General features: G+C 42.2%; 1 protein-coding gene across 2 annotated transcripts; it reads left to right on the top strand.

The window, feature by feature from the left end:
- Positions 1-29,510: 29,510 nt before the first annotated feature.
- Positions 29,511-136,187, top strand: LOC134602356 (beta-1,3-galactosyltransferase 5-like). 2 transcript variants are annotated; one of them, XM_063447167.1, is made up of 4 exons: positions 29,511-29,738; positions 111,787-111,906; positions 129,663-129,734; positions 135,220-136,187. In XM_063447167.1, the coding sequence occupies exons 3-4, from the start codon at positions 129,669-129,671 to the stop codon at positions 136,174-136,176; spliced, it is 1,023 nt and encodes a 340-aa protein (XP_063303237.1). In that variant the 5' UTR covers positions 29,511-29,738; positions 111,787-111,906; positions 129,663-129,668; the 3' UTR covers positions 136,177-136,187. The 2 variants fall into 2 exon arrangements, with proteins under 2 accessions (XP_063303237.1, XP_063303246.1); XM_063447176.1 differs by lacking the exon at positions 29,511-29,738 and adding an exon at positions 81,917-81,953.
- Positions 136,188-144,179: the final 7,992 nt, after the last annotated feature.

The raw sequence follows: 144,179 nt of genomic DNA, 5'->3' as shown, positions 1-144,179 counted from the left end.
GAATGTATTTAGCTCTCTAACAAAACTCCATGCTGTATTGAAACATGGTTGGATAAATATTCTTGGACAGTAAATTTTATGATGCCTTGCGACATGTTACAGAGAAAAAAGGTGCAGATTGAAATCTGCGTGCTCATAATTTAAAAAAAGAAAGTGGCTTAATGGACCGTAGAAAGTTACATGGTTTCATGAGTCATATGGTTACTAATTAGTTTGATTCATAGAACTTTGCATGAACCTATAAAAAGAAAAATGCAACTAAATGTGTAAACACATTTTTGCAAATCCACCTCCACCTGGGTTTTCATGGACCTAAGTTTGTTTTTTAGTGCGCGATGTGAATGACATCATTGATTTATCAAATATAGAGTGGTGTGAATAGATTAAGGATTTGAAAATGATGACCAAGATGAATAGATTATCACATGTCCCCGTAGATGCATTTATGTAGCTGTGAACATGCGCACTTTCTTTACATAATTCAAACTTGTTCGTTTTGACAGTGTGGTTCGTCCAAATATCATCATCAGAAAAAATAATTTGGGGAAACAATGCAGGCAGGGCCGGATTAACATAGGGGCTGATGGAGCTGCAGCTCCAGGCCCAGGCCCATGGAATAGGCCCATTGGTTAAAAAAAAAAAAAAAAAAAAATTTTTTTACATTTTTTTTTTTTTTTTTTTACTCACTACTCTTAGGGTTGCCAGGTATTTCTCGTGTATTTCTTAGGGTTGCCAGGTATTTCTCAGAAGTATTTCTCAGGTATTTGAGGCTGCCTAGCCGGTGCCGGTATTGCAGTAATACCGGCAATACAAATGTCTGTCTCAGTATAAACATAGATTATTCTGCAATACCAGCGCCGGCCAGTAGGGGTCGCTGTTTGTGTGGAGAGAGGCAGTGATAAGAAGTTACGGCATCTCCCTCCCTGCCTCTCTCTACTCACTGATCCGCGGGGGAGCAGCTCTGCACAGAGAGTCCAGACAGCAGCTCCGAGACATGGGGACGCTGAGACATTGGGACACTGGGGAACATGGGGACCCTGAGCATGGACGTCCGCGGGAATTTTTCCGGGGGGGGGGGGGGGGCATAATTGTAATGACATCCATGCTTGGCCCCTTTTTGACAGTGTCATGAAAGGGAAGGAGCATAATCATTTTCACATAAAGCAAGGATGAATAGCGTTTTCACAACTATGGTGTCAGGAATATATGTTTGTATTCCTGACACTATAGTGTTCCTTTAATCAAATTACAGGAACATTCTGGTCACAATAACAACTTTATCTAAATGAAAATGCTGTGATGCAAGGAGGCCCCTGGGTGCTCTTTCTTTGAAGGGGTGAAACCGCTCTCAAATGGTTTACCCCCAAAGGCTTCCTTGTGCTCCAGATCTCCAGGTCGCTCAGTGGTATTCGACTTCTGAAACAGAGTGTCAGGAAGTGCAGATTGACGTTGGGCATGGGTGCCGCTGATTGGCTAGAGTGGTCAGCTGATACTCTAAGCCAATCGCTAGTTCCCGATTCATAAAAATGTTTTACGTTTTTATGAATGGGGAGCTACTGATTGGCTTAGAGTGCTAGCTGACCCATCTAGCCAATCAGCGGCACCCCTACCCAGCGACCCTCTGTGTTTCCTGACACTCAGTAAATAAAAGTGAACACATTAACACTGATATTGTTTGTTTTTACCTGGGGAGATGAGAAGGTCCAAAGTTTCCCTGCCAGGCCCAGGTACCAACGCCTTATGATGTGGTGTCCAGAATGAAGTGCTCCAATCTCATTTTCTTCTCCTTCATTTGACACAGTCTTCTTTGTCTTCTGAGGCTCCTTCTGCTCCTTTACCTTTCTGCTACTTTCTGCTTATTTTGCGCCCTTCTGCTCCTTTCTCTTTCTGATCCCTTTCTGCTCCTTGATGGCTCTTCCTGCTCCTTGATGGCCCTTCCTGCTTCTTGCAGACCCTTCCTGCTTCTTACTGCCCGTCCTGCTTCTTTCTGCCCCTTCCAGCTTCTTGCAGCCCCTTGCTGATCCTTTCTGTTCCTTCTGATTCTTCCTGCCCCTTCCTGCTCCTTGCTGCCCCTTCCTGCTCCTTGCAGACCCTTCCTGCTCCTTGCAGACCCTTCCTGCTTTTTGCAGACCCTTCCTTGCTGCCCCTTCCTACTCCTAGCAGACCCTTACTACTCCTTGCTGACCCCTCCTGCCCCTTGCAGACCCTTTCTACTCCTTGCTGACCCCTCCTGCTCCTTGCTGCCTCTTCCTACTCCATGCTGCCCCTTCCTACTCCATGCTGCCCCTTCCTGCTCCTTGCAGACCCTTCCTGCTCCCTCTTCCTACTCCTTGCTACCTCTTCCTACTCCTTGCTGCCTCTTCCTACTCATTGCTGCCTCTTCATACTCCATGCTGCCCCTTCCTGCTCCTTGCAGACCCTTCCTGCTCCCTCTTCCTACTCCTTGCTACCTCTTCCTACTCCTTGCTGCCTCTTCCTGCTCCTTGCTGCCTCTTCATACTCCTTGCTGCCTCTTCCTACTCCTTGCTGACCCCTCTTGCTCCTTGCAGACCCTTCCTACTCCTTGCTGACCCCTCCTGCTCCTTGCAGACCGTCCCTACCCCATCCTGCTGCCCCTTCCTATTCCTTGCTGACCCCTCCTGCCTCTTGCAGACCCTTTCTACTCCTTGCTGACCCCTCCTGCTCCTTGCTGCTCCTTCTACTTTACCCTCCTGCTCCTTGAAAACCTTCGACCCCTTCTTGCTTCTTGCTGCCCCTTCCTACTCCTTGGTGACCCCTCCTGCTCCTTGCAGACCGTCCCTACCCCTTCCTGCTGCCCCTTCCTATTCCTTGCTGACCCCTCCTGCCTCTTGCAGACCCTTTCTACTCCTCGCTGACCCCTCCTGCTCCTTGCTGCTCCTTCTACTTTACCCTCCTGCTCCTTGAAAACCTTCGACCCCTTCTTGCTTCTTGCTGCCCCTTTCTATTCCTTGCTGACCCGTCCTGCCCCTTGCAGAACCTTTCTGCTCCTTCTACTTTACCTTCCTCTATGCGGTCTCCCCCACCCCCCATCCCTCACTTACCTGCTCTGTAGGCTCCCCATGTGCTGCTCCCCTGCGGTTTCAGTCATGAGAGAGAGGCAGGGATAAGCTGTAGCTTCCTGCCTTTCTCCATTCACAGCGCTGGTATTGCACTGTATTCTCACACTACAATGAAAAATAGCAGCACAAGCTGAAAAATCCGGGGGGTCCAAGTACCCCCCTTTACCCCCTCCATTCGGACGCCCATGACCCTGAGACACTAGGGACACAGTGGCCCCATGTCTCACAGTGGCCCCTAATCTGTGTCCCCATGTCTCCCAGCCACTGTCCTTAGTGTCTCAGTGGCCCCATGTCTCCCAGTGTCCCCATGTCTCTAAGTGTCCCCTAGTGTCCTAGTGACATCAGGACACTGGGAGACATGAGGACACAGACTCTAAGGGACACTGGGAGACATGGGGATACAAACACTAGGGGACACTGGGCGACATGGGGACACTGAGAGGCATGGAGACAAAGGGAGACATGGGTACACTGGGAGACTTTGAGACATAGGAGACATGGCAGTGTCCCCATGTCTCCCAGCCAGTGTCCCTAGTATCTCAGTATCCCCATGTGTCCGTGGTGCCTCTCAGTCACTGTAGTGTGCCAGTGTCCCTAGTGTCTCAGTGTTCCCTAGACTCCCAAAGTCCCCTAGTCTCCCAATGTCTCTGTGTCCCCATGTCTCCTAGTGTCTCAGTGTCCCCTAGTATAAAAGAAAAAATCTCAGGCAATCACTGTGATAGATTTAGGCAGGTTTATTGGACACCGCAACGTTTCGACCTGTACCCAGGTCTTTATCAAGTCTCCAATGTCCCCTATGTATCAGTGTCTCTGTGCCCCATGTCTCTCTGTGCCCGTAGTGTCTCTGTGCCCGTAGTGTCTCAGTGTCCCCTAGTATAAAATAACAAAATCTCAGGCACTCACTGTGATAGCTTTAAGCAGGTTTATTGGACACCGCAACATTTTGACCTGTACCCAGGTTTTTATCAAGTCTCCAATGTCCCCTATATATCACAGTGTCTCAGTGCCCCATGTCTCCCCGTGTCCCCTCGTGTCTGTCACCCAGTGTCCCCAAGAGTCTCAGATGTCCCAGGTCTCCCAGTGTTCCCTAGTATCTGTGTCCCCATGTCTCCCAGTGTCCCTATGTCTCTCAATGTCCCCTAGTGACATGGGGACACTGGGAGACATGAGGACACAAACACTAAGGGACTGGGAGACATAGGGACACAGACATTCCCCCTGTTTGTGTATGTTCGCCCTTACGGTCGTTCTGGTTATGTGATTTGTGTCAGTAGCCCACCCTTTTACCGCATCCATAGACTTCCTGCTTTACTGGACACTGCTGTTAGGGGGTATGGGTTTACTTGAAAGATGAAAGCATGAGATTAGCAAAGGGTATTGTTTTCTCATAGTTGCATCCTATGAGTTTCCCTACAGCATCATCTCCATCAGATACATGACGCTTAGGAGGTAGGACTGTTTTAGTGTTTTTGGTCAATAAGATTTTGTAATTAGGCCCATCATAATTATCAGCACCAGGCCCACTGGGCTCTTAATCCGGCCCTGAATGCAGGTAATCTAGAAATGGTGTGAAAATTAGTAATTCTCCCGTACTGCTTCAGGGATGCGGTATGGGGTCTGGCGCATGGGGAGTTGCCCTGGGGTTTCCACCCGGTGAGTGGCCAGAGGAGTGTATCCAGGTACATTAGAGAATGTCTCTTGCTTCTCTCGCAACATCTGCTGTACATCGGTACGCTCCTGTGGGCTCAGCCGGTCTCCCAGCACAACCTCTCCTAAATCCCCAGACAGCCTACCGTCTCCCAGCAGATCTGGGAGGGGAAGGCTGTCAAACTCGTCGGAGTTGGGTGCACAAATTGCTGTCACCTCCTCTGAGCGTTCCTGGTAGGGCTTCAGCATGTTCACATGGAGCATGCGTCGCCCTCCAGTTCCTGTGCAGGGGCCAATTATATAAGTGGTGTCACATCTCTGTTCCACAACTTTATAAGGGCCTTGCCAGGCAGCCTGTAGCTTATCATGTCGGACAGGTTTTAAGATTAAAACTTTCTGCCCAACCTTGGCGCCCTGATCATACCAGGTGCGTTGGCGCGTCTGAGCCGCCTGAAGGATTTCCCTTACTGTCTTAGTTAGGGCCTCCAGTTGGTCTCAAATGGGGAAAACCCGGTTGTCTCCTGCGGCACCTCCCGGTAAGCAAAGAGGAGGTGAGGCAGGAATCGCTCCCAGTCCCTGTGGGTCTCGGCAAAAGGTTCGGAGCATTTGTTTTAATGTGCCATTGAACCTTTCACAGAGCCCATTGGTCTGGGGATCGTAGGGGACACTAATGATAGGTTTAACGTCACAAAATCTCCAGAGTTGCTGAGTGACTTCTGCGGTAAATTGAGTACCCTGATCCGAGATGATCTCCCTGGGTAACCCCATCCGGGAAAAGATATGCATCAGGGCCTCGGCCACGGTTTCGGCGTGTATATTTGTCAGGGCCACCGCCTCTGGATATCGGGTGGCATAATCTACAACCGTAAAAATATATTTCTGAAGGGGGCCTATACTGCTATTCTGTGGAATTGTTCCTCAATTATAGGTAGCGAATGCAACTTCACCATCCTCCGGTCTCCCCTCTTCCCTACCCTCTGGCACGTATCGCAGGTACTGCAATACTTCCGCACCTTCTGGCTAACTCCTGGCCAAAAGAAACTCTGGGTCAGTCGGTATCGGGTACGACTGACCCCCAAATGCCCGGATAGCGGAATATCATGCGCTATCCGCAGCAATTCGGCTCGGTACCTCTGTGGTACAACTAACTAACAGCTACCTGCTTGTCTGACTCCCTGTATAACAGCTGTCCATCCCATACAAATCTTTCCCCCTCCTCCCCAGGTTGGTCAGAGGTGAAAAAAAAACAACCCTTTATGCTGGCAAACCAGGTGTTTCCAGCTGGCTTCACAGGGTTGCCCCGACATGTACATTTACACTGGGGGGCATGGTACGATACTCTGGATTGATCCCACTGATGGAACAAACTCCAACCCCTTTAACATGCTTTCAGTATTACCAAGTGAGTAATTTTCTTAAGCCTATACTTGCTAAGATCTATTCTTGTGACCCTGTCAAAATCTAAAGAGATTACATATAGTTACATAGTTACATAACTGAAAAGAGACTTGTGTCCATCAAGTTCAGCCTTCCTCACATATGTTTTTGCTGTTGATCCAAAAGAAGGCAAAAAACCCAGTCTGAAGCGCTTCCAATTTAACAACCTAGGAAAAAATTCCTTCTTGACCCCAATATAGCAGCCAGATGTCTCCTTGGATCAAGCAGCTATTACACCACTAATTAGAAATTATATCCCTGTATGTTATGTTTTTGCAAGTATTTATCCAATTGCAGTTTAAACATCTGTATGGACTCTGATAAAAAAAAATCTATATCTCACCAAAACCTTGAACTAGACATATCTCATGGTTGTATGACTTTCTACAAAAAACAACCACACAGAAGTTGCCCCGATTGTAAAGATCTAGACTAAAGAACTAAAGATGTCTCATTCGGAGCAGACAGGGCCGTCTTTAACGCGGGGCAAACGGGGCAGCTGCCCCGGGCCCAGTTGCTCCTGGGGGGCCCAGAGCAGCTGCCCCGTGGGCCCCGCGATTTGCGCAGCCCCCCTTGGACCCGGCGGTGCCGCACCGGCCCGCACGCTGAGGAGGCTCCCCGGGTGGCTCATGCACTAAGGGCCACCCGGAGAGCATGTGTGAGCAGGGGCCCGGTCTGGCGCTGTGACGCTTAAACAGTGCGACCGGGCCCCTTCCTGTACCGGCTGGGACTTCCTCCCGACGGAGAACACAGCCGCGCGGGTGGAGAATGGCAGGGAGGGGAGTTCCAGAGGAAAACTCCCATCTGCCTCAGCCTGCCACTGGACCCCAGGGAAACCACCCTCCAGGAAAAGGTAAGAACCTGGAGGGTGGCTAAATGTATGCTTGTGTGTAAGTATGTTTGTGTATGTCTGTCTGTGTATGTATGTGTGTGTGTATGTCAGTAGGCCTGTGTGTGTCAGTATGTCTGTCTATGTGTTTGTCAGTATGCCTGTGTGTCAATACTTCTGTCAGTGTATGTGTCTGTGTGTGTCAGTGTATGTGTCTGTGTGTGTGTCAGTATATCTGTCAGTGTATGTGTTTGTCTGTGTGTCAGTATATCTGTCAGTGTATGTGTCTGTGTGTGTGTATGTATGTCTGTGTGTGTCAATACGTCTGTCAGTGTGTGTGTCTGTGTGTCAGTATATCTGTCAGTGTATGTGTCTGTGTGTGTATGTATGTCTGTGTGTGTGTGTGTGTGTCAATACGTCTGTCAGTGTATGTGTCTGTGTGTCAGTATATCTGTCAGTGTATGTGTCTGTGTGTGTATGTATGTCTGTGTGTGTGTGTCAATACATCTGTCAGTGTATGTGTCTGTGTGTGTCAGTATATCTGTCAGTGTATGTGCCTGTGTGTGTATGTATGTATGTCTGTCTGTGTGTCAGTATGTCTGCCAGTATATATTTGTGTGTCAGTGTATGTGTGTGTCAGTATGTACTGTGAATGTTTTAATGTCTGTCTGTGTGTATGTGCCAGTACGTCTGCCTGTGTGTGTGTCAGTATGCCTGTGTGTGTGTCAGTATGCCTGTGTGTGTGTCAGTATGCCTGTGTGTGTGTCAATACGTCTGTGTGTGTGTGTGTCAATACGTCTGTGTGTGTGTGTGTGTGTCAGTATGTCTGCCAGTATATATTTGTGTGTCAGTGTGTATCTGTGAATGTTTTAATGTCTGTCTGTGTCTGTATGTGCCAGTACGTTTGTCAGTGTGATTGCACATTGGGCGTAATTGGGGGGAGGGATAGGAGGGGCAGGGCCCAGGGGGCCCAAGAAAATGCATTGCCCAGGGTCCTAATCATATTAAAGACGGCCCTGGGAGCAGAATAGGAAAATATATCTATGATGTTTTAATCATCTACTGAAACCAACATGCAACTACTACTTAACTATATGTTTATAAGCAGATGTCACTATACTCCAAACACCCAACAATTCTGACACTTGCTGGAGGTGCTGAGAGGACACCGGTTGGCAGCCCATATACAGTGGCAATATGAAACAATTAGAGGTTACTGATCCAATATATAACCCATTGTGACTGCCATAACAGGCACTAGATTATCATTAAACCTGGAGTATTTGTTTCCTTCCCACTAATTGTGAGAACCTGTCAGTTCCTCCCAGCTAAAAAAAACAACCCTTTATGCTGGCAAAAGAACTATGAAGCCTTGTCGCACTCCACAAGACCTCTGAAAGACGTTAAGGTGCATTTTCAAGCTGAAAGAAGCAACTGCCATCAGGGAACACCATTACCATGAATCACCATTGTACATGGTCTGCAACCATCTCTATATAGGTGGTAAAGTAACTTCCACATAAATGCCAGTACCCAAGATATACCAGCAGAACAGAGCCCTGCCAGAACAGAGCCCCGCCTGCCTGCCTTCTTCACAGAGTGTATCCTGCTGCCAAGCCATCCACCTGATGAAAAAAAAAATCATTGACCCAGGCAACCATCTTCTATTGGTCCAGTTCTGATGCTCACATCCACATTGAAGGTACTTTGGGTGGTGGACAAGGGTCATCATGGGCACACTGATTGGTCTATGGCTACGTAGCCCCATATGAGGCAAACTGTGATTCACTGTGTGCTCTGATACATCTCTGTCATGGTCTGCGTTACATTTTTCATCAGTTTGAGCTACAGTAGCTCTTCTGTGTGATCGGACCAGATGGGCTACCTTCGCTCCTCATATGCATCGATGAGCCTTGGGCACCCATGAATGCCAGTTCAACGGTTGTCCTTCCTTGCACCACTGCAAACAGGGATGCTATGATGTCTAGCCATCACTATTCAGGCCTTGTCAAAGTCATTCAGATCTTTTTGCTTGAACAATTTCCCTGCTTCTTACACATGTAATTCATGACAGGTGCATAGTCGCCATATGGGCAGGGAAGAGATCCCTTGAACCTGAACCCAAACCCACCCAATAAGACACCGATGCTCTTAGGTATGGGTCAAAATTGTCAACAGCTTTAATGATAATAAAGGTAATAATAAAAACTTATGATATACAATTATATATAAAGGTCATTACCCACAACACCACCAACATTATATCATCTCTCCCATATTTAAATCAAGGTAATGACCCACAACATAACATAATTCACACTATATAACAGCCATATAAATTTAACATGTAAAGTGCCAACATTCATCAATTTCACCCAGTAGGGGTACACCCAGATACCCCTACACCACCGAGGTTCTGAGCCACCAACAGACTCAAAACCTACCAAAACTTGTGCAAACAGTGTACCCTCTTAACCAATCAACTAACTGCCCTTACTCATATATTAACTGAGGTCCATTTGTCCCTTAATGTTCCTTACCTTACTCGGCCACAAGCTCAGACCTTGAACCCTTAAACCGTCTGAGCTCCACCACCCCATAGAAATAACGCCTTGGCCAAGCCTTCCTGCAATCCTAAATAAAAAAGGTCCCACCCACATCCAAGAGATGGACCCCCATCAGGAGAGAAATAGCCAGCTTACCCATCCTCAAGCTCCCAGTGCCAGACCACCACTCCCCCCACCTTACTGACAAAGCTAGCCATCAGCCGTTCAACCAACCGATGCCGGATCCCGAGCATGATGCCAATGGAACCAGGGAACTATTTCCGACCAAACCAGTTGCACCCCGAGACCCGCGCCCTAATCCGATTAATATCCTGCTTCATCCGTTTAACTAAGAGATGCTGCGGGATATGAAGGAATGGCCCTCGATCCAAAGCATGTGACCTACAGGAACAAGAGAAACATGTCAGCCCAGGTCCACATCCCAGCTGATCCCCCAAGTGAGCCCTCACACCAGTTTGTTAAGATGAACCTAAGACCATAATCGAATCGATTCCCACCTACCAATCTTTTTTACAAGTTTGCCCCTTAAAACCTAACCTTGTTGCCTCCACCGCGGACTCTATTTGAAATGAGTGCGTCCCAAGATAGCTCGGCTGCAGTCCCAGTCTGTGAAGCCCCAACCGAAAGACCTTGAGAAACTGAAACTGGGAAAGTGAGGAACCATCAACATTCACCAGGAACGAGCTGCCAGTAGTCTGATGCCGACACAAGTATCTGGATGTACTAGCCACCGGGCACAAGGGGGATCCTGGAAAAGCATGCAGCACCACTGGAAAAGCATACAGCACCTTGACATCCGTCTTAGACCGGGCCAGGTTGTCCACCACTTGCGCGGCCTCCACCCGAACGTCCAATTGCCGAACTCCCCGATCCGGAAAGTGCCAAAATAGGCGAGCAGGAACACCACGTCAAACAAATCCGCTTTGTAACTGTCAAAGCAAAAGTCCTGGAGAGAAAGCACCACGTTTTCAAGGAGCGCAATGGAAACCAGTCTCCTAGCATTCTGGCTCCTGTTTCCTTTCTGTAAACCCTTGAGCGCTTGTCTTTTCACAAAATGCTTAGTAAAATCTACCCACCCCCTCAGCTTAAACCAAAATGCCAGTGCTACCATGTGTCTAACCATGTGTCTAGGAACCCTTGCTAAGCAATCGGAAAGTATACCAAAGCAATGCATCCAGCCCGGCGTCACCTGCCATGTCCCATTCCATGCATCCAAAACCTTACAATATGCGGGCTAGGTAATTGGGGCCAACAAAGCCCTCAGCAATCCCCCAAGCAGGACATTCCTCCCGCGGGCCAGGTGCCTTCTTCCGAAATTGGGACCACTGCGAACAAGACAGAGCATCAGCCACCACATTCAAGTACCACCCCAGTATGTGTGATGCACAGAATACCACATTGAGGGACATGCAGAGCAGAACAAACCTAAACAACAGGCGATCCACCGGCACCAAAGCGGATGACATATTATTAACCCCGTGCACCACTGCCATATTATCCATATAGAACACCACCTTCCTGACACTCAGGTGTGTACCCCAAAGTGACAAGGCTACCACCAATGGGAACAGCTCCAGGAAAGCCAGATTCTGCCTAGTCACGCCGCAGGCTAGGGCACCACGCACAACCGACCCCTGAAGTATGCCCTGAAACCCACACTGCCCGATGCATCCGTATACAAATCCAGCTCAGCTGCCGATGCTGCCACACACCAAAAGAACATCATTCCATTGAAGTGCTCCAGGAACTTGCCCCAGACTGCCTGTGCGGCAATCTCACTCCAGCCGTAGCCCTGGACAGGCTCCAAGTGAATAACCGCCCCATCAAAACAACATGACAAGCGAAATTGAACTTTCCTATAACGATTGCAGCTCCTTCAATGTAACCTTCTGCGACTGCCGGACCGTCGTCACCGCCTCCTGAAGCCCCACAAGTTTTTCCATGGGTAGACAGCACTCCCCCCACAGGGAGTCAACTTCCAGCCCGAGGAAACTTAAACACGTAGTTGGGTCCTCGTTTTTTTTCGCTGCCAGCGGCACCCCAAATGTGTCAGCCACCCACTCAGTTGTCCTCAGTAAGTAGCGGCAAGTTGGGGAATCCGCTTGGCTCACATACAGGAAATCGTCGAGGTAGTGCACCACCTCCCGACTCCGAGATTCCCGCCTCGTCACCCATTCCCGGAAACAAGCTGAACTTCTCAAAGTATGAGAAAGAAATGGAACAACACACGGGAAGGCAAAGGTTCACAAAGGACCGCCCCTCGAAGAAACAACCCAGCAGGTGATGACTCGCTAGGTGAACGGGTAACAACTGAAATGCCGCCTCGATGTCCACCTTGGCCATCAATTCCCCCGGCCTGGTCTTCTAAACCATCTTGACCGCCTGGTCAAATAATGCATAAGAGACCTAGATTAATTCCTTGTCAATGTCATTGTTGATGGACACCCCTGGTGAGATAAGTGATGGATCAGGCGGTACTTCCCAGCCTCCTTTTTGTAGATCACCCCCAAATTTGACAGCCACATGTTGGACAACGGGGCGACCTCAAAGGACCCCGCCATCCTACCCAGCTGGACCTCCTTATGCAATTTTTCCATAACCACGTCTGGAAATTCCCCCACCGACTTCAGATTACGATAACCCCACGTAGCCTCTGTAGTGACATTCTGTCATCAAACTAATATGGTGACCAGGGGTCATGTGACCAAGTCCATGTAGATCTTTCTTACAGGGGGATAAGCTTTACCCTTTCATATGGTAATTCAATACCTTTACAAGTCAGGAAAGAGATAACCACTTCCCCCTATCCTCATTCCTCCCTGTTCCTTCTTGGCTGTGCTGCAGAGCAGATGTGCAGACACCATGTGCTATCATGGTGAACTATGTTACACTCTGTTGCTTCCTTTTCTTCCTTGGTGGATGTGATGTTGGACTTGCAGCAGTGAGCCATTACTAGATGTGAAGGTCTAACAGTGGGTGAGATCAAACGTGTGGGGAAGGGGATTACTATGTAGATAGATAGATTTAAAAAGGGTTGTTTCTCCGTGGGTCTGGGCTGTGTGTTTGTGATACATTTATAGTATTGTGTTGTTGCCTTCTAAATAAATATATTAAATATATAAATATATTAATTTGGTGATACACCACAGCCTCCCTGTCCCGGAAAAGGATAATGAAACCCTCCTGGAAACCCGCGTCCAACAACTCTGCATCCTCCTTATTACCACTGAGGCTGCTAGACCCCCCTTTTCCCTTCCAAAAATACCTGTGGAGTCCGTGCCCACCCCCGCACCCTGAGGGCTGCGGGTCCCTCCAGGGACCTGGCACCATCCAGTCCTGGGACCATCCACCCGTCCACAAGGCCAAGCTCCTCCAGAGGCCCCTTCTCCACCTGGGGGCCCTGTCGCTGCTGGATCTCCCAGGCCCTGCCCACCGCCCATGGGAGCCTGTGCTGCCTTGGGGTGATGGGGCTCGCAGTCCATGAGCCCTCGGCCCCCGCCGCCCTGAGTCAATCGTGGAGGGCGGAGCCACTGATGCGCGCCTCGTGCATGGTCGGAACTCCTCGCACCCACCTTTGCACCCATCCTACCCCACCGCCGCCATTACCAACAGCCTCTCCTGCAGCCACGCCATCCCTCTGCTCCTTGCAACCTCCCAAACGCCGGCCAGCAGCTCCTCCACCGACCGCTCAGCCATCCTGAAAGACAAAGAAAAAACTTACCACGAACAACAGTAAAACTATGCGAATGCCTGCTTCTGTTTCTGAAAATACCGACCACTACCTCTAAAACCATGGAACTAATTTGGGCAGGAGTCTCGCGAGCGGCCGGTCAAAAATTCACCCTGGTGTCAATTCGGTTGTGTTCGTGGGATCTGAGCGCTATTTGGACAACTTGGGTGCTCAGATCCAGGTTATCTGGGAATGTATAGACTATGGGGGTCCCATTATGTTAAATATGTATTTTGGGGTGTTTTCTGTAAATTGTCATTTTTGCTTAGTCATGGTCACATGCCATTTTGGGCACATTTTGGAGGGGTGTTTATGGGAGTGTCAGGGGCGTGTTTTCTGTGTCCTTGTACTGTATATAAGCAGGCCATTGTGCCTGCATTAAACAGATTTGTTTTACCCTTTCTGAAGTCTAGGCTCATGTTTGGGGACTTGGGAGCTATATTCGCTATAATCACTGCATCACTTGGGACTTGGGAGATTCTGCACGGATGTACTCAGTTAGAGTACTGGGATCCATTACAAAACTGTCAGTAGTTTTTAGTTGTGGCTAATCAGTGTACATAAATAATGTATATAGAATTTAATTAAGCACATCAGACATTTTTATGCTTTATCTTTACAATGTGGTTGTTACATTATATGACATTAATGCAACTCAACCAAATTTATTTGTCACTTTACCTATCATATCCTAGGACTTATTTATGTTGAAAAGGAATAATTGCAAGAAGTTACTAATTGCACAATAAATCAGCTGACATGATTTTTCCATGCTCCCGTTACACTAGAGTTAAACTGTCTCCTCATCCCTCAATAGACAGTTTGTTGCCATTAGCAATGCTCTTAATTTCTGAAAAAGGATTGTCTGCCTGAGGGCAGACTGACATGTCGGGTTCTCGGTCTATGACAGAGGACCTGACACAGGAGGGGGCCCAGCGGCTTGCCATTTATGCCGCCTGGTGCGAGGCCCCTCTTGTCAGTCCGCCCGGGGAGAGAGTTAGCCTCAGTCTGCAGCTCCGCCGCGTGTGAGCTGCAGACTGAGGTGTCTCGCGCTCAACAACAAATCAGAGCATTGCTGTGGGTTACCAAGGCAACGCTCTGACTGAAGATCGCAAGACATTCTCCATGTGGTCTGCAGCTCTGCATCCAGCAGAGCTGCAGACCGGAAAATCCACCGGACCACCAGGGACACTGGAAGCCAACTGGACCACCAAGGAGTCTGCCACCACTGGACCACCAGGGAATCCTGCAACAACAACAAAAAAAAAGGTGACTTTCAACCCCCCTTACCCTGTCACCCCCTAACACTGTGACCCCCCTTCACATCCTGTCACCCCCTTAACATCATGTCACCCCCTCTCACCCTGTCACCCCTTCACATCCTAACACCCCCTTCACATCCTGTCACCCCTACACATCCTGTTACCCCTAACACTGTCACTCCCTAACACTGTCACCCCCCTACGCATCCTGTCACCCCCTACACATCCTGTCACCCCTAAACATCCTGTCACCCCCTACACATCCTGTCACCCCCCTACACATCTTGTCATCCCCCTATCACTGTCACCCCCTAACACTGTCTCCCCCTACACATCCTGTCACCCCCTAATACTGTCACCCCTACACATCCTGCCCCCTCACACTGTCACCTCCCTAACACTGTCACCCCCTACACATCCTGTCACCCCTACACATCCTGTCACCCCCTAACACTGTCACCCCCTACACATCCTGTCAACCCTACACATCCTGCCCCCTCACACTGTCACCTCCCTAACACTGTCACCCCCTACACATCCTGTCACCCCTACACATCCTGTCACCCCCTAACACTGTCACCCCCTACACATCCTGTCACCCCCTAACACTGTCACCTCCCCTACACATCCTGTCACCCCCTACACATCCTGTCACCCCTAAACATCCTGTCACCCCCTACACATCCTGTCACCCCCCTACACATCTTGTCACCCCCTACACATCCTGTCACCCCCCTATCACTGTCACCCCCTAACACTGTCTCCCCCTACACATCCTGTCACCCCCTAATACTGTCACCCCTACACATCCTGCCCCCCTCACACTGTCACCTCCCTAACACTGTCACCCCCCTACACATCCTGTCACCCCTACACATCCTGTCACCCCCTAACACTGTCACCCCCTACACATCCTGTCACCCCCTACCACTGTCACCCCCTACACATCCTGTCACCCCCTACACATCCTGTCACCCCTACACATCCTGTCCCACCCTAACACTGTCACCTCCCTAACACTGTCACCCCCCTACACATCCTGTCACACCCCTACACATCCTGTCACCCCCTAACACTGTCACCCCTACACATCCTGTCACTCCCCTACACATCCTGTCACCCTCCTACACATCCTGTCACCCCCCTACACATCCTGTCACCCCCACTTATTCTGTCACACTCCCTCTCACTGTGTCACCCCATCACACTGTCACCACCCTCTTACTCTGTCACCACCTTGTCACCCCCTCTTATTCTGTCACCCCTTCACACTCTGTCACCCCCTTCACACTCTGTCACCCACCCTCACACTGTCACCCCCCTCTTACTCTGTCACCCCCCTCACATTGTCACCCCGTCACCCCCTCTTACTTAGTCATCACCCTGTCACCCCCCCTCTCACCCCATCACCCCCTCTTACTTTGTCACCCCACTCTGACTCTGTCATCTCACATCTTAACCCCCTCTTACTCCGTCACCCCCTTACTCTGTCCCCTTACTCTGTCACCTCGCCCTGTCGCCCCCTCACACCATGTCACCCCCCTCACACTAGGTCACTCCCTCTTATTCTTTCACCCCCCTCTCACACTGTCATCCTCCTCTCACACTGTCATCCCCCTGTCACCCCATGTCACCCTGTCACCCTCCTATCACCCTGTCACCCCCCCACACCCCATCACTCCCTCTTACTTTATCACCATCTCTTACTCTTCACCCCCTCTTACTCTGTCAACCCTCTCACCCTGTCACCCCTCCTTACTCTGTCACCTCACCATATCACCCCTTCACACTATGTCACACCCTCTCACTCTGTCACCCCATCTTACTCTGTCCTCCCCATCTTACTCTGTCACCCCCTCTCACATTATGTCATCCTTCCTCTCACACTATGTCACCCCACTCTCACTCTGTCACATCCCCTACACTATGTCACCCTCTCACACTAGGTCTCTCCCATCTCACACTAGGTCATCCCCTCTCACACTAGGTCACCCCCCTTTCACTCTGTCACCCCCCTTCACTCTGTCACCCTCCCACTCTCACTATGTCACTCTCCCTCTCACACACTGTCACCTCTCTTCTCACACACTGTCACCTCTCTCCGCACACACTGACACCACTCTCCACACACACTGTCACCTCTCTTCTCACACACTGTCACTCCCTGCAAACACACGGGCACCACTCTGCGCACTCAGTGCCAAAGGCCACAGGCAGTACCCAAACATACACATGCTCAGAGAAACATACATTTTATTTATTTATTTATTATTGCCATTTATATAGCGCCAACAGATTCCGTAGCGCTTTACAATATTATGAGAGGGGGATTTAACTATAAATAGGACAATTACAAATAAACTTACAGGAACAGTAGGTTGAAGAGGACCCTGCTCAAACGAGCTTACATTCTATAGGAGGTGGGGTGTAAAACACATTAGGACAGGAATTTACAATCAAATAAGGTGGGCTGCCCTTTAGGAGAGGGCAAGAGACAGGTATGTGAGGTAAGGGTTAGTCTTGGAGGCCATAAGCTTTCCTAAAGAGATGGGTTTTAAGGCACTTCTTAAAAGATGCAAGACTAGGGGAGAGTCTGATGGCGGTAGGCAGGCTATTCCATAGGAAGGGAGCCGCCCGTGAGAAGTCCTGCAAGCGCGAGTTGGCCGTACGAGTGCGGACAACGGACAGGAGGTGGTCACGGGCAGAACGGAGAGACCGAGAAGGGACATACCTATGGATCTGTGAGGATATATAAGAGGGACTAGAGTTGTTCAGTGCTTTATAGGTGTGAGTTAGTACCTTGAATTGACTCCTATAGCATACAGGAAGCCAATGTAAGGACTGGCAGAGGGGTGAGGTGTGAGAGAAACGACTAGAGAGGAAAATCAATCTAGCAGCAGCATTCATTACGGACTGTAAGGGTGCAGTACGGCTATTGGGGAGACCAATCAGGAGAGGGTTACAATAATCTATGCGGGAAATTACTAGAGCATGGACAAGCTCCTTGGTAGTATCTGGTGCAAGAAAGGGGCGGATGCGGGCTATGTTTTTAAGATGGAATCTACAGGATTTGGCAACATGCTGGATGTGAGGCTCAAAGGTGAGACCAGAGTCAAGTATGACGCCAAGACAGCGCGCTTGCAAGGATGGACTGATGTTGGTACCACAAACTTGGAGGGAGAGCGAAAGAGGAGGATCAGTATTAGGAGGAGGAAAGACAAGGAGCTCAGTTTTTGAGAGATTGAGTTTCAGAAAGCGGGAGGACATCCAGTCAGAGATGGAAGAAAGGCAAGCAGTGACACGTTGCAGGACGGCAGGGGAGAGGTCCGGGGAGGAGAGATATAGCTGGGTGTCATCAGCGTACAGGTGGTAGTGAAATCCAAAAGAGGTAATAAGTTTGCCAAGAGAGGCAGTATAAAGAGAAAATAGAAGGGGACCAAGGACAGAGCCTTGGGGAACTCCAACCGAGACAGGGCAAGGGGAGGAGGTATCATTAGAAAAGGAGACACTGAATGAGCGTTGGGAGAGATAAGAGGAAAACCATGAGAGGACAGAGTCACAGAGACCAAGCGATTGAAGAGTTTGAAGAAGGAGAGCATGTTCAACGGTGTCAAAGGCCGCTGAGAGGTCAAGAAGAATTAGTATGGAGTAGTGGCCTTTGGATTTAGCTGCGATTAGGTCGTTAGTAACTTTGATAAGGGCAGTCTCTGTAGAGTGGAGAGGGCGGAAGCCAGATTGAAGAGGGTCAAGGAGAGAGTTGGAATTGAGGAAATGAGACACACGGGTAAAGACAAGTCTTTCCAGAAGCTTTGAGGAAAAAGGGAGCAGGGATATGGGACGGTAGTTAGAGGGGGTGGATGGGTCGAGGGATGGTTTTTTTAGTATAGGTACTACAGTGGCATGTTTAAGGTCAGCAGGGACGATGCCAGAGGAGAGTGAGCAGTTGAAGATGTGTGTTAGAGAAGGCACGAGACAAGTGGAGAGAGATCTAATAAGGTGAGATGGGACAGGATCAAGCGGGCAAGTGGTGGGGCGAGAGGAGCAAAGAAGAGCAGCCACCTCTTGGTCAGTAGCTGGGGAGAATGTCTGAAGGGTAGGAAAGGCATGATCTATGTGTGATTGAGAAACAGAAAGGCAAGGAGGGGAGAATTCTTTCCTTAGCTGTTCAATCTTGTCAGTGAAGTAACATGCGAAGTTATCAGCAGTAAGGTTAGTTTTGGGGGTGGCCACAGCAGGGCGAAGAAGAGAATTAAAGGTGTGAAAGAGACGCCTGGGGTTGCGGGAACATGAACTAATGAGAGTGGAAAAATAGGACTGTTTGGCAAGGGCAAGGGCTGCACTGTATGAACACAATATGAATCTATAATGGAGAAAGTCTGATTGTGTACGAGACTTCCTCCAGGAGCGTTCAGCACAACGGGAGCATCTTTGCAGGTAGCGCGTTGATTTAGTATGCCATGGTTGGGGGCGGGTCCTCCTCGAGGTGCTTGTTTGGAGTGGCGCTGCAGTGTTCAAGGCAGATGTAAGAGTAGAGTTATATATGGAGATGGCCTGTGAAGGACAGGAGAGGGAAGGGATAGACAGCAGTTGTGAATCAATGTCAGCTGACAACTGTTGGAGATCAAGAGAATTAAGGTCCCTCCTGAGTTGAGGGGGGTTAGGCTGAGGTTTTTGGGTGAGGGGTATGTGAGAGCAAATGATAAGAGGTGGTGATCAGAGAGTGGATATGGAGTGTTGCAGATATTAGATACTGTACATGCATAAGTGAAGATTAGGTCAAGGGTATTGCCAGCTACATGGGTGGGAGAATCTGCCCACTGTGATAGCCCGAGGGAGGAAGTCATTGAAAGTAGTTTGGTGGCTGCAGAGGTCAAAGGTGGGTTTATAGGAATATTGAAGTCCCCGAGAATTAGGGATGGAATGTTAGAAGAGAGGAAATAGGGTAGCCAGGCAGCAAAGTGGTCAAGGAAGAGAAGAGGGGAACCAGGGGGGGTTAAATAACAGCAATGTTAGCAGAGAAGGGATTGAAAAGGCGAATTGAGTGTATTTCAAATGATGGGAAAGAGAGAGAAGGGGGGGTGGGAAGAGGTTTAAAAGAGCAGTGAGGGGAGAGGAGAAACCCAACACCACCACCTTTACATTCAGAGTTTCTTGGGTTGTGGGTAAGTTGGAGACCACCGAAGGACAAAAGATGCAGGGGTGGCAGTGTCAGAGGGGGAGAGCCAGGTTTCTGTTATGGCTAGTAAATCTATAGAACGAGAGATGAAGAAGTCATGGACAGCAGTGGATTTAGTTATATTGCAAACAATTTAGTTATATTGCAAACATACTCTCAGACACACACTCTCAGGCACACTCAGGTAGATAATGCAACAATGTATACAGAGACTAGCTCTCTATATCCAGTGCTGCCAGCTCCCCTTTCAATATATCTACAGCTTCTTATATACACACACAAGTAAACTGCTATTTCCCCCCCCCCCCCCAATAATGGTGTTAGTCGGGGCCTCGTGTATGAGTTTTGCCTAAGGCCTCGCCAAGTCTAGAGCCGCCACTGCACAGACTGCCCTTCTCACAGAGACTGTCCTCCTCACACGCACTGCCTTCTCACATGCACAGCCCCCCTTACACGCGCTGCCCTCTCACACACGCACAGCCCCTTAACAAACACACTGACTGCTCTCTCACACACGCACCCTACACACACACACACACTTACACACATAACCCTCACACACACACTGCACCCTTTACACACACCACACAGCACCCCTCACACACACTGCACCCTACACACACACTGCACCCCGCACCCACATACATCACCCCTCTCACACACACACTACTCCCTCACACAGACTGCCCCCCCTCACATGCGCACTGCCACCCTCACACTCACACACACCGCACCTCTCACACACACTGCACCCCTCACAAAGAACCATTCACATACACACTTCACCCTTCACATGCACACTGCACCCTTCACACACACTACCCACCTCACACACACAAACACACACACACACGCATACCCCTCACACACACATAACCCCTCACACATAGCACCATTCACACACACACACTGCACCCTTGATACACATACAGCACCCTCTCATACACACACTACACCCTTCACACACACTACCCTCCTCACACACACTGCACCTCTCACACACACAAACACACATGCAGCACTCTTCACACACAGCACCTAACAGACACAGATGGAAAACCTTGGCACTGGGTCGGCGCTACGTCTCCTCTAACGTCATCTGACGGGGGGACCTAATGCGCAATCGATGCCTCAATGCTTTCCTATGCGGATTTCATGGACACCGGATGTCCTCATGCAGTGCGTGAGGATGTCAGCATTATTTAGCTGTCCCAGAAGAACCTCTAGTGGCTGTCTGATAGATAGTCACTAGAGGCTGTCTTAGTCCTGCAATGTAAACATTACAGTTTCTCTAAAATTACTATTTTTTTTACATTGCAGGACTAAGGTGGACAGGGACATTGCACCAAGACCACTTCAATTAGCTGAAATGATCAGAGTGCCTATTGTGTCCTTTTAAGCAGTTTCTATAAAGATTAGAGTTATCTCTAGAAATAAAACATTCTTTATTTTTTCCCTTTTTCTGTGTAAATGTATTGCTGTGGTAAGCTGATTTGTTTCCTATGATATGCTACTTAGAGTTGTGCATTTCAAAGGCCACTTTCTGCATGTTTCTGCATGTCTTGTCTGACTCTTCTTGTCTGACAAACTTCTGGAATAAAAGGGAATCATGACATGTCACGCATGTCATGTGTCCTTAAGGGGTTAAAGGAACACTATCGGGTCAGGAATACAAACAAGTATTCCTGACCTTATAGTGTTTAATCCACTTTTTAGGTGTCTTGCCCCTCCCTTAACCCCCTTAGAAAAGATGAAAACTCACCTTATTTCCAGAGCCGTACAGGTCAGCCGGTGCTGTCCCTGCCCCTGATTCGCCTTCTTGGTGACATCATCAGAACTGCCGATTTTTAGTCAATCCAATGCTTTCCTATCAGAAAAGTCTAGTTTTCTGTGGGGCATCCTCAAACGGAAGGTGGGGGAGTGCAAGGTCCACTCCTTCATGATGATGTCATCATGAAGGAGTGGAGAGGACTCCAGTGGCAACCTGTTAAGTTCTGGTGAACTCCATGACGGTTAAGGCAGTGCTGGAAAATAATGGTGGCCACACAAAATATTGACACTTTCGGACCAATTTGGACATTTCTACTGTCATACAGGTTGTACACTTACTACTTTTACTTACTACTTACTTAGTACTACTACTATCATCTCTTCAGTGTTGTCACATGAAAAGACCTACACAAATATTTACAAAAATGTGAGTGGTGTACTAAGTTTTGTGAGATACTGTATATCTCCATATAGTTACGCAACGCTAATGCAAATGAAAACCAGTACAATCTAAAAACTGAAATATTGGATCATCTTGCTGTCTGATATAAGAAGGGTTAATAGACCAATGTGTTAGCCTGGCAGTATAATTGCTTGGCAGTATAATTATTTTGTAACAAAACCTTCACTGTTTGTAATTAGGTTTTCAAGGCCAACAGGCGTGTTAGGAGTTGTCCTACTCCCAATGTGAGGCGTTACCCTCGTTCCAATTAGAAGAGTCTATTATTTTGTTAGGAAATAATGTTACAGAAATACTGTTAAATAATAGTGTATGCTAAGCTTGCCAAGATAAAATTACTTTCATTTTTTTTTTTATTCTTTTTCACTGATACCATGTATATATTCAAGATCTTAATGTGTATGCTCTCAGAACCAGTTTTGATGGCTTCTCCTCTATTGCAATAAAGACGTGATCCTATAATTCCAATATTCCTGCTCTTTTCAGCACCAAGGCTACGTCAGCACTGCTGACCTCTCTGTCTTCAACAAAATCATCATAGCCTCCTCCCACGATGGCCTCCTCCCGCGATGGTCGAATCCAATGCTCCTCATATAGGAACTTTGGGGACCTAATTCCTATGCCCTTCCACATAACATGACCAGGCTTTATACAGTCAGTGCCTATAATGGCTTGTAGGAAGACAGCCACAGAACGCAGGTCTAACCATGCAGGGTTAAAAGATTAAGTTGTCTGAGTGACTTTAGTTTCTCTTTTACGTTGTAATGTTCCATAAGTCACTGTTACACATATAACTGGATATTTTAACTCTTGTTCATCTGTCCTTTTTCTCACACTCAATTTTTTTTCTGCTTTGGGTGCTGGTGGGGACTCTTCTGCATTCTGAACTTCCATACCAGGTAAATTGTAGATGAAAGGAAAGGCACTGGCAGTTTTGAACCTTAGAGACAAAATGGCTGCCTAGCAATAGAGAGTGGGAAAAAGAGAAGAAAGACAAGACAGCACTATGTTTCTCAAGCACCATAGACACCAGTAAGTCCTCCAACATACAGTGAGGGGGGAAAAGTATTTGATCCCCTGCTGATTTTGGAAGTTTTCCGACTGACAAAGAAATGATCAGTCTATAATTTTAACGGTAGTTGTATTTTAACAGTGAGAGACAGAATAACAAAACAAAATCCAGAAAAACGTCAAAAAAGTTATAAATTGATTTGCATGTCAAGGAGTGAAATAAGTATTTGACCCCTTTGACTTAGTACTTAGTAGCAAATCACAGAGATCAGACTTTTCTTATAGTTGGCCACCAGGTTTGCACACATCTCAGGATGGATTTTGTCCCACTCCTCTTTGCAGATCCTGTCCAAGTCATTAAGGTTTGAGGTTGACGTTTGGCAACTCGAACCTTCAGCTCCCTCTACTGATTTTCTATGGGATTAAGGTCTGGAGACTGGCTAGGTAACTCCAGGACCTTAGTGTGCTTCTTCTTGAGCCACTCCTTTGTTGCATTGGCTTTGTGTTTTGGGTCATTGTCATGCTGGAATACCCATCCACATCCCAGTTTCAATGCCCTGGCTGAGGGAAGGAGGATCCCACCTAAGATTTGACGGTTCATGGCCCCGTCCATCGTCCCTTTGATGCGATGCAGGTGTGTTGTCCCCTTAGCAGAAAAATACATTCCCAAAGAATAATGTTTCCATGTTTGACGGTGTGGTTGCCTTTGACTTGGGGTCAAAGGCAACATTCCAAGCACGGCGGGTTGAGTTAATGCCAAAAAGCTGGATTTTGGTCTCATCTGATCACAACACTTTCCCCCAGTTCTCCTCCGAATCATTCTGATGTTCATTGGCAAACTTCAATTAGGATAAAGTAGTGACCACGAGATTTTGCAGTGATAAGATCATTGGATACTTTGGTCGCAGCTGTTTCAACACAGTGACGAGTGCAGAATACAGATTGAAGTAGGTCAGTTGGATTTCAGGAAGTCTGTCAATCATGCATACATAACTTTCTGAAGGATCTTGGAGGCATATGGCAGTAGCGAGATAGGGCGGTAGTTGGATAGGGAATTAGGGTCAAGGTTGGACTTTTAAAGAATTGGGGTAGCAGCTACATTACGAAGGCTGAGAGGAGGCACAGAGTGACTTTGTTGGTTTGTTAACTTAAATGTTATTCACCTATCTGCTTATTTCTAAAGACTTTCTCTGTTATTTCTACCCGCCCCCCTTATTTTATTGATACTCACCCAAATGTCTTGCTTGACCAATCCTCATCTCCTCTGTGCATCTCCATTCCATAGCTTTATTGCAGGCCTTTTTGACCCTATCATTTCTGTCTTCCACAGACACAAAGTTAAAAAGTTGCCTGCTGCAAACCAGAGCAGTTTTCAGTTGCGCGACCACCCATCCCATCCCCTCACCACCCCACCCCAAGCTCCTTATTTCATTTATAGATAGAATCTCACACACAACTTTAGATAATTAAAAAATAACAGCTGCAAACTTTGCCAGTAATCCCTTAACCCCTACCATCCAGTCCTCATTTTCCTTACTTGCCTTTTTTAAAAGTACCTACTCATCGGAGCAATGATCTATCTTCTCCTCTTCTCCTTTTCTCTCCTCTCCCTCAGCAACAAAATATTTCCTTACACGCACTTTCCTCAACAACACAAGTAAATCTACATTAATCCCTCTCTGCTGCACTCCCCCCTTCTCTCATCTCAAGCCCTGCACTCATTTCTAGGGATATGCATGGGGAAACTTTTTTGGTTCGGTTCGAAATTACGAAATTCGGGACCCCTGCGCGGTGGGTGGGGGCCCTAAATAACAATAAGGGGGGGACCTAATGTCCTCCCCACGGCCCCCACCTCTGCGCAGCAGGTGGGGGCCCTAAATAACAATACGGGGGGACACCTAAGGTTCTCCCCCCCAGCCCCCACCCCTGAGCCGTAGGTGGGGGCCATAAATAAAAAAAAAACAGGTGACTAGGGGTCCCCAAACCCCTAGTCACCCCCTCACCCACCAAAAACACTACCCCTACCTACCCCTCTCATCCTAAAAATAATGAGGGGGGACCCTTGTCTAAATACCTGTAAAAAAAATAGTCTTACCATTTGATGTCTTCTTTCTTCTAAAATCTTATTTTTTCAGTCCCAAAAAAGGCCAAATAAAAATCCATAATAATCGACGCACATAAAAAACAAAAAACAAGCGCCCCCCCCCAAAAAATCCATCTTCACCCATGGAGAGCTCCGCGCAGACTGAGCTCTGCAGGGCGGGGGAAGGCCTATAAAGCCTTGCCCCGCCCTGCTATTTGGCTCACAGCACTCTGATTGGTTAGCTTGAAATCCAGCCAATCAGAGTGCCCTGTCTCATTTTACACAGCGTGGGAAAGTTCTTTGAAAATTTCCCACGCTGTGTAATTTGACTCATAGCTCTCTGATTGGTTACTTTCAATTAACCAATCAGAGTGTTGTTATGAGTAAAATTACACAGCGTGGGAATATCCCAAAGAACTTTCCAACGCTGTGTAAAATGACACAGAGCACTCTGGCTGGATTTCAAGCTAACCAATCAGAGTGCTGTGAAAGGTAAATGTAGAGACTTACCTTTCAGTCTCTTCATTTGCCTGTCAGAGCACTCTGATTGGATGGCTTAAACCAACCAAACAGTGTGCTTTGAGCCTAATTGCAGGGCGGGGCAAGGCTTTATAAGCCTTCCCCCACCCTGCAGAGCTCAGTCGGCGCGGAGCCCTCCATGGGTGAACATGGATTATTTTTTTTTGCGCTCAGGTTTTCTTTTTTTTTTAAGTGCGTCGGTTATTCTGGATTTTTATTTGGCCTTTTTGGGGGGCTGAAAAAAGATGTTAGAAAAAAAGAAGACATCAAATGGTAATTTTTTTTTCAGGTACCTAGTTAATGTTCCCCCCTAACTATTTTTATGGTGAGGGGGTAGGTAGGGGTTAAATATTTTTTGGGGGAGGGGGTTACTAGGGGTTTGGGGACCCCTAGTCACCTGGGGATTATACTTTTTAGGGCCCCTTCCCGCTGCTCAGGGGTGGGGGCTGGGGGGAGGACAATAGGTCCCCCCTCTTATTGGTATTTAGGGCCCCCACCTTTCGCTCATGGGTGGGGGCCAGGAGGAAGGACAATAGGTCCCCCTTTATTGGTATTTAGGGCCCCCACCTGCCACTCATGGGTGAGGGCTGGGGGGGAGGAGAACAAGATGTCCCCCCCTTATTGTAACTTAGGGGTTCGGGAGGGGGACACACGTTTTTATTTTTTACAGTTTACTAGACATGCCCCTACTCGCAGTAAAGCGAGTAGGGGCATAATTTACTACTACTAAGTAATCTTTACTTAGTATTAGTAAATTTGGCTGCAAGACCAATTTAGGTCTTTCAGCCTTTTAGTAGATAGCTCCCTATTATCGTGGGAATTAGAGAGTTATCTACTTATTCATTCCTGTCATTCCATTGACATTTTATATGAATGTGTGTTACTTGATTGTTGTAAGTGTTGCAAATGCTTACAGCTGAATCCTGGCTATGTTTGTATACTTTTTATTTAAACTTGTATACAGTGTAACATTCTTCATTCTTCCACTGGGTAGGTATATTAGTACTTCGGCAATACTGTGCTTCAGAACTTCGGCACTTCGACACTTTGGAACTTTGGCACTTCGGAACTTGGACACTTCGGAAATTTGACAATTTCGGAACTTCGGGACCTTGGCAATTCGGCAATTCGGCACTTCGGCAATTCGACAATTCAGCTATTCAGACATTCGAAAGTATCCGAATGTCCGATTTGCCCGAAATTCATCCGAATTGACATTCGGAACGAAACGAATTGCACGTCTACTCATTTCTCTATTCAATCTCATCCTTGACCCCGCCCATAAAAAACCCATTCCCACCTCCTATCACTATCTCTCCTCCTTCATCTAGCAACTAGTGATGTTTCACCCAACCCAGGGCCCTTCACCTAATCTGATCACACTAGGATAGGCATAGGCAACCTTCGGCACTGCAGATGTTTTGGACTACACCTCCCATGATGCTTTGCCAGCCTTATGGGTGTAAGAGCATTATGGACATTATGGGGGATGTATTCCACAATATCTGGAGTGCCAAAGGTTGCCTATCCCTGCACTAGGACAACCAGAAACCACGCAAACCTCATCCAAACACCCTGCAGTTTTCCTCTCACCAAAATCTCACTTCAATCTCTCCCTTTTACATTTCCTTCATGCTTATCACCACTGGTGTGCATGTGGAGCGCTTACAAGTTTGCTGACTCACCCATACGGGTTAACATACATATGTATGGAGAACGTATCTCATCGCAATGTGTCTGAAATAGATATAAATGCAAAAAATAGTGCAGATAACGTTTTAAATAAATGCAGTGAGAAAATGTTCTATATGGTCTCACTCACATGTAGCAGAGCCCTATAGGATAGGCTCAGATCTCAATGGCCTGCGTGTACTTATGGTGACACAATACCCAATCGATCCTCTAGGCGTCAGAAGATCCTTATGCATACATGAGAGAGAGAGAAAAAACAAGGGGAAGAGGAAAACCCCTAGTGTAATCAATCCCAATGTGTAGTGCCAAATAGCACAAGAAAATGTCTTCTCACCTGATAAGGAGCCCTATACCTGGCTCCTGGTGTATAGATATCTGTGCCTTTAAGGAGGCTACCACCCTTCTTTTAGCAGCAACAATGGAAGATGGATTCCGGATATAAAACAAAATTTATTTAATAAAGTATTAAAAACTTACAAGTAAAATATAAACAAAATTGTATGAAGTTTATAGAAAGTGGAATCTTCAATCCTCCAGCCGAAACGCGTTTCACTGTGCTCAGACAGCTTTTTCAATCAGTGATATAGTTGCTGCTATTTCTCGTTTAAATACTGTGTACGTCCTCCTGTTTGGTCCTTCAATCTTCCCTTCCTCCAATCCGCTATCGTTCTCTTTCGTAAACAGCTGTGTAGCGTTAGTAATGAAAATGCTCCGGTCTCGGAGAAAATCACGTGACCTAAAACGTCACGTGCCGCGTCACAGATTGGGCGTGTTCTCAATACAAAGCTTACAGTTCCGTGTCGTCCATTTTGAAGTTGGGCAAATGCCCTTCCTTTAGCAAAAGTCTGTTCTTATTTATAAACCAGATGCTCAATTTGAGCGGTATGCAAACGAAAATTAAAGGGAGAATGGAGGACTGTATTATTATATATTCTTCACAAGTTAATTCATAAATATACATATCAAGGTTAAAACCATCTAATGTTTCCCATTTAAAGTGCCAGTACATGCATAAAGAGGAGTGGTAAAGAGGAGTGTGCTCTTTTAGGAGAATGCTCATTATTAATGAATACGTCTCTGTTATGCTAACAGTCTAGGTTCAATGATGATATCAATATTAAAATACATTTGTAAAATAGAAAAATATAATAATAAATATTTGAATATTTAAAAATTTTGTGACTAAGTGGCTATTACAAAAGACTGGACATACCCCACTTGCAATACCTTGGGTAGTCTACTTTTGCAAATGGTATGCCATCATGGGGGTAAATCTCATTCCTGGGCTACCACAAGGTCTCAAAGGTAACATTACTAATCTGAAAAAACTGAAAAATGGAATGTGCTATATATGACCCTTTTAACTTTCCAAAACACTGTAAAAACTGTTAATGGGGGCTACTGTTGTACTCGTGAGGCTTTGCTAAATCCAAATATGTTCTTTTTTTGGAGTAAAACCTAACAGTATTATGACATTTACAGCTAAAATGTGAGGCGGAATTACAATTTTTTAAAAATGTTTTACATTTCTCAGTTTTTTTTTATTGTATTCATAATAAATTATGTTCCATATATGAATAGTTAATGACAAATTAAAGCCCTGTTTCTCCTGAACAAAATGATATATAATAAGGTGGGGTGCACTTAATATGAAAGAGGTGAATTACGGTTGAACAGACATATAGCGCAAATTCCAGTTTTTGTTTACAGTTTGTTTTGATCAGAACGTGTGCTAATAACTAAAAAATTAAATAAATACAGACACACAAAATCTGCTACATGTGGCTCTTTTCTAACATTACCTCATGATGCTAGCGCGTTGTATGAAGGAGACTGTAAAAATAAGCACATAGAAAAACTACGCAAAGTTCTAAGATTGGAACAAATTATAGAATTAGAATCTCTGAATATTTGGAGGAATCTTAAAGGAAGCATTATAATTATTGTATGCTACTAGGTTTAACCCCTTAAGGACCAAACTTATGGAATAAAAGGGAATCATGACATGTCACACATGTCATGTGTCCTTAAGGGGTTAATCTACATATTCATTTTTTTATTTAATCTTTACCTGATATATATTCCAAGCAGAGCTATGCCCGATATCTGCTTGTGCAGTGCTTTGAACACCTCTCTAGCAGTGAATGGGTTAAACCTTATAGGCATACTAAAATTAAAACAAACATATCCTTTACTAAAAGTGCCAGAAGCAATTGTTCATTTAGCAGCGAGGTTGAAAATCTTTCACTTCCCCTCCCAGGGCGGTGACAATTGTTAAAGACACTTTATAGACAATCCCTTATGTCCCTTATATCACTGGAGCAGCTACTGTTGGGATCCTGGACCATTTATTTTCTACGGGGAAGCATTTATTATTTTTTATTGTCTTCATTTTTCTATGACTACAAATCCCAAAGTGGGATCTAGGATTCCTTTCTCTGCCTGAAAACACTGGGGGTGAAGCACATTTGAAAGGTACTGCATGCCTAGTTTAATTTTTTATATCTACTGGTGACAGAATAGACATGTTCTAATTATTGGATACACTGTATAACTGTTAGATTAACAATCCTGTCATCTACAAAGCACTAAAATCAACACTGCTGATTCCATGTAATCTAGGGATTATATGAGATTTGACATTATGCTTGTACAATTATTGTTCTATAAATCCATGTCTGATCCATTATTCTAATAATTGCTGTATGTAATTATATGTAATATGTTTATATCCATATACAAAGTCTTAACAGCTGCACAACCAGGCACAATAACAAAACACACAACATAAAGGGTTTATATTCATTATCTAAATGTGGTATAAATGATACAATGTACAACATCACTCAGAGTATGTTACCGAGGACACCTCAGTAAACCTACAGCTCAGCATGAATGTACACATTCTAACAGCAGCACAACCAAGCACAATTACTAAACACACAACATAAAGGGTTTATAGTGTGTAAATGTGGTATACATGATACAATGTACAGCATGACACAGAGAATGCAGCATGAATCTACGTGGGGTAAAATAATAAGGGTAAAATAACTAGTAAGATTGCCATGAGCCAATATTCCGATAACATAACAAAATCACATAAAGATAGCAACTACCGAATAAAATAAATAAATAAAGTTGTTTATTAGTCTTTACACATAAAAATAGAATAAATAGAATCAGCAAAACATGTCCAATGTAACAAAGTCTAATAATAAATGCACACTACTAAAATTCTCGTAAAATTCAGTTTTAAAAACCCAGTAGATGCCGAAATAAGAACCCGAATACTCGCGCAACGTATGATGTTGCAACAATGAAACAGCAAAGTTAATGACGTTGTATTAATCAGACCTTTGGTAATTACTCACTACCTTAATATTTAATCAGGTAAGTACAAAATCCTGAATATAATCATATGAAAAAATGACAATATAGATGGATTCTAACTGTGCTTGATCCAAAAGAGGTCTATCACCTGCATGGGTTTCTATTACACTAGCAAAATGAGTGTGTTTAATCTATTCAATAATAAAGATTAGTGGATACAGCGAACTCTATGAATCGGCATTTTTAATTTCAGTTGCATAGTAAGAATCTATTTATAGTGTCATTTTTTCATTCGATTATATTCGGGATTTCGTACTTCCCTGATTAAATGTTACGTACTAATTAATTACGCAAGTAGGTCTGATTAATACAACATCACCACCTTTACTATTGCATCAGTATTTGGATTTATTTTGCTACAAGTACTGTGTATTTTAAACTGAAGTTTATGAGACTTTTAGTATTCCGCATTTATTATTGGACTTTGTTCCTTTGGACATATTTTGCTTAATATATTTATTCTGTTTTTATGTGTTTAAGTAAAAAAATACTTAAATTAAACTTCAAAAATAAGATTTAAAATTAAATTGAAACACATTTTCCTACTCTAAACACAAAACTACATGCAGATTCTGATGGGGGTGATAGTGAAGAATTTTCTCCGTCAGGACTTTTCCCTTTTCATGGTCTTTCTTATCAATTTGGAACTCTCTTTATTTCTCCTTGTCCTCAAACCATATGGTGAGGAGCCCCAATGAACGAGACAAGACAATGTAAGGTTCAAGGTGACTTCTAACGTTTAATGGACTGTGTAACAAGTTATATTCAGCAGGAAACAGGGGTGGTCGTTACAAGCATCCAATCCTAACAAAATCATATATCTTGTCTTAACATCTTAACCTATAGCAAGTTTGCAGGTGTATCTTCATGTTCAGGCCTTGCACAAAGCTAAGTTTCAATATAACTACGCACTTAGAAAAGATGTTAACTGCACAGTTCTAAATTACACATTATCAAGCAGTTATGACCAATGGGTAAACACAGGAAACAAGGCCAACTGCACATACACACAGGATAAAACACCTGTTACACAATGTTCTATAGCTCTTGTCTAGGGGCAGGGGTGTATTTACCGCGAGGCTGACAAGGCATTTGCCTTGGGCGGCACTTTCTGGGGGGCGGCAAAAAAAAGACGCCCCCCAATCACCCTGGCCAATGCCATGCCAGCCTCTTGTCCTGGGGGGCCTAGGAGCTGGCCGTCTGGCCCCCTGAGACTGGCAGCGGCTGCACTTTCCGGGTGGGCAGCGAGGAAAAACTGATCCTCCTGTTCCGCTCCCTCGTGCGCAGCTAAGTGATGCCGGAGCCGTAATATGAAGTCACTCCAGCCCCGGCATCACTACGCGGCGTGCGAGGGAGCTGAACAGGAGGATCAGTGCTCCCTCGCCGACTGCAGTGACTGGCCGTCCATCCAGAAGCCCCACTGGACCCCAGGGAAAGCGAGAATCCACATCAGCACTCCCAAAGGTAGGGAGGCAGGAGGGATTGAATTTAAAAAAATTTTTTTAAATGGGAGTGTGTTTGTGTGTGTGTGTCTGTTAGTGAGTGTGTGCGCGTCTGTTAGTGTGTGTCAGTGTGTGTGTCTGTTAGGGAGTGTGTTACTATGTGTGTGTGTGTCTGTTAGTGAGTGTCTGTGTGTCTGTTAGTGTATGTGTCTGTTAGGGAGTGTGTTACTATGTGTGTGTCTGTAAGTGTCTGTGTGTGTGTCTGTTAGTTAGTGTGTTACTATGTGTGTGTCTGTTAGTGTGTGTGTCTATTAGTAAATGTGTTAGTATGTGTGTGTCTGTTAGTGAGTGTGTTAGTGTGTGTGTGTCTATTAGAGAGTGTGTTAGTGTGTGTGTCTGTTAGTGTGTATGCATGTCTGTTAGTGAGTGTGTATGCGTGTCTGTTAGTGAGAGAACATGTGTGTCTATTAGTGGGTGTGTGTCTGTTAGTGACAGTGTGTGTGTGTGTCTGTAAGTGTGTGTGTCTGTTAGTGAGTGTGTGTGCCTGTTAGTGAGAGTTTGTGTGTGTGTCTGTTAGTGTGCGTGTCTGTTTGGGAATGTGTTACTATGTGTGTGTGTCTGTATGTGTGTGAGAGTGTATGTGTGTGAGAGTGTATGTGTGTCTATTAGTGGGTGTGTGTCTTTTAGTGAGAGTGTGTGTCTGTGGCTGTTAGCGTGTGTGTGTGTGTGTGTGTGTGTGTGTGTCTGTTAGTGTGTGTGTCTATTAGTAAATGTGTTAGTATGTGTGTGTCTGTTAGTGAGTGTGTTAGTGTGTGTGTGTCTATTAGAGAGTGTGTTAGTGTGTGTGTCTGTTAGTGTGTATGCATGTCTGTTAGTGAGTGTGTATGCGTGTCTGTTAGTGAGAGAACATGTGTGTCTATTAGTGGGTGTGTGTCTGTTAGTGACAGTGTGTGTGTGTGTGTGTCTGTAAGTGTGTGTGTCTGTTAGTGAGTGTGTGTGCCTGTTAGTGAGAGTTTGTGTGTGTGTCTGTTAGTGTGCGTGTCTGTTTGGGAATGTGTTACTATGTGTGTGTGTCTGTATGTGTGTGAGAGTGTATGTGTGTGAGAGTGTATGTGTGTCTATTAGTGGGTGTGTGTCTTTTAGTGAGAGTGTGTGTCTGTGGCTGTTAGCGTGTGTGTGTGTGTGTGTGTGTGTGTCTGTTAGTGTGTGTGTCTATTAGTAAATGTGTTAGTATGTGTGTGTCTGTTAGTGAGTGTGTTAGTGTGTGTGTGTCTATTAGAGAGTGTGTTAGTGTGTGTGTCTGTTAGTGTGTATGCATGTCTGTTAGTGAGTGTGTATGCGTGTCTGTTAGTGAGAGAACATGTGTGTCTATTAGTGGGTATGTGTCTGTTAGTGACAGTGTGTGTGTGTGTGTGTCTGTAAGTGTGTGTGTCTGTTAGTGAGTGTGTGTGCCTGTTAGTGAGAGTTTGTGTGTGTGTCTGTTAGTGTGCGTGTCTGTTTGGGAATGTGTTACTATGTGTGTGTGTCTGTATGTGTGTGAGAGTGTATGTGTGTGAGAGTGTATGTGTGTCTATTAGTGGGTGTGTGTCTTTTAGTGAGAGTGTGTGTCTGTGGCTGTTAGCGTGTGTGTGTGTGTGTGTGTGTGTGTCTGTTAGTGAATGTGCTACTATGTGTGTGTCTGTTAGTGACTGTGTGTATGTTAGTGAGTGTGTGTGTCTGTTAGTGAGAGAGTGTGTGTGTGTGTGTGTCTGTTAGTATGTGTGTGTTTGCCTGTTAGTGAGTGTGCTACTATGTGTGTGTCTGTTAGTGTGTGTGTGTCTGTTAGTGAGTGTGTTGGTATGTGTGTATCAGTGAGTGTGTTAGTGTGTGTGTGTCTGTCAGTGAGTGCGTTAGTGTGTAGGCATGTCTGTTGGTGAGAGTGTATGCATGTCTGTTAGTGTATGCATGTCTGTTAGTGACTGTGTGTCTGTTAGTGACTGTGTGTGTCTGTTAGTGACTGTGTGTGTCTGTTAGTGAGTGTGTGTCTGTTAGTGAGAGTGTGTGTGTCTGTTAGTGAGTGTGTATGTGTGTCTCTCAGTGAGTGTGTGTGTCTGTTATCTAGTGTATGTGTGTCTGTTAGTGAATTTGTGTGTCTGACACTGAGTGTATATGTGTCTGTTAGTGAGTGTGTATGTGTATATAGAAGGCGGGGTGGGGGTGGGGGGTTTCCTTAGTTTTGTCATGCCTAGGGCAGCACAAAACCAGGATACACCACTGTCTAGGCGTATATTCACTAATCATTGTATATAGATAAAGTATATTCTTTCAAATAGCTGACATGTTCCAATTTTAAACAGACTGAACATCCGGTCATCTGTAGCTTGAGCCTTGGGTCAATATAGGCAAAGTGTATTATTCCCAAAAGTTTTTTTTGCTATCGCTGACACAATGTCAAATCACACTATTTCTACTATTGTTGATCAATGTGTGTGTGAGTGCTGATATGTTTGTGCCCTTAAAAACGTTTGCCCTTTATTGAACACATTAGATAGTATCAATGTTTAAAGGGACACTAAAGTCACCAGAACAACTACAGCTTATTGCATTTGTTCTGGTGAGTAGAATCATTCCCTTCAGGCTTTTTGCTGTAAACTTGATAGTGATTTTAACACAATAGGGTCAGTAATACATGTTTGACTTGACCTGATCCTATAGTGTCCCATTAACTGTGTGTCAATTTATTATTTTATCCTATTTTCTTATTCTTTCCCTTGCCTGGTTTATTTTAGCTGTTCTCTGTCACTTGTATCTCTCAGTATCAGAACCACGTTCCCCACTTACCCTCTCCTTAATCAGTATATCATTTGTTTCTTAAAGGGACTCCGTCCACCAATACTACAAGATGCATTTGATAGCTTTTGCCGCATTAAAGGAATACCAGAGTGTCAGGAATACAAACAATGTATTCCAGACACTCTAATGTAAAAGTGCTGTTTAGGTGACGTGTCTGCCTATAATAAGGTAATTTACTCACCTTATTTCCAGTCCTGCACGAGTCACGTCGCAGCTGGCTCTGTCCTGCCTCCTTGGTTGAGATCATCAAATTTAACAATCTCAGTCAACTAAATGCTTTCCCATAGGAAAGCATTGTGAGGCTATTGCACATGCGCAGCAAATATGCTACACCAATAAGCATCTCTTCAGAGAGATCTAAAGATCTTAATTCAGTGCATCTCTATGGGGAGCATTCAGCGTATCCATGCAGAGCGTGGAGACTATGAATTTCAGTGCTACATATTGTGCAGCACTGACCCAGGAAGACCTCTAGTGACCGTTTGAATGACTGTCATTAGTGGTGTTACTAGTCAGCAATGTAAACACTGCCTTTTCTCTAAAAAACCTGCAGGGACAGTAAAAAGCCTGCAGGGACAGGCTGTGGACACCAGAACAACTACATCAAACTGTAGTTCTGGTGGTTATAGTGTCCCTTTAAAATACTTTTTTTTTTGCATACTGAAATCATTCTAGTTCTAAATGAATAAATGATTTCAGAAGGCTTCACAATAAGCTTGCTTCTTTAGTGACATTGGCTCACTCTAGAAAAAGACTTCCTTATCAAGGCAATACACACAGCTCAACCGATGACAATACTTAAAGGACCACTCTAGTGCCAGGAAAGCATACTCGTTTTCCTGGCACTAGAGTGCCCTGAGGGTGCCCCCACCCTCAGGGACCCCCTCCCGCCCGGCTCTGGAAAGGGGAAAGGGGTAAAAACTTACCTTTTTCCAGCGTTGGGCGGGGAGCTCTCCTCCTCCTCTCCACCTCCGTTCCTCCCCGTCGGCTGAATGCGCACGCGCGGCAAGAGCTGCGCGCGCATTCAGCCGGTCACATAGGAAAGCATTCATAATGCTTTCCTATGGACGCTTGCGTGCTCTCACTGTGATTTTCACAGTGAGAATCACGCAAGCGCCTCTAGCGGCTGTCAGTGAGACAGCCACTAGAGGAAATAGGGGAAGGCTTAACTAATTGATAAACATAGCAGTTTCTCTGAAACTGCTATGTTTATATAAAAATTAGTTAACCCTAGCTGGACCTGGCACCCAGACCACTTCATTAAGCTGAAGTGGTCTGGGTGCCTAGATTGGTCCTTTAATGATCTAGACAGACAACCTGCATTAGAAGGAGGGGACACCCAGGGAGACATATAGTAAAGATATCAAATCTATAGGTGCGCAGATAATCTTAAAAAAACAGTGTAAAAAGTACAGCGAGTTGGAGTCGGAGATTAGCTGATTGATGCAGTCAAGAGAGACCGCACTCAGGCTGTATCCCGAGCTGCCAGAGACTTTGTCCACTTTAACTTTTCCATTTGATTTTTATCTTATATGAGGAAGAAATGATTGACTCCTTCATTCGGCTGGTGGTGAGTCCACATTATATCTGTGCTGGATCCAACGTACGCAAGGGTCTGATCCTCCCTGGGCTTTATAGTTTGGAGTACTACAACAACCACTCCACATTTGTGAGTTTCATTTCAGCAGAGTTTTATACATATTTAGTTTTTTACTACAATATTGCACTAGGATTTGTTTCTGTGTTTATATATTCTAGATCATCGAGATCATCAATTAAAAGATTGTGCAAGTATATTTTGAATAAATTTATATTCTCAATGTAATGGGTGTATCTTTTGTTGTACACAGGGAATAGGCTTTTTCCTCTTTTATAATTTAGTTATTTGGGCACCTCTGCCTATCTAATTATTTTTTTACACTGCATTTATTTTTAGATTATCTGTGCACCTACAGATTTGATTTATGGTTGTTGTGGCGAAACCAACCTCGCCACTATGAGCTGGAGAAGCCTGGTTGCTCGCCTGCTTCCGTTGGACTATGGACCAGACTTTAAAAAGCTTTATTTTACCTGCAGAAAGGCATATTCGTGCCTTTCAGCCGGGGTGTTCGGTAGATTCCAGCTACCGAACAAACTACCGTATGAGGGACCACCTAGGAGATGGAGTGTGCCGTCAATTAACCGCCCAGAAGCTGCGGTTAACCGCAGCTTAATTGATGAACGCTGGGTGGCCTTTGTTCGTTTGCCGACCACGAGGTAGCGGCCATTTTAATCGTGCAAAAGACCAGCGGTGTTCGGCGAGGATTCTATGGAACTATAAACGGACACTTAATTGCACGAACACCGCTGAGCCGTCTGTCGCCTGGGTCCTAATCGTACAAGGTTAACCGAACACTGGAATTCGGTATTTCTATGGGAATTGTAGTAGCCCAGATAGCTATACCATGGAGCCTATTTGTGTGATTAAAGACTTTGGCTCCATGGCGATTAAACTGTATTCGTGTAGTCTGGGTGCCAGTCACTTAATAATGTGCACCCAGACCTGAGCTATCTGGGGATATGTAACATGTCTGTGTTGGGTGGAATAAAAGTGACTTTATATATTTTAAAGCATAATACTGTATTTAGATCCCCACATGTGTAATGGAGTCTTGTCTTTGTCCTGGGAGGTAATTGGATTACCTCTACAACTATCTCCAGGGCAGAAGAGAGGAAACCAGGATGCATTGTGGGAATGTTTACTGCTGTGTGTCTGTAATTGGTTTATGTCTGTCCTTTGTTACAGTCTTCCATTTGGTCCCCTAGGGGAGTGTCCACCAGGTGGGAGACCTGCATAAATACTGGGCAGGTAGCCCTGAGTAAAAGGAGTTGCTGTTTAACCCTGAAGCTGGAGTGTGTCTCTTTCTTGGGGGGAAGGGGACTGTATGCCGACTGCCAGGAGTGTAAGCTGTCCATATTGCTTTTCCTGTTCGGCTGCTTCCAGGGTTCGTGTGTCTGCTGTTCGAGAGTTGGTGAATTCGTGCAGTTTGGGAGTTCGGGAAGTTGGTGCTTATGGTAGCTGCTGGTCTATGAAAAAGGGGATTATCGCCTAAACGCATTTTTCCCCTTTTAGGCTGAAACGGTCCGTTACAATTGGTGGCAAGCGGCGGGATCGTTCCTACAACCAGAGGGACAGCTACAGACAACACCATTCCTGGATTACAAAGTGCGGGCAACGCCAGTACCCGTACAGCGCCCCTATCTACAAGGAACCAACTGCAGCAGAGCAAGCATGGCACCCAGCTACACTCAAGAGGCGTATGACAGAGAGGTCACCAAGATACTGGCCTTATGCGGACCCAACCCCTCAGAATATAGAGTGCAGCGTGTGAAGCAAGCAGTGCGAGAGTACTTGCCGTGGGAATCAGAGCGGGCCAGGGGGTTTGCAGACCTCCCTCCCCAGCGGCAATGTGTGGCCCAGGGAGCTGATGGTGTCGTCCATCCTCCCCAGCAGCCGTGTGTGTCCCAGGGAGCCGAAGGTGCAGTCCTTCCTCCCCAGCGACAGGCTGAGTTACAGGGGGCAGAGGTTGTTGTTCCTGCCCCCCAGCAGCAAAGTGATATGCCAAGAAGGCAGTGTGAAGTGAAGGGAGAGGAGAGCAGTGTCCTCCCTCCCCAGCGGCAATGTGTGCCCCAGGGAGCTGATGGTGTCGTCCATCCTCCCCAGCAGCCGTGTGTGTCCAAGGGAGCCGAAGGTGCAGTCCTTCCTCCCCAGCGGCAGGCTGAGTTACAGGGGGCAGAGGTTGTTGTTCCTGCCCCCCAGCAGCAAAGTGATGTGCCAAGAAGGCAGTGTGAAGCGAAGGGAGAGGAGAGCAGCGTCCTCCCTCCCCAGCGGCAGTGTGTGCCCCAGGGAGCTGATGGTGTCGTCCATCCTCCCCAGCAGCCGTGTGTGTCCCAGGGAGCCGAAGGTGCAGTCCTTCCTCCCCAGCGGCAGGCTGAGTTACAGGGGGCAGGGGTTGTTGTTCCTGCCCCCCAGCAGCAAAGTGATGTGCCAAGAAGGCAGTGTGAAGCGAAGGGAGAGGAGAGCAGCGTCCTCCCTCCCCAGCGGCAGTGTGTGCCCCAGGGAGCTGATGGTGTCGTACATCCTCCCCAGCGGCAGTGTGTCCTGCCGGGAGCAGAGACAGTGAGTCTCGCACCCCAGCAGCCGGACAAGAGAATGAAAGGGGAGACAGCTGGTCCCCCTTTCCACCAGCAGAGAAAGTGGCAGGGAGAGGAGCCTGCTACCCCCTCTCCCCAGCGGCAGTTTACCATCCAGAGAGAGGAGCTTGTTACACCCTCTCTCCAGCGGCAGCCTAACCCACCAAGGGGAGATGTTAAGCCCCACGACGGTGCAGATGGGACCGTAGTCTCTGTACTTACAGCCCAAGGGGTAGGGACGGTCGGTCCTGTCCCCCAGCCACAGAGCGATGTATCCAAAGGGGAGACAGTCGGTCTCCCCCTCCGGCAGCCGAGCTATGCACCTAAAGGGGAGACAGTCAGTCTCCAGCAACCAGGCTCCAACCAGACTACTTCCGTGGTAGTGCTGGCACCAGGACAGAATACCGCTGGTCTCTGCCCCCTCAGCAACCCACCAAGGCAGCCTAACTGTTCCCCACACAGTCATGGTGAGACACCTGGACCTGGACAAGTTTGTAATTTTTTCAGGTGTAGTACCCAGTTATTGTGGGGGGGCTGTACTAATAGTTGTGTTTTGTGGGTGGGTTGCTGGACTAACCAGGGCACTGACCGGCAGGAGGTCAGGTACCCTGTTAGTCTAATTGGTAAAGGGGAGAAGTGTGGCGAAACCAACCTCGCCACTATGAGCTGGAGAAGCCTGGTTGCTCGCCTGCTTCCGTTGGACTATGGACCAGACTTTAAAAAGCTTTATTTTACCTGCAGAAAGGCATATTCGTGCCTTTCAGCCGGGGTGTTCGGTAGATTCCAGCTACCGAACAAACTACCGTATGAGGGACCACCTAGGAGATGGAGTGTGCCGTCAATTAACTGCCCAGAAGCTGCGGTTAACCGCAGCTTAATTGATGAACGCTGGGTGGCCTTTGTTCGTTTGCCGACCACGAGGTAGCGGCCATTTTAATCGTGCAAAAGACCAGCGGTGTTCGGCGAGGATTCTATGGAACTATAAACGGACACTTAATTGCACGAACACCGCTGAGCCGTCTGTCGCCTGGGTCCTAATCGTACAAGGTTAACCGAACACTGGAATTCGGTATTTCTATGGGAATTGTAGTAGCCCAGATAGCTATACCATGGAGCCTATTTGTGTGATTAAAGACTTTGGCTCCATGGCGATTAAACTGTATTCGTGTAGTCTGGGTGCCAGTCACTTAATAATGTGCACCCAGACCTGAGCTATCTGGGGATATGTAACATGTCTGTGTTGGGTGGAATAAAAGTGACTTTATATATTTTAAAGCATAATACTGTATTTAGATCCCCACATGTGTAATGGAGTCTTGTCTTTGTCCTGGGAGGTAATTGGATTACCTCTACAACTATCTCCAGGGCAGAAGAGAGGAAACCAGGATGCATTGTGGGAATGTTTACTGCTGTGTGTCTGTAATTGGTTTATGTCTGTCCTTTGTTACAGTCTTCCATTTGGTCCCCTAGGGGAGTGTCCACCAGGTGGGAGACCTGCATAAATACTGGGCAGGTAGCCCTGAGTAAAAGGAGTTGCTGTTTAACCCTGAAGCTGGAGTGTGTCTCTTTCTTGGGGGGAAGGGGACTGTATGCCGACTGCCAGGAGTGTAAGCTGTCCATATTGCTTTTCCTGTTCGGCTGCTTCCAGGGTTCGTGTGTCTGCTGTTCGAGAGTTGGTGAATTCGTGCAGTTTGGGAGTTCGGGAAGTTGGTGCTTATGGTAGCTGCTGGTCTATGAAAAAGGGGATTATCGCCTAAACGCATTTTTCCCCTTTTAGGCTGAAACGGTCCGTTACAGTTGTGGAATTTGTTTATCGGGATTCTTTTTAGGTTGCGCATGTATATATTTGGCACTTTTATCTGTGTGTTGTAACTTGCACTTTAATATTACTCGCATCATCATATTCTTTTTACGACTGTTGATATAGTAAGGATATCACTCCCTGTTTGCAGTTTCTCTGACTGTCTGTAGCCAGGTTGTGAATTAAAAGTCGCTCATTCAGTGCTGTTGGGCTGAGACTGTGTGTATGCCTTTGATAAGGAAGTCTCTTTATGGCATGAGGTAGCCAAAGCCAAATTTACATGCCAGGTGCCTGTAGGCACAAAATTCTAAGGCGCTCCCACCTCAAAACAAGGCAGATAAAGTAAATATAAATTATTTATTAACAGGATATCACATATAACAGGATAAAAACATATATTTATAGTTGACAACTGCTTATGTATAAATGTATGTATGTGCTTGTTTAAGCTCTGCTTGTAATCTATTGTGTATCTGCGAGTATAAGGAGTGTATGCAGCTATATAAATACATGCAGGGTAAGATCATGGTAAAGGTGGTTAGGCTAAATGTTAATGTTACAGTAAGATTACATACATCTTTCTGACCTGAACAAGAGTGGAAACTCTGAAAGCTTGTATTTTAATATTTTGATGTGTTGAACTTTATAAGATACATTTGTTAATAGTCGGGTATACACTTTTCCACCTATGCGTATCAATTTATATTCTGTGGCACAGCCCTATGTAGTTCGGTGTGTGAAGTCATGCTATAGATATCTCCCCCTCCCGTGGGGAAGTCAAGTCCCTGCATTTTGCATGTGTTTTGTTCATGTTTGAAACCTTATAGCTTTAGCATTGGTGTTTCATATGTGCTAAGGGGGTAGTAACAGCGTAAGAACTATGTACACATGGTGGGTAATGCTAAAAAGAAAGGAGGAAACCGCGCCCTAAATATAAAGAAATATACAGATATACAAAGTGTATACGTACACAATGGTAGGAGTGATGATCTTTGTTATAATATAACCTCAAAGAGAAAAAAAACACATACAAAATAATAGTGTAGTATATCAAATATAGTGGATAAGTGAATGAGTAATGAAGATATTTTTCACTCACATTTCACAGAGCTGACTAGGAGCTCTGCCGTTAGTGCGCGTGGACTGAATAATCCCCGTCTTAGGATATAGATGGAGCAGTATAAATCTTGACCGTCTCAGATAGGGTGATATGTGGAAAAACTGAAAATTCCAAAAAGTGCAGTATATACTGGTAAGATGAGTGAATAAATTTTTTAAAAAATTCAGTACTCACATTTACTAGAGCAGAACTTGCTCTAGTTTTTGTAGCATAGGTGGTATAGTCCCCACCAAGGAGCCGGGTATATGTGAAGAAACAAAAAATAGCATATGGTGCAGTATATTCTGGTAAAATCAGTAAGATAAAGAGATAAAAATTCAGTACTCACATGTACTATAGCAGAACTTGCTCTAGTATTTATAGCGTAGGTCGTATAGTCCCCACCAAGGAGCAGGATGATAATCAGGAAGCGAAAAATAAAATTCAAATATAGATATATATATATATGAAAAATGTATTATACAAAAAATAAATAAAATAGGGGGCGGGGCTGGACCGCCAAGATGGACGGTCGCAGGAACGATCAGCTCCTGCAAATCATCAACTATGAAGCTAATACTCTATGCCTTCGGACACATTTACCTACCTGTAGCAGCGACCCTCAATGAACACGGGCTGCCGGATCCGAGGTGAGGCTTGCTCCCGGAGTTTAAGTCCCTCGGAGGAGAGATCACTGCTGACTCCGGCGGGTCCTTCTCCGGCGGTGAGTGGGGCAGACGGCCGCTGCCCCACTATCCCGCCTAACATGGCCCGACAGACACTCTAGATCGCCCCGGCGGAGATAGTGGTTATGTATGTTTCAAGTTTGCTGATGCAATGTTGCATCCCTGTAGGATCACAATAGTTTCCAAGCCATCTTTTCATAGTCTAAGTTGGTAGCTATCTGTTGGAGGAGAGCTTGTTTGGAAGGGGCATGTGCAATTAGCGTGAGGGCTGTGATAAGTGTATGGTATATTAGGTGGCGTCATCTTTGGGGAAGCCGTCAAGGTCAACAAATAGCAGTGCCAACGCTGGTCCAAGCACTACCTGTGAGTGTAATATTTCTGAGAGTGTACGTTCGACCATTTTCCAAAAGGGTTGAATGAGGGTGCATGTCCACCATGTGTGGTACATCGTGCCTGGGTCCGTATGGAATCTCCAGCACTTTTCGGACGTGTCTGTGTATATTTTTGCCAACCTAGTCGGGACCATGTACCATCTATAGTAAAAAAAATTCATGAGTTCTAGGTGGATGTACACAATATTTTGCCTTTGTGAACCCTAAACACTGCCCGCCAGCTAGTTTGGGCTATAACAGTCTGGAGGTCCGCTTGCCATAGTATTTGGTATTTCTTTGTGTCTCTGTGGTCTGCTTGGTTTAATAGTTTGTAAATTAAAGAGAGAATTTTTTGGGGTGTACTCACGGCCATGGAGGCCCGCTCAAAATGTGAGAATGAGAGTTTAGTACCTCCCCGCCTAAAGGGTTTGGACAGCGGGGATTTAAGTTAAAGGTATAAAAAAGTTGCTTTAGTGTGCAAATTGTAGATGTTTTTCCAGTCTGGGAATGTGCGCAGCTTTCCGTTTTGGAATAAGTTATGTATGTGTGTGCAGCCATACTCTGTCCATAAATGATAGTTGAAAGTAGGGTTCATGACTTGTATGCTCCTCAATGGGGCTGCCTGTGACCAAGGGTCGAGTGTCACATAGGCGTGTCTTCGCCCCGTCTCACACGCGAAGTAAGGTTCTCATGATGGGAAGCATTCGGGCAACTTCTGGGCACTGGGTCCCTTGGATCCAGAATAAGTCATGTAATGTTGGCAATTGGGCCCAATAGGACTCCATGGCTATCCACTGTGGCAGTTCCATTTGAGTATGAAGCACCACCACTGAGGAGATCAGTGCCGCCTTGTAATATAGTTTAAGGTTTGGTAAGCTGAGGCCCCAGGGAGGACAAATAGTTAGACCTCCAATCTAGTTTAAAGTGTGTTTGCAGCATTGAAAGCTAGGGGGCGGTGAATGCTATCCCCTGTACCTGTGTTTTTGACACATCTGATTTATAATATGAGTTTTTCCTATATTCCTCTATCTCCTTGAGGATATTTGGCAGAGACATCTGCGGTTGTGTCAAGGCTGAGAAGGACGTTATCCGCGAAAAGATTAGCTTTTTTTTTGTGTGTTAAAAGGTAACTTTTTTATGCGACTGAGTAGCCATGTTGGGTCTAACTCTCCTGATATCTGACTAATTGCTGCCCAACCTAATTTGATAAAAGGTAAAATAAAAATAAAATAAAAATCTTTCATTAAAGGGATGCTCCACTGCCTCCACCCCTCCCCCTTTTCCAGCACTGGGGTACCTCGATGCTGATTACGCCTTCTCCTCTTTCGACATCACGGCACGAGGAAGCCTAATACACATAGCAAGCACAGTGCACACATTAGGACTTCCCCATAGGAAAGCATGGAGCCAATGCTTTCCTATGCTGAATTTAAAGATACTGGATGTCCTCATGCAATGTGTGAGGACATCCAGCATCGTTTCACAGAGTTAAACTCTGTGAAGCACCAGAAAGCGCCCCTTGTGGCTATTTGGAAGACATCCAACAGAGGTGGAGTTAACCCTGCAATGTAATTATCGCAGTTTATCTGAATTCATACATCATGCAAGACCCAGCGCACTCACTCACTAAATAGCAATAGCAAAGCTCACACAATTTAATACTTAGGATAATGATTACATTTTGTGAGCTTTTTTTGTGTATATACCCACACATTGACATTATGGTTGTACTGTAAAAAGTGTATACTGGCTCGATTAAAAAATACTCAATCCATATACCCCAATCCACATTTAGTCCATTTAGTTTATCGTTAAATCGTTTATCGTTAAAGCGTTGAAGTAAATTATCATTCTGGACTCAGACGCTTTCCTCTCCTGTGTATTTTTGAATTTCTGTTTCAATAGTTTGATTTTAAGGTACCAAATGGAATGGTCTTTCTACGTGAAGTGATGTTCAACTGGCATGCTGTAATGGTAATCATCATGTTGTGTTACAAAGTGTCTGCGTGTGTCCATTCTTTCATTTAATTGTTGGATGGTTTCAGCAATGTTTTCACATCTCCCGCATTCAATCATTTATTCAACATTTCATCATATACAATGATTCTTTGATGCTATCTGTTTTACTTTTGTGAGTGACTTTGTTATTTGTGCTGATATGTTGACACAGATTGCACATTGGTTTATTGCAGGGTGTGGATCCATTCTCTTCGTCACAAAAGTGAGAACTGGCAAGACTTTAAAGTTAATTTAACATTTAAAGCTAAAGTAGCTCAACTAGAGGAATAGCTTATGTGGATTTTGTTTCCACTTTGGCAAGTTTGGCATTATATTTGAAATTCACGTTGAATTTACTTTGAATTCCCACCAATTCTCCCTTTAGAGAAAAACCCTGTAAATAGTTTTGCAAGCTTGGGAGAGCATAGAAAGGGTCGAGGTGGCATCTCGAAATGGATGATTTGTTAGAGAAGAGGACGGAACGCGAAGTATTTTAGAGATCAGAACAGAGATATTAGGAGGTTTACTGTTGGACCTATATTACTATATAGGTCAACATTTGGGATGTGGGATGGGACTTCTGGGATGTAAATTATACAATATAATGATAGTTCCTGTCATTCCCTGTAATGTTTGCATTCCTTTCAATCCTAATAGTGTGATATTTGTGAAGGGACAATTCTTTGTGAATTGAGAAATGCCTTTTAGGAAATTGTGTAAGATTCTTGTTTTTGTATAAAACTTAAACCTCTCATTAAACTCTTCTTACTTATATGTGTACATGAAGTACCTGGTCTCTTGTTAACCATGTCAGATATCAGTGCAGGGCCGGCCTTAGGCATTTTGACGCCCTGTGCGAAAAATCTTCACAGCGCCCCCCCCCCTCCCCCCGTCATCCATGTATGCTGTAATGTTTGTGTTGTCTGTGTATGTGATAGTAGGTGTGATGACTGTGTGTGATATGTATGCTATGTGTGATATTTGTAATGGGTGTATTAACAGTGTGTGATATGCGTGTATTGGTTGTATGTGACACACACACACACAGAGTCAGACGGCCATACACACACGAAGACATCCACACACACACACAGGCAGACAGTCATACACACACACACACAGACACACAAAGGCAGACAGTCAGTCATACACACAGACACAGACAGTAATACACACAGACACACACAGAGGCAGACAGTAATACACACAGAGGCAGACAGCCATACACACAGAGGCAGACAGCCATACACACAGACACACAGAGGCAGACAGCCATACACACAGAGGCAGACAGCCATACACACAGAGGCAGACAGCCATACACACAGAGGCAGACAGCCATACACACAGAGGCAGACAGCCATACACACAGAGGCAGACAGCCATACACACAGAGGCAGACAGCCATACACACAGAGGCAGACAGCCATACACACAGAGGCAGACAGCCATACACACAATCACACACACAGAGGCAGCCAGTCATACACACAGAGGCAGCCAGTCATACACACAGAGGCAGCCAGTCATACACACAGAGGCAGCCAGTCATACACACAGACACACACACAGAGGCAGACAGTAATACACACAGACACACACACAGAGGCAGACAGTAATACACACAGACACACACACAGAGGCAGACAGTAATACACACAGACACAGTGGCAGACAGTCATACACACACACACACACACACACACAGGCAGACAGTCATACACACACACACAGAGGCAGACAGTCATACACACACACACACAGAGGCAGACAGTCATACACAGACACACACACAGGCAGACAGGCATGCACAGACACACACACACACACAGGCAGACAGTCATACACACACAGACAGTAATAAACACAGGCAGAGAGTCACACTCACCTGACAATCCCACAGTTACCTGTGGAGTTCATTGTGGAGGCAGTGCAGCTCCTGGTGACTGTTTGGTGGGGAAGCAGGGACTCCTTCCTGCTTCCCCTGCAGCAGTTTTCCGGCGCTTTTAGCTCCGCCCCCGCCGCACGGTAAGCTCCGCCCCCGCTGCAAATTTAAAAAAAAAAAAAAAAAAATTTTTTTTTTTTTTTTTTTTTTTAAATCAACGGCGCCCCCTGCTCCATGGCGCCCTGTGCGGCCGCACAGCTCGCACACCCCTAAGGCCGGCCCTGTATCAGTGTTCTTGATTTGAACAGATATTTGTTTTCGGAATCATTGTGATCCCTTCTTTAACCTCTTAAGTACCAAACTTCTGGAATAAAAGGGATTCATGACATGTCACACATGTCATGTGTCCTTAAGGCGTTAAAACGTGAAATTCATCTTCTCATTTACCTTCTGTGAATTGGTCTCTGCTTTAAATTTCTGAACGTTCTTAACTTTAGTGCTTCAAACTGACAATAACATCCATTAAGTTTTTTTAACATGTGTTTGCTGCTTCCTCCCATTCCTGAATTAATTGTTCTTCTGTTATATGTATCCATATCTTTAAAAAGACATGTAACTATATTGAAACAGGGTATGGTATTACTATCAGAATAACTGGTGTAACTGAGTAGAATTAGACAAACCTAAAATATCTATATGTTATGGAACAAACCTTACTTTATCTTAAAATTGTATCTACCCATTTATGCTACATTCACACAGAGAACTTTACAAACCTGCCTTGCCACCTTTATATTCCAAGAATGCCAACTCACTTCACCCACTCATCTGTACATTCATGCTGTGAAACATTAAAACGCACCTATTGAAATTCAGACCCTAAGGATGTGTCCACTCACTCAGAAACCCTGAGAATATGGCCATTTACCCTAAGAACCTTGGAGCCTATTCTGGCCAGTCACCCTGACTGCTACTACATTAATCTATACTCATTTTAAATATAAGCAGATGGAGACATAATGTCTTAACGTATCAACTTGGAATACCAGCACCACACAAGCAACTCCGTGATTTGTTTTAGATTGAGGACCATCAATTTGTCAAGCAAGCAGGAACCTCACGGTCATGCTTGACAGTGGCATCTTTGGTGTTGACCTTGTTTGTGCCTCATAAATGCTGGTTTCTCTTATTGTTGTTTGAAGATTAAGAAAGATCACAGTATTTGTAGATACATGGTTAATTAGGTGCTCAGATGAATGCAATGCTTGGTTAACTACATACCAAGTTTTTAATAACATCTTATTTATCAAGGACACTTTTACTGGTTTTGTACAATTCAACAATTATGTTATCCTCATTTCAGATTTTTAAGTGTTTTCTGGCTATATTCTCTCACAGTTATTGAATGTATTGTATAAACATGTGTGTCCCATATAATGAAATATCTTTTAAAGGGACACCCTGCTGCCCAAAAATATAAAATAAATAAAAATCACTGTTTAGTGCGTATACCCCAAATAAAAGCATGCATGTATTCAATTATGCATTTTGTTTAATTGAGGTCTATCTAAAACAGCATGCAAAAGCTTCAGTTCTCTTGTCTGCAGTCTTTGCAAGCCCTCCCCTTCTAGCCCCACCCAGACTTTCTGTGGCTGTCCAATCACAGTTAAACAACCAGTAAGTAACATGATCTCTTATCTGATTGACACACAGGAGGGTGTAGCAATATTTATTTAAATAAGTGTTATTTCTATTGAAACCGCACTTTTTGTACAATGAAAAAAAGAGAATACAATATTCAAAAATAAAGCGTTTTAGCAAGTTAAAGTGTTTTAGGGGTCTGGAGTGTCCCTTTAATTCATGTCAGAATTTAGTGAATGTGTCGATTATATTGGAAATAACTTCTTTATACCGTATATACTCGAGTATAAGCCGAGTTTTTTAGCACATTTTTTGTGCTAAAAAATCCCAACTCGGCTTATACTCGAGTCAATAGTCTGTATTATGGCAATTTGCATTGCCATAATACAGACTGGGGCTGTGGGGGCTGCAGAGAGCGTTACTTACCTGTCCTGCAGCTCCTGTCAGCTCTCTCCTCCTCCGCGCCGTCAGTTCAGCACCTCGGTCAGCTCCCAGTGTAAATCTCGCGAGAGCCGCGGCTCTCGCGAGACTTACACTGGGAGCTGACAGAGGGAGCTGCACGGACGTCGCGGAGGAGGAGAGAGCTGACAGGAGCTGCAGGACAGGTAAGTTACAGCTCTGCCAGCCCCCCTCTCCCCCCCACTGAACTGCCAATGACACTGGACCACCAGGGAAGGAGAGCCCCCCTCCCTGCCATATATCAAGCAGGGAGGGGGGACGAAAAAAAATAATTAGTGATAATAAAAAAGTATAATAAGTAAATAATAAATAATACAATAATAATAATTAAATTAAATAAAAATAATAAAAAAATTAAATAATAAAAAAAATAAAAATAAAAAATTGCCCACCCCCCACCAAGGCTCTGCAACACACACACACACACACACACACACACACACTGCATTCATACACACACACACTGCACTCATACACACACACACATACACACACACTGCACTCATACACACACACTGCACTCATACACACGCTGCATTCATACACTCACACTGCATTCATACACTCAAACTGCATTCATACACACACACTGCATTCATTATACACACACTGTAAATAAATATTCAATTAATATATATTTTTTAGGATCTAATTTTATTTAGAAATTTACCAGTAGCTGCTGCATTTCTCACCCTAGTCTTATACTCGAGTCAATAAGTTTTCCCAGCTTTTTGGGGTAAAATTAGGGGCCTCGGCTTATATTCGGGTCGGCTTATACTCGAGTATATACGGTAAATACTTTTTATATTTAATAATGTAATAATTGTTTTAAAGGTTTTATTTATGCAAATAACTGAGGGAGATGTAAACTGACGTAAAAAAAATATTTTACATTTTTAAGAGAAAACTGAATGAACCTTTATTTTCACAGCAATGTCAAAACATGAATAAATAGTATTATCGGTCTTTTGGGATTTCCCCTGGGTGCAATAATTTTTAGGTTGTATTCCTTTGAAAAGAAAGGATGTTTTTAATGTCCCTTGTCTGTTACATTCCCCTACTTCCTTTAAGTGTAGTCTGAGAATATGGTGACTCTAATAATTGCAGAGACATCAGAGGAAATGTCCCATCTCCCCCGGGAGTCCCAGTATTCTTGGCTAACAGACAAAAACTTCTCTACATCTGAGTCTTAAATTGAATTTGTTCTAAATGAAGAATAATGGGTGTGTGCAAACTATCACAAGATGTAAACTTACTATTAGTGAACTCTAACCTGCAGCTCCATGGGCTAGAGTTCACTCCTGCGAGATCCAAGCATTGCCATGGTAACCACGGCACTGCTCCAACCTTGCGAGAGGAGGAACCCAGGTGAGATGAAGGCTAGAGCTCCGGGTATCCTCTCCCTCCCCTGTTGGCTGCCGCATTTGACTGCCTGTGAGTCATTGTTGGAGTTCTTTGATGGCACTGGCCCTGCATGGGCACTCTGGTCTCCCCTGACAGCCTTGGCCCATGGCTATCGCAGCCCACCGAGCATTTGCCAATGGCCAGTCCAGGCCTGCTGATGGCACTTACATATAATTATGAGATAAAGTTTATTTTTTAAACTGTATCCAGTAAATAACCAAATGGCCTGTCCTGATTCTGAGCAATTACTGTGATATGTACAGCGCTACGGAATCTGATGGTGCTATATAAATAATAAAATAATAATAATAATAATAATAATAATAATATGTTTCTGTGTATTTGCAGGTGTTTGAGTTCTTAGAACATTCACTTTGAATTCACTATAACCTAAGTGTTGTTAGTGTCATAGATGAATTGTCATTTTGCTCTCTTCCCTCCACTTTTCTTCATTAAAGGGACACTCCACTGTGCAAATAATAAATAAATACAGTTTAGTTGATATACCCATAATGAAAACATGTGTGCATTTAAGTAAACATTTTCCATTGAGGTATATCTAAAAACAGCTGGCAAAACCTGTAGGTTCTGTCTTTCTAGCCCCACCCAGACTTTCTGTGGCTGTCCAATAACAGACTTCCCAATGCAGCTCAATGCGAAGTCTTTGCAAGGCAGGTGCTCTGAGCTATTGCAGCCTCTTGATTTTAGCGTCACTGAGCTAACCAAAGCAGGAAGTAACAGGACCGATTGTCTGATTGACAGACACAGGGGTGTACCAAGTTAATTTTTAAACTTTTAGTGAAATTTGCACTTTTTTCAAAATAAAAAAAGAGTGGACACACTGTTCACATATAAAGGTTTTCAACAAGCGAAAATATTTTTGGGGTCTGACGTGTCCCTTTAAGTTTTTTTTTTAGATAAGTCCTTATAGTTCAAAGTATCTAATCATGTTTCACACAGTTATCTGGATACCTGCATATCAATGGAAACACACACAAGAAATGAGTCACAGTATTTGAGCAGAAAATAAATAAAGAAACTTCTCAAACATGGTTATTTATTAAACTTTAAATTGTATCATTACACCATTCAAATGCCAAAAAGAACAATTAAAGCTAAATACATAATGTGGAAAATATCCCCAACTATGTTTTTTTTTACAGCCTATATCCTGCAGCATCCTTATCTACTCACCATAAATCACTGTTTTGTGAATAACTTAATCATTTGAGAGATATCTTAATTCTAAAGTGTTATAGTAATAAGTAGCAAGCCTATGAATGAAATAACCTATCAAACCATATAGTTAGCTATTTAGACTTCAGTCTTCCCTTTTCAGAATACACATACAGCAATGTTCTGTTTACAAAGTATACCAATACATGTCAACTATTCTTTTTTTTTTCTTCTGAACGTTAAAGGGACACTATAGTCACCAGAACAACTACAGCTTAATATAGTTGTCCTGGTGTGTATAATAGCTCCCTTCAGGCATTTTCAAGTAAACACTGCCTTTTCAGGGAAAAGGCAGTGTTTACATTGCCCCTAGGGACACCTCCAACTCAGATGGCCACTGGAGGGGCTTCCTGGCTCAGGGCTGCACAGTAAGCAGCCCTGCCGTTCAGCGTCTCCACACTCTGCATGGGGACACTGAACTTTCCTCATAGAGATGAATTGATTCAATGCATCTGTATGAGGAGGTGCTGATTGTCCAAAATGGTGTTTGGCCCGTCCCCTTGCTGATTTTAGCCAATCTAATGCTTTTACCATGGGAAAGCATTGGATTGGCTAAAATCGGCAATTTTGATGATGTGACCACGAGGCAGTCTCGTAGAGAGCTGAAAATAGAGTGAGTTTTAACTCGTGAGGGTGCTAAAGGGGGGAGCAAGCCACCTAAATGGTGGGTTTTCACTATATGGGTCAGGAATAAATGTTTGTGTTCCTGACCCTATAGTGATCCTTTAAAGGTTAATGCTAGTTGTAGTAAGCAAAATGCTTAAAATCTACGGGGATTTTAACTAAAGTGTCAATTAATGGTGAATTCAATGGGATTTTTATGCAATATTAAACAAAATACTCTATTTAAGACAACTATATTCTGCAGAGGAACTGAGTCTATAATATATGTTAAGTTACTTCACGCCTCTCAATCATCCAGATTTCAGTGGGACAGTCTCAATTTCTGGGTCCTGTTCCACCATCCCATCTTTGTTACCTGGAGTTTTGATAATGGAGACACCAAGGACCTGTCCCCAGAAAGTATAGCAAGAGTACATTTATGCCAGTTTGACCTGCCAGTAATTCCAGGGAAGGGTTAGCTCGCTTTGGACTGTCAGTAACAGTCAGCGGGATGCCAATGTTGGGGGTATGTTACTTGCCTGGATGAGTCAAACATTTTCATGCTATGTGCCAATTGGACAAAAAAAAAACTGAAAAAAAAACTGAAAAAAAAAAAAACACCTCAATCAAATATTGTAAAATTTTTAAAAATTATCTTTATTCCTCCCATAAAATCTAAACTGAGGTGTGGAGGTACAGGGGGAAGGGAAATAGCAGAAATTGGAAATGGCTAATGCAGCAGAGCTCCAATAAGTAGCATAAGTATCTCCGCTGTATAATCCTTGTAGCTGAAGAAGCAGTAAAATATGCAAGACCAAATCCACTGGAGGGCACACAGTTCTGGGAATCAACTGAACTTTATTTCGTCACCTAGGGCTTTTATGCACTGAACCCTAGTTGGGGTCTCTTACACAACATTAGCACAAGTTAGCATCCAGTTAAATAATTTAAATTGCACTAGAGAGACATCAATTGTCGACTACTGCCAACCATATGTAAAGACATTTCCATATTTTGGCTAGACCCCACCATGCAGGACCATATAGCTCGTATGCTACTGAAGCATTCTATGCATGGTCAGAGTACCTGCCACACAGCACTAGCTTGCCTAACTAAGTTGGGATGGTGGGACAAGACCCCAAAATCAGGACCGTCCTGCCAAAAGAGGGACAGTTGGCAGTCCTGGTTTAGCGCACCATCCTTGTATCTTTTCCTGTTGTGTGTAAAATCACAAGAGGCAGATTAAAGTGGCAGTGTTACAGAGTATCTATAAACCACAGTATGCAATATTAAACAACAATTTATCTAGTCTGTCCACAACATACTTTTAGATGCACTTAATCCGAACACAGCAGGATTATAAGGATATGAATTTCCTATCGCTGTGTATGTTATGTAAAATGAGAACACTGAACAGAAAATTGCACTGATTTGAAAAACGAATCGCAAAATTTAGGATAAAATAGGAAATCTGAGATTTTTTTTCTGTCAGCTATTTTTCACCACACCTGGATGTTTTGTGTATCTTACCTGAATAGCGGCAACAGCATTTGTATAGAACTCACCACAAGAAATAGGCACCAGTGACAATATACCCTAAAATAAAAATGTTGATGTTTTCAACCTATTTACTACTCAAATAGAGAGCAATCTATACATCTTTATAACTGATATACAGGTGCAAAGAGGGCCTGCTGAGTAGTTTATGTCCTAAGTGATGAAGTGTAGTAAATTGAAACTAAATTGCAAAATGTAGACAAAAACTACTGATTTGTAAAAACATTTTGAAATAATTTTTTTTTTAATATAAATAACCTCCAAAACATTGCTTTATTTTAATTCCATATTATGTTAGCTGTAATTAATGTTTATGCAATAAATATATTTTATTCACCTTTTAGTAAGTAGCATGTTTTCTTTTTTATTTTGTTCAGAAATGTTTAATGCAATCCAGTGAAGGTGCACAGCACGTTTCGATGTTCCCGTCTTCCTCAGGTGCCTATTTTCATTGTGTAAAGTGTCAGTTTTTAAAGGTCGATATTGGCGGCTTATTTTCATGCAGCCTCGTCCCTTCATACAAGAATTTAAAGCTAATGCAATTAATCTCCTCCCCAACTCGCAAAAACATTAAAAGCCATAACCATACCCTGCTTGACTGGATTCTCTCCACTTCTCCGGATAGAATTCAGGAGGCAGGTGTTCTCCCTAACAGTTTCAGTGACCACTGCTTAGTGTACTGTGTGCGCAAAATAAAAGCCACTAAATCCTCTCCCAAGGTTAAAATAACCAGGTCCTTCAAAAAATGCAATCTTGAATCCTTTCTAAATGACATCAAGAAGCTCCCATGGCACAGATTAAACCTGATTCCAGATCTAGACTGTGCAGTTGGATTCTTTCAGTCCGAACTCCTACAAGTTTGGAATTTGCATGCCCCGCTGCGTAAGGTGAGAGTATAAGGGGCACATATGAATTGGATCACAGCTGACCTCATTCAAATGTACCAGTTTCGGGATTCATTGTGGTCAAAGTCCAAGCGTACTGGCTCTATAAACGATCACTGTGCGTATAGACAATGGCGAAATATATACACAAAACGTACAAAATTGGCCAAGGACATATATTTCAGTGAACAATAACCTATCAAACCTTGAAACTTTTGGAAAGTCATAAATAACGTACAAACTCCCCCAATCCACTCCCAACCCTCCACTGTCAAAGTGGACAACCAAGCCCTGCAACTCCCCTTAGTTATAGCAAATGCCTTTAACAATTATTTTGTCAGATGCTCCACCACCCTGATTGCCAAGCTAATAAATGACACACATCCTGAAACTACAAACGTGGATCAGGCCCCACTAAATTTGCAAAAACTCAATATACACAAGTTCAAGTTTAGACCTGTACCTATTAATGTCATTATGAAACACCTTAATAATCTAAAATGAAAAACCAGTCTTGACCTGATCAAATCCCAGCAATGCTGTTGAAGCTCAGTGCGCCGGCAATTGCTAAACCTGTCACAACCCTAATTAAAGAATCCTTGGTGTCTGGATACATACCCAAGCTTTGGAAGACTGCGAGAGTAGTGACTATCCATAAAAGTGGTGACACTACTTTGGTTTCTAGCTATCACCCAATATCATTGCTCCCAGTATTGTCAAAAATCTTAGAAAAATGTGTCCATACGCAACTATGTGAGTATTACCATCAATCTAACTATCTGACCCCTGTTCAATCAGGTTTTTGCCCAAATCACTCCAAACTGTCATGGGACAAGGAGAACTAACTGAACCTATTTTCCTTGATTTTGCAAAGGCCTTTGACACAGTAGATCACCACTTTCTACTGCACAAACAAAAAAACTCTGGTATTGGTGGTCGTTCGCTAACCTGGTTTCGATCATATGTATCGGATTGATCACAATATGTGTCCATTTTTGACAGCGTCTACCTACCTCTCCAAGTCACATGTGGTGTTCCCCAAGGTTCCATTCCCGGCCCCCTACTATTCACATTATTTATAAATGATATGTCTAATGTCTGCAAATCCTCAAATATACACATGAAGACAGAAGACACAGTAATCTATGCAAGCAAATCCAATCTACCGCAGCTTAATGCTGTGCTCTAAGACCAGTTCACAAAGTTAGAAAAGTGGATCACATAAAACAAACTGTTCCTAAACACTGACAAAACTGTTACAATGATCTTTGGTACCTAAATTACTCAAATTACAAAATTCCCATCTATGAATCAAAACAAAATCAAATGGCACATTGATTGCAGTCCACTATTTCAAATACTTGGGTATGTTGTTAGACCCCAATCTATCTTTTGGCCTCCACATAGAAAAACTTGCATCAAAACGTTATGGTGCCCTGTACAGAAACAGATGCTGCCTAAGCCCTACAGTAAAGGAAAAGATTGTACAGCAAATGCTGATGTCAATTCCCAGATTTTACTAGTAACATGACATAAAGTCATGATTTTATTAAAGACACAGAGGCGAGTATTATGCATAACTCTTTCTTTATTTCCTCAGCAGCAAAGATAGAGGAATATAAATATTAACAAAATGAAAGAAAAAAATGTATAGGCACATAGGCAACCAATCACACAATAGAGGAAGTGGCTATATAAGGCCTGTGTCTCCCACAATCCCCCTCTTTCTTGTGAAAACCGAAGACCAGGTAAGAAGAACGATATCCCACTTGGCCAGAACAGGAAACACGAATGAGACAGTAACTTCAAGCTAAAAAGAGAGAGAGAAATTTGGTAATAACCAAACTCCAAACTGTAGACTTACCAATCAAAACAGTCGGTAGATCGTGGGAAAAACTTTGATATCTGTAAAAAGCAAGAAGTATATTTAATATACAAATTGTACAATCATCAAAAATGCAATCCATAAATAGCAGACCAAATTGCGACATACCTGAAGAGTCCAACAGCATCTCATCCCTAGACCCCACACCGGGAAGGTGGGAGGGAATATTACTCGCCTCCGTGTCTTTAATAAAATCATGACTTTACGTCATGTTACTAGTAAAATCTGGGAATTTTATTAAAGACACGAAGGCTCATATTATGCAAGTTCAAAGCTGTGCTATCACCTGAGATGCGATGTGTTCAATTGGTCTGAAATAGAAATTGCGGAAGGTCGATTCACGGGACCAATCCGCTGCTCGCATAATGTCTTCCAAACGACAGCCAACTGCAGACGCTTTCGAAGCCATAGCTCCCCGAACCGAATGAGGCGTGAAGACAGAGGTGTCTATACCCACCAGAGACAGGAGCCATCGTACCCAACATGCCAGCGTTGGCATTGAAACAGGTCGGTGAGGTGCCCGAAAAGAAACGAACAAGGGATGCGAATCCGATGAACGCAGAGACTGCGTAGCTTCCAGATAGGCCCTTAGGCAATCCACCGGACTCCCTGAGAATCTAGGATACACAAACGACTTAGAAGCTGATTTCGTCCTCCTGGATATGTTGAAACTAACACCCTCTGGGGTGAAAACAATGGCATCCCAGTCAAGGGCCCTGACGTCGGAGACCCTCTTACACGAGATCAAGCAGAGTAACATAACCAGCTTGGAAGACAATTGCTTGAGGGTCAATTCCTGGTTAGGGTAACATGCAGAGAGAAATTGCAGCATCACATTGACGTCCCAGAAGGCAGAGAAACGAGACCTAGGAGGACGGGCGAGGCGGATACCTTTGAGGAGGCGACATACAAAAGGGTGTCTGCCGACGGGGGAACCATCCAAACCACTATGACCCACTGAGATAGCGGAGCGGCAAAGGCTGATAGTGCAGAATGCCTTGCCCGAGTCAAACAGGAACGTGAGGAACTCCAAGATCAGATGGAGAGGGGCAGATATGGGATCCATTGCCCGTTCCATGCACCAATGAGACCATGAGTTCCATGAGTTACAGTAAGCCGATCTTGTGCCCGGAGCCCAGGCGTTATCGAGGAGCAGGAGAGTTGATCGCGGAACGTTTGGGACAATCCAAGATCCCCTGAAAGGAGCCACGCTACTAGAGGCAATTGGTGGTGTAACACCAGCCCGTGCGAGTTCCCATCCGGATCCAGAAGTAGGTCCTGGAAGCTCGGGATCAGTCGGGGGTAATCTATCGACAACTCCATCAGGCGTGGAAACCACGGTCGGGATCTCCAAAGGGGTGTGATCAACAGTCGTGACGGACCAACTTCGATATCGTATGGACAATCATGTTGAATGGTGGAAAGGCATACAGACGACCCGATGGCCATTCTTGGAGAAAGGCGTCTGTCGCCACCGCAGCTGGGTCCGGTCTCCAACTGTAAAACTTCGGGAGTTGCGTGTTCAGATGTGAAGCGAACAGATCCATCGTGAACTGTCCCCATAGTCTGTCCAGGCCTTGGAAAACCGAAACATGCAAGTGCCAATCTCCCGAGTCTCTTAAATGTCTGGAATTCCAATCTGCTCCTGAATTGTCCAGACCCGGAATGTGTTCCACCATCACAGAGACGTTGTTGTAGAGGCAAAATTGCCAAAAAATCATTTGCCAACAGAGCCAGCATCCTTGACTTGGTACCTCCCAGGTGATTTATATATCGGACAGCTGACACGTTGTCCATCTTGAGTAGAACACAGCAGTTTGCCCGACCCGGGGTAAGGCTGCGAATCACAAAAGCCCCTGCCAAGAGCTCCAGGCAGTTGATGTGTAACGATTTCTCGATTTCAGACCATCTGCCTCCTGTGGAAACGTCGCCACAACGAGCACCCCAGCCGTGTTAGCTGGCATCGGACTCTATCACCACGTCCGGAACGGAACCGAAAATGGTTCTTCCGTTCCAGGCCTCCATGTGTGCCAACCACCAGACCAATTCGTCCCTGGACTCTTCATCCAGCCGTATCCGGGATTCGTAAGAGCGACCCAAACGGAGGTGTGAACCTTTGAGGCGTTGGAGGGCTCTGTAATGCAGCAGGCCCGGGAATATCGCCTGGATGGAGGCAGCAAGCAGGCCTATTAGCCTGGCCAGCTGTCTGATGGACAAATCCGGCACCCGCCGAAGTTCCTTCTGGATGGTCTTCATTCCGGTAGGTACTGGAATTGCTGAATGGAATCCACTCGGAAACCCAAGAATTCCAAGGACTGAGTGGGGATCAGGGCCGACTTGTCCCAGTTGATCAAGAAACCCAAGTTTTGCAGTAGGCTGATCGTCCAGTCCAAATGTAGCAGTAGCTGGTCTCTGGACTGTGATATGATTAGAATGTCGTCCAGGTAAATAATCAGGCGTACTCCACGTGTACGAAGGAAAGTTACCACCGGTTTCATGACCTTGGTGAAGCACCAAGGAGCCGAGGACAGACCGAAAGGCAGGCAGGTAAAACGCCAGTGCGTCCCGTGCCAAGTGAAGTGGAGGTAATCCCGGTGGTCCTCTGCGATTGGAACTGTAAAGTACGCGTCCTTCAGATCTAACTTGGCCAACCAGCCAAACATCTGAAAATGTTGGTAACGGAGGAACGCGTTGAGAGGACGGACTCTGCCTCCTTTCTTTGGCACCAGGAAGAGATTGCAAGTAAAGCCTGGAGCGGCAAGAGGCAATTCTTCTATAGCGCCTTTGGACAACATCTCCTCGACTTCTGTCAAAATCATTCTGACCTGATCCGGAGGGAGGGACAGTTCCCTGGGGATAGAAATCTGAACAGGCAGAGAAACAAACTCCAGGCGATAACCCCGTACGCATTGCAGTACCCAAGCATCTGAAGTTACATCTGCCCACCCCCGGTAAAACAATGCCAGCCTTCCCGCCACCCGGACATGAGCAAGATGGGAAGAAGGGGTACTCACCATAAGGACGTCTGCCCTAAGTGCCACCACGGGGGTATCTGGAGCCCCAAGATCTCCCTCTGGCTGGGAAGAAGGGAGGGGTCCTCTGGGCCTGAAAACCTCTGGATGGAAAGAAGGAACCTCTGTTGGCCCGGAAGGAGCCTCGAAATCCACGGCCGGGTGGACGGTTCCTGCTACGCCCGGCCCCATAGAAAACCTTGGGCGCGAACATGCGCTTCATGTTTGCCTGCGCCTTGTCTATGGCCGTAAAGGTCTTAACGTAGGAGCCCAGGTCTTTCACAAAGGAAGTACCGAACAACATCCCCTCATCGGTTGGACCTGGTTCCGCCACCGTCATGGCAGCCAATTTGGGATCGATCTTAAGAAGGATCACCTTACGCCTCTCAGAGGACATAGCAGTATTGGCATTCCCCAATAGGCAGATAGCCCTCTGGACCCAACCTATGGCAACGTCAACGTCCAGCACAGAATTGCCCGCTCTAGCGGTGTCCAGAAGCTCGTATCATTTGGATAGAGGGCCCAGGGTATCCAAGATCTTGTCCTGGCACCCCTTGAGCGAGTAGTCCAAGCTTCCAACCTGACTTGTTCAGGAATTGAGCAATCTGGGGATCAATGTCAGGGGTCTTGCAGGCCGAGCCCGGTAGAGAGGGCCTGGGGCATTCGGCCCGCAACTTATTGCGACCCTCCTTGGAAAGGGGGGTACGCATACGTCGTGCCACGTATTGAGTGATATGGTCTGGGGGAACCCACTCTGTGGACCTGGGGTGACGAAGATTGTCAGGGTCGAATAGAGGGTTGCCCTGAGGGTCAAACAGCGCCATGGTATCCCCAGTGGGGCCTTGTACGTGACCATGGGCGGCGGCGGAGGTCCCAGAAGGGGTCACACCTGTAAGGGGTAAGTCCTCACCCGACACGCCCTCATCATAGGAGTCATACTCCATAACGTCGGACTCATTCTCCACACTCCCGTCAGTATCCGACCCATCATCCAGGGCTTTAGCCCGCTTCCATAATCTAGCCTTTTTAGCCCAGCCAGGGGCTCTTTTGCGCATGGGAGGCGCTCTGTCATTGACCACCTCCAGCGTGTCAGTCATGGCAGGTAGAACCTGCATCGAGGAGTGGGAGTCGACATGTTTTGACTTCGCCTTAGCCTTACGGGCCCCAGGCACAGTTGGGGCAGGTGAGGGGGTCCCCACGCCCAGTAGGGCGGGGGTCGCCAGGGAAGGCAACAGTAAGGAATGCAGGGATTGGGAAAAGGAGGAGGACACAGCACCCATGGCTGAAGCAAACGCTTTTTGCAAGGAAGAAGCCATAGTGGCATCTAGCAGGGCTTGAAATTCCTGGGAAGCATTAGGCCCTTCAGGATTGTCTGAATTAAAATCAGTGGTGAGGCCCTCAGGCCCTTTCTCCCTGTCCTGCATAGTGGCAACTTTAAGGTACAAGGAAAAATCCCAGTAGTATAAGCTATAAGGACAAAGTGACAGAATTAAGGGTTGATTAACCCACAGAAAAGATAGTATAGGGAACAAAAAAAAAAAACCTTTGTACTGGTGTACCCCAGGGACCCAGAGGCAGAGCAGAGAGCACGACAGCAGAAAGATCGACCGACACAGAGAAGCACCGCCCCCAAAATGGCCGCCGCACGTGCAGAGTGCGCTCGCGGACTGAAAACCGGCGGGGAAGGGGCGCATGCACCTACCCCCGCGGGCAGCCCGCGAGTGAGCCGAGAGACACTGACAGCCGCGGCAGGTGTTCAGCCGCGGCTGAAAGCTGGATCCAGGTCCCCCGGCAAGCAGGGCGGGCGCGGGGGGGAAGCAAAGGTTGAAGGCAACCAGGGAGAAATACACCAGCACAAGGGGTAGTAGCGAGAAACAGAAAAACTGCTGCACAGAAGCAGGCAGCAGTAATAATAACACAAAACAAATAACAAATATCACAAAAATTAGCAATTAAAGATCAAACAAAACACAATGAATAAGGAGCACAAAAGCAAGGTACTCAGCTGTCTGAGGAAGCAGCAAAGAAAGAGGGGGATTGTGGGAGACACAGGCCTTATATAGCCACTTCCTCTATTATGTGATTGGTTGCCTATGTGCCTATACCGTTTTTTCTTTCATTTTGTTAATATTTATATTCCTCTATCTTTGCTGCTGAGGAAATAAAAAAAGAGTTATGCATAATATGAGCCTCCGTGTCTTTAATAAAATCATTGATTATGGGGATGTAGTATATGCACCTGCACCGTAAACCCACCTTAATAAACATAATACATTGTATAACTTGTTCTGCCGCTTTGGGCTACAATGTAATTACATGGTCCACCATTGTGACATGCTAAAAGAACTAAACTGGCTGTCGCTGGAATCCAGACACACCCTTCATCTTTCCAGCCTTGTGTTTAAAAGCTTTTCTGGGAAGCGCCCACCGTACCTCCCATCCAGTACCAGCACTGTATTTAGTCTACCTCAATACAAAATGAAAGCGGCTCGATCCTCCTTTTCCTACAGAGCACCGCAATTGTGAAAGGACCTCCCACACACTTTCAAATCTCCCCCAGGCCTAAAATACTTTAAGAGATCCCACTCTACATATCTCAAAACAGAATGCACCTGTCATGGTTGATTATATTTTTCTCATCTGTTCTATGTTAAAGTTTGTATATATTGTGTATTTATATTGTTTTTGTATTTTATTGTACACTATTGTATCAATTGAATGTTTTGTGGGCCCAGGACATACTTGAAAAGAATGAAATGAAATCTCAATGTATCCTTACTGGTAAAATATTTTATAAATAAAATAAATACATTTTATGTCATTTCTATACCTGTTCATCATGCCCATCACGGTGGCCAAATTCGTCCTCGCGAGGGCATGCAATGTCATCTCCAACTTGATGTTGGCAAAGGAACGTCAAAACGCGTTTTGCACCTTCATTGGTGGGACTGATTATCGAGTTACTTTACTTGCTTACATGTAAGAAGTTTTTTTATTTTATCCAAATAAATGTTGCTGTTTTCTTCTAATTACTGGTGCCTTTATTTTATTCTGTTAGGATCTATCTGCAGAAAAGATGCACTTCAATACACCTATATCACACCTATGCTGATGTACTTGAGTCAGTAAAATACAGGCTCAGGAAAATGTGAATGCTATATCATCTACAGCAGTGGTTCACAACCTTTTTAGGTTCAAGGTGCCCTTTATATTTCAGTATTAATTTTTACAAGGCATCCAAAGTCAAGAATTCTAGGTTGTATATCTGTACAGTGCTGGCGCTATAGTGTAATGTACAGTGTTGGTGTTTGAAGGGGTGCTTGTATATATTTACTGTGTTTTAATACAGGGGTGTGTTTGTATGTAATGTTTGCGTTTGATTGCAAGGGTGTGTCTGAATGTAATGTTCACTTTTAAATGCGGATGTACATTTGTGTTTGTGTGAAGGGATGTATTTGTATATATTTTTTTGAGTTTGAAGGCAGAGGTGTGTGTATGTAATATGTGAGTTAGATTGCAGGAGTGTGCTTGTTTGTTGTGCTGGTGTTTGATTGCTTGGATGTATGCACATACACTACCACATACATACACATTAACACACAGATGCATATAAATACACCAACACACACACACACACACAAATTCATATAGACACTGACAAATACACACATGTAGATACACACATAAATACACACCGACATATACACACATGCACCCTGACACACACAAACATTGATACATGCAAACACCATGACACAGATACACACACTAACATAAAAACACACACCCTGACACACAGATGCACATCACTATACATACATGTACACACAGATGCACACCCTGACTCTCACACTCAGTTACATCCAAAGAGAAATCACATCACATTATATATATATATATATACACATATATATATATATATATATATATATATATATATATATATATATACACATTTTTACTATATATATATATATATATATATATATATATATACACATTTTTACTATATATATATATATATATATATATATATATATATTTACATATTTACTTATTTACAATTTATTTATGCAAAGAGCATGGTTCACTTTCTTTTCTTATGTGTATAAAGTTGTTTTGGCACCTATAGTGCTCCTTTAAATAATATTCGATGCAATAATTCAAGATTTTCCTAGTATTGACGTCAGAAAATATAGATTTTATTAAAGACAGGAGGCGAGTATTATGAATAAACTTCCTTTACTTAACTCCAGCAGCAACGTTTAAATAAAGTTTGGTGAATAACAGAAGAAAAAAACAGTCAAGTAACTTAAGTGGAACATTCAGTAGCCAATCAACATCCAGCATAGTCTTTATATTGAATGATCCCCAATCTTCCTCCTCTTTCAAGCTGCGACTCTAGAAGAATAGTCCAATAAATTCCTTGGAACAGGTAACACGAAAACAATGGAAATTAAAAACTGGATCAAGCTGAAAGCCAAGAGGCTCATATTATGCATGTTAAAAGCTGAACTAAAATTGATAGTATAAAAATGTATATATAATTCAATTGTAGGATAATTTTGAGTTGAATATGAAAACTCTCTATGAGATTTGTGTGATCCAAAATGAGTGATGCTATTAGAGGAAGTTGGTCTGATATCACCAGATAGAACTCGAGAAATCATTGCAAACAGTGGAAATGCATAATTGACTCCGTTCCTCCAACATTGTAGAACATTGTAGAAAAGCATCTTGATCTAGTGCTTCTGGATCTGGGTGGATCTGGGTGCCAGCTAAAAAAAATTGGCGATTGAGGCGTGATGCAAAGAGGTTGTATTGGAACAGACCTCATGGGGAGTATTGACTTTGGAAAATGATGGGATCCAACATTCAATCGCTGTAGTAGGAATCGGGAATTACAATCCGCTATCGTATTGGAAAGTCTGGGAAGATATTTTGCTCTCAAAACGATGTTTCAATCAAAGCAAAAGTGGCAAAAATCTTTGGCAATATCCGCCAGTTGACAAATACAAAAAATAGATAACCGCGCCTTAGAACACAGTAATGTAAAAAAGTGAAGTCAAATATAAATCATATGTTAAAAGTCTATGAAGTCTTTGGCTGTTATACAGTGCATGGTATCTCAAAGAAAAAGGAAAATGAGAGAAAATAATAGTGCAGTATGTCTTTAACACAGTGAAGTAGAGTGCTATAGTAAAACTCACTCACCATTTATAGAGCTACAAAGAGCTCTTCTGTGTAGGGCGTAGATGGTACAATCCCCGTCACTGGATATATTTTCAGCTACAGTGGTGGTAGACTGTATCTATATATCTTGTTTATCATAATAAAATGAATCCTTTTAAATATAAATGTAATTTATTTTAAATTTTTTGGGCTTATATTTATATATATATATATATATATATATATATATATATATATATATATATATATATATATAAAGCAATCCAAATGGAAGACAGAGCCACACTTTATGCGTTTCATCCGGGAGGTTTAATCAGAAGTGTGCTTTGTGAATATATAACATCAGTTTATATAGGTAAATAATTAATACAATTAACACGCGTATAACAATATTCATTGGCTTCCTTTCAAATCTAAATTAGCATATCAATTCCCATTGGTGAGTTTAGAAACTGCCCATGAGTGGTGAGTTTAGTATTGCTTCCTGTTATTTTCGATCTGTGACTGGAAGTGACGGGTCACATGTATATCAGGCAGTTCGGGAAGGATCACTAGCATTGCAGGTGAGACAGCTCAGTGGGTCGATGCACCATCAACAGAATCTGCCCAACCCCTGAGTTGCAGATTCAAATCCCAGCCCACATGTCCCATTTCGTCTTTGAAATGATGAGTATTCCGCGCATGTGCGGCATCCTGGTAGCACATGCGTCCAATATGTTCATAGTTCTGAGCATGTGTGGAACGTCCATTAGCCACACATGCATATTAGGGCACATAGAAGCGAACACAGACATCGTGGTAGTTGATAAGTGTCCGGAGCTCAACAGTGGAGGGAAAAAAGAGTAAAAGAAGGAGAAAAGTGGGAGAGCTTGTATAATATGTACAACAAGTGATACATACAGTGACTGAAAAAAATATATAATACCCATATAAAATAGTACACATAAAATAATACATAGAAAGAGTGACACATGACATATAGAGGAAAAACCTAGGATTATATATATATATATATATATATATATATATATATATATATATATTAAAAAATACATATTTTAAAATGGAAACAATGCAGCATGTAAAAAAAATATAGTAAATATAAAAAGGATTATAAAAAAGTTAAACAAGTCAAAGTCTGCATTGAGTCCATTAGGATGTAGGGTGTTTAGATAATATACCCATTACATCACTATCAGGCCTAATTTTTTAACTCGTCGTTATGGACATTAAAGTGTGAGGATGATTTTTGTAGCCTTTTTGTATGTTTAGACAATGTTCCCCTATTCTTGTCTGTAGGGGTCTGATAGTTCTCCCTATAGAATATCTGCCAATTGTTTGGATTGTGTGCCTCCTAAATGGTTCACATATTGGACCACTGAAATATTGTCCATCTTGAATAGGATGCAACAATTGGCTTTTTTTTTTTTTTGCAAAACTTCGTAAAGCGAAAAATCCTGCCATGAGTATAAGGCAATTTATATGCATACGTGTCTCTGTCAGAGACCATTTGCCTCCTCGGCAATGGGCACCCCAACCAGTTCAACTTGCATCGGATTTTATAATTAGATCTGGGAAGTATGTGTAAATGGCCTTCCCGTTCCATATTTGGACACTATCTAGCCACCAGAACAGTTCTGTTCTCGTATGTGGAGTTAAGGCGATCTCGTCTGAATAGCAAAGGACATTTCGTTAATATTCTCTCTATAGCCTTAGGAGTGCAAGGTAGTGAAGAGGGGCCACGAATATCACTTGAATTGAAGTTAATAATAGGCCGACAATTCTCGCTAAAGATCTGTTGGAAATAAGTTCTTTGTTTAAGACTGATCTGATCTCTTTCCGAATTGTCTTTAAATTCCTTGATGGAAGACTGAGAGTAGACAATTTGGAATTTACTAAAAATACCAGAAATTCTATTTCCTGTAAGGGAGTTAAAATTGACTTTTCGTAATTTATTACGAAGCCAAGACTCGTTAAAAGGTTCATCGTCCATTGAGCATGTATTTGAATAGTATGAAAACTAATGGTAACATTATTAGAATATCATCTAGATTTATAATCAATCTCACTCCTCTAGTCCGAAGAAGGGATATTACTGGTTTGAGTATTTTGGTGAAACACCAAGGTGCAGAAGATAAACCAAAAGGCAATGATCTGAATTGCCATTTCTTCCTTTGCCATATGAACTGTAAATAATTCTGACAGGAGTGTTTAATAGGTACTGTGAGGTACGCATCTTTCAAATCTATTTTTATCAACCAGTCTTGAGTATTAACAAACCTTTGAGATAATAAATGCTCTCCATCTTGAAATGATGGTATCTGACAAAATTGTTTAGATATTTTAAATTTATGAGTGGTCTGTGATCAGCATCCTTCTTCTATACCAGGAATATATTGCTTACGAAACCTGGAGTGTTCATGGTAACCTGGACAATGGCATTATATGACAATACATTTTGTATTTCTTGGGACTCGAGATTTTTATTGGGAAAGGTACCTTTGTTTGTACAGGATTTGAAATAAAATCTGTTTTGTAACACAGAACGGTGTTTAAAATCCAGGCATCATTTGTGATCTGATTCCAAAAATGGAAATAGTGAGTGAGTCTGCCTCCAAACCTTTCTTGTGAAGAAGGGACATTTGTCATACTATTTTTCATAGTATGATCTGAAATGAGACATTCCTTGATGTCCTCTGGATCTCCATGATCTGCCACAAAGGGGGAAGAAAATAGATGTTTGTTGTGTATTGAATGAGGATCTGTTTGCATGGCATGTGTGTTCCTTGGAACCGGTCTATTATAATGGAAGCGGCTGGAATAATGGTTCTGTCCTTTTCCAACTCTTCAGAAAACCTTAAGGTTGAAAACTTTCTTCAGTGAGGTCTGAGCTTTATCTAATGAACTAAAAAGGTTGACATGTATTTATGTCTTTAATAAAAGACTCTCCAAAGAGAGGATCTTCTGCCTCTGGTCCTGCTTCTGAAGTGGCTAGATTTGTTAATTGCGGATCAATCTTTAAGAGAATTGATCTGCGGTGTTCAGTAGTTAAAGTATTTGCATTTCCCAAAAAAACACACGTGTTGTGTCCATCCGCTAAAGATATTAATACTTTGGGCATTCCCAGAAGCAGCAGATTTCTCTAAATTTCAAAGAGTTTTGCCTGGCAGGATTTAAAGCACCTGTCGAGCCCTTTGTTGGGATTATTCCCCAATTTTATAAGGAATTGAATCAAAGTAGGGTCTAAATCAGGGGTCTGCACAACTTTTTTAGCGCTTACGCTTCTGGGTGGCCTTCCCAGACCTCCTGAAACTTTGTGCTAAATTCCTCTCAGACTCTACAGATGACCAAAATTGGTCAGATGGAGTATTAATTGTCTGAGTCTTTGAATTAGGTTTGTTAGTCTGGCTGATAGCCTGAGCCACAGATTTAGCAATCACCTCTTGCATAGAGGACATGGCACTAAATATTGCAGATAAGACAGATGTACTGACAGATAAATCAACAATAATTTGTAAAGAATCCTCTGTGAGAATTTCACATCATCAGCAGCACCAGGTCTTGGTGACTGTGCAGGAGTTTTTCCAAGTTCCTTACAACTCATATTTCTAAATTCTGCTATAAAGTAATTTATAGAAATGTAAAAAAATATATTGTAATTAAGTAACAATAATGAATGGTAAATAGCAGAAAAACCTGAACAGGAACAAATAGGATGAAATTTAATATTTTCCTGAGGAAACAAACAATGTCAGTATAAGAGGTTCATCTGAGGTGAAGTAGGCGGGCAGTGGGCAGGTAAAATAGGCAGGAAGGAACGAGCTGATATCCAACTAGTTGTGAAAACCCATGGGAAATGACATCAGTGTGACTCTAAATCGAACTATGTGCGTAAAATGAACTGAAATCACTAACAAACTGAAACATACAGGAAATAATCTAACACTGAAATAATATATCTTATCTTAATAAGTAGTAAATAGGGAGAGAGAAAGTCTGTTCCCATTGCCTATATTAGGTTCACATAAACAGTGTAAAAACCGAACTATACTTTAATCATTGGGTAAGAGACACCAATCTGGAAAAAGAAACTCGGCCGTAGCTGTCTAACTAGACAGTAAGTCAATAGTGGCAGCTAGGGTAAAGGGCATGAAGAGAAACAATTATAATATAATAAATAATAAAGGAGTGTACAACATACAGAGGAAAAAGAATAGATAATAAAAGAACCCTCACAAATTATGAGGGATAAAACTAAACAGTGTGCTTAAACAATTCCCACCAGTTAGCCACAATAAGCTAACGATGAGAAGCCCACACAATGTCTTTTTTAGATAATGTTGTTAGATTCCTGTGTATCAACAGGGATATACACTGTAGCCTGTCCCAGGTAGTCGAATTCAGATAGTGTCATGAACTGTGCTTGTGTCAATGTATCAGGATTTAAGATACAGTACAGCGTTTATTGCGTAGTTCAACTAAAGAGGGATACTGCTACAGAAAAAGTACATCTTATTCCTATCACAGCGAGTGATCATGTAGTCAAAGTTGTATGCGGTGGAGTATGTGTCCAAACTTCGACCCTTCGGCCATCTCTCATTAAAATAACTTAATAAGTAAATACATTTATTAACTTCTTAATTGCAACATAATGTTGATACCATGGAAAATATAAATATATATTCATAATGTTACAGTTTTTACTTTAGTTTAATTAAATGTATATTTCAGTATGAATTGCATTACAATTGATATTATTTAACCCTTATCAATAATATTTTTTTAATATTTAATATTTATAATTAATATTAAAAAAATCTCACATTTCTTTATATATTCGTATATATATATATCAATAATATTTTTTTATATTTATGATTAATATTTATAATTTTGTCTCATATTTCTTTATATATTCTGTATATATTCAGATATATATCAATAATATTTTTTAATATTCATGATTTATATTTATACATTTTTTCTTACCTTTCTTTATATATTCAGATCTATCTATCTATCTATCTATCTATCCGAAAATATAAAGAAATTTGAGAAAAAATGTATAAATATTAATCATAAATATTGAAAAATATTATTGATAAGGGTTAAACAATATCAATTGTAATGTAATTCATACTGAAATATACATTTAATTAAACTAAAGTAAAAACTGTAACATTATGAATATATGTTACTTATCTTCACTGAAGCAGCAAAGAAAGATGAGGAAGATTGGGGATCATTCAATATAAAGACTATGCTGGATGCTGATTGGCTACTGAATGCTCCACTTCAGTTACTTGACTGTTTTTTCTTCTGTTATTCACTACATGTTATTTAAACTTCTTTGCTGCTGGAGTTAAGTAAATAAAGTTTTATGCATAATATGAGCCTCCAGTCTTGTTATAATATTTAGGGTTTCCTTTTGTCTGTGAATGCGGTTTTCTGTGCGGTTCCCATATTGCATAACCGTACTTTGAACTGTTTGTACACAGTTAAAAACTGAATCATTACTTATCTAAAGTTTAAATTATATAAAGATATTGTGGGTTTCAGCTTTCTTTGACTTCTAAAACCACGGGCATCTTAAAAATAAATTACATTTTAAAAATATTTTAGTTTGTTTTTATAGCTTATTGTCTTATTTATTTATTTATTTATTTATTACTGTTATTTATAAAGCGCCAACAGATTCCACAGCGCTGTACAATCAGTGGAGGACGTACAATATACACAGACAAATAAAAGAGGTAGAGAGAGCCCTGCCCGTAAGCTGATATCTAGCCATTGGAGATCTTTTATTCCAAGTGCTTAGTTAGATGACCTGTGAGCTTACAATCTAAAGCAGGGGTCCTCAAACTCCGGCCCCCCAGATGTTGCTGAACTACAACTCCCATGATTCTTTGAATTACATAGATAGCCAGAGAATCATGGGAGTTGTAGTTCAGCAACATCTGGGGGGCCGGAGTTTTGAGTTTACCGAAGTGCAGAAGTGCCGAAGTTCCGAAGTGCTGAAGTGCAAAGTTCCGAAGTTGCCAAAGTTCCGAAGTGTCAAAGTGCCGAAGTGCTGAAGTACAGTATTACCCAGTGAAAGAAGAAAAATGTTACATTGTATACAATTTTAAATAAAAAGTATACAAACATAGCCAGGATTCACCTGTAAGCATTCGCAACACTTACAACAATCAAGTAACATACATTCATATAAAATGTAAGTTACTTGGCCAGTCAGTGTAATGACAGGAATAAATAAGTAGATAACTCCCTAATTCCCATGGTATTAGGGAGCTATCTACTAAAAGGCTGAAAGACCTAAATTGGTCTTTCAGCCAAATATACTAAGTAAAGATTACTTAGTATTAGTAAATTATGCCCCTATGGCTGCTCACTGTTAAAAAAAAAAAAAAAAAAGGTCCCCTTCCCGAGACCCCACCCCTGAGCGGCGGGTGGGGGTCCTAAATTATAATAAGGGGGGTGACCTAATGTCCTCCCCTCTGGCCCCCACCCCTGAGCGGTGGGTGGCGGCCCTAAATTATAATAAGGGGGGGACCTAATGTCCTCCTCCCTGGCCCCCACCCCTGAGCGGTGGGTGGAGGCCCTAAATACTAATAAGGGGGGGACCTAAGGTCCTCCCCCTGGCCCCCACCTCTGAGCGGCAGGTGGGGGCCTTAAATACTAAAAAGGGGGGACCTAAGGTCCTCCCCCCTGGCCCCCACCCCTGAGCGGCGGGTGGGGGCCCTAAATACTAATAAGGGGGTACCTGAGCAGTGGGTGGGGGCCCTATATAGTAATAAGGGGGGACCTAATGTCCTCCCCCTGGCCCCCAAACCTGAGCAGTTCGTGGGGGCCCTACAGTAAAATAAGGGGGGGGACCTAATGTCCTCCCCCCTGGCCCCCACCCCTGAGTGGCGGGTGGGGGCCCTAAATCCTAAAAAGGGGGGGACCTAAGGTCCTCCCCCCTGGCCCCCACCCCTGAGCGGCGGGTGGGGGCCCTAAATACTAATAAAGGGGCGACCTAATGTCCTCCCCCTGGCCCCCAACCCTGAGCAGTGGGTGGGTGCCCAATATACTAATAAAAGGGGGGACCTAATGTCCTCCCCCCTGGCCCCCACCCCTGAGCGGCGGGTGGGAGCCCTAAATACCAATAGGGGGACCTATTGTCCTCCCCCCAGCCCCCACCACTGAGCAGTGGGTGGGGGCCCTAAAAAGAAAAAAAACCTGTCGACCCCCAGGTGACTAGGGGTCCCCAAACCCTAGTCACCCCCTCCCCCCAACAAAAATGATCCCCCTACCTACCCCCCTCACCCTAAAAATAATGAGGGGGGACCTTTAACTAAGAAGCTGTCAAAAAAAAAATAACTTACCATTCGATGTTTTCTTTCTTCTAAAATCTTCTTTTTTCAGCCCCCAAAAAAGGGCAAATAAAAAACCATAATAACCGACGCAATTAAAAACAAAAAAAAACAAAAAACGAGCGCAAAAAATAATAATCCATCTTCACCCATGGAGGGTTCCGCGCAGACTGAGTTCTGCAGGGCGGGGGAAGGCTTATAAAGCCTTGCCCTGCCCTGCAATTAGGCTCAGAGCACTCTGAATGGTGGGTTTAAGCCATCCAATCAGAGTGCTCTGACAGGTAAATGAAGAGACTGACAGGTAAGTCTCTACATTTACCTGTCACAGCACTCTGATTGGTTGGTTTGAAATCCACCAATCAGAGTGCTCTGTGTCATTTTACACAGCGTGGGAAAGTTCTTTGGAATTTTCCCACGCTGTGTAATTTGACTCATAACTCTCTGATTGGTTACTTAATCCACCAATCAGAGAGTTATGAGTCAAATAACTTTTTAGTCATTTTTACTTAGTATTACTTAGTCTTTCAGCCTTTTGGTAGATAACTCCCTAATACCGTGGGAATTAGGGAGTTATCTACTAAGCGTCTGCAATAGAAGTGCCGAAGTCCAGAAATTCCGAAGTTCCGAAGTGTCAAAGTGCCGAAGTGTCAAAGTGCCGAAGTTGCCGAAGTTCCGAAGTGCTGAAGTTCAGAAGTGCCAAAGTTCCGAAGTGCTGAAGTGCCGAAGTTCTGAAGTGCTGAAGTGCCGAAGTTCCAAAGTGCTGAAGTGCCGAAGTTCCCGAATTTCCGAAGTGTCGAACTGCCGAAGTGCCGAAGTTCCGAAGTGCTGAAGTGCCGAAGTTGACGAAGTTGACGAAGTTCCGAAGTGTTGAAGTGCCGAATTGCCGAAGTCCCGAAATGCGAAAATTCCAAATTTCGGAATGCCGAACCGAACCGAAAATTTTCCCCATGCACATGCCTATATGGTAGCAATCCAAGAATAATTGAGGTGGAGTATCTTCCAAGATTCAGTCAGTACCTGAGAGTGGTAGGATTTTCTGCAGGATGTTAAATGCAGTGCTTCACTGAGTTTGAGTGTGAAGTGAGGCCTGAGAGTGGTAGGATTTTCTGCAGGATGTTAAATGCAGTGCTTCACTGAGTTTGAGTGTGAAGTGAGACCTGAGAGTGGTAGGATTTTCTGCAGGATGTTAAATGCAGTGCTTCACTGAGTTTGAGTGTGATGTGAGGCCTGAGAGTGCCAGGAGAGTCTTCTTAAAAGATTAACACAGTAAGAATGTGTCACAGTTTAGTGTCATACAACATTAATTTAATATCCTGTTTGTTTAGTGCACATATGGTATGCAAATGTGTTAAGTTTCATGTACATACTTTTAATGCATTGTGACATTTAATGTTTTAGTTTATAGATGTGTTACTTCCATAGAGTAGAAATATTATTGCAGCATGTGCAAACACTGCTTTGTGCTTTGACAATGCAGTTATATCGTTTAACATTTAGCATAAAGTCCAAATCTCCATGACTTTGATTTAATAGGCTTTCTAAATATTTCAGTACGGTTCGTAAAACTCCAAATGATTTATCTACAGAAATTCCCATAGACTTTAATGGGAACTTCTATTTTTAAATCACTCAAAACATTTTCTACCAGTATTGAAAGCTTATTTAATCAAGGCCAATGTAGGAAGCAAACATTTAGTGAGTATATCTTCTGAGAGACAAGTTTACTGGCAATTTCACTATTGCAGAGTATGATATAAATTAAAGGTATTTTATACGTATCATGTCTCTATGTATCATAACCACTACAGTGTGCTGTTGTTGTGGTCCAAGGAGTTCCCTGACACCATCCCACAGTAAGCTGTAACGATGTTCAAATTATTTGACAAATTATTGGCTCTGTCAGATTCCTATTAAGCCATTGAATAATGTCAAAAGTTGGCCTTGCCCCTGCTAATTTTGCTGGGCTTGCATTGGCGTCTGTACAAATATCAGGTACATACCACTTTAAGAGTGCCCTAGCAGTTCCCAGGCACTTCTTGATACCTCTGATTCACTGAGTGATCCTCCACTGATCCTCCAGGGATCCGGATCACCCTCCTCTGAACCTCCACTGGACCAAATGAGATATACACACTGAAACACAGATACACACCTTGACACACAAATACACACACTGGCACATACACACACACACACACATACAGATACACAAACACACCGGCACACAGATACACACACTGACACATACACACATGCTGACACACAGATACACACACTGACTTAAATATACACACACACACTGACAGATATTCTGACACATACACTGGCATACCGATACACAACCTTGCACACAGAAACACACACACTGACACACAGATACACACTGGCACACACTGACAGATACACACACTGACATAAACACAAATTACACATGTTGACACATATATACATACACTGCATAATTCAAAATCCTATAAGGCTCCATGTATTAAATAGCATTCTAGGTGGCTTGAATTAAGTAGACAGGGATCAAGGTAATAGCAGTCTTAAAGAGATTTGAAATACAGATGTCTGATTTTACCTTGGTATTTACAGTGTTAACTAAGTGGCATTATGCAGACATTCTGATGCCATTTTTGGGAGTACTTTTGTCTGTAATTACCATGAGATTCTCTACAAATGCCCATACAAGATGCATATAGTCGTTTTTATTCATATTTAATCAATGTGTCAATATTCTCATAAATGAATAACTTTATCCCCGGAGAGCAATTAAAATAAAATTGATGATTTTGTCCTAATTTCATTTGCTAGCTATATTTAAGAATTCAGTGCTGATGGGATTAATACTTTAATATTAATATGACACACAGCCATCTATTAACATTTTAAATGACCCCATACATCATTTATTGGGCAACTTAACATGCTTATAGACTGGTGTGCATTAAAAGGAAACTATTGCCTAATCAGAGGTCTTCTTACCTTGGTATTGATACATACCGCATTTCTCTTTTTTTGTTTTTATATATTGATGATCTCCTCATCATTTGGGATGGGAACAAACACTCCTGCTTGGATTTTACCAATGACCTGAACAATGAGGAACGCAATTTAGTTTACAAGGACAACTTGAGATTTGATTTACATCTGATAGGGGATCATGAAAATCATTCCATTAGCACAACAAGTTATATGAAGTTGTGTATTTTCAACCCCTTCTCTTTCGTCTCCTTTCGCGGAAATGGATTCCTGTTTAATTTGGTTAGTTTATTTGGTTTGGTTCGAACAAGGACCACCCCAGAGACCCATTAGAACGTGGAACGTTGAGTATCTTGTACGAAAACCACAATGGAACTAATTAATAGAATGCTCCATTGGGTGGCCGCCATTTCGTGCAATTGAACGTAAGTGGTCGGGACAATGGGTGGTGACCATTTTATCTCCCGAATGCAGGCATCGGGACTTGGTCGTTGAGTGCCTGGAACTAATTTCAACATGGCACTCCTGCGAACACCGGTCGCCATGTACCTGCTGCCCATTCAAGTTCTGCTACACCTACACAAACGGTGTTCAGGAGATATTGACTACCGAACATGAGGAGCATTCTACACTAATCCGCTTTCATCTAGCTTATGTAGTTTTCATATAAAACTCCATGAACAGAGACCAGCTCTTGCCACAACTTCCCTGGAATTATTTTGGCCTTCGACCTTGTGGCAGACCGGTCAAGACTTTCCCACGATGGCGATTCAAAATTACCAAACGGATCTGGGTGATTTTTGGATATACTTTTGTGGGGTTTCCGTGTATTTTAGGGGTACTTTTGGGGGTGGTTAGAAATTGTTAGATGCTTCTATCCCTGATAGATAATGTAATTATCAATGTGTATTCCGATAATTATCTCTCAGGCACAGAGGATCATGGGAGGGATTTCCCTGCATTTCTGTGTGAGAAACACCATGTTGGGGCTTTTGCATAAAAGGCCATGTGTGGCCCCAAATAAACCAGTCTTCTCCCAGCATTAAGCATTGGCTCATGTGTGGGAGGTTATGTGATAACGGCGACATTATACCTTTGGGATTATTGGCGTTATTTTGTTGGGAAAAGGGCATCCGTGGCGGTGATACTTTGGCAGATCACCACTGAAGTCAACAGTGGGCAATACATTGTTATGGGTTAATAGTTGCAACCCTGCCCACACTTTTAAAGCTAGAGGAATTGCTCTTTAATTAGTTTTGAACATCAGATCAAGAATTTAGACCAGTGGGTTCCAACCTAGTCCTCAAGTACCCCCTAACAGTCCAGGATTTAGGGTTACCCAGTTGTGTCTAAGGTGTTTTTAGAAAGAAGAAAAAACACTTTAGACACGACAAGGTAATCCCTAAATCCTGAACTGGTTGGGGGTACTTGAGGACTGGGTTGGGAACTCCTGATTTAGACCAAAGGTTATCCCAGCATGGCTACTCCAAGAGACTCATTGATAGAGGCTTCAGAGTTTCCAAGGAGAGGGATAGGAATACCTTACTGTATGCTGGTCACAGTTGGAAAAATAATAAAGGGCACAAGGGCTTTAAATGGAGGGATGTTTCAGCCAAATCTCCCTGTTTTCTGTACTGAATAAAGTGAGCAATTACGCCTGCTGCTAGATATTGTGCAGAGACATCTCCCCATTTTGGAATTAGATAGCTTCTACAGGGACCTTCCCACATGGGATTTAGGAGCAGTGCAAGGAAAGTATTCTATCTCCAGGTTTGTTCTGTTTTGATGATCCTTATGTAATCTTTCATGGTTTAATTGTTCAGGCATGCACCAATGCGGAGCGAGTAGGTGCAGTTGCTGCCGGGCATGTTCAAAAGCAGGATATGAAATCGTTTACATTTTCAGTTACGGCTAGGAATGGCCCAATTAACAATTTCACCAACTGCCGAACAGAAGCAGTGATGTACATTTTAACTTGTGGTAAATGCCTCAAACAGTGTGTATTGTTTGAAACATATTATAAAGCTATTTGGGGTAATTAGATGGATTTTACTTATTTACTTTGTGAAGGAAATGTTAACGTTTATGTGTGCAGAGAATGTATATACCAGTTTATATTACTATTTCCTTAACCACATGAATAGGCCCAAGCTTGGGTCTGACATAACTTAAACAATATATGCATAAAGAGTGCAACCTTAAAGAAAACATCGAAATGTAGGGTGACTAACCAATGCATGATACATTTGTACGAGTTTGTGTTTGTTCAGTAAGAAGATTTTATTTTTAGACATTTAGAAGATATTCCCCATTAAAGAGGATAATTAATTTAACATTAAATGTGTACAGAGAATGTTCATACAGTTTATAAAGTTTATATATCTATTCCTTAAAGGGACACTATAGTCACCTGAACAACTTTAGCTTAATGAAGCAGTTTTGGTGTATAGAACATGCCCCTGCAGCCTCACTGCTCAATCCTCTGCCATTTAGGAGTTAAATCCCATGTTTATGAACCCTAGTCACACCTCCCTGCATGTGACTTGCACAGCCTTCCATAAACACTTCCTGTAAAGAGAGCCCTATTTAGGCTTTTTTTATTGCAAGTTCTGTTTAATTAAGATTTTCTTATCCCCTGCTATGCTAATAGCTTGCTAGACCCTGCAAGAGCCTCCTGTATGTGATTAAAGTTCAATTTAGAGATTGAGATACAATTATTTAAGGTAAATTACAACTGTTTGAAAGTGAAACCAGTTTTTTTTTTCATGCAGGCTCTGTCAATCATAGCCATGGGAGGTGTGGCTAGGGCTGCATAAACAGAAACAAAGTGATTTAACTCCTAAATGACAGTGAATTGAGCAGTGAAATTGCAGGGGAATGATCTATACACTAAAACTGCTTTATTTAGCTAAAGTAATTTAGGTGACTATAGTGTTCCTTTAACCACATGTATAGGCCCAAGTTTGGGCCTGGCATAAATTTACAAAATCAGTTGCAATACCTAGCCACATATTTACTAAATGCACGAATACCCAGAGGGAAGACAGAGAAAACATTAAATTGTAGGGTGACAGATTGAATTGCATATGAAAAAAGTCGATATGGACTAGTGAGGGCCAAATACAGTAAGCAGAATGAGGCATCGCTGTGATTCTATGTACGATTTAAATAGGTTGAATTTGCGTTAGTAGTGAAATTCACCGTAACTGTATGGCTAAACAAACTTACGGTTTAGTTGGAAAAAACAAACAAACATTGGTTAAAGAAGCCACGGCTATACAGGACACAGCGGTGCCCCATAGGCTGTGAGGAAGGCGACTGTATTTTACCACAGTGAGGTAAAATTAATACTTGCGTGGGCCACCCTAGGCCAAGACCAGCTTGTTTGGAGTTTAGGCAGTTTGTGTTGATGACCTTTGAACTGGAAGTAGATGGTTCTGTACTGACCCAGACAGTCTCAGCCCAGAGGAAGGGGCAGGCTGTGTATTTATAGGCCAAATAACCCCTCCCACAACTACAGGCTCCACCCACAGGCTCAGCCTTCCCATATATATACAAACCACGATCCCAGCACTCAAGTTCCCTGGTCTTTAGAATGCCCCTGTGCTAACTCCGGCCATAATACAGGAATGAAGACGAGTGTTTTTTTTTAATTATAAAAAACTAATAGAAAAACTAAATGTGGCCAGCATTTGTGACTAAGTGACTACTACATAAAAACCAAAAGAATACACAATGTGCTTATCACAATGTCAAAGACAAATGTGACTCGCTGTGCTACCTGGAAATATAGAGTAGTCTAATGAGGATTAAATATTAGCTATATACACATGAATTCCTATAATAAAAATATATCAAACTAATCTCCATTCGATAAGGACTAGACAGTGAAAATAATAATAAAAAAATTCAAAAATAGTGGACAGGTATTATAGAAATATTTACAGCGTGGGATGTCTATCCGGAACTTTATTGGGTCTGGCTCTATATGTATCCACAACACTATCTATATAGTATCCAGTACACTAAACAAAAAAAACAAAAAAAAAACAATATATATATATATATATTGATATAATAGTATACTACTCCTTGTAAGTATCCTTGACTAAAAAGAAAGACTCAAATTGCAGAGAAAATAACTTGTTAAAGAGATATGTAAAGATGTCGTATATAGTATAAACCTATTATGGACTGGCAATATGTGTCCTAAATGAAAAGGACTCAAAGGGAAAACAAACCGACCAATAAAGGTAAAAAAATCTATTGAAAAGGCTTATCTCTAAATAGATGTAGTTGAAAATTAGTCAGGGAAATACTATCCATAGAGACTATGGTGCTTAGAATGCTCAATAGTATATCTATGGTTAAATAAATTGGAGTATAAGTCCGTCAGAATGCAAAGGGAGATAGAGGATAGATATGTAAAGATAAGCTGCTTACATAGTTACATAGTTACATAGCTGAAAAGAGACTTGCGTCCATCAAGTTCAGCCTTCCTCACATTTGTTTTTTTGCTGTTGATCCAAAAGAAAATCTTCGTTCTCTATTGTTCGAACTAAACAGCAGATGGAGCAAAAATAAATTAAATATCATTAAATTAAATAGAAAAAACACACACCCCCATGTGCGGAATACTAGATGCCGTGACAAGTGTTAAGTGCCCATAGAAAAATAAAAGAAAAAATAGAATGCCTGACGCGCGTTTCGGTGCTGTTAGGGAAGCACCTTCGTCAGAGGCTACTACAAAAGACTGAAAATATCCCATTTTGAATACCCTGGGTTGTCTACATTGAAAATGGTATGCCATGATGGGGTTATTTCACATTCCTGGGCTACCATATGGTCTCAAAAGGCAACACAGACCCAGCAAACCAATCTGGCAAACTGAATTGGGCAAGCCCTATATTGACCCTGTAACTTTCCAAAACACCATAAAACCTGTAGGAGGGGTATTGTTATACTCGGGAGACTTCGCTGAACACAAATATGAGTGTTTAAAACAGTAAAACTTATGATGAAATTACCAGTAAAAGTGCAGTTTTTGTGTAAAAAAATGCAAAAAACAAATATGAATGCTAACTTTGGCAATCGTTTGTGGCTAAGTGGCTACTACAAAAGACTGGACATACCCCATTTTGAATACCCTGGGTTGTCTACATTTTCAACTGGTATGCCATGATGGGGTTAATTTTCATTTCTGAGCTGCCATAACGTCTCAAAGTCAATATAGGCCCAGTAAACCAATCAGGCAAATTTAAATGTGCAAACATGGAAAAGGGGAAAGCCCTACATTTAACCCCTGTAAGTTTGCAAACACCGATAAAACCTGTACATTGGGGGCACTGTTGTACTCTGTAGATGTTGCTGAACACATATTGGGGTGCTCTTTGTCAGTAACACATAACAGGATGTGAGAATCCATGCCTAAAGTACAATATGAGAGAAAAATAGCACAAAAAAAATTACCTAAAAGTTGGACAAAGACTGGTGATAGAATAAGTGCATGCCAGAGAACCTGACACACCTATATATGGGTGGTATCATTGTACTCAGGAGATGTTGCTGAACACATATTAGGGTGTTCTTTGGCAGTAACCCTTAAAGTTCTCAGTACATGTATTCGTATATTGCTATGTGTGTCAAAAAAATCACCAATTATTTTTTTTTTTTAATTTGGCATATATTGGTGGTAAAATGGTTGTATGAAAAGAGTCAAAATACCCCAAGTTTAATACTTTAGGTTATCTTCTTTTAAAAAAATATATACATGTGAAGGGTTATTCGGGGATTCCTGACAGATATCAGTGTTACAATGTAACTTGCGTTAATTTTGAAAAAATATGGTTTGCAAATAGCAAAGTGCTACTTGTACTTATTGCCCTATAACTTGCAAAGAAAGCTGAAAACATGTTAACATTGGGTATTTCAAAACTCAGGACAAAATTTAGAAACTATTTATCATGGGTGTTTTTTGGCGGTTGTAGATGCATAACAGGTCAAAGTTAGAAAAAGTTTTTTTTTTAATTTTGTCATCATATTTTATAATTGTTTTTATAGTAAATTATACCATATGATGAAAATAATGGTATCTTTAGAAAGACCATTTATTGGCGAGAAAAACGGTATGTAATATGTGTGGGTACAGTAAACGAGTAAGAGGAAAATTACAGCTAAACACAAACACAGCAGAAAAATGAAAAGCGGTCTGGTCACTAAGGGGTTAAGCATAAAAACAGATAATGGTGTAAAATAGAACATATCTTATGCAGTAACACAGTGGTCAATAAGTCTTACTAATATAACAGTCCTACCCACTGTTATATATTAACATTGTTTGAAAGTAACAATAGGGATTTGACACGTACGTTTGCAGGGGATGTTTGAAGTAATGTCCAGATATTTCAGAAAATATGCAAATACAGTGTTGTTTGTGAGGTAATTAGGTAATTAAATAGTTAAGGTTAAAAACTGCTGCAGTTTCATGCAATAAAGAAAATTGGTGCAAGGGCGTTAGGAGGAGAGCAAGTGAAAGCAAAACTCAGGATATTACAGGATATTACATATGGAGATGGAAGGAAATTAAATAAATGAAAAACAATCTTCTTCTGTTCAACCCCTTCCTTACAAAGAATTAGACAAAGTCCACTGAAAAATGACCGACCTCACTAAATATTGTACTTCAAGATCTATGTACTCACCCTGTTGCTGATAGTGGGAGAGGAGAAAACGTTTTTGCTTCGGTTGCAGATGAGCTTTTTGTTGCTATTCTTTTTGGAGTTTATTTTTCAAATGCAGCTGTGAGTATGATGCTATGAATCTGAATTTAATCTAAACTAGTAACACGATGACATGGCTATTCCATACATTATGGAGGATTGAGAAAGGAACAGGTGTTTTTTTTGTTTTGTTTTGTTTTTAAATCAAAATACTGGAAATGTTTAACCATTTAGCTATTTGTATGTGTGGTTGGCTGACTGTGAAGGGCCTACCTAGACACAATCATTCTCAGCCAACTCCCACACACATCAGATTCAGCCAATCACACATATAACCCCACACATATCACACTAAGCCAAACTCGCACAAAATATACAACACACACATCACACTCAGCCAAACTTTCCACACTCCCACATAACATATACACCCCACACACATCTCACTGAGCCACACGCAGAGGAGCTCTGTGATTCATTTAAACACTATGTACATAACTTTCGCTAAGTTTTATTGCTTTGGAGCATTGTTGTAAGCTATTTTCTATTGCGTTAATTAGGCATCTCATTCCTAGTTTGGTAGTATGTGAAGATCTGGGCACCTCAAATCTCCACCTACTTTCAGGATTAGTTAGCACTCTAGTTAATAAAGCAATAATATGGCAGAGATAGGACAGTAAATACCTCTCTTGCCTAGAATCTTTTGTATCAATGTACTAACTAGTTAAAACTACCGTGGGACCTCGGTTTACAAACGCCTCGGTTAACATAATTTTCTGTTTACAAATGAAAATCCAATGAAAATAATGCCTCGGTTTACAAACTTTTTTCGCAATACAAAGCAAGTTTCCCCAGGATGCATTGCACCTGGGAGGTTTATAGCACCGCCCCCTGCATGCTGGAGCCTGTGGGTAGCACGTGGCGTCGAGTGTGGAAATGTTGGAGCGACTTTTGAATCGAGGTTTGGAGCCATTCTGGAAATTGTTTTCAGTTGTTTTGGGACTTTTTGGTGCATTTCTCAAGCTGTGGGAAGGTAGGAAGCTGAGATTCGTCGTTTGCATGCCTTTTATTGTATGTTCTGAATTGTGGGTTGGTTTCCATGCCAGCTCTTATTTACTTTTTTCTGACCTCCAGAACGGATAAATTGATTTTCAATGCATTTCTATGGGAAACCGCGTTTCGGTTTACAAATGTTTCGCAATAAGGAATGTCCCGGAGAACGGATTAAATTCATACACTGCGGTACCACTGTATAGAGAAATATTTGCTGGAAAAGTGTGATTTCCAAACTTTATATCTGCATTTGAACATTCAGATTTTCGCTAATAATAGATGAGGCTACTACATAATATGCAGTATTTTGCTTTGGGGTAGTTGTGACTCCCCTGTTCAATCAAGATTACTAGTTCAGTTGAGACACCAGTGAATCTAATTAATAATGAAGGATGCATTCCTAGATGAGATTAATGAATATTTGACAAGGGGTTCATATTTGGGAAAACCCAGCCTTGAGATTTGATTTGGTGTGGGTATTGTTTTTTTAAGTTTTATTTCACTCGACTGAACACATATATGGTAAAAACCAAAGAAAAGAAAATGTTACTTGCGCTTTCTCCTTAATCCCTATGTATATTTAGACAAATGGAGGTCATTTAGTTGCTCCAATGGCCATTGGAGGGATGCCCGCCTGCCAACGTCAAGGCAGACCCCCCTAAGCGGGTCCTAACACTGACCCTTCAGCCTGCTTCCTTGAGCTTCTGGCAAAGATATCTCTAATGAGACAGAAAGGGGTATTTTTTATATACACCCCTTTACTTATTAACCCTTAATAGGGAACACATGGGATGGGTAGCAGCATTGTAACCAGGCTGTGTGATACAAAGTAAATACAAATACAAAAAGAGAAGTCCTGCGCTTAAGCAGCAAGGACTGCAACACACATCAGCCCCAATATATAGTAAAAACCAAAGAAAAGAAAATGTTACTTGCGCTTTCTCCTTAATCCCTATGTATATTTAGACAAATGGAGGTCATTTAGTTGCTCCAATGGCCATTGGAGGGATGCCCGCCTGCCACATATATGAATGAAGTTTACATTGGACACTATGTTAGACATTTTGGACCTGATACAGCTATTTTGTATGCTAGGAAGGCATAGGTAAAATTATACCACTTTAGCTACATATACAGTTCTGCTCAAAAGTTTGCATACCCTTGGAGAATCAGTAATATAAGTACCATTTGTAAAGAAAACATGAGTGAGCAGGCAAAACACATTTCTTTTATTTCTAATGGGAGTCATATTCAACTGTAGGTTATAACAGAATGGCACAATCATAAAACAAAGCATGGCAACAAAGAAAAAAAGAAATGACCCCTGCATACCGTTAGTTCATACTGTGTATTGTCTCCTTTGGCATCAATGACAGTGTGCAGTCTTTTGTAATAGTTCTCTATGATGCCCCTAATTATTGCAGGTGGTATAGCGGCCCGTTCGTCTTAGCAAAATGCCTCGTGGTCATGCAAAGTCTTTTGTCGTCTTGTATGAATCGTACGTTTGAGATCTACCCAGAGTGGCTGAATGATATTACGGTCAGGAGACTGTGATGACCACTCCAGAACCATCACCTTTTTCTGCTGTAACCACTAGATGGTCCGCTTGGCATTGTGTTTAGAGTCATTGTCATGCTGGAAAGTCCAAGAGCGTTCTATGCACAGCCTTTGTGCAGAAGAATGCAAATTGTCTGCCATTATTTTTTTATAACATGCTGCATTCATCATGGGGGAGTGATAACCGGTGTTCTCCGGGGGCCACCGGCAGTGAGGGGGGTATTGCAGCTATGCCTCAACATTGAGGCATCGCTGCAATACCATTAGAGTTGCTTGAAGTCCTTAAGGTCAGTTTTTTGTTGGACGTACCTGGTTCAAATGCATGTGATTATAATGCTGTGGTTTTGCTGGATATTGTTTTGTCTGTTTTTATTGCTGGTATGCGCATCGAGACCCTATGGGTAATAAGACTGCGTTTTCTTAAGAATTTTTAATAAATAAATAAATAAATAAATACGCCACAAACAATTATGTGATGATAAATGGCTTCATATGATCACTATCCTTCACTATCCTTTGTCATATTTTCAAAATCAATGCCAAACAATCTCACAATATCTGCCTCGATGCAAACTTTTGAGCACAACTGTACAAGCCGGAACACTCAAGTTACATTATGTAATATGTTAATTCATGCAGAATCACATCAACCCCAGGGGCATGTCCTCATATAATCTCAGTTAAACTTGTTTTCCTTATTTTTTCTTTTTATCTTGTACCCTTCTGCCACAACATTCTACTACAGTGCCTCATAATGTCAAAGCCTAAATTTAGTCAGAACCAAACAAAAATATAAACTGTAAATTAAGTGATTTTCCATAGACATCATTAACTTAGATAAATCTAAAAACAGAGCAGGATGTTTGCAGTGCAGAGTGTTAAGTTTGCAGTGATAAACTAATTAACATATAAGAGTATTAAGAGTTTATTTGGTAGTCAGCAATTAAGGGGTTAAGCATTATACAACATCCATAATTTGGCAAGAATAACATATGGTATGCGTCAGGACTTTGGAAGTAAAAAGATAACTTACTAATGAATTGTTAGAATTATTTTGATTCTGTTCCACTTATAGAGATAAAATTAAACTACACATTTATAAACCCTCTTCTTTCATCAATAAAATGACGAATTGTCAATTACACCAGAAACTTTGTCAGTTTGATTATTCTTACCCTTGATTAATTCAACAAGTCTGTCCATAAATTGTTAAATTCTTCAGGTAAAAAAATGGGTGGCCAAACGTAAGACCCCAGTTAGGAAAGAATCAGTAATAATTTGGTGTCAGAAGTGGAGTGGAGTCAGCACTGTATATAGCGCAAGGCTGACAAGGCATTTGCCGCCTCCAAACGCTCTGGCAAATGCCTTGCAAGACTCTTGTCCTGGTGGACCCCGGCATCACTAAGAGGCGTGCAAGGGAGCTGACCAGAAGGATCAGAGGTCCCTCGCCACCCGCCTGCCCACCTGCCTGCCCACCTGTCTGTGCCTGTCCTGCCAAACCAACCCACATGTGCCTGCCGAGTCAGCATTACTGGAACTCAGGGTAGAATCCACTCCAGCACTCCCAAAGATAGGGAGGCTGGGTGGATTGAAATGTAAATTTTTTATTTATTTTTTAAATTGTATGTAAGTGTGTTTGTTAGTGTGTTTGCTAGTGTGTGTGTCTGTTAGTGTGTGTGTGTGTGTGTGTGTGTCAAAGAGTGGGTGTCTGTCACTGATAGTGTATATGTATCTGTCAGTGAGTGTTTGTTTGTTTGTCAGTAACAGTGTATGTGTGTTTGTCAGTGAGAGTGTATGAGTTTGTCAGTAAGAGTGTATATGTGTTTCTCAGTGAGTGTGTATCTGTCACTGAGTGTTTGTCTGTGTGTGCATACGTGTATCAGTGTGTGTATGCGTGCCTGTCAGTGTATGTATGCGTGTCTGTCAGTGAATGTGTTTGTCTGTCAGTGAATGTGTATGTCTGTCAGTGTGTGTCTGTCAGCTAGTGTATGTGTGTCTGTCAGTGAATGTGTGTGTCTGGCACTGAGTATGTATGTGTTAGTGTGTATTTTTCAGTGAGTATATATGTGTGTCAGTGTGTGTATCTGACACTGAGTGAGTGTGTGTCAGTGAAAGTGTATTTATTTCTGTCAGTGTGTGTGTCTGTCAGTGGGTGTGCATATGTGTCTTGTCAGTGAGTGTGTATGTGACTGTCAGTGAATGCGTGTCTGTCAGTTAGTGTGTATGTGTGTCTGTTGGTGAATGTGAGTGTGTGTAACTGTGAGTGAGTGTAACTGTGAATGTGTGTTTCAGTGAAAGTGTGTGTTGGTTAAACAGTGCATGTATCAGTGAGGGTGTATGTCTGTCAGGAAGAAAAATTTGGAGGGGGGGAGGAGGGAGGGAAGGTGCTGAGTTTTGTCATGCCTAGGGCAGCACAAAACCAGAATACACCACTGGGTGTAGTCTCAGAAGAATTGGTGAGTATAATTATCTTTGTTTAATTATTACCAATTCTGCTCAGACTCGGACTGATCTGGAGGTATGTTAATCTGTGGTTCCTCATTAAAGGAACACTATAAGTTCAGGAACACAAATGTGTATACTTGACCCTATAGTGTTAAAGTCACCGTCTAGCCCCCCTTTTCCCCCTATGCCTCCAAAATATAGTAAAATAGTACTTATACTCAAGTCTGCAGCTGCTGGCTCTGCCAATGTCTGCCTTTGAACTGCCTCACTCTGCTGACATCATCAGAAGTGATGATCTGAGCCAATGTCCCCATAGGATTGGCTGAGACCGTCAAAGAGGCAGATCAGGGAAAGACCCAGCACAAGTCAAACACAGCCCTGGCTAATCGGCATCTCCTCATAGAGATTAATTGAATCAATGCATCTATATGAGGAAAGTTCAGTGTCTCTATACAGATGGTGGAATCACTGAATGGCTGTGCTGCTGACTGTGCAGCACTGCCCTAGGATGCACCTCTAGCAGCTATCTGAGGAGTGGTCAGTGGTGTTATCACTAGGCTGTAATGTAAATACTGCATTTTCTTGGAAAAAAACTGTGTTTACAACAAAAAGCCTAAAGGGAATGATTCTACTCACCAGAACAAATGCAATAAGCCTGTTCTGGTGATTATAGTGTCCTTTTAAAGTGTGAAAGGATTCTCTCTTTTATCTTCTCTATTTGGGGATTTTATTCTTCTAACATTCATACTTTCTATACAATACTGTCCATTTTTTCCATTGCTGTGGAGCTCTGTACCGCATTCATATGTTGGACGTATAATTCCTAGATTTTACTAGTAACATGACGTAAAGTCATGATTTTATTAAAGACACGGAGGCGAGTATTATGCATATCTCTTTCTTTATTTCCTCAGCAGCAAAGATAGAGGAATATAAATATTATCAAAATGAAAGAAAAAACTGTACAGGCATAACGAGTAGCCAATCACATAACAGAGGAAGTAGCTATATAAGTCCTGTGTCTCCCACAATCCCCCTCTTTCTTGCGCAACCGAAGACCAGGTAAGATAAACGATGTCCCACTTGATCCAAACAGGAAACGGGAAACAAAACGAGAACTTCAAGCTAAAAAAGATAGAAAAATATGGTAATTTCCAAACTCAAACTGTAGACTTACCAAACATAAACGTGAGGGATCTACAAGAAACATGATACTGAAATAGAATATATACATGATTAGAAATCAATATAAAACTGTCAAATCATCTAAGCATGATAAAACTACACAGTACAAAAACATGAACTCAATACAGACCCAATTGCCCACGTACTTGTATTGCATCGAAGCATCTCCAATCCCAAATCCACACCGGGAGGGTGGGAGGGAATAATACTCGCCTCCGTGTCTTTAATAAAATCATGACTTTACGTCATGTTACTAGTAAAATCTAGGAATTTTATTAAAGACACGGAGGCTCCTATTATGCAAGTTTAAAGCTGTGCTATCACCTGAGATGCGACGTGTTCAATTGGTCTGAAATAGAAGTCTCTGAAGGTCGACTCTCGGGACCAGTCCGCTGCGCGCATGATGTCCTCCAGGCGGCAACCAATTGTGGATGCCTTCGAAGCCATAGCACCCCTTACAGAATGAGGCGTAAAGACAGATGTGTCTATACCCGCTAGGGATAAAAGCCAACGAATCCAACGCGCCAGCGTCGGAGTCGATACTGGTCGATGAGGAGCCTTAAACGAAATGAATAGGGGATGGCGTTCAGATGAGCGCACCGTACGTGTAGCCTCTAGATAGGCCTTCAAACAATCCACCGGGCAGAGCGCCGGACACAACGGGAATCTAGGATATACGAAGGATTTGGACGCCGACTTAGTTCTCCTAGATATGGTGAAAGTAACGCCATCCGGCGTAAACACAAAGGCACCCCAGTCAAGAGCCCTAACATCGGAGACTCTCTTACAAGAGACCAGGCAAAAAAGCATAACCATCTTGGAGGATAGTTGTTTAAGAGTCAAGTCCTGGTTAGGGTACCAATCTGACAGGAACCGCAACACAATGTTGACGTCCCAAAATGTCGAAAACCGCGACCTAGGCGGACGGACGAAGCGAATACCCTTGAGAAGACGGCATACAAAAGGATGTTTGCCGATGGGTACACCTTCCAAACCACCATGACCGGCCGATATGGCCGATCGAAAAACATTGATAGTCCTGTACGCCTTGCCTGAGTCGAACAGGGCTGTAAGAAACCCCAGGATCAAATGGAGAGGGGCAGATATGGGATCCACTGCCCGTTCCATGCACCAATCAGACCAAGACTTCCATGCAGCTCGGTAAGCTGATCGTGTGCCCGGAGCCCAGGCGTTATCGAGGAGCAAGAGAGTCGACTGTGGAACGTCAGGGACAAGCCAGCGTCCCCTGAAAGGAACCATGCTACTAGGGGCAACTGGTGCTGGAGCACCAATTCGTGCGAGTTCCCATCCGGATCCAGAAGGAGGTCCTGGAAGTTCGGCAACAGACGAGGGAAGTCTATGGACAACTCCATCAAACGAGGGAACCACGGACGTGATCTCCACAGAGGGGTGATCAGGGTCAGACAACAGTCGTGACGAACCAGCTTCGAGATCGTACGAGCGATCATGTTGAATGGGGGAAAGGCATACAGGTGGCCTGGAGGCCATTCTTGAAGAAAGGCATCCGTCGCCACTGCCGCCGGGTCTGGTCTCCAACTGTAGAACCTCGGCAACTGAGTGTTCAGTCGAGATGCGAACAGGTCCATCTCGAACCGACCCCACAGCCTGTTTAAGCTTTGGAAGACCGAGGCGTGCAAATGCCAGTCTCCCGAGTCTCTCAAATGTCTGGAGTTCCAATCCGCACCGGAATTGTCCAGACCCGGAATATGTTCCGCCGTCACCGAGACGTTGTTTAGGAGGCAGAATTGCCAAAAGTCCTTCGCCAGCAGAGCCAACATTTTGGACTTGGTTCCGCCCAAGTGATTTATGTATCGGACTGCCGATACCTTGTCCAGTTTGAGGAGAACACAACAGTTCGCCCTTCCAGGGGTAAGGCTGCGAATCGCAAAGGCCCCCGCCAGAAGTTCTAGGCAGTTGATGTGTAACGACTTCTCTGCGTCGGACCATCTGCCCCCCGTGGAAATGTCGCCACAACGAGCCCCCCAGCCGTGCAAGCTGGCATCTGATTCCATGACCACGTCCGGAACGGAACCGAAAATTGCTTTTCCGTTCCAGGCTTCCATGTGTGCCAACCACCATACCAGCTCGTCTCTGGACTCCTCGTCCAGACAAAGTCGGGATTCGTACGATCGACCCGAACGTAGGTGTGACCCCTTGAGCCGCTGGAGAGCCCGGTAATGTAAGGGGCCTGGGAATATCGCCTGAATGGAGGAGGCCAGCAGGCCGATGATCCTCGCCCACTGCCGGACTGACAAGTCCGAAGCGCGAAGAGCTCGACGGAGCTCCTTCTGGATGGCTTTTATCTTGGATTCTGGCAAGTACAGGAACTGCCGCACGGAATCCACCTGGAACCCCAGAAACTCCATAGATTGGGCGGGTGTCAGGACCGACTTGTCCCAGTTTACCAGAAAACCTAGGTTCTGTAAGAGGTTGACCGTCCAGTCTAAATGCAACTTCAGGCATTCCAACGACTGTGACATGATCAGGATGTCGTCCAGGTAAATAATTAGTCGAACCCCACGGGTACGGAGGAACGACACCACCGGCTTCATAACCTTGGTGAAACACCAAGGAGCCGAGGAGAGGCCGAACGGAAGGCATGTAAAACGCCAACGCCGTCCGTGCCAGGTGAAGTGCAAGTAGTCCCTGGATTCTATCGCTATTGGAACCGTGAAGTACGCATCCTTCAGGTCCAATTTGGCCATCCAATCCGACTGTCTCAGAAGGTCTCTGAGACAATGGATGCCTTCCATCTGGAAATGTTGGTAGCGTAGGAAGGCGTTGAGAGGGCGAAGGTTTATCACTGGGCGGACACCGCCCCCTTTCTTGGGTACAAGGAAGAGATTGCTCGTAAAGCCTGGAGTGGCGAACGGCAATTCTTCGATGGCGCCCTTTGAGAACATCTCCGCGACTTCCGCGGAGATCATCGCGTCCTGCTCCTGTGGGAGGGACAATTCCCTGGGGGTATACGTTTGGACAGGCAGGGAAACAAAATCTAGTTGGTAACCCTTTACGCATTGCAGAACCCAAGCATCTGAGGTAATAACTGCCCACCTTGGGTAAAAGAAGGCTAGCCTCCCCGCCACCCGAACCTGATCGAGAAGGGAAGAAGGGGTACTCACCATAAGGGCGTCTGCCCGACGACCCACCACGGGGGTATCTAGAGCCCCACGATCTCCCTCTAGCCGGGAAGAAAGGAGGCGTTTTCGGGTCCTGGAGCCCTCGAGAGGGGAAAAAGGAACCTCTGTTGGCACGGAATGAGCCTCGGAAACCACGGCCGGGAGGACGGTTCCTGCTACGCCCGGCCCCACCGAAAACCTTGGGCGCGAAGACGCGCTTCATATTAGCTTGCGCCTTGTCAATAGCCGTAAAGGTTTTTACATAGGACCCCATGTCCTTCACAAAGGATGTGCCGAACAACATCCCCTCATCGGCTGAGTCAGGTTCAGCTACGGTCATAGCAGCCAGTTTAGGGTCTATTTTCAAGAGAATAGCCTTGCGTCTCTCGGAAGACATAGCCGTGTTGGCATTCCCCACAAGGCATATAGCTCGCTGGACCCACCCGATGGCCACATCCATATCTAGAACTGAGTCGCCATTACGGGCTGCCTCAAGGAGCTCGTACAGCTTAGACAGGGGGCCCAGCGTATCCAGAATTTTATCCTGGCACCCTTTCAGGGAGTGATCAAGACCCTTTTTAGGCTTCCACCCAGACTTATTAAGAAATTGGGCAATTTGAGGGTCCACGTCAGGGGTCTTACAGGCAGCGCCAGGGAGGGAAGGTCGTGGGCATTCGGCACGCAATTTATTGCGGCCTTCCTTTGACAGAGGCGTGCGAATCCTCTTAGCCACATACTGGGCGATATGGTCCGGAGGGACCCATTCGGCAGACCGCGGGTGACGCAGGTCGTCCGGGTCAAACAGGGGGTTCCCCTGTGGGTCTAAAAGCCCTTTTTCATTATCCCCAGCTGGGTCTGGCACTTTTCTACGGGGGACGGCAGAGGACCCAGAAGGGGTGACACCCGTAAGGGGTTGATCCTCGCCAGACTCGTCCTCCCCATAGGAGTCATATTCCATAACATCGGAATCATTGTCCACACTCCGGTCGGTATCCGACCCATCATCCAGGGCTCTAGCCCGTTTCCACAATCTAGCCTTTTTAGCCCGGCCAGGGGCTCTTGTGCGCGTGGGATGCGCGCTATCTGCGACCGCCAGAGGCGTGTCAATCATGACAGGCAAAGCCTGCATCGAGGAGTGGGACCCGAAATGTCTAGCCTTTGCCTTCGCCTTACGGGCACCCGGCACAGTTAGGGCAGGGGAAGGGGACCCCACACCCAGGGGGTTAGGGGCAGCCATAGAAGGCAAGAGCACAGACTGAAGTGACTGGGCAAAGGAGGATGAGACAGTCCCCATAGCGGAGGCAATAGCCTTTTCAAGGGAAGAGGCCATAGTAGCTTCTAACAAGGCCTGGAGCTCCTGAGAGGCCATAGCGCCCTCGGGATTATCTATCGTAAAATCCCCAGAGGGGACAGTAGGCCCATCTTTGCTATCCTGCATAGTGAGGCACGAGAGAAGCAAAACTGAATACTAGAAACGGGTTGATTAACCCAGCAGAACAGAAAAAAGGCTAAACCTGATCGTTGGTGTAGCAAGGGGACCCGTAGGAAAGGGACCGACCGCACGGCACAGCAGGGTGAAACGAATGATCGCCCAAAATGGCCGCCGCACGTGTCAGGGTGTGCCCGTGGACCGGCTCCAGGCGGGGGAAGGGGCGCGTGCACCCACCCGCGTGGGCAGCCCGCGAGAGGGGAAAACGAGCACACTCAGTCGCGTTCACAGAGAAAGGGCCACGCGGCTGAGATAGCGCCGAGAAGCGGCAACAGGGGCGGTAGGAGGGGAAAACAGCCCGCGGCGGCGGGCAAAGCCTCTAGGGGAACCCCCAAATACACCAACGATGTAGGTACTAGATAGTAATCAACGATAAATAAAAACGACAATATGAAACAAAGCATAAGCAAAACATGAATCACAAGTAAATAAAATGCAATGAGTAGGAGAGCTCAAGTAAAATACTTAGCTGTCTGAGGAAGCAGCAAAGAAAGAGGGGGATTGTGGGAGACACAGGACTTATATAGCTACTTCCTCTGTTATGTGATTGGCTACTCGTTATGCCTGTACAGTTTTTTCTTTCATTTTGATAATATTTATATTCCTCTATCTTTGCTGCTGAGGAAATAAAGAAAGAGATATGCATAATAGGAGCCTCCGTGTCTTTAATAAAATTATCCTATTCATCTGTGATTGACAAATACTGTATTTATATATGTTCTATGTGAAGGACAGGGGCATATCGAGGAAACTAGGAAGGCAAATATGGCTCTGACCTTGTCCTATAATTTTTTATGTATTTATACTTGGCTTCTGAGCATCATCTGCATTAATATTTGACTAATGATTCATTGGGCGTTGGATTATGTAAGGCGTTGGCTTATGTAAATTGACTGACAGCAGCTAGAGTGAAGTCTAGAGAAAAGGAGGAATTTTGGAGAAAGTCTAGAAAGTCTAGAATAAAGGTGAAAATCTAGGGATTCTCTTTGCTTTACTTCCTTTCTGTGTTCTACTTGAGGAATCCTTCATGGGTTTATGAAGACAGTGAGCAGGCAGTCACCAAGATACTGCATACTGATACAAATGTCCTCACCTGCGTTAGAATCCCCGATGTACATATCGGAGGCACTACTAGTGATGTATGAACTAAATGGAGGAGAAGGAATCCGTTATTTGCCAAATGAGAAGCTATTGTGGGCCCATGTGTAATATTTGTGATCTTTTTATGCCCTATGTTAAAGGAACACCCTGGACTACTAAAGCACGTTACCTCGCTTTAGCTTTATGGGCAAACAGTTTTCATTTAAAAAAAAAAAAAAAAAAAGCGCAGATTTCAATAGAAATTGGCATTTTTATAAAGTAACCTTGTTAACCCACCTCCCCAGCTGTCAATCAGAAAACGGGTCCTGTGACTTACTATAGCACCAGACTAACCTATAGTTTCTGGCTCTCTTTCTGAAGGAGGAAGACACTTTGGGCAAGGTGTCAAACAGTTCTAATTCAATTTCACATCTTACAATATGGGGGACATGGACACTCCAGGTACCATAACTACCACATTTCAGTGTAGTAGTTAGGGTTCTTGGCAGGGTTGGATTTCCATGCCGTGTGCCTGTGGGCATATAATTCCCCCTGCTCCATATCCCCTTAAAAAAGCAGTGGTGATGGTAAAGGAGGGGGGGTCAAGGTTATAGAGGGGTAAAAGAGTTAAGAGTAGATACACTCTGTGATCGTGGGTTTTACGAGTTACATTACATCAGATGCACTCTGAGCTGGCGAAAGGGTCCAATCACAGGTTTGCAAGGGCTCCCGTGACGTCGAATGGAGGAGTGAGATCAGCGCTAGGGGCTTCTTCTGACACTGAATCTCAGGTTTGCAGTTTTACAAACATTTTCACCATTTAAGGAGGAACACCTATCAAGAAATGATGAAAACAGGTGAAAAAAAAAAAAACAGAACTGAGTCAAAAGGATTCAAGTAACACTTTAAATTTGGGACTAAAAATGGGTTTATTTAGATTTTAAAATGTAAAGTAATGTGAATAAGTGGTGTTTAGGACTGTGGAGTTTGGCCTGTCATTGGAAAAGTACTAACTCTATGATTCAGACAGGTGCCTATTCTGCCTAGTGGGAGATTTGCTCCTTGAAGTGTTCCTTTAATCGGGTGTAATAAATTAATAAGTGTTAAGCAGAATTCAGAGCAAATGATGCATTATACATACTGTACTCTTTTTTTCTACAAGTCTACAATACCCAGGACCCATCCCACACTCAGAGATCTAGAGGTATGACTGATCACAGCAGTACCTAGCTGCAAAGCTGCAAAGTGACGAGGGATGAGAGATATCTTTAGCTGTCTGTGCAACATGTGCGCGTCCACTGGCTTCATTTGTATGAATGTGTGTGAATGTGTAAATGCATGGTGTATAAGAATGAACTAGTGCATTCCTTAGCATTTCTATAAAATGTGGTTTTACACAGATACCATTTTTTTTATTTTCAAGATATGCTTAACCCCTTAAGGACACATGACGTGTGTGACACGTCATGATTCCCTTTTATTCCAGAAGTCTGGTCCTTAAGGGGTTAAAAACTCTGTACCTATGGGCACATGAAATGTAAATAAGGCCCTGCGGGTCAGTAAGCCACGTTTAAACAATGTATCAGTGACCCTAGTCCTCTAAACTGTTATCATTTAACAAAATCAGCAGATATATATATCATAGTGTGTGTGTATATATCTACACACCATTTCAAATATAACAAGCAGTTACCAAAGCAAGCAGGATCCGTAATGCACAAATAATTCTACCCTTTTAGGAACACTCAATATAGATGCAGCACACAGAGCAGGGGTTAGTTAACATAATAAAGTTAAGTAGAACTTTTTCTAAAACCATCTCCAGAAAAAATGTCCAGTTGGATGACCCTAAGTATAAATCGTGACATTCACAGGGCTATTTAATAGCGAGAAGTCTTGGAGAATATTTCCACTTTGACTGTTTCAGCCTGATATTTGCAATTCATTTTACATTCACTTTAAATTCCATACAATTGTCTGGAATTGTCTGGAATTGTCTGGAATTGTCTGGAATTGTTGTCTCTGACAGTCTCCCTGGGAGGAGAGGAGTAGTTTGATGAAAAAGTCAATTATCTTATGTTTGCATTCAGGGGCTGCCTGGTACTCCTAAGGGATAGAGGAGCACTCCAAACGCTGACACCAAATATCGATTTTATTGTTGCAGTTCCTTTAGGAAGCACGTGTTTCTTGTTTCTTTTGCTCTATTTTTCTTAGAGTCGTGTGACTGGATGTGCTTTATGTACAGTGTCACCCAGCAGGTTAGGAACTGCAGCATAGCTGCATAGCTTTACAAACATGAGGGAGCTTCGTCAAAGTCACGTGATCTGAAATGTGATGTACGCTTTAAAACTGATCACAGCACTTTGTGGCAATCTGATAAATCTTCTTCAGTGTGTGCTGCTTAGTATTAAACATTTATGGTGCTTATTTCCAAAGGCACAGTGCACTGCCCAAATTAAATAAACAATGTAAATCCCTGTTTAGTAGAGACACACAAGAGTCTGGCATATTGCGACGTCTGGTTTCTATACACTGTGACAGTTATTAGTGATATATAGGTAAGAGCGTTTATTCAAGCTGCTAAGGACTAAAATAAAATGTGAGCTGTTTGTATTAATCATCAAAATAATAACATAATATTTATAACATTCACTTTGGAATGTATTCACTATATGGAGAATTACAAAGATGTAGCAGGGGCTTTGGTGATTTTAGCCCTAAGTAGCCTGGTTGCCTAAATTATGAATTATTATTAATTGTTAGTTCACTAAACAAAACTTTGTGGCTCTGCTGCTGTTGTTGGTTATAGGACGGAACCTTGATGAAATATTATTTCTACTAAGGTTCTATTCTGTTATATTACAAAATGCCATTCATAGTGTTTGCTCACTAATTCTCACGACGGTTGCTCATTCAATGTTCTGTAATAATTGGAGTAATGTCCTGCTGATATTCACAACGGATGCTCATCACATATCATGTAACAGAGCTACTGGATGTGGACATTCACTGTCACATACAGCAACTTTAAAAAAATAAATTAAAAAAAAATCACATTTTAATGTTTTTTTTTTTTTTTTTATATGTTTACATCCTCTGAGGTTACGGAACCAATTTTTAGAGATCATTCATAACAACGTAACATATATCACCCAGTCGTTTTTCTTATTGATAATTAAGATCCCATTTGTGTAATAAACTCCTAATATTCTCAGATGGATAAAAAAAAAAGGAAAAAAAAAAAGAAAAGAAAAATAAATTAAAGTAAAAAAAAAAGACAAAATAGAATAAGGAACAAATAATATTCAAAAACTGCGGTAAGTACTTTTACAAATTAAGGCTTCATTAGCCTCATTCTTAATCTTCAAATAATTAACCAATAACATTCTGTGTTCCTCCTTTGGAGCTCAGCAACACAGCCATTTATCATAGAGTATTGTGAGTACAAGTGAAGAGGCAGTTATTGCTGGGGTACTGTGTGATACCCATATACAGCTCATATTATTGTGATTTCAATTGTATTGACTCTTTATGATAGCATCACTTATTAATGTGAGTGAAGTTGCTGTAGCATTCTGTGTTAACCCCATGCAATCTGTGTTAAACCCATTAGTAATACTGTGACAAACAATTCATACCACTTGATGGGAGTTTTATTCATGTGGAACTCTGTAATACACTCATACATTGTATCTCTCGACCGGTATACAAAGAAATAAAAATAAAAACAATGATATCCTTCCATTTCAACCAGATTTAATTTGTCAGTAGTATTCCACCATTAGCTGTAATGATTCTGGGGAGCTAGACGATATGGGGGCGAAACCAGACCTCCTGACTTCAATGTGTGTGGCACCCCCCTGGCAATGAAAGGGTTAAAACACATTGCAATTTATGTATTACTAGGAAAACAAATCCACCATGTTTTCAGGGACCCCAGTGTAACGCATACATATTGATGGGCAAAACATGGGAAGGGCTGTCCTGCATGATGTAGAATTCAGAAGAAGGTGTATAAGATCAAGCAATTAGGCAATGAAGAATCCTGCAGAATGTGCATTATACATACAGTGCTGGGACTGGAGGCACATTATCAGCAGGCATACATTAACAGCAGACACACACAGTGCTAGGACGGGGAGCACATTACCAGCAGACACACACATACAGTTCTGGTACTGGGGGCAAATTATCAGCTGGCCTACATTATCAGCAGACACACATATACAGTGCTGGTACTAGGGGCAAATTATCAGCAGATACACACATACAGTTCTGGGACTGGGGGCACATTATCAGCAGACATACATTATCAGCAGGCACACACATACAGTGCTGGTACTGGGGGGCACATTATCAGCAGACATACATTATCAGCAGACACACACATACAGTGTTGGTACTTGGGGCACATTATCAGCAGACATACATTATCACCAGACACACACATACAGTGCTGGGACAAGGGGCACATTATCAACAGACACGCACATACAGTGCTGGGACTGAGAGCCCATTATCAGCAGGCCTACATTATCAGCAGACATACATTATCAGCAGACACATACATACAGTGCTGGAACTGTGTGCACAGTATCAGCAGACATACATTATCAGTAGACACGGACATACAGTGCTAGGACTTTGGGCACATTACCAGCAGACATACACATACAGTGCTGGTACTGGGGGAAAATTATCAGCAGACATACATTATCAGCAGACACACACATAAATTGCTGGTACTAGGGGCAAATTATCTGCAGGCATACATTATCAGCAGACATGCCTTGTTAGGCATCATCAGTGAGGCATAGCTGATATCTCTCTAGGCACCGTGAGCAAGGGGTCCACGTCCGGATTACCCTTCAAACTTATGAAGAGTAAAAAAAATGGGCGCAAGTGTATACTCTTGTGCCCCATTTTCAGTATACTCTTGTGCCCCATTTTTTTGCTCTACATGAATAAAAGTAATTCTTCTGTACAACGCAGGGAGAGTCTCGCAATTCTAATCAAAAATCATGAAGTGCTTGAGACGCTTACAGTCCTTTAAAAGTCCACCTAGACATTTTAATTAAGAGAGTTTGAAGGTTCTGAATAAATCTTGCGGAATAATATACGGAAAAGTTGGCAAGCCTATTGGGTTTCTATGCTCGTGGGGCCCCAGGTAACTACCCAGCATGCCCATGCGTTAAGACTGCTCTGATAAAGGGGCATATTATCAGCAGACATACATTGCTGGGACTGGTGGACACATCATTAACAAACACAGACACACTGTTAGATATATCAGAAGGGACACAGTGATAGTGTTATCTTCATCCACCTTTGGTAAGGCACATAGTTAGAGCAGACCTACTGAAACTGTTTAAATACACTTTGATTCTTTCAAGGGGGGGGAGGGGGTATATACATGGATGTCCTAGTAAAATAACCACTACTGCAAACTGGAGTAGTTATGGTGCTTGAAGTGTTACTTTAAACAAATTCTAATGTTCAATGCTTCCTCGTGTTCTAAGTATTACCGAATTGATAAAATAAGAAACCTGACATAGCCAGAATGAAGCACAAGCTGATCTTCTGTATTGTTATAATTAGGTTATTTGGGGTACAATTCAGACTGGAGATCATCATCATTTCTTTTGCATTTTATAAAGTGTTGATATATTCAACAGTGCTATACATTGTAAATCTGTGCAAGCCTTCAAAATCCTTATTGGCTAATCCTGTTCAACAAATTGCAAATAATGTAGTAATTATGACATTACGTGTTTTTACGTCATGACTTTACTTTTGTGTCAGGTTAGTATAGACATCTGCAAATGCAAACAATAAAATGGACTTCCAGGAGTCGATCCATACAGTAAAACAATATATGAATTGATCTGTATTAAATGTACGATATACTTTCCGACAGGGATAACCAGGTGTGTGGAACTGCTGGATGGTTCAGGCTACCTATCCAGCAATCACTTAAAGGGACACTAAATGCACCAAACCACTTCATCTCAGTGAAGTGGTCTGGGTGCAATGGCCATGATGTTTTAAAGGAACACTGTAGTGGTAAGAATACAGATCATAATTCTGAACGCTAATGTCGATTTAGCTAAGGCATCCCCTACGTTTAATGAAATGAAAAATAAAACAAATGACTTAACTTTTCTCCAGTGCATAGTCTCTCTCTGCACTGCTGTTACCTCTTCCTCGAGTTACCCCTCCAGGATGAAGGTCCAACCAAATGCCCCTCAGAGAGAAGCATTACGGACCTTAGACGCATGCACTTTATTTGCCATGATTGTCCGAAGATTCCTCCATAGAGAATCATTGAATAAAACAATTTTTTGAGGCAGACCGTGATGGCACTGAGCATGCACAAGTGATGTCACTGTATAAGAGCCGGAAAGTAACATTTCCATTTTTTATATAAGGAGGTTTTGGAGGCGTGCCTTGGAGTTGCACTTCCTAGCCTTATAGTTAGTAAAATAAAGGGTTAGGGGGGTAGGATAGGGGTGATAAGACTGAACTATAACAACTTCAATAAGGTGTGCCTACAGTCTTACTTTAATTCTGCAAAATCCAGGAATAAAATGAATAGAAATTGGTAACATACTCACATTGAAAAGAGCTATACCAGCTCTGGGGTGGAGAGCGTATAGCGGTATAATCCCTGCTTTGCGGATATGCAGGAGTGGTACGTCCGTCAATACGGTCTGGGTGTCCAAGACTCCGACAGGTGATAAAAAGACAACAATAGAGCTCTCAATGTGATAAAAAAAATTGGGTATAAAAATAAATAAAATTATACTCACAAATATAGAGCAGGAATAACTGCTCTATTTATAAAGCGTTGGTGGAATGATACCCACCTTGGATTTCTTTGGGTACAGGAACAAATAGAAGTTTGCCAGGTAGATAAAATTAAGTATAAAAACATAAAAAAGTGTATATAAAGTGTATAGTAAATACACTTTTTCTAGTATATAAATTGTATTTTATATACACTTTTTAATGTTTTTATACTTAATTTTATCTACCTGGCAAACTTCTATTTAACATATATAAAAAAAAAATTGAGAATACAATATAAAATAAGGATTGTCTTGAAAGCAATACAGTTTTGTATTTTTAGATATTTATTATACAAAAATATAAATATAGACATATAAAATCCATTACAATCATTTATAGCAGAGTTTATAAGATTAAACTACATGCTTGCATATATCATTTTAAATAGAATAACATACCCTCTTGAACATGTCAACATCTCTCAGTCATTATATGGTGCCACAGTGTCTCTGTGTCTCTGTCTCCAAATCTCTCCTCTGTTCCTTAAAGGACCACTATAGTGGTACTCGTTTTCCTGGCTCTATAGGGTATCTAGGTCCCCCCCACCCTCAGGGCCCCCCTCCCGCCGGGCTCTAGGGGGTGGAAGGGGTTACATTTACTTATTTTTCCAGGGCCGGGCAAGGGACTCTCCTCCTTCTCTCCTCCTCCTTCTTGTCGTCATCGTCTGAATGTGCATGCGCGGCAAGAGCTGTGCGCGCATTCAGCCAGTCCATAGGAAAGCATTCTCAATGCTCTCCTATGGACGCTGGCATCTTCTCACTTTGAAAATCACAGTGAGAAGCGCGGAAGCGCCTCTAGCGGCTGTCAATGAGACAGCCACTAGAGGCTGGATTAACCCTATTGTAAACATAGCAGTTTCTATGAAACTGCTATGTTTATAGAAGAAAGGGTTAATCCTAGCTGGACCTGGCACCCAGACCACTTAATTAAGCTGAAGTGGTCCGGGTGCCTATAGTGGTCCTTTACCATTGAAAGGTGTCTTCATTTTAGGGTTACTGTAGTTAATATATGAAAAAGTAACACTTCTTTTACTTTATTCATTTTAGGACCTACCTTAACTTGGCAAAAATACAAGGCCATAAAACGTCATGGAAAATTTCCTGACTTAGGACAAGATGGCATCTTAAAGTCTGAACATCTTTATCTATTTAGGGTTACCGCAGTATATTATGTACTTAAAGAGTCATAGCATAGCCTTGAAGCTTGTTTATGCATTGTTCTTATTGTATTTCATCTGGGACAAAATGGCGTGAACATATTATGTACTAAAAGTATGTAAAAGGTTATTGCTTAAAGAAACATGTATGAAAAACAATATGTTCCATTTCTAACACCTTGTCAGTTTACAATAGCTCTTAAAGACACAAAGTTTGAGAAAAACAATCTTTACATCTGCCCATAACACTACTCTCTGCTGAATGTAAAGGGAGTGTTTCTCAAACTACATACCATATAATCATCTGCTGGCATATGCTGACATACAAATTGATGGATGCACATGCATTGACTTTTAGATTTGTTCCAGCTACATTCTGGAATGAGGAGAGTCTATTGCAGAAGCTGCAGGTGGTGTAGTTTTGAATCACACACAGGAGTTTTCAAGGTAAAAATTTTTTAAATAATTTTGAAAATAAATTAAATGTATAATGTATTCAAATTAAAAGGACTGCTAAAGCCTGCAGTGCCCCCCAAGTCATTGAAATATTAGAACAGTGCAAACAATCTGTCAAAAGAAACATGTACAGATAGAATTGGAATAAAGAAAAATATATGAAATCTCTCACACACTCATAAACTTACAATAGTGATTCCAATATCCACATGTAGTGATAAAGAAATTTCAAATTAAAAGTGATTGTAGTGAAATAAAAAATAAAGAATACCGGTAACTTCTCTTAGCAATATAGGATATGCCCGATGATTTCCTCCTATCTTCAATTCAACATGTCTATGGTATTAGGCTATTCCAGGCTAGGGAAATAAGAAATATATGGCATAGGGCAATACTGTAGATAATAAAATTGGATATATAGGTAAGTGCCAAGTGTTCACTCACACTTTAACATCCCAAGAAATGCCTTCAAAAATATACTTGGTGTGCCTTCTTGCTTCAATGCTTGGTGCATGTAAATCTAATATAAAAAACAAGGTGCAAAAAATAGATGAAATTACTGTATAGATAAAGAGTAAAAAAAAGCATTTATTACTTACATCAAAGTAAATAATAGCAGATATATCAGTCCAACGCGTTTCTTCCCTGTTAGGGAATTCCTCAGGGACAATCTTTAACAACAATGCTGAGTACAAATGCATACAATCCTAGTTACAAACATCCCCTAATATATACCACCCCCAATCAGTCCCAATAGCTGTTCTGCAGATGATTCCGTTTTTCTTCAGCTGTTTGTGGTTCAAATTTGGTCACTTCCGGGTTTTGTGCATTCTGTGCGGTCACGTGACATGCGTGATGACGTCATGCGTTCCAGCTATGCATTCCACCTTCGTTTCAGCTGCAATCATAGTGACAAGCTGGGATGTTGAAGGAAAGTCCGAAAAACACTGTTTCTAAATGGGAGTATGAGTGGGGAGTATACAGAGGGGAGTTGCAAAATAGTTAAAGAGATATTACTGGTCTGAAGATCTTATAAATAAACTTTATTGATAAAAAACAAGACAAACACACCAATAACCTGTGTTACATGTATGGATGTATTTATATGCCTGTGTGCATGAATACCTAACTCCATACTGCATAAGGTAACATGCACACTGCATAATGTAATATGCACAAGCCAAGATGTTCAAAATGATACCATAAATGTATCAAAAAGTATAATTCTACAATTTATAAAAATTAGAAAAAATCTATGAAAAATGCATACAAAAAATGCACAGAAAATGTAAAAACAATAATAAAGGTTCTTCTACCTTCCAAAAAGAGCTATTGAATTTAAAATTTGGAATTTGAAATTTAAAATTAAAATTTAAACTAAGGCATGTCTAATGCCTCTGGAAAGCCAAATATTCAAAAAGATAGTATGAAATATGGATATGTATTAGGAAATACATTCCCCTATTATTCTATAGTGGAAAAAAGGGGAGCTGATTATTGGCTTATTCATTATTAAAACAAGTTTAAATGAATGTATATAACAATATACACAACCTCTGACGGACAGAGAGAGAAAAAAGAGAGAGAGGAAGGAACAATTATTCTAAGAAGCACCACAGGTCTATATCTGCATGTAATCCTCCTGGTTGGAGGGTTTTCAATATATTAATCCAATACGTTTCCCGCTGTGCTAGTTTTTTAATGAGGTTACCACCCCTCCAATGATTATGATTTTTTTCTAAGCCTATATACTGGAAGTGTTTCCAACTGAAATTGGGACATGAGTTGCAATGTGTGGGAAATGAGTGTTTGTTATATTTTTTTCTAATATTATTTTTATGTTCCAAAATCCGTTCTTTAAGTTTTCTACACGTGCGTCCCACACACTGCTTCCCACAGGGACAGTATAACAAATAAACCACATTCTTGCTGTCACAGTTTATGTTGGTTTTGATGTTAAATTCCCTACCTGTGACAGAACTTTTAAAGTTTGATGCTTTCAAAAACCTTTGTGTTAAACAGGCTTTACAATGGTTACACGAGCCGAAACCCTTAATTTCACCTTTATTGTTTTCATGTTTGTTTTTTTAAGGCATAACTGGGAGCCAGTAAACTTTTTAAATTTTGCCTTTCTGAAAATCATCGGTGGCCGTTTGGGTAGTATCTCTCCTAAAATTGGATCTTTAAGTAAAATTCCCCAGTGTTTGTTCAGAATATTTTTGAATTTTTCGATGTTGGATGTTATACTGGTAATAAATGCATATTTGGAATTCTCACCATTGTCTTTGGCTCTTTTCTTCTTTTTAATTAAATCCTTTCTATCTAGTCTTCCTGCCTCCTTACGTATTTATCTAGTATGCTTTTTTCATATTTTTTAGACATAAGCTTCTTGCATAAATGTTTGGCTTGTTTCTGATGATCATAATTGTTTGTGCAGTTTCTTTAAATTCGAATCAGTTGACCCCTAGGTATGGAGTTTAGCCAATTCTCATGATGGCAACTCTTTTTATGGATGAAACGATTTCCTTCTGTTTCCTTAAAGTAGCACTTTGATTGAACTTTTTTATTTATAATATAAAATGTAATATCCAGAAAGTTTATACTTCTGGTATCGAATGTATAGGTAAACTTTAGATTATAATTATTAATATTAATGCAGTTTAGGAACTTTTCCAGTTCTCTTTGAGTTCCCTTCCAAATTAAAATTACGTCGTCTATGAAACGTTTCCAAAGGACCAGGTTTGCAACCCAGCCATGCCCCCTCCACACGTTAGCTTCCCAATCTCTAATGTATATGTTGGCATAGCTGGGGGCAAACCTGGCAGTTACACAAACAGTTACAAGCAGACAGTCAGACACGCTCAGTTACAGGCAGACAGTCACACACACACACAGTTACAGGCATACAGTCACACATGCTCAGTTACAGGCAGACAGTCACTCATACAGGCACAGGCACACACAATGGCACAGCTACAGCAACACACACAATTGGAGTCACACACAGGCAGACAGTCACACACACAGGCAGACAGTCACACACACATAGGCAGACAGTCACACACACAGACAGTCACATACACATAGGTAGACAGTCACACACACAGACAGTCACATACACACACGCACAGGCAGACAGACAGTCACTCACAGGCAGTCAAACAGACAGACACACACAGGTAGACAGACACATGAACAGGCAGACAGTAACACACAGGCAGTCAGTCACAGTCACACACACACAGACTTACCTCTTTCCATTATGGCTGCAAGGGTTAGTGGATGCAGTTGGTTGTTGGGGAAGCAGGGGCGCCTTCCTGCTTCCCTCTTCCTGTGCAGCTTTGGGTAGATATTACCAGGGAGTTCGGGTATGTATAGGCCCCGCCCTGCTGTGCATTAAGCCCTGCCCCCGCCGCTCATTAAGCCCCGCCCCACCACATGTTAAGCCGCCCCCACTGCCGAGATTTTTTTTTTCTTTTTAATAGACCCAGGTGGAGAATAATTAATCCTCCAACCGGGTACCTGTTTTAGCTCCCCTGTCAGCTGGCCATGTGCGAGCTGTGTCGGCTGTCAGGGCGCCTTCTGGTCTATGGCGCCCTGTGCGGCCGCAGAGCTCGCACACCCCTAAGGTCGGCACTGATTTCGAGTTTAGGGATTAGTGACTTTGCTGTCTATTGTTTTATTTCTGTTTTAATTAAAACTAAATAAACATTAAATTAATTATGTTATACTCTTCACATGATAGCAAAATATGCTTTTACAGGGTTATTTCATAAAGTGAGAATGCAAAGTGAATTTCATACTTTTTATAGCACGGGAAACATTTCTGCTGAACAGGGGCCCGGTCATGCGCCGCATCCCTTTAAGACCGAGATGGAGCCTCTGTAGTGTCGGCAGACTGGGAGTAAGTGTCACTGTGCTTCTGTGTGTATCTATGTCAGTGTGTGTGTCTGTGTGTATCAGTGTCTGCATCTGTATGTGTGTCTGTGTGTCAGTGTGTATGTCTGTGTATCTCCAGGCATGTCAGTGTATGTGTACATCTGTATGTATGTCAAAATCTCCATGTGTGTCAGTATTTGATACATATACTGACACACATGCAGATGCACAAACACACATACAGTTGCACAGACACACTGATACACATGCAGATATACAGACACACAGATACAATCACTGACACATAAACAGATACAGACACAGATACAGATATTTTTTTTTGGGGGGGGGGCAGCATTTTATCCTAGGACCCAGGCAGCACAATGTCTTGGGCCGGCCTTGAGTGACGCAACTGCCTCACTGTCTCCATCCAAAAAGAGGTCTGTCCAGAAAAGGGGCGTGTTCACCCACATTACATACCAGACTACCTGCCAATCATTTTAGCCGATCCACCCAAGCATGTCTAATGATGTACTCGTGCTACTCTTGATAAGGACAGTTCCCTGTTGCCCCCAAATGCGGGACACCAGGGTACTAAGGTGGGATGGTGGAACAGAACCTTAAACCTGGGACTATCACGCTGAAATAGGGACTATTGGAAGGCATGTAATCAAGAAAATCAGACAGAAAGGTGTGAGTATAAAGGAAAAGAATACAACATCCTGAATGTGCTCGAATTTAGTAACATAGTTCTGTGATATACAGAGTGGCACCTATTATGTTGCTTCCTTTGTATTGGTGTGTTGCACTGTACTTGCACATTTTGTTTCGTTGTACAGCTCTACACCTCTGTCATCTCTATTTTTTTATTTGGCTCCCATCTTTTTCCTCAGGAGCACTGTTAGTTTGGGAATATTTATAATGATATATTTTTGAGATATTATGCACTCTCACAGTTTATTTTCCTGTCTGGGTAGATGGAGTGTTTTTTCTATGTCCACTTCCTGCTCAGCTCCTCGTAGACTGAATATCCCAGAACAATTTCCATGTGTCTTACTGAAGACATGTTCTTTTATTACAAGTCATCTTTGTTTGTCTTTACTCTATATATATGAATGTGCATTTACATATTTACATGAAGTAAGTGTATTTAACTGCAGAAAATCTCCCTTTCCCACAGCCTTTTTTTTTACATTCTTGGTCGATGGTGTTATCTGAATTAAGGACATTTCAAATGATGAATAAATATGTATTTTAATTGTAGGAATTCGCTAACGGTTTAAAGTGCAACTGTCATCAAATTTTCACTTCTTATTCTTTAAAGGTTTATTACATTTAATAAAACTTAAAGATTTAAAAAAAAAATTATAATGATTTTTTTTTAAGAAAATTTAACTTTCTATCTGGCCATCAGACACTATCAGGGTTGTTCACTAATGTAAGAATTCAAAATGTATTTCAAATTAAAATTTAAGGCAGATTAGATGATTGGGAAATATTCTCGAAGGTAGTTACCCAGTTTGGCTGCCTTAGGCTTAAAATATGAAATTCTCTGTGAATTCACTTTTAATTCTAACTTCAGTGAATAGCCTTTTATTTTATCTGACCGACTGCAGCTCAACCTAATGTTCCTGCTGCATTGTTTTCACACAGAGCAATCACAACAACAGGCAAGTTAGGTTGAGCAGCAGTTGATCAGATGGAGGTTAACTCAACACGGCTACGAAAACAGATACAAAGTAACATTAAAAAAAAATTTAAATCAATATGCACCATTAAAAAAAAACATAACTTCACTTCTTTAAATGTAATATACATTTAAAAAAGGAGAATTGAAAATTTGACGACAGTTGCCCTTTAAGTTACAATATATATAGACAAATCAAATTTACACTTTGACTTCTGTTTCCCCAATTCTAAAAGTTTCAGTCATTTTCATCACCGTAGACTAATTTATCTTATCATCCAACACCAGACCACAACTTTTGCTTATTGCATCACCCACTTCAATTCAGCTTATAGGTTGATTTACACTGGTCTAAAAAATGTATTTTCTCCATCAGTTCTTCACAATGCTTAATTTAGGTAAATACCCAAAAAGGGAAAGCCTAATAGTTTATAGAATTTAATCATTTATAGAATTTAAAAATAAATACAAAAGCCAAACGGCAGACTCACCCACATACCTACAGGAAGGGCAAAGGGTAATGTACATTATGTCATATTCTCAACAATGGTTTGCTTTGTGCTTTTTATACCTTTAATTCATAGAAATTAGTGATGTGTGATTTTGCATATGAGTCAACAGTGGTTCCTTTGTTGCTGTAAAAAAACCACCCCTTTCCAACCTGCCGAGAAATTGTTGCTGTAAGCAGTCTCCATTACAACAGCCAGTAGTTAGTAGCGGCTACTAAATGCCGGGAGGTGTCTAGCTTTATGTCTTTTTTTTTTTTACCAGCTGACTGCCAGTGATGCCTGCTCACTATGATACTAACCACTTGCAGATTATTCACTCACTGGTAAATACTTCCACAGCGAAAAAAATATCCTTTCTTGTCGGTTAAAAGACGTCCTCTATTAAATATGAAGTATTACATTGGAATACGATGTGCAGAGGAAAACAAAGGAGGGAGATGCTGACACATTTCGTGGCATACAGAGATAAACAATAAAGATATAATAAAAAATTCCTAAAATGAAATGGTGCTACAATCACCTCTGTGGGCCACACCACCACAAATACAACAAGTGATAGAATAAAATACAAAATGGTGAGAGCACTCAAGATCGTATAAATATTACCCAAACTCTGTCAGTCAATCTAAAATATTAAAACAGAAGAGAAAGACATAGGGTAATATAGTTAAAACAAAATATTTGTATAGCAAGTATTGGACGTAACAGGAAAACGGAAGAACAGCAATTGAAACAGAAAAAGCGCCAATATCTTCGGTATATAAACTGGAGACTTACAACAGTGGAAATACTCCGGATGAAGGTGAGAGCCGAAACGCGTTGAGGGACTGGACTCATACTTTATTGGACTTATTTTCCAAGCTATTTTATTCTGTTTTATTTATTTCAATAAATTTTATTTGTTACCACCTTAATTTGGCGTCCTGAATGAAATTGGAGGTACCAGTTACAGAATTCTTGGAAGTTCCTACGAGAAGTCCTGTTTTCCACTGTTTTCAAGCCTGAAGTTTACAGCAACAATTTCTCGGCCAGGTTGGAAAAAGTCCATTATTGGAAGGGGTGTTTTTTACAGCAACAAAGGAACCACTGCTGACTCATATGCAAAATCACACATCACTAATTTCTATGAATTAAAGGTATAAAAAGCACAAAGCAAACCATTGTTGAGAATATGACATAATGTACATTACCCTTTGCCCTTCCTGTAGGTATGTGGGTGAGTCTGCCGTTTGGCTTTTGTATTTATTTCTATAAATGATTACATTCTATAAACTATTAGGCTTTCCCTTTGTCACCAATAGTAAATGCAACTTCTGGAAAAAAAGACTAATCTTTGTCTTGCCCTGCATGCTAAAGCTAGCTGTTCCCAGCCCCACTCAACATTGTTGGCTTGTTAACTTATCTGCTTATCTCTAAAGACTTTCTCTGTTATTTCTGCATCCCCCCTTATTTTATTGATACCCACCCGAATGGTCTTGTTTGACCAATCCTCACTTCCTCTGTACATTTCCATTCCATAGCTTTATTGCAGGCCTTTTTGACCCTATCATCTCTGCCTTCCACAGTCTGAGTTAAAAAGATCCCTGTTGGAAACCAGAAAAGGTCTCAGTTGCCCGCCCACCCCACCCCATCCCACCCCACACCATCCCACCCCACCCCAAACTCTTTATTCCATTTATAGATAGAATCTCACATACAATTTTAGATCACTAGAAATAACAGCTGCAAACACTACCTGCAATCAGAACACTCCTACACTCCCTTAAGCCCTAACACTCAGTCCTCATTCTTCTTACTTCTGCCCATTCTGCTCTTCTCAAAGTACTTACTCATCTGAGCAATTCTCTATCTTTTCCTCTTTTCATTTTCTCTCTTCTCCCTCAGCATCAAAATATCTAATTACACCCACTTCCCTCAACAACACAATCACATCCACATTAATCTATCTCTGCTTCTCTCATCTCATGCCCTGCTGTTATGGGCAAAAGCAAATATTACATGTTTTAGAAGGAAAAGTTGTATTCTTAAACTGTGTACTTTGTCTTCAAGAGATATTGCAAACTGACAAGGTGTTAGAAATGGAACATATTGTTTTTCATACATGTTTCTTTAAGCAATAACCTCTTACCTATTTTCAGTGCATAATATGTTTACGCCAATTTGCTTTAGCTTAATACAAAAACAAGTAATGCATAACATCTTCAAGGCTATGCTACGTCATCCAGACTTATGCCATTTAGTCCTAGAAATATGTTTACGCCATTTTGACTTAGCTTAATACAATAACAATTAATGCACGAACAACTTCCAGGCTATGCTACGCATCCTAACTTATTACATTTTGTCTTAGGTTAGTGGAATTCCACAAGTCATGTCACACAATTTGTCTGATATTACATTACTGAATAAAACATTGAAATTCACTTGTAAACCCTTTTTTAGTGTGATGCTCTATTTTCTTTTAAATCTGTGTTACATTTTTAGAAAATTACACCACAATCTAAACATTGTTTCATTTCTTCTCTTCTCTGCTTTCTCAATGCTAACAGTCAGGTGCAAATATGAACAAAATATATATATATACCACTATATAAAGTGAAATTAGTATTACAAAATCTCATAAAAAGTGTCTCACCAACACCCAAAATCATATAAATACACAAAAGTAAACACAATGTATAACAAAAAGGAGAGACTTTTGAAAGAATACACACCTATACCTTTATACACTTGCATGTGTGTTTCTTGTTTTACAAGTTTCTCTTTTTTGTTATTCATTTTGTATATTTTTGTGTATTTAGCCCGGTGCAAATGACAGAACCTTTACCAGAGATTGACAGGGAGCTAAGATAGCAGTTCAACAGACTTCTTGTTAAAGATTCATTCAGTTGAATCACTTTGCCATCAACCCTAACAAAGTATTACTTCCTTTTGTTAAGGGTATCATGGGAGCACCATAACCACCACAATTTATTCTGGTTATTGTGGTTCAGAGAGCTTTTCAGTGGAGTCCCTTCAGTTTATTCCAAACAGTATCTCGATAACACAGATGCCCAGATAGATGCCCAGATAATGCAGATGTTTCACTACCATTATTTGTATAAGTTCATCACACCTTGGATTGGTTATAAGTGTCAGGCTCGAGTTTATGTCACAGTGCTCAAAAACAGATTTATAAAAACTAGGACTGTACTCAAAAAGTCCTTCTTAAAGAACAATTACAACTAATTCTTATAGTGCTTAGTGGACCTTTAAGATTGATATAGTGTAATAATGTAATTCTGCCACTCTGTTATTTTTTAAGCATTTTGTTTCAATTGGAGTGACTGATACAGTCTAATAACTCTTCAAATCATTCTGCCATTGCTGATATCAATTTATTACTTATTTGCATGATATCTTGACTGTTTTTTTTTTGTTTGTTTCCAGCTCCTAAAGGCAAATATGTAGACAGGCATGTTCTCTCATATACAAACTGGAAATTTTCCTTTGGCGAGAGATGTTCTAAGGACAACCACCTCCTCCTTATAACCCACGCTGGAACACTAGGTGAGATTACTTTTACTGGCTTCATATAAACATCACAATTACCCAGGAGATGTGTAGCTTGGGGAACAGAGGTATCATTAAATCCTCTCATTGCAGTGAAAACACCAGCTTTATTAGGAATACAATCTCCAAAATTGTTATTTAGCACATACAGTTTCTCAGATTTAAGCAGGTATCAAAACTTACTTTTTTAAGATAGTGACAGTTTTTCTTAATTTCACCAGTCAAATCTACTGATATGTATTGTCAGGATTGGCCCAACACAAACATTAATATATGCAAGAAATGAATACGTACCGGTCCTTAGAGTGGCCTGCTGGCACTGCAATTCTAGTCAGAGAGTCTGATAGCAGACACAGAATAAACACTAACAAGCCAAGGCCAGGGTTACAGAGATCAAGATTAGCCAGCCAAGCCAAGGTCACAAAATACAGAACAATACGTAATATGTAATCTAAACAAAAACCATGACGGCAAGAAAAAAGTAAATATACCCTGTACTTGGCGGGGATTTGATACAGAGGGCCATGATGTCACAAGGGTTCCATGTCACATATGATGTCATAATGAGGCACCAGGAAGTCAGGGATGAGTGGGTGTGCATAAGGACACAGGAGATACATGACTTCCGTAATCACAAGGTGCCGCGAGGGACAGGTATTGTGACATGTATACTATGCAGAGGGTGTACAGCAGAGATAAATTTAAGACACACTTACCTTTGCAGCTCTTCCAGATGAATGGTGCTAAAATCTTTCAGAGATGCTCTGTGCTTGCGAGAGAGAGAGAGACATCTGCTTCTTATGATTTACAGTATGGTTTTGTGCAAAAAAAATCATGACTCGCATAGAATCTGCATCAGATGACAAACTATGACAGCGCAGTCTTTGATCTAAAACACAACTGAGAAGGTCTGGGACAAAGAGTGGACCTATAATTCCATCGTTTTTAAAACATAACTGTCGTAACATATAAATAATATATTTATGCCCCTCCTAACATACATTATATGCAAATAAATGGGGGATGATCTGCTAAATCAGAGTAAACAGAATAACATAACGTATAACTGTGTATAAAAGTGAACCACAGGTAATATAACAAATGGCCACTCACACTTTCACAGATGTAAAAAGGCCTTGAACATAAGCTCCTTCTCAAGATTCAGCTTGATTCTTCCATCAGTTTTTTCCCATGTGTATTAGGATATATGAGCTCAGGAGAAAATAGAATAAAACATGAAGTAGACTTCAGAGTGTATAAAAAAGGTAATTTAATAACTTACATAGAAGCTTAAAACAATCTGTGTCACCACTAGGCGTCCTACGTGTTTCATCCAGTGCTAGGACTTCCTCATGGACTTCAGTGGTGTATAGCAGCAGAAATCAAAATAAACAATGACAATTAAATGCCCTCCCTCCCCAGTCCTTTATATTTCCCCCCATGAGTTCATTAAAGACATGATTCTTCTCGGGTGAGTTGCTCCTGTTCGGGCGATCTCTGTGATTGTGCGCGCCCTCAGTGACGCGTGCATTCCACGCTTGCGTTCCATAGGGTCATAGGGTCATAACCACAAAAGTACTGCAGCAAAACCAGTATGTGATGTTGCCAATTTGGTAAATTCTACAACGTGTAATGCAAAGGTGTACTAGCCATACTTGAATTCTAGGGATAACACTGCCCAGCTGAAATAGTATCTATAAAGCAGGGATATTATTATTATTATTATTGCCATTTATATAGCGCAAACAGATTCCGTAGCACTTTACAATTTTATTAGAGGGGGGATGTAACTATAAATAGGACAATTACAAGAAAACTTACAGGAACGATGGGCTGAAGAGGACCCTGCTCAAACGAGCTTACAGTCTATAGGAGGTGGGGTATAAAACGCATTCGGACAGGAAATATTAATCAAATAAGGTGGGAGTGAAGCAGAGCTGGACGAGAGAGTAAAGTGCTGCACTTTAGGAGAGAGCAAGAGACAGATATGCGAGGTAGAGGTTAGTCTGGGAGTCCATATGCTTTCCTAAAGAGATGGGTTTTAAGGCACTTCTCAAATGATTGAAGAGTAGGGGAGAGTCTGATAGGAAGGGAGCCGCCTGTGAGAAGTCCTGCAAGTGTGAGTTGGCCATACTGGTGTGAGCAGCGAACAGGAGACGGTCACAGGCAGAGCGGAGACACCAAGAAGGGGGCATACCTATAAATCTGTGAAGAGATATAAGAGGGCCTAGAATTGTGCTTTATAGGTATGGATTAGCACTTTGAATTGACTCTTATAGGATACATGAAGCCAATGTAAGGACTGACAATGGGGTGAGGTGTGAGAACACTGACTAGAGAGGAACATCAGTCTGGTGGGAGCATTCATTACAGACTGTAGTGGGGCAATACGGCTTTTGGGAAGACCAATTAGGAGAGGGTTACAATAATCCATGCAAGAAATTACTAGAGCAGGGACAAGCTCCTTGGTAGCATCTTGCTCATAGGCAGGGCCACCACCAAAAAATTTGGGCCCCCTAACATAGCTCAGGGTCTGGGCCCCCTGGGGCCTGCCTCCAAATACCACCTACTGGGTCCGCCTCCAAATACCGCCCACAGAAATACACACACAGACACAAACACACACACTGATACAAAATGACACAGAGACATACTAACAGACACACATACTGAAACAGACATACACGCATAAAGGCATACATACTGACACCCACATACTGAGACATACACACAGGCATACATAGTGACAGACAGACACATACTAACACACATACAGACACACATGCATGAGGACATGAAGACACATACATACATACATACAACAACATACATACATACGGACACACATACATACATACATAGACACATACATTCATACATACAGACATACTGACAGACATACATACACTGACATCCATACACAGATACATTCAAAATGGCATACAGACATACACAGACATACATTAGTAATGGCATACAGACATACATACATACATACATTCAGACTGACATACATGCATATATACAGACATACTGACATACATGCATACAGACATCCATACATATATACACACAGACATACGTTCATAATGATATGCAGACATACATTCATACTGACATACAGACATACATATATACATATATAATGACATACAGACATACATATATACATACATAGACATACATACAGACATACATGCATGCAGACATACATACAGACATAGACATACATACATACACAGACATACAGACAGACAGACATACACACAGACATGCATGCATACAGACATACATAGACATACATACATACACACATAGACATACATGCATACAGACATACATACAGACAGACATACAGACATACATAGACATACAGACAGACATACAAACATAGCCATACATACAGACATACATACATACACAGACATATATGCATGCATACAAACAGACAGACAGAATACAGACAGAAAGACATACATGCATACAGACATACATGCATACATGCATGCAGACATACATACATACATACACATACAGACAAACTTACATACACAGACACACCTACAGACAGACATACAGACATACATGCATGCATACAAACATACATACATAGAGACAGACATACAGACATACATACAGACAGACATAGACATACAGACATACATACAGACATACATGCATACAGACAGACATAGACATACATGCATACATGCATACAGACATACATGCATACAGACAGACAGACAGATCTACAGACAGACACACATACATAGACATACAGACAGATATACATACATACATAGACATACATACATACACAGACAGACATACATACATAGACAAACATGCATGCATACAGACAGACATACATACATACAGACATACATACAGAAGGAACATACATACATAGACATACATGCAAACATACACACTCATTTTCCAGCCACCCTCCTATCTCTTGCCTTTTCTGTGCAGAAGGGTGGCTGGGGATGATGGGAGTCGGCGCAGCTCCCTCTTCACTGCCTGGCTCTCCTTCTTCACTGGCGCACGTTCCTCCCACGCGGAGTGAGCTGGGAGGAAGTGACCACTTCCTCCCAGAAGCACTTGCGGCTGCTTTTTTTTTTTTAAAGGGGCCCGGTCGCGCTATACCACGGCAACAGGGCTGACCGGGCCCCTGAAGATATAGGGCCCATCGGGTGGCCCTAAGTGTGTGGGCCACCCGATTGGCCCCACACGTGGGGCCCGAGCGTCCGGGCCCCCCAGGGCCGCCGGGCCCGTGACAGCCGTTATGGTTGTCACCCCCTGATGGCGGCCCTGCTCATAGGCGTGTGCAGCCTATTGCATAAGGGTGTATTGCATAAGGGTGTGCACCCTAAAGCACAAACACACATGCCGCAAGTATATATATGTGTGTATGTATATATATATATATATATATATATATTTATTGTGACAAAAGTACTCCTTTCCCTTGGTACCTTGTCCTGGGATTGGGGTGTTACACACAGTCTTTTCAGGCTTTAGAGACACTTCACACGCTGGATGAGGTAAATTAACTTGCTCTTTTATTGAGGTTCCAAAATAAATGCACAGTAAGGTATAAAGGTAACAAAAATATATAAAACAAAAGCCTTGCTCTTCTGAGCACTAACTAAACAAAATAATCAGCTAACTGGGTTGGATGGCTTGTCCATTTCCCAACATAAACATAAGCATAAACAACCTTACTGTTTCAGGGTTTTCAGCTCTCTGTTTCCACTCACAGAAACCAAACACAATCTCCCTCCTTCCTTGGCAGGGGAGTACTTATTAGCAATGGTAATTGGCAATCCTTTTCAGGTGAGTTAAATTAGGATTCAAACTCTGGAACTGGACTTCTCACCTGTAGGTTCCAAGCAACTTCCAAAATGTGGAGTGGAGCACTGGCCCACCCTACTCTCCAAGTACTCCACCCCAGGGCCCAAATATACACATATTTAAAGTGCAACATTCATTATAACATTACACATTTCACTGGGGCTAATTACACAAAGTAGGAACCTTGCAAAATCTGGGGAGGTATATAGATTCCCTCCAGCACAATTCCTTGCTTTCGGTCACAATATATATTCATATATATATACACACAAACACACACATACATACATACATACAGTACTGTGTGTGTGTGGGTGCTGTTAGTGTGTTAGTGTGCTGTGTGTGTGAGGGTGCTGTGCGTGTGTGTGTGAGGGTGCTGTGTTTGTGAGGGTGCTGGTAGTATGCTGTGTGTGAGGGTGCTGTTAGTGTGCTGTGTGTGTGAGGGTGCTGGTAGTGTGCTGTGTGAGGGTGCTGTGAGTGAGGGTGCTGTGTGTGTGTAAGGGTGCTGTGTGTGTAAGGGTGCTGTATGCTGTGTGAGGGTGCTGTGTGTGTCAGGGTGCTTATGTGTGATGGTGCTGGTAGTGTGCTGTGTGTGAGGGTGGTGTGTGTGTGTGTGTGTGTGTGTGTGTAAGGGTGTTGTGTGAGGGTGCTGGTAGTGTGCTGTGTGAGGATGCTGGTAGTGTGCTGCGTGTGAGGGCTAGAGTTCACTTTTGCGGGATCTGAGCGTTGCTGTGGCAACACTCCAACCTCGCGAGAGGAACCCTGTGGAGCTGCTGGCAAGAGCTCCCCGGGTCCTCTCCTGCCCCCTCCCTGCCTCACTGGTCCATGGAGGCACACAGCAGGGGCCGCGGGGATTAGAGTGTGCCCAGGCACACCAGGCACATGTCTATGATCTTGCTTAAGAAAGGGTGGATGTAGGCTATGGTTTTAAGATGGAATCTACAGGATTTGGCAACATACTGGATGTGAGGCTCAAAGGTGAAGCCAGAATCAAGTATTACACCAAGACAGTGCACTTACAAGGATGTACTTATGTGGATGCCACTAACTTGAAGGGATAGTGAAAGAGGAGGATCAGTATTAGGAGGAGGAAAGATAAGGAGCTCAGTTTTAGAGAGACTGAGTTTCAGAAAGCGGGAGGACATCTTGCCAGAGATGAAGGAGAGGCAAGCAATGACAAATTGCAGGACGGCAGGTTAGAGGTCCATGGAGGAGAGATATATCTGGGTGTCATCAGCGTACAGGTGGTAGTGGAATACAAAATTAGGTAATAAGTTTACCAAAAGCTTGACGGTAAAAAGAGAAAAAAGGGGACGGGGACCAAGGACAAAGCCTTCGGAGGGCCCCAAGCGAGACAGGATGGGGGGAGGAGGTATCAATAGAAAAGGAAACATTGAATGAGCATTGGGAGAGATAACAGGAAAACCACGAGAGGACAGAATCACAGAGACCAAGTGATTGAAGAGTTTGAAGAAAGAGAGCATGATCAACGGTGTTAAAGGCAGAGAGGTCAAGAAAAATCAGTAAGGATTAGTTGCCTGTGGATTTAGCTGCGATTAGGTCACTAGTAACTTTGATAAGAGCAGTTTCAGTAGAGTGGAGAGGGCAGAAGCCAGATTGAAGAGGGTCAAGGAGAGAGTTGGAATTGAGGAAGTGAGACATACGGGCAACGACAAGTCAGAAGCTTTGAGGAAAAAGGGAACAGGGATATGGAACGTAAGTTAGAGGGGGGCGGCGGGTCAAGAGATGTTTTTTTCAGGATAGGTACTACAGTGGCATGTTTAAGGTCAGCAGGGACCTTAGCTGTTCAATCTTGTCGGTAAAGTAGCATGGAAAGCTATTGTCTGTAAGGTTAGTTTGGAGGGTGGCCACAGCAGGGCGAAGAAGAGAGTTAAAGGTGTCAAAGAGATGCCTGGGATTGTGGGAGCATGAACCAATGAGAGAGGAAAAGTATGACTGTTTGGCGAGGGCAAGGGCTGCACTGTCTCAACACAATATGAATTTAAATACAAAGATACAATACAAATTATACAATGGATCTGAAGTGGCTCAACACTTATGTGAGGGATTTTCTTAACCCCCTACAGAAAAAAATCAAACATACAAAACAAAGTTATAAGTGGAACTCTAGTATACCTGAATAAATATATTAAAGATGGGTACAGATGATGGTATAGCAGACACAAATATGTAATGAAATATAAAATGCAACAATAGTGCAGATGGTATAAATTATAATAAGAGATGTAGGCAGAAAATGTCCAACTCCCAAGGAAGGAGCCAATAGGTCACCTGGCTCTAGTGTATAGCGCCTTTGGATCCTTAAGGGAGATCCACAGCCCTCTTCCGTATCTTAGAAACATAGAAACATAGAATGTGACAGCAGATAAGAAACATTCGTCCCATCTAGTCTGCCCAATTTTCTAAAAACCCGGACAAATGCGCAATTTAGTAGATTCGAAATGCGCTTTGGGCGTTTTTTATGCTTTATTTTCACTTAGATATTTGGTGTTCTTATTTGGGCTTTTTTTTAATGCAGCACTTGGGTTATTAATTGCAGCATGTAAAGATTCAGGTAGCCGTTAGCTTCAAGCGGCTGTTAGTTACCTAGTAGTCTATGTTCTCGAGACAGAATATATTGGCTAGCTAGGGTTCATTTAGATATAGGGATATAGGGATTCTAGCAATCTTTATCTAATTCTATGCAGGATAGATACATAGCTTATTTTTAGCTCACTATCAGTAAGGATTTATATTTAGTAGGGTATCAGAACCCCGAGTTTTTCTGTGAAAGTTATTTATCTTGGGTATTGATAAAATGTATTATTATTTGATACTTGATGTTTGCATGATCTTAATAAGACCTACTTTCATAACTCATATTATTTTCCTGCGTACGATATCCCTATTTTACTTTACAGCTCACTACTACTGCTGCTTAATTGCTACTTAGTTGGAAGGGGATGTTACCTCGATACATTTATTGAAACAGTTTCCCTCTTTCCTAATTACAAATCTTTACAAGGTTGCTACTGAGGTACATTTTGACTTATACTATATCTTCCAATGAGGTGTTGTGTTTAACCTTTTCATGAGACATTTAGTAGACATACCATCTGACATTTACCCTAGCACCTAATAAAGGATTTTCTCTGATATTGGCATAGGTTGTGGGATGGTTTTGTCTTTTAGGCTATCTCTATTTTTAACTGATTGTTCATCAATGAATTCAGATTAAAGTTGTTTTTTTGGGATTTTCACTTTAAAGTTATATGCTCTAATTTTATATTATAAAGGGTCATCCAACGACTTTGGTCCCTTTTCTTTGGAACATATTTTGCATTCTAAATTAGGGTTAGGTCCTCACCAGTTGGATATTCCCTAATTAAGATACCTTATCTATTTTTCTTTACTTCCAGAGATAAAAAGAAACTTGCACTAAAGAATTGGCCAATTTTCATATTTAATACAACACATATCAATCAATTCACGTGGTAAAGAGCTAACTGATCTCTTAGCTCTGAGATGGGATTTGTAAGCAGTATGTGAATATTGTTCTTCAGTAGGTACATGAAGACAAAAAGACAAAGGAGAGAAGAAGCCTCTGACATGGTAATAATGTAGCTGATGGTTCCTCTTTAGGTGTTTATGTAGGATACTTACAGAGAGAAAGAGCATTTAATTTTACTCTAAGGTTAAAGATCTGTGGTCTTAATATCCCAACCAAAGGATATTGTTTGCATCTCCACAGGGAAAGTAAAGCACAGGATCAGGATTAGCAAACTATTTCTATATTGTAGACAGATATGAAATAAATAAATATGGGTAAAAATCACTAACGTGTTTCGCCTATGCAGACTGTGTTAACGTGCCATTGATACATATGTAGGTACAGCAGTGTTTTATAGTGTAACGTGCAGTTGTTGTTTTGCTTTTTCACCCCAACATTCCATTCAAGATAATAGATGACAGCAAAAGTGTTATAGTGGAAATAAAACACACAACTCTTGCAAGATACACATTTAAATAAATATGCAAAGCAAAATATAGTTCAGAGAATTGGTTGATATGGTAACCAATAAAAAAGAGAGGGGAAAAGGAACTAGGAAACCGCATATACTGTCACAAAAATGGTTTATATCATTATCTGCTGTCATAAACATTTATTGGTTAAGTTGCATAGAAGAAGAAATTAATGGTGTGATAGCACTGGTAACAGATGTGAGCATTTGTGTATTACAGGAAAATATAGTGAGGTTGCTGTGTAGAGCAGTGTAAATGAAATTGTTTTATAAGTGGTGCGTAGATGTACTAATAGTTCAGTTGAATATAGTACTTGGCTATCTAAATGTGAATAATCAGGTCATCTATGTTTGTTAGAGGGACTCTCATGATTTTAAATCAAGTCAAGCAGTTATATAAAGAAATCAAGTATTTCTGATGCAGTTTAATTTTTAATTTTACTTTTTAAACATCCTGTTCTATATACAGTCAGGTCCATAAATATTGGGACATCGACACAATTCTAATCTTTTTGGCTCGATACACCACCATAATGGATTTGAAATGAAATGAACAAGATGTGCTTTAACTGCAGACTTTCAGCTTTAATTTGAGGGCATTTACATCCAGATTAGGTGAACGGTGTAGGAATTACAACAGTTTGTATATGTGCCTCCCACTTTTCAAGGGACCAAAATTAATGGGACAATTGGCTGCTCAGCTGTTCCATGGCCAGGTGTGTGTTATTCCCTCATTATCCCTTTTACAAGGAGCAGATAAAAGGTCCAGAGTTAATTTCAAGTGTGCTATTTGCATTTGGAATCTGTTGCTGTCAACTCTCAACATGAGATCCAAAGAGCTGTCACTATCAGAGAAGCAAGCCATCATTAGGCTGAAAAAACTAAACAAACCCATCAGAGAGATAGCAAAAACATTAGGTGTGGCCAAATCAACTGTTTGGAACATCCTTAAAAAGAAAGAACGCACCGGTGAGCTCAGCAACACCAAAAGACTCGGAAGACCACGGAAAACAACTGTGGTGGATGACCGAAGAATTCTTTCCCTGGTGAAGAAAACACCCTTCACAACAGTTGGCCAGATCAAGAACACTCTCCAGGAGGTAGGTGTATGTGTGTCAAAGTCAACGATCAAGGGAAGACTTCACCAGAGTGAATATAGAGGGTCCACCACAAGATGTAAACCATTGGTGAGCCTCAAAAACAGGAAGTCCAGGGGGCGTGGCCTAACTGCTCGAGGAGATGGACGTGTGAGCGATCGGCTCCGAGAGGAAATCCCCTAAAACAGCGATTATAGCAGCATTGATCGGGAGACTACCCGTTAACGAGAACAAATATTGATACCTGAGAGACACCCCGTCAACATGTCTCAGCGTTCCACGAAAAAACAGAAGCTAAAAGAAGCATCGTCCCTGCAAATCTCGGCTATGTCATCTCCGCCGCGTCGTGCGCAAGATGGCGCCGACAGGCCTACTTCACCGGCCTCGAGTTCGGACAGGAGCGACGTCACCTATATCTCAAATAGGGATCTGCCGGCCACAGACTCCTCAATCCAGAGAATGCTAAACGGCTTACAATCATCGATACAAGCGGACTTTGCTAAACTTGCAAAAGAGATCAGAGCCGACGTTAAAGCATTGGGAGACCGCACCGACTACCTCGAAAATAAAACAGAGGAGATCATTGCGGCACATAACAACGTGGTTGCGACCTATGACAAGGTAGAAACAAAAATGGCCTCTATCATTGCTAAGCTTGCCGACCATGAAGATCGGGATCGGCGGAACAATGTCCGTTTACGCGGCATACCAGAAGAAATCAGCATTAACAACTTAGGCGAGTATGTCCGGACCCTGTTCCACCTACTGGTCCCAGATCTCCCAGACGCAGCACTGTTACTAGACAGAACCCACAGGCTGCCTAGGCCTAAACACCTCCCGCCATCTACCCCGAGGGATACCATAACGAGAATCCACTACTATACCACCAAGGAAGCTATAATGACGGCTTCAAGGAAACGACCAGTACTGCCTGAATCCTATAACAAGATCCAACTGTACACAGACTTATCAGCAACCACACTTGCTGCCAGGAAAAGTTTTATGCCTATAACCAAAGCATTATGTGCGGCGGACATACCCTATAAATGGGGGTTCCCAGCACGTATTATTATCAAACGGAATGGCATTGAAAAACACCTCCTAAACGTGGAAGATGGGAAGAAAGTCTTATCAGAATGGAAAGTACCCCTAGTCGAAGACACATCAGAACCTCCCCTCGCACAAGCTGCAATCAAATCGCCACAGAAACTTACCCATGACTGGGAAAGTCAGGACACAGCTAAGTGACTCTCTCTGCCCTCTAAGCCTTGTGTAAACTAAGTCTGATTAATGGACATTTTGGTATTTTACATGCTGTTATGAATTACCTATTATACAAGAATGCTTCCACAACCACCCCTAGCAATAGATGTTTAGGTTTCAAAAGCCTCATCACTTGCTTCTAATATCCTTGCATAAGATGTGTAATGCCCCCACATGTCCGGGTAGCCATGCTAGGGTAACAGACGCTAACACACAAGCAATCTGAATAGTAACATCATTGATAGTACGATGCCCGCAATGGGTATCCCCTCAGATACAAAATATTTAAGAAAAAAAAAAGAAATAAAAAAAAAAAAGAAAAAGAAAAATTATACATGTTAAAACACCCAACACAAAGTTCTGCAGGACAGCAGCTACACCTACTATAGAAACAACAAGACGGTCTAAAAATAGACCTCTATACATGCACAGCTTAATATTTATAATCCACTGACACCGTCAAACAATGCCGGAATTCACACAGGGTCTAGGTGATATAGAGAAGAATCTCATGCCCAGATCGCGTAAATTAGCCAGTTTACACTATCCTCCCAATGTCCTGGCTTACCAATACTTAGATTTGTGGGTTACACCACACTCTCTTTTAACAGGAGTTTGCTCAAAGGTCTTTACCTTAAATGTGGGAGCAGTACAAGAGGCGAATCCAATAACAGCACTAAGATTTTGGTATAACGCTTAATGTATTTTACGTGATGATGGCTACTGTTCTATTCACCACAAGTGATGTAATTAGAAATTGTGTAATAACATACAAACACGCAATGATTTATACTGTAATTAGTCAGACATGAAAGTTGGAACGACTCCAATCAGGGATCTTAGCTAGAAGCCCTGGCTAACGGCAACACTTCTGCATAACAAATACATTAACAAATATTCTCCCCCTGGTCACAGGGGATTTCCTGCCCCCACGAGGGCTTTAGTGCCCAATGAGCACTAAGATATTTAGGTCTCATTTCGGAGACCCTTCATTTGTATATAGTTGGTTATATGTTTTATGTTACCCCCCTCCTTTTGACACCTTCCCTTACTGGGCGACAACAGACCGCCACGACATGGCATTACTCCACCCACAAAAGTATCTTGTAGAGTCAGACAAGAAGGCAACCTTAACTCAACATGACACACTAATATTTCAACACGATATAGTGTGTTGGCCATCCACTGAGAGGCAGGGTACTACCTCTATCTCTAGATGGACCCAGTCTACCAAAGTAGCCTTGGAGATGCATATCCCCCATATAATATCTTCTCATGGCACTTAATATTATCTCATTAAACACTAAAGGACTTAATTCACCTCATAAGCGCCGCATGGCCCTACTGGAAGCAAAACAACACAAGGCGCACATAGCGTTCTACCAAGAAACCCACTTCCAAACGAATCACCAACCTAAATTTTCCTCCAAACACTTCCCACTAGGCTATCACAGCACATATAAGAAAAAAAAAGAGGGGTCACGATATTAATCAGCAATGAAGTATCCTTCCAACTCATAAAAAAAATAAGCGACAAAACAGGCCGATACCTCCTTTTGTAATGCATAATCAACAACACTCACTACACACTGGTTAACATTTACGGCCCACATAGTAACCACCACATCTTCTTGGACCACGTTCTCACTCTAACGGAAGCCCATAAATTTGGAGAGGTCATTGTTGGAGGTGATACTAACTTTATTGTCGATCCGGGCTCAGATATCACCTCTTCAACCAAGATATCACACCAGACAACGAAACAAAGGGCGCGCACAACCTCACTCATAGAACACACCCTAACCATGCACGGCTACATCGATATCTGGAGGGCCATTTACCCCCTAGGAAGAGACTATACCTACCATTCTCTAGTACACAACACTTACTCCTGAATCGACCGCTTTTTAATCCCTTCATCGCAGTTCTCCACAATTGCTAAAACTCAGATAGGTATTATTTCATGGTCCGACCATGCGCCGATCACAATCTCAATCAACACACAATATCCCACGAATGGGAACCGTACTTGGCGATTAAACGATTCGCTGCTTACTGATCACACACTAGTATCACAAATATCCAAAGAGTTGGAAACATACTTTTCCATAAACAACACAAAAGATATAGGGGTAGAGTCTTTGTGGCAAGCCCATAAAGCAGTCCTTCGAGGACAATTTATTAAACATGCTAGCTACAACAGAAAACAACGCATGAAAACACACATAGACACACTCACTGAGTTAACCGCACTTTCCAGTACAAACAAAAAAACACCATCGCATGATACCACAAAACGAATCCTCCAACTCCAGTCCAAATTGAGAGATATGGAGTTGGCCAAAACCACATACTTGCTTACTAAGATGAAAAACAGATTTTTTAAAGAGGGAAATAGGGCGGGGAAAGTATTAGCAGCCCAACTTAAAACACGAGCTCTGTCCTCCAAAATAGCATTTGTTCATACCAAAGAGGGGGAAAAACTCACCAACCCGCAAGAGATAACTGAAGAGTTTGGCAAATACTATAGTGAGTTATACAATCTAACAAAATCGAATGACTGCCATACACCCAGACAAGAGGAGATAGATGCCTTCCTGAAAGACATTCACCTACCTACCCTCAATCCAGAAGAATGCCAGAAACTAACACAACCATTCACACCTCGGGAAATTGTAGATACCATCAAACAACTACCGAAACACAAGTCGCCTGGACCCGATGGGTTCACAAACCTGTACTACTATACCTATAAAGACATTCTGGCACCACACATGTCTACAATGTTTAATCAATGCTTTAGCACCGGGACTATGCCCGCTGCAATGCTTCAAGCCCACATAACAACCCTGCCGAAACCCGGGAAACCCCCAACCCATTGCCCTAATTTTCGCCCAATATCCCTCTTGAATTGCGACACCAAAATTTATGCCAAACTATTGGCGAATAGAATAAACCCCATTTTAACCCGCATTGTACAATATGACCAATCAGGATTCGTTAAGGGAAGACAAGGTTCTGATAATACTAGAAAACTTCTCAATATAATATCCCATATCACATTGGAAAAGACTGAGAGCCTCATGCTGGCTCTTGATGCAGAAAAAGCCTTCGATCGGCTTAATTGGGCATATATGACATCAGTCCTAAGTAAATATGGCTTCCCGCAAGAGGTGATTCGAGGAATAATGACACTTTATAATAACCCCACAGCCCAAGTGTACCAATCAGGATTCATTTCGTCCCCTATTAGCCTTACCAATGGCACTAGACAGGGCTGCCCTCTCTCTCCGCTCCTCTTTATACTTGCCCTAGAACCCCTAGCCCACAAGATTAGACACGATCCACTTATCACAGGAATACATATAGGAAATACCGACTATCGATTATCGATGTTTGCCGATGATATTCTAATCACCATTAGCAATCCAGAGACGTCCCTACCACGCATCATAAGCCTTCTACAAGATTATGGTAAAATCTCACACTATAAGCTTAACAAATCTAAAACACAAGCACTTCCATTACACTTAACCACACAGCGAGTTAATACTCTCCGCCAAACCTACCTATTCGACTGGAGACAGACATACATTACATACTTGGGAGTAAAACTAGCGCTTCATACTCACAAAACAGTAGCCCTTAACTACGGCCCACTGCAACATCTATGTACATCCCACTTTCAGACCTGGAAACGTGTCCACCTATCGTGGCTAGGCCGCATCCATTCCATCAAAATGACACTACTACCCAAAATTTTATACATTTTCCGAATGTTGCCAATACATATCGAACCCCGGCTCCTCAAAAACCTCCAATCTGCCTTAACCAGATTTATCTGGAACAAAGCACGACCACGGTTGCCTATCTCCCTACTCCAACAAACACAACAATCAGGGGGTCTAGGTGTCCCAAAACTAGCCGCCTACTATGAAGCCGCCAACCTTGAAGCTGCCATTCGCCTACATGCCCCCAGACACACACTCCAATGGGTGGACATGGAATGTGACAAAACACACCCACACTCCATGCTTCATATAATGTGGTCCCCGAAACTATACAGACCTCCCAAGATGACGTTATATCCCACCACCATGTTAACGCTTACATTTTGGGACAGACTACTTGCCAACATAGCTGAGAAAGGAAAATTTAGCACACAAGCCCCAATAGAGGCGCTAGAAAGGCTTACACCATGGTTATCCCTAAAAGCTTGGCCTGCACACAGTATTCACCGCATCAAAGACTTATGCCAACAAAAAGAAATCACAGCATTCCCAGACCTACAGGCAAAATATAAATTACCTAACTCTCTTATCTTTCAATACCTACAATTGAAAAGCATTATTAAAACTAAGGTGACAACACAACCCAAACTCGCACCGCAACAGGCGACCCATATACTAAATATTATCTCCCGCTGCCACTCGGCACCGACTAGACCCAAATCGCTATCACTCTGCTATAAAACGATAATGGGAGAAATACCACCCCATTCTTTCAAATATGTAACACAATGGGAAAAAGAGGGGCTACCCAATCTCACAGCAGAACAATGGCTTCTAGCGCTTAATGCCCTCCAAGGCCTCACGCCCTGCTCTTCCCATTCGGAAGCCCACAAAAAGGTAATTTATAGATGGTACCTTACTCCACAGAGACTCCATCAAATATACCCCACCGTGACCCCGGAGTGCTGGAGGTGCGGGGCGAGAGAAGGCACCATGACTCATATATGGTGGAGCTGTGATGAGATTAAACCTTTATGGTCACTGGTTCAACAATTTCAAAAAAAAAACACTTGATTACACAATGCCTCTGACCCCCTCACTAACCCTCCTGCTGCTATTCCCGGCACACTGGAAGAAGGAAGCAAAAAAAATTGCCTCCCTTACCATATTAGCTGCAAGGCACCTGGTGGCCAAAAATTGGAAAAGCACTAAATGCCCATCACGCAAAGAACTGATGAGCAACATACACCAATTTTATAAACACGAGGTATTCGCCTCGGAATCTTATACACAAAAAACACAGACGGAACTGATATGGAAACCCTGGCTCCCCATACTAGACGACTAGACCCCTTTACAGTGTGAGATGCGAGCTCAACAAAGCATCGCATACGAACATTGTCAGGTTATACCGCATAACTCTTGAGTCACCCCCGGGATTTAACATGAGATATTGAATCAAGGTTCACGGGAGCTTCATACTAATGTGGTGTGATGTTTAACACTTGTTAACTGACCATATAAGATGTCATGTACAAAATAGTTTAATACGCACGAGGAGGAAAAGAACTGGTCAAATCGCCCCTCTTCCTCCCCCCCCCCCCTTCCACTTCTTTTTGAATTTTGTAACCCTCTCTGTTACCCTTCTCTTTTTGAAAATGTAAAAAATGTGCCTAAAGAATATATGTCACAATATGTATTGAAAATGGACATCATATATACCTTGTTACGCTGTTGTGGCGAACCAAGGCTGTTTGTTATCTTATGTGCACAAGAAAAATAAAGAATTAAAAAAAAAAAAACAGGAAGTCCAGATTAGAGTTTGCCAAACAACATCTAAAAAAGCATTCACAGTTCTGCAACAACATCCTATGGACAGCAGAGACCAAGATCAACTTGTACCAGAGTGATGGGAAGAGAAGAGTATGGAGAAGGAAAGGAACTGCTCATGATCCCAAGCATACCACCTCATCAGTGAAGCATGGTGGTGGTAGTGTCATGGCGTGGGCATGTATGGCTGCCAATGGAACTGGTTCTCTTGTGTTTATTGATGATGTGACTGCTGACAAAAGCAGCAGGATGACTTCTGAAGTGTTTCGGGCAATATTATCTGCTCATATTCAGCCAAATGCTTCAGAACTCATTGGACGGCGCTTCACAGTGCAGATGGACAATGACCCGAAGCATACTGCAAAAGCAACCAAAGAGTTTTTTAAGGGAAAGAAGTGGAATGTTATGCAATGGCCAAGTCAATCACCTGACCTGAATCCGATTAAGCATGCATTTCACTTGATGAAGACAAAACTGAAGGGAAAATGCCCCAAGAACAAGCAGGAACTGAAGACAGTTGCAGTAGAGGCCTGGCAGAGCATCACCAGGGATGAAACCCAGCGTCTGGTGATGTCTATGCGTTCCAGACTTCAGGCTGTAATTGACTGCAAAGGATTTGCAACCAAGTATTAAAAAGTGAAAGTTTGATTTATGACTGTTAATATGTCCCATTACTTTTGGTCCCTTAAAAGATGGGAGGCACATATACAAACTGTTTTAATTTCTACAGCGTTCACCTGATTTGGATGTAAATACCCTCAAATTAAATCTGAAAGTCTGCAGTTAAAACACATCTTGTTTGTTTCATTTCAAGCCCATTATGTTGGTGTATAGAGCCAAAAAGATTAGAATTGTGTTGATGTCCCAATATTTATGGACCTGACTGTATATCTATTAATAAATGCTCATTCGTGCTCACCCCATTAATACTAATATGCAATTTTCTTTTGCAGGCTCTGATGCTGGGATCAACACTACTGGCAATAACAGATTTAGCACAGGATATAAGGTGCACAATAAAAATGGTAGGTGTTCCAAGAGTTTTTTTCTCAACGTTTTTGATAAAGAGCAATATGAATACATTACACTTCTTGTGCTAAGGTAGAGATATACTGATTGAGTATTATGATAAAAGAGCAATAGGAGAACTGGCGAGAGTCAGGAAAGAATGCTAGCTGGGATACATCTGGTACAGATGTAGAAGAAGGTTTCTGTAATTGGATTGGGTAAAGTAAAAGGGTGTCACATTCGCTTTATAAGCAGAGCACACATTTCAGTCAGTGCCTGGTTGTTTTGTTACCTGACTCAGAACTAGAGATGTCGCGAACATGAAATTTTCCGTTCGCGAATGGCGAACGCGAACTTCTGCAAATGTTCGCGAATGGGCGAACCGCCATAGACTTCCATAGGCAGGCGAATTTTAAAACCCACAGGGACTCTTTCTGGCCACAATAGTGATGGAAAAGTTGTTTCAAGGGGACTAACACCTGGACTGTGGCATGCCGGAGGGGGATCCATGGCAAAACTCCCATGGAAAATTACATAGTTGATGCAGAGTCTGGTTTTAATCCATAAAGGGCATAAATCACCTAACATTCCTAAATTGTTTGGAATAACGTGCTTTAAAACATCAGGTATGATGTTGTATCGATCAGGTAGTGTAAGGGTTACGCCCGCTTCACAGTGACAGACCAAACTCCCCGTTTAACGCACCGCAAACAACCGCAAACAGTCCAGGAGGCTACAGGACTCACCCACAGCATTGGCAACAATACCCGGCAATCTATGGCTCCTGAATAGCATTGGCAACAATACCCGGCAATCTATGGCTCCTGAATAGCAGTCGCAGAGATACAGCACCCACGGACTGGTGATCCTTAAGGTGCAGCTAAAGCCAATTTATCTATAGACAGTCATAACAGTTAACCTTTCCACATCATATACATGTTGCAATGCATAGTCTCTGAGAGCGGTTGATCACGATTCATACTAGGATGTCTTCCATGTTTTAGTGCAAACTAGTCTAACTACTAATATAGTTGAAACATGCTACTTTTATTCATGCCAGACAACCATGCAGGCCAGACTTACAAACATGCCAGGGCCAGTCATAGTTAACCACCTCAGATAGTAACATGGATCCCTCTATATACAGAGTAAACATGGCTCCCTCTATATAAAGAGTAACATGGCTCCCTCTATATACAGTGTAACATGGCTCCCCTCTATATACAGTGTAAACATGGCTCCTCTCTATATACAGAGTAACATGGCTCCCTCTATATACAGTGTAAACATGGCTCCTCTCTATATACAGAGTAACATGGCTCCCCTCTATATACCATGTAAACATGGCTCTCTCTATAAACAGAGTAACATGGCTTCCCTCTATATACAGTGTAAACATGGCTCCTCTCTATATACAGAGTAACATGGCTCCCTCTATATAAGGTGTAAACATGGCTCCTCTCTATATGCAGAGTAACATGGCTCCCTCTATGTACAGTGTAAACATGGCTCCTATCTATATACAGAGTAACATGGCTCCCTCTACATACAGTGTAAACAAGGCTCCTCTCTATATACAGAGTAACATGGCTCCCTTTATATACAGAGTAACATGGCTTCCCTCTATATACCGTGTAAACATGGCTCCCTCTATATACAGAGTAACATGGCTCCCTCTGTATACAGAGTAACATGGCTCCCTCTATATACAGTGTAAACATGGCTCCTCTCTATATACAGAGTAACATGGCTCCCTCTATATACAGTGTAAACATGGCTCCGCTCTATATACAGAGTAACATGGCTCCCTCTATATACAGAGTAACATGGCTTCCCTCTATATACCGTGTAAACATGGCTCCCCTCTATATACAGTGTAAACATGGCTCCACTCTAGATACAGAGTAACATGGCTCCCTCTATATACAGTGTAAACATGGCTCCTCTCTATATACAGAGTAACATGGCTCCCTCTATATACAGTGTAAACATGGCTCCTCTCTATATACAGAGTAACATGGCTCCCTCTATATACAGAGTAACATGGCTCCCTCTATATACAGTGTAAACATGGCTCCTCTCTATATACAGAGTAACATGGCTCCCTCTATATACAGAGTAACATGGCTTCCCTCTACATACCGTGTAAACATGGCTCCTCTCTATATACAGAGTAACATGGCTCCCCTCTATATACCGTGTAAACATGGCTCCCTCTATATACAGAGTCTTTTTTCTAAAATCTTTTTCAGCCCCAAACTAAGGCCAAATAAAAAGCCATCATAGCCGTCGAACTTAAAAATAAAATAAAAAACCTGAGCGCAAAAAATTAATCCATCTTCACCCATGGAGGGCTCCGCGCAGACTAGGGTATTAACATATACCCTATTGTTACAATTGTTACTTGAAAAGCATGAGGAATGCCGTTGGGGTACCACATGCTCATTTGTTATACCTCCATGCACTACAAAAAGAAAGAATTAAAAAAAATAAAAAATAATTAAAAAAAATGTATGCAGCTTCCAAATGAATCTAAAATGGATGCTGTCCAGGAGGTGGGAGGGCCTGGGAGGGAGGATCTGCTGCTGATTGGCTGGAATGTGTCTGCTGACTGTGAGGTACAGGGTCAAAGTTTACTCAATGATGAAGAATAGGGGGCGGACCAAACATCGCATATGTTCGCCATCCGCGGCGGACGCGAACACGCGATGTTCGCCAGGAACTATTCGCCAGCGAACCGTTCGGGACATATCTACTCAGAACTCCTAGCATTTGTTTCCCTGTGTTTCCTGTCCTTGCTGGTCTCCTGACTTTGCCTGCTCTCTGGATTCTGCGGATTGCCGCATGCCCTGACCTCTGGACCATCCGACTCTGATTTCTGCCTGACCATTCTTCGGATACCTTGCTTTGGATTTTTCTGTTATTTCATTAAAGCCCCCGTGCCATCACTAAACCAACAGAATCCTGTTCTCAACCGCATGATCTCTGTGAAAGGGAGATCTGTTACTGCACCTGAGTTCCAGGACTCACTGGCATACCTACCATGGTCGCAGGGTTTGTGGCTGCGACCAGGCCCCTCACTCTAGGGGGCCGGCCGTAGCCACGACCCCTGCAACCATGGGCCACCTGGATACATTCTGGGCCAGTGCACAGCTGCACCTGCCCGGGTCTGCAGTTCCTGATGCTGGCAAGAGGGGAGAGCTACGCTGCTCTCCTCTTGCCTGTGTGTGTAGCGTGGCTGAGCATTCTGACAGGAAGTATACTTCCTGTCAGACCAGGGACCGTGTCGAGAAGTAGGTACAGGGTGGGGAGAGGTAAGAATGGGATGCAGGGAAGGGGGGAGAGAGGGAAGGATTAGACACATGGAGGGGAGAGAGGGAGGAATTTGACACAGGGAGGGGAGGGAGAGTGAGTGAGGGAGGAATGGGACATATGGAGGGGACTGGGAGAGAGGGAGGAATGGGATACATGGAGGGGAAGGGGTAGAGGGAGGAATGGGATACATGTAGAGGCTAGGGAGAAGGGTATAGGATGGGGCTGGTAGGAGGGGCTGGTAGGAGGGGACACATGGAGAGGCTGAGGGGGAGAAGGAATGGGACACATTGAGGGGTTAGGGGGGAGGAGGGTATGGGACACATTGAGGGGCTGAGGGAAGAGAGAGAATGGGACACATGATGTGGAACTAGGTTCGGGAATGAGACATAGGGAGGAGCTGGGAGGAGGGAATGAGACGGGGGGAGAGACATATGGGAGGGGGGCGTCAGGGAAATTTTCGCACTGGGGCCCGGTGGTTTCTAGTTAGGCTTCTAAACACGACCCCAGTGGTTTGTTACAAAGGGACACTAAAAGACTCCCACTCCCACATAGGCACAGCAATGGTAAAACACACAATCAATCACTGTTGATATGCTTCCTTTAATAGCTGAAGTGAATCTTGCTTGGAAATATAAAGATTTGTTTTACTACTGCTCTGATTTTCCTTCTATTGGCCACTTCTCATTTGATTTGTGGGTAAAATGTCTGTCCCATATCCATCAATTATATTTTTACACCTCTCGATTGGACAGGAGATAGAGCTCACACCATTGGGAAAAATGATTGTACATCATGGCAAACTAAGCTGCTTATTTTCCCCCACCCCCCAAAATCAGATTCTTCTGTATTCCATTCTCCTATCCAGTTTCTATAGATGGAACTCCAAATCATGAAAAAAAGGATAAGGCTTGTCCATTTCTCACTTTGTTTATTTAATGATATGACCATAAGGCATTTCAAAGTTGCAGAATTCAGATGAATTCAGATTCGTCAAAATTTTGATAAATCACAATTATTTTGACACTGAATGCAGAAGCCTAATATACAATATATAGTCAATGACAATGTACATGGTTTATGCAGTTGGATGGGCCATTCCACCTCTAGCACTGAAAGATGTAAGGGTAGGGTAGTTAATTAATTGAATAAAACCACCCATGGGAATATTGGAAAGTAATACAGACAATTCAGAATGAATTTAAATGTTAATTCACATGTTAGTAGAGATGTTGAAGGCAATGAGAAGGACTAAATGTTAGCTGAGATGAAGTGAGGAAGAAGCTGAGAAGTGCTTGAGGAAAACGAGATGACAAAAACTGATGAAGATGAGGTGATAACGGATTACATTGTGGTTAAAAGTAGTCCAGTTCATTCAGAAATCCCGACAATCTAGTTATTAAATAATATATATATTACACCAGGCTAAAATAGCAACCATATATTAAATTAAAACATGAAACAGTTACTTACCCTGAATCCTTATTGAGCAGACACCCGGCAAGGGAGCTTTTACCTATGTGGAAAAATATAGAAGGTTACAAAGAGATTTTGCCATGATGGTGATCTCCATAAAGATAGTAAGAGAGCTCACAGAAGGATATCAAAAATAGAAAAAAATCACAAGAAGAGCCATACAATAGAATAAAAAAAAATATAACTCAACGTATTTTGTATTTTCAGTCTTCAATGATAAGAATATGTATCTACCTATTAACCCCATTCACCCAAAGCATGTCCATTCACCAGAAACAAATTTCACATTCATTCTGACACCTTGGAAATATATGTTTCATTCTTTAGCATCTACCCATTCGTACTGATAATGAATATATGCTCATTTTGCAGTATACTCTTAGGATATAGCGTTTCATGCTTGAGAGCCTGAAAGCTAGCTAATTTACACACCTAACAATCTACCCATTATCCCTGAACAATTGCTTATTCCTACTAAGAACCTAAAATTATATTTATTTTGAATCTTCTCATTCATCTTGAGAATCATTAGGTATATTTGCAGTATAAGCTAATTTTCTCTGAAATTGCAGTAAAGACTCTTAGATACCCTGAGCATTCTCTGCTTGAACTTAGTTGATGTTTTTGCCTCAAATTTCCTGTTCTCTTTTTAAGTGCCATATTTGTGTGATTATAGATAAATTCTATAATTTACTATTGCATTTTATATTTCAGGTACCTAGAAGAAAAGTGATTGTTGTCATAGCACTAATGTGTACATGTCTTGTGTTTTTGGGGATTTTCGTGGAGGTACAATTTTTGAATGTCTGCACCATTTGCTATCAAAGAGATTCATATTATAACATCAGCCTTGAACGTAATGAGACATTTTTCACTCTTTTACCAAATATAAACTGCAAAAAGAATCCACCTTTTCTGGTTCTGCTAATAACCAGCACCCGTGATCAACAAGCTGCACGAATGGCAATCCGACAATCATGGGGAAAGCCGAGAACAATCCAAAAACAAAATGTGGTTGCCTTCTTTCTTCTGGGTTCCAGTGTGATAAGGCAACATGAAGACCAAGCCAATCTTGTTGACGAACACAATATATATAATGATATTATTCAGAGGGATTTTATTGATGCATATTACAATCTAACTCTTAAAACTGTTATGGGTCTTGACTGGATTCATCATTTTTGTCCAGAAACAACATTTGTGATGAAGACAGATACAGATATGTTTGTGAATACAATATATCTTGTCGACTTGCTTCTACGGAAAAAATCAACAACAAACCTTTTTACTGGTTTCTTAAAACCAGATGAATATCCTATACGTAACATTTTTAGCAAGTGGTATGTAAGTAGACTTGAATATCCTTATTACAAATATCCACCATTTTGTTCAGGGACGGGTTACGTATTTTCTGTAGATGTGGCACTGAAGATCATCAACATGACATCAATTGTACCATTCTTTAAACTAGAGGACGTCTATGTAGGACTATGCTTGGACAAACTTAAAATACCTTTACAGGAGCTTCATACCAAGCAAACCTTCTTTCCCGAACGGGTGTCTTTTTCAGTGTGCAACTACCGAAATATCGTAACTTCCCATGGAGTACAACCGAAAGACATTCTACTTTATTGGGAAGCCATGGAGTGGTCAGAAACTGAAAAATGCTAAAAAAAAAAAAAAAAAAAATCACTGCCCTTAAATGTTAATCAACCTCTCTGATGTGGAAAAGGACCTAGCCTTGTAGTATCTTTCCAAAATAAACACAGTGTCAACGTGAATGTCTTTTGTCTCAAGTATAATCTGTTTGCACATTAGACATGTTACGAGTTATTGATGGCAAGCATCTTTTCGGTCATTAACATACTATTTTATTTATACTAAAATAATTGTCCAGAATCAGTTTCATTTTGTTTTATATGGCTTGCTTGTTGTCCTTTATATATATATATTTATATATATATATATATATATATATATATATATATATATATATATATATATATATATATATATATATATATATATATATGTAAGAAATGTAAATAGGGAAATCCCAAGACAAGTGGAAACTTTTTGCTGCAGTTGTGAACAACCTCATACGTTACAAACGTTATAATCACAGCTTGACTACGTTTGCCTATATTTCATAATTAGGTTTTCAATTACTTTCTTTCTGGTGTTTAGTGCTAAGCTGATAATAGATCATTGTATTCTCCAACCATCATAAATAAACAAAACTAAACATTAAATTGCATATTACTTGAAAACTACCTCCTGCAATCTCCTCTGACAAAACTACGGGACTTAATTGCTTTTAATAAAATATGACCATTTGTTATAAAAATGAATAAATGTTTTTGCCAGAAGACGTCTGGCAAAAACATTTCATTAGTTCATAATAAATGGTCATATTTTATTAAAGAAATTTAGTCAAATAGCCTTGTTAGAGCAGATTGCTTAACCCATTCAAGACAATGTTTCTCTATGATTAAATTGACATTCCAGAAATATGTTATACTGTTATTAAGAGCGGGTTTAGGCAGAGGAAAACTTTATTGTTAGTAATATAAGTTTGTATTCCCAACACTAAAGTGCTCCTTTAACCCCTTAAGGACACATGACATGTGTGACATGTCATGATTCCATTTTATTCCAGAAGTTTGGTCCTTAAGGGGTTAAACAAAACTGTTTTGGTGTATAGTAAAAAGAATGAAGCGCTTATGTATTATGGAGATTGTATAATTATTCACCTTTAGGAAATTGAGGGGTGTTCCCTTGAGTGCCAGAAAAAAAATATGCGTTCATATCTATAAAAGATATTCAGGCATAGTATAGACTGTATATCATTTTACAGAGATTAATATAATAATATTTGGACTCACAAACAGAGAGCTATAGACCCAGCTCTGGTGTGTATCACTTCTGGGTCCTTTTAGGCGACCCACCCCTATTATCAGAATTAAATTTATTTTCCTACAGTGGGGAATGAAAGCACAAACGATTGCGCAATATTGCTGATGCTGTTCTTAATATATAAAGCAGATTCCCAAGTGAGTACTTACAATATCCGGAGTCAGTATTAATGACTCAATTCCACAGCGTTGTGCAGGTTTGGGACTGCACTCCCATCTGTTCCAGGATAAATTAGTAAAATAAAAGCTAAGTTTGTTTTCTCCGGTTGAAGAAGCCACAGTGAAGTGGTGAAACGCGTTCCGGCTTTAGAGGACATTGTTCTGTTTTTAAAAGGACACTGTTGCCTTTTTCTATTTTACATTTTATTATAATAAACGTAGCTTTTATTTTACTAATTTATCCTGGTTCCAGAATTCATTTTATCAGATGGGAGTGCAGTCCCAAAACTGCACAACGCTGTGGAATTGAGTCATTAATACTGACTCCGGATATTGTAAGTACTCACTTGGGAATCTGCTTTATATATTAAGAACAGCATCAGCAATATTGCGCAATTGTTTGTGCTTTCATTCCCCACTGCAGGAAAATAAATTTCGTTCTGATAATAGGGGTGGGTCGCCTAAACGGACCCAGGAGTGATACACACCAGAGCTGGGTCTATAGCTCTCTGTTTGTGAGTCCAAATATTATTATATTAATCTCTGTAAAATTATATACAGTCTATACTATGTCTGATTATCTTTTATAGATATCAACACATATTTTTTTCTGGCACTCAAGGGAACACACCTCAATTTCCTAAAGGTGAATAATTATACAATCTCCATAATACATAAGCGCTTCATTCTTTTTACTGTACAATTTTTCGTTTGTGATTTTAGAAGGTATCGCATGAATACATAGCAGCTGATTTTTAAATATTTATATGTATTGGCAAATTAGAGAAGTGGTAAATAAGCGCTGGTCCTTATCCAAATTTCTTGTTTTGGTGTATAGATCATGCCCCTGCAGTATCACTACTCAATTCACTGCCATTTAGGAGTTAAGTCACCCCACCTCCTATAGAATGTAAGCTTGTTTGAGCAGGGTCCTCTTCAACCTATTGTTCCTGTAAGTTTTTTTTTGTAATTGTCCTATTTATAGTTAAATCCCCCCCTCTCATAATATTGTAAAGTGCTACGGAATCTGTTGGCACTATTTAAATGGCAATAATAATAATAATAATAATAATAAAGTCACATTGTTTATGCAGCCCTAGTTACATCTCTCAGTTTAAGTTTAAAATAGCCAAACTGGAATTATTCAGCTAGGCTTTCAGTTCTGCGATTCAGGTTTTAGTTTTGAAATTCTCTTTGAATTCTCACCGTAGTAAATAATCCTGCATTGAACACTCATGAGTTTTGCAATCAAAATGCTCAGAGTCAGGGTAGCAATAAAAGAATAACGATACATGGATTATCTGCATATGAAAAAAGAAAGAGAAAGTGTACTAATTGATTGTATGTATGTGCGATATATTAATAATTGCTTGCAATTTTAGCAAATTAAATCTGTAGGTTAAAACAAAAGCAAATATAGCAGATTATTAAAATTCTCTAAATCTACTATAGTCACAACATGGCTATTTTTTGCCTCAGTTTTGAAGTATTGGTGCTCTGTTTCTTCCAGCTCCTGTAATAATGAATTGGCTGGTAATTTGGAGGAATGAATTTAATTCTTGCTGATTTGTGTTCATATAAACATATAGACAAGTGGGGGAATAAGAAAATTGTCTCAAAAGGATGTGAGTCCCTTTAATTGAAATCCTAGTCATATGATGTGTTTTATCAGTCAGGACTAATAAGTGGATCTATCTGAGGTTTCTTTTGTTTGTTTCATTAGTTGTAAAGAAATTATAAGCAAAACTGTGAAAAAAAACTAAACAGATTTCTGAGTCAATTCAAAGCAAATTAAGGTAAAAATCGTCCTCTACTGTGAAATTAAAATATAGTAAAAGTGGCAAAAAGGCAAGAGTTACGAATACACGGAATCTCAGAAAAGTCTTGATCACTAAGAACTTGCAAGGAAATGTGTTCTACCGTATGCATATTGGGAAACAATTGTTTATACTACTGTTTTGTGAATATTTTTACATTTATAGAGACTTTTGATATTTCAATAATTTTTAAATAAAATAAAATATTATATTTTAACAAACGTAATGATTTGAATTATTTTGTGTTGTTTTTTTTACAGTAGTGGTTCCCAAATCAGTCCTCAAGGCACCACCACCCAGTTCAGGATTTAGGACTACCAGTTGTGTCTAAGGGGTTTTATTTTTTAAAAACACCTGAGAAACAACTGGGTAATCACTGATTCCTCGACTGGTGGTGGTGCCTTGCAGAATGGATGATGATGATTGATGATTGGAGGAGGAGGAGGAGTGCTTTTAATATTGTGGCCGATCAGTGTAATGATGAACCATGTATTATGGGGAAATAATATCAGCAAGAGATTAAAAGTTTATTACAATTTTTCTTTTTTTAATCCAAAACAAATTGCATACATTAATAGAGTTATTTCAGACACAATTCTGCCAATATTTTTGGTTTGGAATCTCTATGTGGACCAATGCAAATTTTTCTTTGGTTTAGAAAGTACATACGTTCCTTATTTGATACACTTACGTAAGATTGCCACATATAAGGAGAGTTTACAGGAACTCTATAGGCACTTTAAGAACTTCATCTTATATTTGTTATAGTGTCTGGAGTCCTTTCCCCCTGTCCTATCACCAAAACACTTTTTTTCTCTCTAAATAGAAGGTTTGGAAGCCTGGTTTAAAGCCATGCCACTGAACATAGACTCAAGGGCTTTTACTCGATGGGTCTAATACTGCAACATACCGTGACGTCATGTGCGCATGCACAGTGCCATCACGGTCGTCAATAGAGGAATTGTAGGACCATCATGGCATGTGCCTATGTTTCCCAATGCTCCATGAGAGGAGCACTGAATTGTCTTGTCATCATGGAGAGGAATGAGGAAGAGGTCTTGGCAACTCTGACACATACTCAGCACTGGAGAAAAGGGGGGTTATTTATTTATTTTAGTTTTTTAAATATACGCGAAGGAAGGGCCAGTTGATAAGGGGCATCAGAGCTCTAGTGGTAGAAATAGAATATGTATATAAATGCTACAGTGTTCCTTTACGAGGTAGCTCCCTAGTTGGATTTTTTGTAATTTTACCATCTCACCTGTTTAGTAGATAACTCCCTAAATCAAATTGGTACCCTTATATGATATTGGCATATTTTATGGTATCAAGTTAGGGAGCTATCGACGAAACACAATAGCTCCCTAATTTGGTAGTGGTACCATTAAATACGGCTTGGTAATAGCACATAAGAGTGTCATGTTACACAAATGAACAAATCAAATCAAAAATTTACTTTCAAGTGATTTGTTCATTAGCTCATTCTTCCATTGTGCCATGAAGATTTTTGTCTAGATTCAAATTCTTCCAAAGATGAATGCCCAAGTCTAACATTTAATGGCTTTCCTCCTGGCTAAGGAGGGTGGAAAAGACATCATAAAAGAGTTGAGATGTAAAATTATCATTTAAAGTCAATTTAAATAAATAATTGAGGCATATTGTCTTTAGGATAAAGCAGACACTAGATAGATAGATAGATAGATAGATTATATATAGACAGACAGATAGATAGATAGATAGACAGATAGATAGATATATTATATATAGACAGACAGATAGATAGATATATAGATAGTGTTGTTGCGAATCCAAAATTTTCGGTTCGCGAATGGCGAACGCGAACTTCCGCAAATGTTCGCGAACCGGCGAACCGCGCGAACCTCCATTGACTTCAATGGGCAGGCGAATTTTAAAAACAACAGGGACTCTTTCTGGCCACAATAGTGATGGAAAAGTTGTTTCAAGGGGACTAACACCTGGACTGTGGCATGCCAGAGGGGGATCCATGGCAAAACTCCCATGGAAAATTGCACAGTTGATGCAGAGTCTGCTTTTAATCCATAAAGGGCAGAAATCACCTAACATTGACACCTGTCCTCAAAGCCCAGCCCTGATACACACTGACACAGAGCAGAATAGAGACTGTTCCCCCTACATAGGGTCACTTGGCAGATATGGATTGACACCTGTCCTCAAAACCCCTGATACACACTGACACAGAGCAGAATAGGGACTGTTCCCCCTACATAGGGTCACTTGGCAGATATGGATTGACACCTGTCCTCAAAACCCCTGATACACACTGACACAGAGCAGAATAGAGACTGTTCCCTGTCCACAGAGACCATGGTACACACTGACACAGAGCAGAATAGAGACTGTTCACCGTCCACAGAGACCATGATACACACTGACACAGAGCAGAATAGAGACTGCCCCCCCTACATAGGGTAACTTGGCAGGAATGGATTGACACCTGTCCTCAAAGCCCCTGATACACACTGACACAGAGCAGAATAGAGACTGTTCCCTGTCCACAGAGACCATGATACACACTGACACAGAGCAGAATAGAGACTGTTCACCATCCACAGAGACCATGATACACACTGACACAGAGCAGAATAGAGACTGCCCCCCCTACATAGGGTAACTTGGCAGGAATTGATTGACACCTGTCCTCAAAGCCCCTGATACACACTGACACAGAGCAGAATAGGGACTGTTCCTCCTACATAGGGTCAATTGGCAGATATGGATTGACACCTGTCCTCAAAACCCCTGATACACACTGACACAGAGCAGAATAGAGACTGTTCCCTGTCCACAGAGTCCATGATACACACTGACACAGAGCAGAATAGAGACTGTTCCCCGTCCACAGAGACCATGATACACACTGACACAGAGCAGAATAGGGACTGTTACCCCTACATAGGGTCACTTGGCAGGTATGGATTGACACCTGTCCTCAAAGCCCATGATACACACTGGGGGGAGCTACTGTCCTCCCCAACCCCTGCGCGGTGGGTGGGGGCTATAAATCACAATGGGGGGACCTACTGTCCTCCCCCCCCTCGGCCCCCACCCCTGCGCGGTGGGTGGGGGCCATAAATCACACCCCACAGTGTTTGGTTCTAATGAGTGCAACGTAAATGGCTGTGTTAAAAGTGTTAACATCCGAATGATGCATTTTGCAAGAGTCTGTTTGGGAATATGTGGATCGTATCTGGCCAGAGTGCACCAAGGACATGTGTGTGATCCGACTGAATCAAAGAATGTCAAGTGATGCAGTTTCATATGCTCGGCTGTATTCTTATCTTAATCGGAAGCTGAGATATGCAATCATCAGAAGTCATGGCATGGAGGCGTTCCTAGTGCCTCTACCTGCCGGCCAACCCATCCCTCAAAGATTGCGTCCTTTGGGAGGTCCAGGTTTGGAAGACAACCATCCTATTCTGCTTCTGATCTTGCTTCTTCCAAGCCATCCTTCCTGGACAGCTTATCCCAAAAAATCTTCCAAGAAACATAAAGAAGGTTTGGATATCCCAGATGATATTTTCTCTGACATATTAGCAGATGTTGAACGAGAGGAGAGACAAATGGCCGAGCAAGGGCTCCCTCCTCCAGGTTTCCCAAATTTTGAGCAGTGGAATCAGAATGCTGAGGATACAGGAGAGGAAGTTGGCATGCCTGAGATCATGAATATGCTCCAAAATTTGAGCAATGGCCTTCAGTTCCCAGGAGAATTCTCTGTAATTATAGGAGAGAGTCAGGGTGCTAATATTATGCCACCTCTCCGTGTGCCAAATACTGTTCCAGCAGGTCTCCCATATCCATCTTTTCCATTGTATCCAGAAGCAGCCTACCCTGGCTGGCATGGTATGTTGCCCCCTACTCATGCAGTAAATCCATTGTCCATTGACCCAGCCAATCTCTTCTCTTACCCGCTTTCACAAATAATACCACCTAACTTCTTATCTGATCAACATTTTACTGCAGGACCTCAACCTTTTGCATAAATGTTGTAGTTTTGTTATATTTACATTTTTTTTTTTTTAACTGTTATGTTTTAGCGAAATATTGAAAAAAATACATGTAATGTGCTGAACATCAAAGCTGAAATTTTAATTTGTCTCAGTAAGTTGAAAGCCATACTTTCTATGGGAGTTTCAAATGTTCAATAATTGTTTTCTGAAGAAAGCATAACTGTCTGTTTTTAGCAAGCAACAACCCCATATTAAGCTGTTTATTCACTGAACATCTATTTGTACTGAATTGAAAACTGAATGACAAAATGTAGGCAGAAAACGAATGATTTGAATATATTCTTCAAATACCAGAATTTTTTAATTTGTTTTTTAGTTCACTACTATTCTGTGTTTAGTAATGTATAAGTGTGCCAGATGTGACAAGTTTACATAGGTTAATTATAGCCACTGTTATATCTGGGCTACAAATACATGCATTTTGGCAAACACCTCAAAGCCCATGTAAGCTTTGTGTTGTTGAATTTCAGTGATTTCTTTTATGTTGCATGTGTACAGTTGTACTGTAAAATGGGTAAAGCATGGGATATGTTTTTACATTTGTATACTAAAAATTTTAATATACGTTGAAAAAAAAAAAAAAAGGACGCATGAGCCTACAGGCATTGCGCATGAGCGTCCAGTAACGTGGCAAAAAAATTCCCAGCTCCCCAGAGGCTGTCCTAGCACCCCGGTCATACAAATATTCATTAACAGCTTTTTCTTGTTGGAGCAGGCGGTCGAACATTAGGAGT

Source organism: Pelobates fuscus, chromosome 1 (genome assembly GCF_036172605.1).
Source record: "Pelobates fuscus isolate aPelFus1 chromosome 1, aPelFus1.pri, whole genome shotgun sequence".
Taxonomy (NCBI): domain Eukaryota; kingdom Metazoa; phylum Chordata; class Amphibia; order Anura; family Pelobatidae; genus Pelobates; species Pelobates fuscus.
This window is presented reverse-complemented; position numbering and strand designations above follow the sequence as displayed.

Excerpts from the sequence above, each read along its gene's own strand:
- LOC134602356 (XM_063447167.1), top strand. The coding sequence starts at position 129,669 with ATGCTGGGATCAACACTACTGGCAATAACAGATTTAGCACAGGATATA. Across the intron at positions 129,735-135,219 it reads TAAGGTGCACAATAAAAATG|GTACCTAGAAGAAAAGTGAT; the intron begins GTAGGTGTTCCA and ends TTTATATTTCAG.